The 144,179-nt window shown below is 38.9% G+C and overlaps 5 protein-coding genes and 1 long non-coding RNA gene across 12 annotated transcripts in view; 3 read left to right on the top strand and 3 right to left on the bottom strand.

Annotated features, from left to right (window-relative positions):
- Positions 1–1,221: 1,221 nt before the first annotated feature.
- On the top strand, positions 1,222–4,732 carry LOC140936537 (paired box protein Pax-3-like). Its single transcript, XM_073386027.1, has 4 exons — positions 1,222–1,378; positions 2,143–2,742; positions 3,160–3,383; positions 3,718–4,732. Exons 1-4 carry the CDS (start codon positions 1,330–1,332, stop codon positions 3,934–3,936), a joined length of 1,092 nt encoding a protein of 363 aa, XP_073242128.1. The 5' UTR covers positions 1,222–1,329; the 3' UTR covers positions 3,937–4,732.
- Positions 4,733–11,566: 6,834 nt separating this feature from the next.
- LOC140937342 (arrestin domain-containing protein 3-like) lies at positions 11,567–30,691 on the bottom strand. Of its 2 annotated transcripts, XM_073386894.1 has the most exons (5): positions 30,257–30,691; positions 27,218–27,444; positions 15,757–16,107; positions 12,684–12,858; positions 11,567–12,337 (listed from the first exon to the last, which is right to left on the bottom strand). In XM_073386894.1, exons 1-5 carry the CDS (start codon positions 30,492–30,494, stop codon positions 12,303–12,305), a joined length of 1,026 nt encoding a protein of 341 aa, XP_073242995.1. In that variant the 5' UTR covers positions 30,495–30,691; the 3' UTR covers positions 11,567–12,302. The 2 variants fall into 2 exon arrangements, with proteins under 2 accessions (XP_073242995.1, XP_073242996.1); XM_073386895.1 differs by lacking the exon at positions 11,567–12,337 and having other exon boundaries at positions 12,727–12,854.
- A 1,662-nt stretch (positions 30,692–32,353) lies between these two features.
- LOC140937733 (probable ribosome biogenesis protein RLP24) lies at positions 32,354–46,473 on the bottom strand. Its single transcript, XM_073387298.1, has 6 exons — positions 46,348–46,473; positions 45,183–45,296; positions 38,652–38,724; positions 36,082–36,145; positions 35,917–35,996; positions 32,354–32,490 (listed from the first exon to the last, which is right to left on the bottom strand). Exons 1-6 carry the CDS (start codon positions 46,426–46,428, stop codon positions 32,417–32,419), a joined length of 486 nt encoding a protein of 161 aa, XP_073243399.1. The 5' UTR covers positions 46,429–46,473; the 3' UTR covers positions 32,354–32,416.
- A 13,917-nt stretch (positions 46,474–60,390) lies between these two features.
- On the top strand, positions 60,391–118,574 carry LOC140936332 (semaphorin-1A-like). 6 transcript variants are annotated; one of them, XM_073385787.1, is made up of 28 exons: positions 60,391–60,716; positions 64,611–64,700; positions 70,598–70,691; positions 74,740–74,794; positions 78,021–78,083; positions 84,788–84,895; positions 86,768–86,864; positions 87,283–87,402; positions 88,910–88,992; positions 95,101–95,136; positions 96,393–96,504; positions 96,969–97,038; positions 97,478–97,646; positions 99,139–99,266; positions 99,386–99,459; positions 102,175–102,257; positions 103,824–103,859; positions 104,721–104,797; positions 105,297–105,374; positions 111,987–112,039; positions 112,281–112,559; positions 112,818–113,054; positions 114,148–114,257; positions 114,456–114,514; positions 115,229–115,389; positions 115,980–116,048; positions 116,798–116,824; positions 117,568–118,574. In XM_073385787.1, exons 1-28 carry the CDS (start codon positions 60,704–60,706, stop codon positions 118,005–118,007), a joined length of 3,021 nt encoding a protein of 1,006 aa, XP_073241888.1. In that variant the 5' UTR covers positions 60,391–60,703; the 3' UTR covers positions 118,008–118,574. The 6 variants fall into 6 exon arrangements, with proteins under 6 accessions (XP_073241888.1, XP_073241889.1, XP_073241887.1 ...); XM_073385786.1 differs by having other exon boundaries at positions 60,394–60,716; positions 115,977–116,048; XM_073385788.1 differs by lacking the exon at positions 95,101–95,136 and having other exon boundaries at positions 60,392–60,716; positions 115,977–116,048.
- Positions 118,575–127,212: 8,638 nt separating this feature from the next.
- On the top strand, positions 127,213–128,918 carry LOC140937373 (uncharacterized). The gene is made up of 3 exons (XR_012165461.1): positions 127,213–127,588; positions 127,979–128,186; positions 128,485–128,918. It is a non-coding gene; the product is annotated as an uncharacterized lncRNA (long non-coding RNA).
- Positions 128,919–133,124: 4,206 nt separating this feature from the next.
- The window catches only part of LOC140936855 (uncharacterized), a 27,708-nt gene continuing 16,653 nt past the window's right edge, over positions 133,125–144,179 (bottom strand). Inside the window, exons 7-8 of the mRNA XM_073386361.1 lie at positions 136,291–136,801; positions 133,125–133,931 (exon numbers count right to left, since the gene is read on the bottom strand). Coding sequence (XP_073242462.1) covers positions 133,840–133,931; positions 136,291–136,801 — 603 coding nt within the window. The 3' untranslated portion in view covers positions 133,125–133,839. The remainder of the gene's footprint in view (positions 133,932–136,290; positions 136,802–144,179) is intronic.

Genomic DNA, 144,179 nt, shown 5'->3' with positions numbered 1-144,179 from the left:
CGTTATAGAATAAGACAAGGTAGAACCGAAACTTACGAGGTAGGTTGGAGTATGTTGATTTAAAAACTAATTCATCAAAATTTAAAATTAGATCGATGAAAAGTTGGTGAAATTACTCAAGTGCGCTTCTGAGCATGTAGGAGAAAACAAACTATAAGGTAAAAGCAAAGGATCGCATTTTCAATTATAAATTACGTTAGCTTTGCTGAATTCCCTCCCAAAGCCTTCACACTGTTCTATAATTTATTTATTTATCCTTATTGCACAATACAGTGTTCGACTTCCTAACCTTCCGGCAGCCTGTGTGTTGTCGCGTGAGTTTACCCTGAAATAATATGCATACGGCATTTGCTAGTCAATGTCATTGGATATTGCCCCCAAGTAGGTTCATCAGACGTCACGCTATTTGAATGCCACGTGAACATCAAATGCCTCAGGAGGGTGAACATGAAACAAGGAAACTCTTACAACAGGTTAACACGTCAATTTAAAATGGAATTGTTGCAGTAATTAACCAACTAGACAACGCATGGCTCTATTTTTAAACTTTAAAAAATAGTTTGGTTGAAATCACTTACCTTGGTACCTTTGTTTTTCTATCATGGACCTTGATCACAAGAAAACAGAATTTTTTTTACGAGCACTAAATCGGCATTTCCGTTTTCTTAGTTGACACTGTATATTTCTTTTCAGCCAAATGAAACTGTGTAATAACGATGATGTAAACAAAGAGTTTCACCCAAGATGAAACCTGTTTGATCTGATTCTCTTTGAAACGTTCGATATGATTCATGGTAGCCGGAAGTTCAATTTCCGTGTTCGATGCAAACACTATCCCACTCCGGCAGTAAATAAGTTTATACGTAACCTAACACAGCTAAGGGTTTTACTTTAAAGCCTTAAAGAGAAAGGACATGTTAGTACGATTGCTGTACGAATCATTTTGTATTTGCCGCTGTTTAAAGTATTCACAAGACAGCAAACGCATTTCCAAGCGGCCATTGTGTTCTTTGTACAGTTTAAAAACAGGTACATTCGTTTAATATCGTATCTGTGTGCTGAACTTCACGCAAAAAATTCACAGAGGACATAAAATCCAAATGTAAACAGACCAGAGAGGCGATTTATTCACGATCACGTATTGCTAGATAAGAATAGTCTCTTGTTATGACGGCTGACGTCAAAAGGACTCCCCGCCCACATTATGCTTCTTATAACTTCCCCGGCATCAGTCACACGCGAGTGAATGTGTGAAAAACACGCCGCATCGTGACCACCTTAACAGTGGTAAAACTTAATTTCGTTTTGGGGAGATTTGAGATACAAGAAATGCAGACAACAGGAATTATGGAATACATGGATACAAGCTCAATTGCAGGCATGCTCTTTTCTTTGTCTTTAACCTGGTTTTTACTTTAATATTTCTCTATCTTTAAATGTTTACGACGAGACCGAAAACATATCGGTTCATAATGCGCTGATCGGTCATAAATTGTAGTTGTAACTCTTCTAACCCATTAGAAGTCGCAAACACGATAATTTATCGACTCGAAAACTGGGTTAAAGACCGATTAAGATGCCACATAATAAGCTGCATTGAACGAGTGAATGCTGAAATGATCTAGTGAATAAAAAAAGTTCAATTTAAAGCCGCACGATCAATTTGGGATACATTCGTCTAGACATAACTATTAGGTTGCCTAAACTTTTATTGCTGGCTGATGTTATCAAAAGTGTTAATTCGAGCGTGGGGCTATAAAAGCATTTTACGAATCTGAACTTTATATGCCTCTCTTCATTTTTCTCATGTCTTAAAAGAAAATACAAAAAAAATAAAACAAAAAAACGTTTTTTAGCCATAGCCGGAATCTATCGTTTCACGACTCAATTGTAAAAAAAAATGTGATTATAAAATATCCATTATAGCTGGTTGAATTTAGCAATATTAGTCACACTTAAAATTTTCCCTTGGCCTTGATCCTGAAGAAAGTTATGCTCAGTTTCATTGACTGATGTACTTGCGTAACAAAAATACAGTCGATATTGTTCGGGGCGCGTTAACTAACAACAGCAGTGCGTTAGTCAGGCTTAATACAGTATGACCGGTACTAAACGGTGCCGAATGAACTCTTTTCATCCCAGGTCATGGAAAATTAAACCAGCTGGGTGGAGTGTTTGTAAATGGCAAACCGCTTCCAAACTCGGTTCGTCAACAAATTATCGAAATGGCGGAGCGAGGCATTCGTCCGTGTGATATCAGCAGACAACTCAAGGTGTCGCACGGCTGCATCAGCAAACTGCTCTCTAAGTATAATGACACTGGATCGTTTGAGCCTGGTCGAGCGCAGAGAAAAACTTCTAGAGACGTGAGCTCTGAAGTAAAGAACAAGATTGAGGAGTATCGCCGTACAGCACCCGGAATCTTCTCTTGGGAAGTCAAAGAGAAGCTGGTGGCTGATGGATTTTGTACAAAGGAAAATCTTCCACCTCTCACTGTCATAAGTAGGATGCTAAGAAGAGCAAGATCAACTGGAAGTGATCTGGAGAGATCTGAAGCAGAGATGAGTGATGTAGAGAGTGAAGGTGATACTTCAAGTACAAACAGCGGAGAAACGGAGAAAGCAAAACCTCTGAGGCCAAAAAGAAGATCATTTTCAATTGCCAACATTCTGTGCATCAATGAGGAGACAAGGACCGTTAGCGAGCGTCCTTCAAGCCCAGTGTTCAATTCTAAAGAGCCTGGTAAGAAGATTATTTGCTTTAGTAAGTTATATTTAAAGTTTACACCTGCCCGCTGTGCCTTCCTCTTTCATCATAGAGATAATTACCTGTTAATATTATGGAATGAATTGAGGCCTTTACGAACTCATAAGCGTTCTTAAGCTTTTTTATTTTTCATATTCTATTCTGAAGCGTAGAAAGCTTATTATTTTAACTCTGGTGAATGAATTCTTCTGACTCGGCTAATACAAATACCACAAAGTATTCAGAGAAACTTGCCGTCTTAACTACCGCCTTCTGTTTTTGAAGGGCTTTAATGTTAAAACATTTCTGAGATATCTTTTAAAGTGGGAAACTCAAGCGGGTGATTGCGAAAAGGCTTAGTCTCACTGATTTATAATGGCGTTTCTCTAACCCTTGAAATTCGTTTGTTTTTAGAGACTCCCCCTGTCCCTTCAGCAACTGAAGTTAGTGCTGCAGACATTGCTTCCATTACGAGTGGAATGCAAAAGCTAAGACACTACCGAAGGCGAAATCGCACCAAATTTACTCAGCATCAGATTAGAGAACTGGAAAAAGCATTTGAGAAAACTCAATACCCGGATGTACTGACACGCGAGGAACTTGGAGAACGATTGGACATAAGCGAATCAAGAATCCAGGTAAGTTTTACTTGCCTGAAAGTATTTTGATGATAGAAACTTATTAGATAAAAAGGAACATAATGTTAAAAGTTTAAATTTAGGATTTTCAGATCGAGTTTCATTATCGACAGCGATCAGTGAATCTGTGTGTACTATGGAGTTTTGACATTTAAAATGACTGAAACCTTTTCTGTCGTCATATATCCAGCAATAATGTGCCCGAATGCCACAGATTAATAACAAAGCATTTTAACTGTCTAGCTGCACCAGAAAGTATGGATACTAGGAAAACCATGACTGGCCGCTGAGCCTAAGGGCTATAATATAGACTGAGTTTATCCTTGATTCCTAGGTCTGGTTTTCAAACCGTCGATCGAAAGGGAAAAGATCAAGCCAAAAACCGGACGAGACCAACAACGAACATTCCAAGACGATAGACTCGGACGAATCAAACAGCCAAAGCCGTATCTTCTACCCAGCTCCATGTACACCTGTTCCTGTGATACGATACGCACCCTACCTTCCAACCTATGCGTATTTGTACTACGGTCCAGGTTATGACAGCAGCTAACCGTTTATTGGACTCAATCATTTTTTACATTATTTTGAATAGTGACCTCAAAATTAGTCAAGTTGTTTAAGAAAATAATACTTAATATGGCAAGTAAGATTTTAAGCTAAGGCCTGAGTAGAAACGCTTTTTGAAAACTTGTTCTGTTCAAATCACCGAGTGGAGCTAAATTGATAGACCCGGGAATGAAGTAATAATCAGCGTGTTTTAAAAAACTAATAGAAAAAATATAGAATGACGAACAATTACTGAACAAAGCATACACTGCAAACTAATAGTTGTTGGCCGAGAGGACAGCAGAAATGCATGTATAGTGTGTAGGCGTTTGTTTGGCCGGCTAGGCTTTACCAGATCAGCAACTCATCTTTAAGAATGTGAAATATGTTGCTTGTCTTCTCAAGGATTCTTTACCGGTTCCCCCACCTCATCGGCAGTGAAGTTCAGGCCAACCACACACCGTACGAAGGTTGAACACCACATGAATTATCAACAAGAAATCAGCTAATATTGTAGTGCTTTGTTCGTAGTTAAGGTCATAGGGTTGTTCTAGTCATGTCACGATTTGTGTCATTCGGTGGCTTTCTGCTCTGTTTCATGCACATTAAACTGTAACCGACTCGTAACTTGTTTTTGTAACTAAACGGTATTATCAAACATAACAATGCTTAGCAATGCTTGTGATAGTTTTGTGAAAATCTAAACAGAATTCCAGTGCACGTGAGTGCAATGTTTTGAATTTGTTTCTTGACATAGTGTTGGGGTTTAAAAGTTGTAAATAAAGTATTTTTGTTCGCAATTGTTTGTTGCTGCTTTATTAATCTAAAATCGATGAATAGAACATGGTTCAGTTGAGGGCTACTTATGTACACGCACAATTAAGAGTACTGGATAAGAGGCCCTATATATAAGGATGGTTGAGTTATCCCTTATCCATATAACTGTAGCAACCGTTACCCGTTCCCAAACTAGGCATTTTTGGTCTCCTCTAAAATAATATTATAAAACTGATATAATCATTATCCCGGATTCCCACAATAATATTCGAAGTAACCGTCAAAAGCCCTTACTCCTGAAATGTTTGGTTAAGTATAACTTAACACTAAACCCCTCAGAGGGGCGGGCTCACGTGACCCAACAGTTTAATGTCAAGCACGCACTGGCAGCTACGTAAATGTTTTTACGATTGACCTGAAATTTTTAATAATTTCTCATCGCGAACTTGCCCGGGGACGATAATAACACAGAAAAAACGATCGCGAGGTGTTAGTCTTTTCATTTTTCAGATACTACAGCTTTTCCAATGCAACGTGGTGGAAATTTTACCAACCAGTATATTATTATACTGGGACATGACCATCGAGAAACTCTTCTTGAGGTAGACTGTTTTTTGGCTGTTCATTTTCTGTTAATTAACTGAACTGCCTCTAAGACTTTCTTTCTAATCACGTTATTAAAAAGTAATATAAACCATATGCTTTCAAACAAATTCTCCGTGATCATCATATCAATGGGAATTTTAAGTGTCGGTAATGGAGTTTGGCTTCAACCCGCGGCGCCCTGTGCTGTGACGTAACGACAATAAAATTATTAATCCGCAAAGAATCTCAAGTACCTTTCTACAATCAAATGCAAATGCTATCGGGCGCCCGGTAGTGCAGCCAGCGGTATGAAGGCTACGTGAGGACAACGGTTGAAGCTGTAAACCTTTTCACTCGAACATTTTATTCGGCAGCGGATCCAGAAGATTCAGGAAGGGGTGGCCGGGACAAGTGCCCACTTGCCAGTTATTATTTTCCTGAGAATTCTATAAAAATAATACTAAATTTCAAATAAAAAGGGTTAGCCACGGCCACCTCTTAATACCCGCTTGTTATTGTCACAATAGCAAGAGAATGTGCAATTCATTTGAATAAATTCCAGTCGATAGTGCTGTTTTTGTTCTATGAGGGCATTTGTTGAAGAATCCCATTTTGCAAATCACCTGAAGTGGTCATTTCCGCCAAGGCGGAAATTACAGCTGTCGTCACGTTCGGTGATCGGTCAAGTTTGTCACGTTCTTAAATGACATCTGTACATGTTCACAATACAGAAAATCACCGGCAGAGATAGTTATCTCAATATCATTCCTTCCTCTCGAATATTGAGGTATTTAATTTTGCTTTTTCAACCCTAGTTGAAGAAGATAGAACGGAATTTGATATTACACTCATAACAGACACAAATTTGACCTTCCTCCATAATTTTAGTCGACTGGGTAAATAGAGAATTTCCCAAGCAAAAACGTTTCATGGACAAAAATAATGATCCATTAATTGATCAGAAGCCGATTGGATATGCGGGAGCTATGCTTCCCGGATATGCTTTGGCTCCTGTCTGAATACAGACGCCAGATGTCTGAACTCCAGCGGCCAGCACAACTCTTGCATGTATTGCGTGATTAGTTTATTGACTTGAAGCGAAGATAGGCTTTCTGTGCATACGTGTAACCTGTACAGTCAACTCTCTCTCAGACGGACACCTTTGGGACCGGTACTAAGTGTCCGTCTTAGAGAGGTGTCCGTCTTATAGAGAGTCAAATAAAGAGAGTAAAGAAAGGCGGGGACCAACTCTAAGTGTCCGTTTTACGGAGGTGTCCGTCTTATAGAGGTGTCCGCTAATAGAGAGTCGACTGTAGTACCTATACAACAGTAGAGCCTTACTTTAGCTTGTCCACACGTGTCATCACAAGCCCATGCGAAAACAGCCGTTTAGCCTCCTCGCTCAGTCTCCGCTAGGGACTTTCTAGCAGCGAGGAGCTAGGAGTGAGAGACTGCTGTTTTCGCAGTGTATCATTAAGACCCAGATAGTCTAATAAGACTGTTAATAAAATATCTGTTTTTATCAGAAAACAAAAACAGACGAGGACCAATTGGACCCTTTAAAGGGCTTATGTGTCACGTGTTACTTTGGTCAGAAGCCGCTTGTTTGCGTGATAAGCAGACCAAAGCAGCTGACAAAAGGGTACGTGCCACAAGGGTCCTGCCGAGCAATTTATACGTCAAAGGTTATTTATAACTAAAAAAAAGATTATAATCTATAAAGATCAACATAATTATAGAATCAACAACTATTTATAGCAAAATCTATTTTAGGCGTGAACCTAAATAGCCATTAATTCGATCCCTCTATTCATGTAAGCAAAGACCAGCGAGGCGTGACAAAACACAAGCACCGAATCTAAAGAAGGATCTAATCAGCTATAAAATTGATAAATAAACAAAAAAGCAAGACCGATTACGACTCAACAGAAAAGGGAAAAAATCGCCCTGCGTTTCTTCATGTATTTATTACTAAATCCACTGCCGGTCGGTTCTGACATTCGATTTCGTGGCCTTACACTGAAGTTAGCGGCTTTCAGTCCTTTCAGGCGGCCTTAATATACGTGCTGGCGCCACTGCGGATTCGTAAAAGTTTTAATTAGGCACGTACTACACTGTAGTAGGACTGTTGTCACGCCGAAGAAAAACCCTCCACTCGGTTGAGTCAGGGTCATGTAACTAATTACTATTTTAGACGGGCATTTTTGACCATTTTTCGTTCTCAGCGCCCTGCCTCAAATATTGGTCTCTTTTCAGTTAAAAAAATAAGTAAGCTCGTCGGGCGCTATTTTGAGCATTCATGTGGTATTTTCCGTTTATTGGAACACTTCTAACACTTTTTGAATATAATAATTACAACCAGACACGGCCAGGCTGCTGACACGACATGCCAACTAAAAATGCGTAAGTTGATGATGTTTATCACCGCTGTTTGTGTTCTTTTTAAGTTCTGTTTCAGGACCAATAAGCAACGATGTCCCAAGAACACTTGAAAAGTAAATCAGCCTACTGTCGAAGTCTTGCAAGGACCACTTGGACAAACAGCAGCAAAGGGAAGCTGGATGTTGATGTAGATCAGGATCAACAATATAGCTTTAAGTTTAATAACTTCAAATGATAAAAGGCAAGTATTAATTTTACCCATTCATTGCTGTCCGAACAAACTTGTCTTATATCTAAACATGCAAAGTAATCGGCCCGTTTTTGTATCTTTATGTTTTAAGGGTTTTTTGAGCCAAACGGTGTCACTAACAGGGTCACGTCGACAAACAACTAGAGCGCGTGGGCACTGTTACGTAACCTCGGAAATGTATGGATATGTGTGGAGAAAACGATTGTTGGAGTTCTGTAACCTAAAACCCATAATATTGCCATAAATCGGCTAAAAATCCACTCAAGAAAGACGAAACATAAAACCAAAGTAAGGTGAACCGCTTTTATTTAAATCTCTTTCATGTCTGTAGGCTTCAGAAATGTCAATCTTTTTTCCCATACAAATCCTTGTTGAAAAAATTTTTTGCTTGCCTACCTCTCCTAGAATTTTCGAACGTCTAAAAAATGGTATAATTGCCCGTTTCTGACGGATTTTTCCCGTAAAAAAAGGGCACCTAGAATTTTTTGGAGCCTTTTTTCTGGCTGAAATTTTCGAAAAGATAAGTTTTGATCCCTATAATTTTCGGATCATTAGACTTTCAGCTAGGAAATCCGAACAGATGAAAAATTTTTAGGGGATAAAAGTATGCCTATATCTACCGTTCAAATACTAAATACATTTAACAATGCTATGTTTAAGTGGTTTTGAACTATATTCTCGCTGGGTGCCCCTGATCCTTGTATTTCAAAGGTTACGCAACAGTGCCAACGCACATTTTCGAGCTCGGATACTACTCGTCTCAATTCGAGTATCGTTCGAAAACCAGAAAAACCGCTGCTTAGGTAACTACATTCGAAACTGTAGTTGATTTTTATGAAGCACTTTGTTGTTGCTTTTCAGTGGCAGATGTCTCTGAAGGGTTCAGGGTGGCAATGTAATATGCCTCCATAATGTAAAGTCCATTTTTGTGTGTCTTTTTAGTAATGGTTTTGGTGTTAGTACATAGAGGGCCTCTTTGAAGGGGTTCCTCCTCGTGGATATCCTCTGATATATCTTGTTGGTAAGAGTTTGTTCCAGTACCATACTTGCCAACCTCACCCTGGTCCCTCAGTGAAGAAGGCGCTCTTATTTCTCCGCGCGACAAATGCGGCATGTAACTTTAGTAGCCCCAAGAGTCTGGTCAGAATACTTTACCGGCCCACCTCCGGAACACTGATCATTTTAATTACAACTCGTATCTCACTAAGTGTGTTTATCAGTGATGTCGACACGAGTGGGCGTATTAAGTGCCACACTAGTCGGCCATTGAACAGCTTGCTCGATCGTATGTGTTGTTGATTTTTTATCGATGTCCTCCCCAATTCTGTTTTTGCATTTCCGTTTCTTTTCTTTGTCGTTTCTAAAGTATTCTCATTCATGTTCGTTGTATTACTAATTGTCATTTCTTTTTTTTCTGGACCTCGTAGTGGAACTTGCTTTGAAAGTGATCCAGGCCTCTTGGCGAAATTTATAAATAATAAATAAATAAATAAATAAATAAATAAATAAATAAATATGACCAGTCATTCTCTATGTTATGCTCGTAACCGTGGGCAGGGGCGCTTTCCAGGTGCTATCACCCGGAGCCAGCTGAGCCCGGTACTTGTATGGGCAGGGGCGACCACTCCCTGAAGTAGTAGTGATATCACTGCTTTATCAGTGACTACCTGCTACCCTTTATTATCATCAATATTGTTATTATTATTAGTATTATTATTATTATTATTATTATTATCACTAATGATGATAATTATTCATATTATTGTTATTTTTGTTGTTGTTTTTACTATCCCCGCTCAAGCCCCCTATATCAAAGACATTTTGTTAATTTCCCTGCCTTCCTGTAGGCTAGATTTCCGCTGCTCTCCCTGGTAGTAGCTAAACTCCGGCTTCGATCTCGTTCCTGGAAAACGATATACTGAAAGGATTTTTGCAAATAAGACACTACAAAACTGCAATAAAAAGATGGGGTAACCATGCTTGTTTTCGCCCTGCGTGCCCGTAATTATACGTAGGAGTTTTTCAGAGTTACGCGAGAATTGGAAACTTGAACAACTTCCAAAACTTCTTATCCTTTAACACAAACTATGAATCTTACTAAACCAAGAGAAAATGAGCGTTCTCTCTTGACTAAACCTAGAGCCAGCCCTTTTGTTTGTCTGGGCTATAATTTTCCAGTAAAGTGACTTCAAATTACTCGATCTTGTATGTAGAGAAATGGACAGTTTTACATAACTGTTAGCCTGTCAAATGAGGCAAATGTAGGCTTAGATAAGTTTGGAACGAAAGTCCTATCCTTTATTGAATGGTCCTAGAACAACTGCACGAAAGTTAATTTGACAAAAACATGGGAACTGCTTTTACGAGGAAGGACTATCAGGACGCCTCCTGAACCACTAGAGATCATAGGGAGGAAAGAGAAACTGAAACTGTTGGGCGTTACATTTGAGCAAGTGCCAGTTAATTGGGACACTCATATTGATTATTTACCTAGTAAGGCTAGCGGTAAGTTGTATATTATAAGAATATGTAAATATTATGGGTACTCTATTGAGAATTTGGACTCACTTCTTCAAAGTTTGATCCTTTCCGTTTCACATATGCTAACTGAGGAGCAAATATTTACGTAGAATTGATAAGCTCTTTGGTAGGAGTTTTGAGTTAGGTTACTGCTTAAAGCAGTACAGTATGGCGAGGGATCACTTCCACCAACACTGCGTTGAGCGACCTTGACCTCCCCATGGAACACGACAGATAAGAACTAGGTCGCATAATTATATTCTAGGTGATGTTCGGACAAGTCGTTTTAAGTCAGTTTTTGTGAATAGATGTCTTTGTAATAGTAACTAATATTTATTTAGTCGTTTTCTTTATGTATTTTTCCCTTTCCTTTATTCATTTTCGTTCCATTTAAATTGTTGCACGTCTGTTTGCACAATGAATGATTAAAAACGACCTTTATTCTTCTTCTTCTTCTTCTTCTTCTTCTTCTTATTATTATTATTATTATTATTATTATTATTATTTCTCGTAATAACCAAAGGTTACGAAGTGTAGGCGACAACTATCGAAGCACAAGTCAACGTTCTTGCTCCATCGCTGTGCTTTGCGTACGTTTCAAGTGACAAATGGTCAAAACGCGCGTGATCATTCCATTCATTCTAAGTGGGAGACCAAACGAAAGCTGGCTACATACATGCGACGCATGCGTAATAACAACCTGGAGATTAGGATTGCGGGCTCCTATTGTCGCCCGCAATTAACATTATCTCATACATTTCTGTGGCTCTAAATGCGGAGTTTCACTTCATTCATATCTAAATAATACAACTTCTACTACCCAGATTTATCATTCTTAAGATGTATAGTTTTCTTTTAACTACGAATAAACCAAGGGAAGCTTCCCTCATTCTCTCCTAGCTTCTCCTGATTATATTTAAGTGGGAGACTGAGTTTTTCAGTAATTTACTGCAGGGTAAAGTAAGGGCAATGAAGGGATATACTATTCACATATCCACGTTAGCAAATGATTTAGGTAACCCCGGGGCAAGTTTTATTCTCCATGTATCAAACGCAGTAGGAGGTATACCGGGAGGATAACAGTTACCAAGTTACAGCTTTCTTTTAAACTTTAAATACAGTCTTTATTTGCCCATTATCGAATGCAATGTTTACAGTGATACTGCCCTCTTTAATTTAAGACTCTTCTACAGTGGAGCCTCGCTCTACGGACCCTCCCATACCAAGTACAATCCGATTATGCTAGGTTATAAACTCTTCTTTCTTCTGACGGAAAATTCAAACATTTTCTCTTTCATTAGGGGGTTTTTGTGTTACCCAAATGAAGGGCTTCAGTCATGCAAATTTAACCTCGTTTAACACGGGACACCAGTGATCTACCGAATTCGTACATATTACCTGTGAGAACCTAGAAGAAGAGGCCAGCAATCTTAGACATCTTACAGTTTTTGCTTGATATTCTGTCGGCATCTCAGTTTAGGCCGAACAGCAAAGCCCCAAACTTTAGGCCCTATAGTGTAAAACTATTTGAGCGAGCCACCTTCCTCAGTTTGCGCATAACCGTTGCAGGTAATACAGGTGACACTTTAAATGTCGTTAGTCATTGCTTACAAGTTGAATGCCTTAGGCTTTTTATCCATCGATGAAACATGTCTGGACAATATTTACGGAAAAAGAGCCCGCTTAATAAGGACACCCGCTGATGTTCTAGATTGACTTGGAAACACTGTGCTTCTAATTTCTTAAGTCTTCATTATCCTGAGTCAGCTGAGTAACCGGCCGTTAAGAAAATCTTTTCTTGCTGAAGCTGAATAATTGCAGATCACGTTTGTCATCACATACGTGTACATGACTTGTCAAGTAGTGATTGCTGCCGTGGAACAGTTTCTAACTAGAAAGCAGACCAAAACAAAACAATAAAAAATATAATCTTAATATTTAGTGATTGAACGTCTCTGAGAAAAAATTTGCCTATTCATAATACAAAAATCTCGCTGAAGCAGCCTTCATGTTTTAGAATTTTGTTTCCTCAGAAAGATTCCATTCGATATCTAGTCATTGCTGCTGCACACACACCACACAAACCAGGATACGAGCGAGACACGGTAATGACTGTTATCAGTGATGTACCTTGATACACTTTGCACAGTGTTTTAAGCTCAGTTGCTGCTCTAGTTATCCACCTTAATGAAAGTTACCCTAGGGATGTGCTTTAGTAGAAAACAAAAATGTCATACCCCTTTTGATGGTGACAAAAGTCTTGGACTCTCCACTGTAACTCCTACTCAAATGTGCCAAGGGCATTAGTCTGTTAATCATTCCATACGAGCGCCTAAGGGGAACTGTTCCGATGGTTATAGGCAGTTCTACCTCTAGATTTGATCCCTTAGATTCGCCTGTTGTCAGCACTACCTTAGGAGAAAATACAAAAGCACAATGCGATTTAACCGGTTCCTACGCAAAAGTTATTACGGGCTGTAATTTGTTTTTCTATCCTGTTCAGGGGCGAATCCAGACTGAATTCAGTAAGCGGGGACACTTGCCACTTATATAGATATTATTATTTTTCCTAATAATTCTTTAAAATTGACACAAAACTGTTTAATAGGAAAGGAGAGAGGGTGATTCCCTAGGCCCCAAACCTGAATCAGTTCATCCCATGCAACCAGCCAAGAAACGAATGAAAGAAGCATAAACAGTCAAGAAAGCCTGCAAGGTAAACTGAACTGTTAGCAGTGTAAAGTGTGTTTTCGACGTGATTTGTACCTCAGTCCTGTCTGATATTTTCAGCAAAAGTGTTTGGTAAGGATCTTAATAAATCCCGCATAACAGCGGGACAAGTTGACTAACGCCTATTAGTATTGGACAGCAATATCCTTAACTATTCAATGTTGTAAGACTTGAATCCGGCGATATGCGTTCCGTTTAGCTTCATTTTCGAGAGACGACATTTTCTTAACAAATCAAACAGTTGCAGGTAGAAATCGTCCATGGTTCTCAATGATCTTTTGTAATCAAGAAGGCGTGTTCTTGCAAAACGTCTGGCTTAGTCTACTGCATCTCCTGTCGCCTTTGCCCTGCCATCTATATGGCGAAACTGGGCGTACTCTAAGACAACGTTTTAGCGTGCACCTTCGAGGCATTGAGAAGGAATTGTTGGGTTTTCCTGTTGCCGAACTTTTTAACACGGTCGGTCACTCTATCAACGACGCTTGGAATTATGCTCTACGGAGAAAACGGTTAACGGAAGCGCTTAAAGGCTAGGCCGCGCACTTCAAAGTTTTATTTCTTAAGGTGGCTCAACTGGATTTTTTGAGGGGGATACCTCCCAAGTTTGAGCATTAACTACGTCGGCATGAGTAAAGATATGGAAAAAAGGTTACCACAACTGTATTATATAAAGATGAAAATGTCTTATGATCTGGGTTTTATTGCAATCGGAGTCGCCATGGCAACGTAATGACGCCATTACGTTTTTCATTTATCGTTGTGTTTCTCTGTACCAGGACTTTTTTGAAGAAATCGCTTAAGGGAGTATGTACCTGCCATAATTGCCTCCATTATGGCAAAGTTTGAAGAAATTCTATGAGAGCGTTTTCGAAATATTCTGAAATGCAGTTTTAAGAATCATAAAAACAGTGAAATAGCATGCTAGCCGTACAATTCGATGATATTTTAAGAAAATGATAAGCTTTGTGAACGCGGCTTCACTTCATAGTGGTTTGATTCCATTGAAAACTGCATACAAAAAAAGAGGGGAATTGCTCTGGGCGATGGCGGGTAAGAAGGATTTTATTAACTTGCATTCAGATGCTTTTGATAGAGTTTTTGGAGATAATTTGGTCCATGCCTAAAAATTTCGCATTTTTCCAAAAACTGCTCGATAAATTTTTTTATAAATTCGACAATCCCGAGATCAATCGTCAAGAAATATTCCCTGTAAGTTTTAACAACATTGAAAACATGGAAGACTTTTAAATAGGGCCTCAAATATAGCCAATTTTCCCCCCAGATTTTGTGTTTACAAGCGAGAGTCCTCATTATTCACTGGCATTGTTTTCAAGTTTCATATACACGTGCACATTTAGCAAAAAGTTAGAATTTGCATCAAAAAGGACCCACGGTTAAATCTCCGGGATATGCTAATTACCGGATAAAGAGATTAGTGATACATTATATAACATCAGAGCAACTCTTTGTGTGAGTTTCTGTGATATTATAACCCGAGTAAGATAATCAAGTATTGCATCCTACACGATGAGCCGTGACGTTCACCGTTTCGGCTCTCACTGCTATCTGTGACGACAAGACAATTATTAGCATATTCCGGATATTTCTTCGGAAAGTAATCGAGAGAGTTCTTTTTGATACAAATCTTTTGCTAGTTGTGCACGTGCATATGAAACTTGAAAACAATGCCAGTGAATAATGAGGACGCTCGCTTGTAAACACAAAATCTGGGGGAAAAATTGGTTATGTTTGAGGCCCTATTTAAAAGCCTTCCCTGTTCTCAATGTTCTTGAAACTTGCAGGGAATATTTCTTAACAATTGATCTCGGGATTGTCGAATTTATAAAAAAATTTATCGAGCAGTTTTTGGAAAAATGCGAAATTTTTAGGCATGGACCAAATTACCTCCAAAAACTGTATCAAAAGCAGCTGAATGCAAGTTACCAAATTCTTCTTACTCGCGATCGCCCAGAGCAATTCCCCTCTTTTTTTGTATGCAGTTTTCAATGGAATCAAACCACTATGAAATGAAGCCGCGTTCCCAAAGCTTATCATTTTCTTAAAATATTAGCGAATTTTGCGGCTAGCATGCTATTTCACTGCTTTGATGGTTCTTAAAACTGCATTTCAGAATATTTCGAAAACGCTCTCATAGAATTTCTTCAAACTTTGCCATAATGGAGGCAATTATGGCAGGTACATACTCCCTTAAGCGATTTCTTCAAAAAACCTCCTGGTACAGAGAAATACAACGATAAATGAAAAACGTAATGGCGTCATTACGTTGCCATGGCGACTCCGATTGCAATAAAACCCAGATCATAAGAAATTTTTACTTTATATAATACAGTTGTGGTAACCTTTTTTCCATATCTTTACTCATGCCGACGTAGTTAATGCTCAAACTTGGGAGGTATCAACCCAAAAAAATCCAGTCGAGCCACCTTAATTCATGGCGTATACAAAATAACGTAATTGTAAGGACCAGGCCCGAAACAGTTTGGAAATAACGGCACTTTTGTTCATACTTTACTCTTTTAAAATGAACGTCATTTTCACTAAAGCAATATCTTGACTAACCTTAATATGATATGTTATGGATAGAATCCCACAACTCTTCATGGTCGGAGGCACATCCGGGACTTCCAGCTCGTCGACTGCCCACAAGAGCGAAGACCGCTGGATCAGTTTTCGCTGGCATCGTTCTGTTCTCAACTTGCCACAGCGGGACTTAAAAGTGATTGTTTGCATGAGAAATATTGATGTATAGTACGTCTGGGTCAGAGGCAGGTTCTTGATATCGGTTGTCAGCATTACACGCTCTCGGGGGCAGTACGCACTTCTATCAGTGACCGTTATTAGCTTGAGTGGGGAGGCCATTCCATTGCACAGGCAGTTGAGCGATTTCTGAGCCTCTCCAAATGTTGGCATCTAACAAATGATAATAAATACGAAACTTATATTGCGCATATACAAAAAAAATATTGTCATATGCGCATTACACACGATAAGATAAGAATAAGTCAATTAAAAGCTCTCATTAATGTTACAGCGCGCAGACGCAGAGAAAACACAATATTCTTTGGTGGGCAAAGTTGGGCAGGGAATATACCCGCAAGGCTCGGATAAAACCCACCGACCGGATGATGACCGAATGAGGGGCCTCGGTACATGGCGCCATACCGAGGGGGTGCCTCATGCCTGTACTGCAAGGGAGGGCATAGTTCACGCGTGAAAACGCATGGCCGGCATAATGTCCTTGGGCCAAGTTAACCAAGTCCAGCAAATCCTATAGCCCCCCCTCCCTGACGGGGCTTCAGCACAGGGCTGAAGGGGTGCCGCAGACAGCAATTCCCCGCCCTTAATGATTTTATTAAACGTCTCTGAATCTACAGACAAGAGAGAGTGCAAATGCAGTGAACAAATGTAAGAAGGTTAAGGAAGGCAAGAAACAAAGAAAAGGGGAGGGTGGGAGGGGAAAAAACTTTGGTGCTGCTCAACTTGCAGCCTTCAAAGAAAGTGGCGATTGAACGGACTGGCGCAGAATAAGACAAAGAGGCAGGCTGCCAAATAAGGAGATCGCGTGTTTGGGATAAACCGCAGTAGCGATGCAGGCTCAATAGTTGTTGCTTGCCAACATTAACCTTTATTTTATGCTAAAATATCAATTAATGTTACAGCGCGCAGACGCAGAGAAAACACAATATTCTTTGGTGGGCAAAGTTGGGCAGGGAATATACCCGCAAGGCTCGGATAAAACCCACCGACCGGATGATGACCGAATGAGGGGCCTCGGTACATGGCGCCATACCGAGGGGGTGCCTCATGCCTGTACTGCAAGGGAGGGCATAGTTCACGCGTGAAAACGCATGGCCGGCATAATGTCCTTGGGCCAAGTTAACCAAGTCCAGCAAATCCTATAGCCCCCCCTCCCTGACGGGGCTTCAGCACAGGGCTGAATGGGTGCCGCAGGCAGCAATTCCCCGCCCAAAACGCCGAGTAATACGAGAAGTGCCCTGTGTAAAGCCCCAGTGTCTAAGACCCTTTCTCCACCTGGTCGCGAGGGCTGGATACAGCTCTTATCCGCTCCACGGGGGAATGAAATGAACCAGAGACCATCGGTGGAGAAAGGGGATTGAGGAGTGGACAAGCGGGTATGATCACGTTCTAACTTAAGAACCCAACCGAAACTAAACTTGGGTAGCATGACTTAATGAATGTTCTAGTAGGACACAGTGTTCTCAATTGTGTTACAATGAGACATCATAGTGTTCTCAATAAACAATACAAAGAGACACCGTAGTGTTCCCATGTTGTTTGGTTTTTTTTTTGTTGTTGTTGTTGTTGTTGTTTTTTTTTTACGCAACATAAGAATGTTCGTGGTAAACAGTATAGAGCAGCATAACAGTGTTCCCAAAGCCAAGGAAGCGTGGACAATAGTCATTGCGATGTGACATCTAATTGTTTTCGAGTCATTAACTGGATAGACAGGAGGCCAAATTTTGAGGGACTTGGAGAATGGTTTCTTTGGGTGTCCTGATGTACGACTGATATGCATCAGATTTCCAACGGCCAAGAACTTTAATGAGCCAGTCTGGAAGGCCAGCAGCCCCCGCAGTAGTGGCTGCTCCAATGCGGAAACTGTGTGATGCATAGCAGGTACTATCCAATCCACAAACCTTGAGAAGAGCCCGTAAGTTGTTGGTGAGGGAGGACCGAGTAAGATGTCGTCCATCCGAGAATTGGAAGAGGGGCTGGGTAGCTCCACTGGGATTAGTTTGAAGCAGATAGTCTCTTAACGCGGTGACTGCACATACAGTAGAGTTTGATTTGGCGATAGTGAGCTTGGCTGTCTCACGGAAAGGGTCTGTTTTGGACTTCTTGATGACAACCTCGAAAGACACAGGTTGGACAATGTTGGGGTAAAAGTGGACGTCCGATCTTGTCAGGTGGGATTGAATATTGAACTTGCCGTTATAAGTGAATTCGCTACTACGTAGAAAGCCAAAGAACGCAAGGGTAAAAGCAGCCCACAACATTGAAGAATCTGTGTCCAACGATTGGAAGGGTTTTAGTTTGGCATAAATTTGGCGGAGGATCGAAATAGTAATAGGGAACCGGGCCCGTTTGGCAATCCCGAGGGAGGATTTGATCCCTCGAAGGGTCTTGTATAGGAAGGGCATGGAGGAGAAGTCCAGGGGACAGCCAAACTCAACATGGAGATTCTTAACTGCTGCCAGATAAACTTTAATAGTGCTATACGAAACGGTATTGGATAAGTGGGTGACGAAATGAATTAAGGTTGATTCACTGGTAGGGAGAAAAGGGGTTTGGGGTGAAATGAGTTTATGAAAAAGGCAAAATCTAATAAAGTGTCGCTCCCCAGAGGAATAAGTTCGACGAGTAGAGCTGGCGATGGACTGGAAAATGTAGTGAGCAGCCTGCATAGTTAGACTTTCGTCAGGAAAGGAGGGATTGGACAGGGAACGGGCGATGCATCTGGTGCGAGTTGGTGGAACCGGGGCATCTGAAAGCGAGATAAACTATCAGCTATGCCGTTGTCGACCCCTGGGACGTGCTTTGCGGTAAAGGTAAAATTAAACTTCAAAGTTTGAAAGGTGATCAAACGGACAAGGTTCATGATGCGGGGAATTTTTGAGCTTTTAGCAGACAAAACTGCGACGACTGCCTGGTTGTCACAATGAAAACAAATTCTCCTGTTAGCCCAATGGGGCCCCCAAATCATGCAGGCAAGGTAAATTGGGTAAAGCTCTTGCCAGGTAATACTTATCCCTGTGGAGGGGTTGAGCTGGTGGGAGGGGAGCCATTTTCCCTGGAACCACTGATTGTCAAAGAAGGCCCCGTATCCGACTGCACCCGCTGCGTCTGTATATAAATGGATTTGTGGGGATGATTCTGTGTAAGGGGGGAGAAAAAGGCTAACACCATTCCAGTGGTCGAGGAAAAATTGCCACATGAGGATGTCCTTTCTGAACTCCTGGGTGAGAAAAATAATCCGCTTGGGGCGGGCACAACCCCGGGTAAGGTTAATGATGCGCTGCATGAAAGGGCGACCAGGGGAAATAACCCGGCAGGCGAACTGTAGAGTCCCAATGAGGGACTGCAGGTCCTGTAGACGACAGACCCGTTTGGAAGACCAGTCCGCTAGCAGGGACCGGGCATTACTTAACTTATCCTCGGGGAGACGAGCCTGCATGTTTACGGAATCGAGTGTTATTCCCATGAATTCAAGAACTTGGGTGGGGCGAAAGGTTTTCTGTGGGGCAAGGGGAATGTTTAATTCCTCAAAGAGGGTAAGAACCCGGCAGAGGGCTGTGGCACAAAGGGACGAGGGGGCAGGTTGAACAATGAAAAAATCGTCGAGAATGTGTATGATGGAGGGGATGTTCAGGTGTTGTCTGACCAACCATTCCAGGGCATCAGCGAGTTGATTAAAGAGAAAAGGGGCACTCCTTAGCCCGAAGGGGAGGGCTTTGTCGAAGTAATAACGACCCTTCCAGGACATCCCCAAGAGTTCCCAATCCCCGGGGTGAACGGGGATAATTCGAAAAGCGGACTGTATGTCAGTTTTTGTCATAAAGCACCCGGGGCCGTGGTTGAGGACCAGGGCAATGGCATCGTCAATCCGAATATACTGAAGGGTGTAATCCTCAATGGGTATGTTAGCATTTAAGCTATCCGGGGACCCCTTGGGGTAGGATAGGTGGAAAATAGTGCGCCACTTTTGGCTTCCCTTTTTGGGGACTAGGCCGAGGGGATGAATTTGAAAATTTTGAAAAGGGGGGGATTCAAAGGGGCCAGCCAGGCGACCAAGCTGGACTTCCTCTAGCAGGTTTTTCTCAATAACTTGGGGTTGTTGGATGGCAGATGGGAGATTCTTGGCAGCTCTGGGGAAGCGGTTACCTTTGTAACCCAAGTGGAAACCATGGCTTAACCCATCGCAAAGTCTAGTTACAAAAGCTTGATTAGGGTGAGTCTTAAGAAGTTTGTGTAGCAGGGGAACATTCACCGGGGTTTGGGGTTTGTATGATATGGCGGCTTTAGCGGTTTGAGAGTTTCTTATCACCCTGGCCTCTAGTTTTTGAAGGGGTGTCATCGTGTTGGTAGGCAGGGTGTTCTCCATTGCAGACCCTGCAGCGGTGGCTGAAGGAGCAGGGGTCCTGGCTGCATTTGGCACCTCTGTTGTAATTGTTACACGTTCCTCGTTGGGTAGGATTGGGCCTAAGGGCAGAGAGGGAACACCCATGAGAAAAATGATCCCCACTACCACATATGGTGCAAGAGGATTTTGCCTGCCCTGTAAATTTCAGGAGGTACAATTGTATATCCCTTTCCCCCCAATTAAGGGAATGGTGGGCGGCTGCTTTCCTACGAAAGTCTATATCGTAGGAGAGCCATGCAAATCCCGCGAACTTACGGTAGGCCGAGCGGATGATCTCTTGGTAAGCAAACATCTCGACAGCCCTGTGGGGGAAGGAAGTCAGAAAGATTGTACAAAAAACAGCAAAGGCCGAAAGCCACCTATCGATTGAGTCAATGTGGGTTTTCTTCTTGCGGGCAGGGGTGGGAATATTCACTTGTTTCCCCTCGAACGAAATGGACACCCCGGGGAGTTCGCTTTCGTTTAGGCAGGAGTTTTCTGGCAGCAAAGAATCGAATTCAACAAACTCACCGCGTAGGATTAGTTGCCGAGTCTTCTGGGGGACGTGGGCTGCGATGGATGAGGAAGCTGGCTGCATTCGGGACTGAGATGGGCCGTAGTTCGAGGAACCCGATTGTGAAAGAAGGCTCGCGACGAAAGCAGGGTCAGATAGTTGTTGTCGCGCTGGAGGTTGGGGAACTGAATGTGCTGGCTGTTGTGGTACGGGTGATGGGTTCGTTGATGCGAAGTTTTTTAGCTTTTCATCGACTATGGTGGCGATGAGGGTGGCTAGAGCCGCTGGATTTGAGACGGGGTTAGGCGGAACGCCCCTGTCGCGGACGCCATCTTGTGCTTCGCACGTGGTTAGTTCGGTATCGCGTCTTTGAAGTCTCTCAGCCTGCGGCGGATCTTGTTCATCATTCCGAGCGTTCGGTAAATCGCCTTCCTCGTTGGGCTGCTCAACGTCACCGGGTAGGTTAGGGGCGACAGGAGAAGAATCGGTGTTCGTGCGAGGCCTTTTGGCTGCTGGGTCGGCGGAGTCGGAGCTTCGTGTACGTGATGTTGGCGCATCAACATTGATCGTGCCCAGGCGTTCGATCATCTGTTCGCGTGTTCCCGAGATAGCAAGCTGGTTTTGGGCCAGTAAAAGGCGAAGGACCTCGTTCGTAACGCCTGAAAGATCCATGAAAAACTTTGGTGCTGAAAAAACTTTGGTGCTGCTCAACTTGCAGCCTTCAAAGAAAGTGGCGATTGAACGGACTGGCGCAGAATAAGACAAAGAGGCAGGCTGCCAAATAAGGAGATCGCGTGTTTGGGATAAACCGCAGTAGCGATGCAGGCTCAATAGTTGTTGCTTGCCAACATTAACCTTTATTTTATGCTAAAATATCAATAAAAAAGTAAGTTTTGAGAGCTCTCTTAAAAGATATCTCTCTGAATGTTTCTGATCTCCGCCGGAAGACCGTTCCACAGTTTGGGAGCTGCAGACTGAAAGGCTCGGTCACCAAGTGTAGGTAGGCACCATATGTTGGCTGGTACCTGCAAAATCGCATTCCTGGACCTAAGATTATATCTTCACTGGGCAACGGCCTCCAGGGGCAGGGGGGGGGGGGGGGCAGCCGCAGCGACAGCAAATATTGAGGTGTTAGTCCATAGAGGCACTTGAATGTTAATAACAGAAATTAAAATTTCATTCTGTGTTTGACGGGCAACCAGTGAAGACCTTTTAAATCAGTAGAAATGTGACAGATACAAGGGGGGTGTTAGTTACAAGTCTGGCAGCAGCATTTTGAACTCGTTGAAGTTAATGAATGTGAACAGTAGGAAGGCCGTATAATGGGCTCTTGCAGTTGTCCAATTTACTGGTAATAAACGCATGGATAAGGGATATGGCGGTTTGATGAGACAGATACTTTCTAATCCTACGTATATTGTAGATATAACAAAAAGACGAGCTGCAGATACTATTGAGACGACTAAGCATATCTAGACTAGAATCAAACTACGATCCTTTATTTGTGTTGAAGGAATTACAACTAAAATTCACCAACAATAAGGTGTGATGTCATGTTTTCCGAAGATAAGAAATTCCATTTTGTCAGGATTAAGTTTTAATTCATCCATAGATTAAGTTTTAATTCAGCATAGGCATGTACGATGGGCTAGTGTTTACTGGAATAAATGACGAATAAAAGAGGACCTAGACAACTACCTCGGGGGGGACCCCAAAATCGATACTAAACCGGTCTGACAATACGTCAGCAACTGTAACTTTCTGAGAGCGATATGATAAGTACGAGGCGAAACAGTCTAGGACTTTTCCAGACACACCAAATTCTGTGCATAGACGGTTTCGGAGAATTTGAGGGTCAACTGTATGAAAGGCGGCGCTGAGGTCCAGGCCTCAGTTGTTCAAACGTAGGATACACTATAAAAACCCGCCAGTAAGAACCTGGAAATTAAGAACTTGCATTGTTAGACTAAAATTTGCCATTTGTACCCCCTATAAACAAGAACCTGTTTAGCCTAGAAAAATGTAGCTGCAAAGCTGTGCAAGAATCCTTTTGGAGAAGAGTAGCTTGGCATTGCTTTGCAAATAAAAGTGCTAATTTATTGACGTAATAAAAAAATAAAGTGCAAGAGGTTAATATTGTTGTATCGCATCAGTTTGCAATTGAAAAACAGGCTAACCATCTTGTTTTGTAGCTTGTTTTGTTTGTTTGTTTGTTTTTTTTTTACAGAAATAAGAACCTATATAAGAACCTAAATAGCCTAAAATTGTGTTAACTACTACTTAAATAAGAACCCATTTAGGCTAACTCCAAAAAATGTAGGTTCTTACTCGTGGGTTCTTACTGTAGTGCTATCCGCCGTATAGATCACGATCCAGCGGATAAGTATTCGGAAAACCATTTACGCTATCTGCTGGATAGTGACTTATGCGGTGGATAGCTAGCGCTATCCAACGTTTGAACAACCGGCGCCAGAAGGATAAGAAACGTAGCATGACGTTTGTCCATGTTCATTAAAACGTCATTTTTAGTTTTGAGTTGGGTTGTTTCAGTGCTATGGTTAGGACGATATGCCGACTGAAGCGTAGGAAAGTTATAAAATAACAAAGATAAAGCGCGCTCTGATTGGTCAGTTAGCTATCTACTATTTGCCGATGGTGCACGCCAACGAAAAGCTTGCGCGGTGCAAATCTCCTCTAGTGTGAGGTGAAATGGAATACTAAGCACAAGTTTCTTAACAGAGTCTTTACCTAGGAGCTCAGAATTAGAGAAAAATCCTGAGGAAGATGAGACTCGGAAGGAATTTGTCAGTGGAGCGAAAATACTACTGTAAGTTGTGAACTGTAGCTGCCGCATCTAACTCAAAGTGAATGTCAACGAATGTCATCTACGAGATATAAAACAATAAACAATGCCACTTTATTCTTGGTCTTTGTATCACGAACTAAATTAAGGAGCTAAGAATACCCCGTGGAATAAATGAGGACAAAATGTCATTGTCTTGTTCCTCCAAACTGCGAGACACTCTTTTCGGCTGAGATGATAAAGAAGAAATAGCGATCCTGCCTCAATAATGTCCTCACTAAATAACTCCATCGTTAACATCTGTTCATATACTGTCGCTTAAAAAGTAGTTAATAATAATAACTTTATTAATCTCCTCAAAAAGGCTTTTCAGCTTAATTTACAATGTCAAATATCTAAAACTTAGTTTTCCAAAAATACCCTTAAAAAATTCTGTTTTATTTTTACTTTAAATACATCTAAATTAGTGATAGACATAAACTCGTCTGGGGAACTATTCCACAGCTTTTGGCCTCTGAAGGTAAACGCGCGCTAACCTGCAGCCGTCCTAGAGAGTGGTATATGTAGGCGGTCCCTATTGCTAGTGTTGCAGTTGTGCACTTCCGATATGGTTTTAAACTTCTGACAAAAATATGGAGGTGCAAGTCCATTTAAGCATTTAAATACCGTGGTAGCATCCCTAACCGCAAGTTGTTTAATAATTGGCAGCACTGTAACTGCTTAACAATAGGTGTCATATGATCAAATTTCCTCGTTCCAGAAACTAATCCGGGCTGCAAAATTTTGCACTGTTTGTAACAGCTCGATGTTTTTCTTGGTGGTATTAGCCCATACCGATGAACAATACAATAATTTACTGAATACGAGAGAATTAATTATAATGATCAACGTACGCCTATCAAACAGGTATTTTACGCCATTTATTTAATAAAGGCTACTACCTATACATTTCGAAGTTAATTGAATAACATATTCGTCTTACGTTAGATTACAGTCCATTGCAACCCCCAGGTTTTTCGCAGACTTAGATGATGTAATCTCCTTGCTGAGTAGTGTAATGCTTAGATCATCTGGTATCTTCATCAGCATCTCCGGAGTCCCCAGAACCAGAAGTTTAGTCTTGTCTGGGTTAATGAGTAGACTGTTTTTGCAACACCATGCGGCTATGTTCCGAAGATCTTCTGTCAGCTGATCTGCGGCTAAGGTGGCATCACGTACAGGGAATGAGATGTATAACTGTGAGTCATCAACACAGCACTCTACCGACCCTACGTTAGGTACAGATGGTAGATCGTTGATGTAGATATTAAACAATGCCGGGTCCAAGATTGATCCTTGTGGTACACCATACGAGACTAAGTGGGGTTCAGATGTTTCGCAACCAATTTTCACCAACTGTTTTCTTCCGGTCAAGTAGCTTCCAAACAATTCTATTGCTTCTTTAGAGGTACCAATTGCACGTAGCTTCTTTAACAAGGACATGTGATTAATGGTGTCAAATTCCTTGGAAAGATCTAATAACACCAAGGCAGTGACTTGCTTGCGATCCATTGCCTCCAAGGCTAGATCTGACATAAAAATATTGAGTGTCTTTGTCGAATGCCGTTTCTTATTCCCACTCTGGTGTCCACTGAGACAGTTTCTCCTTATTGCATATTCGGTGAATTTTTTTAAGGCTACTCGTTCACATATCTTAGATAGGGCAGGTAACAACGACACAGGTCTATTCTCGTTGGCTACTTCCGGATCTCCACCATCCTTTAGAATTGGAACAATTTCAGATTCTTTCCATGATGAGGGAAATACAGATGTCAAAAGTGAATGATCTCGGTCAAAATCGGGAGGATAGCCGGTAGAGCATCTTTCACCACTGCCATGTGTAATTTATCTTTCCCTGGTGCTTTATTTGAAGGAGTGACTGTACAATCCTGTTGATCTCGAAAGAGGTAGCAGCCCGAAATCAGTCGAAACTCATCTTCTTCGGGTATAAAACTGACAGTGAGTTCCTGATGTGAAGTAGTTAGACCATTGACTGATGCGAGTCTTTTGGCTTCCTCTGCGGTACGTACTCCCACCTCCGTAAATAATTCATTGAATTCCGTCGCAAGTTCTTTCATATCCCTAGAATAAGCTGGGCGCGACTTCTCCCTAGTTGGTATGCAATTCCGTATCACCTTCCACTGTTCACTAGAGCTCTGATTCTTTTTAACCTCATTCTGGGCACACTCCTTCTCCACCTCGCATAATACCCTCTTAACGTCATTACGACAGTCCCGATAATTCTGCCAATCCACAAGAGCACCTGTCTCTGGCGCGATTTTATGAGCTTGATCTCTTTTGCCATTTTCTCTTTGATCTCTTCATTTATAAATGGACGTCTCCAATGTTTTATTTTAATTTTCTTAATAGGTCATGATTATCCACAACCCGAAAAAAGGCTTTATTGAAACGAAGCAGTTTCTCATTTACATCGTAAGACAAAATGTTTTCATACCAAGGTATCTTGTTAAGGTGACTCGACCCAGTTTTTTTGGGTGGGTACCATCCTACTTTGAAGCTCTCTGGTATCCCCACCTTTACTTTTATCGTAAGTCTAACACATAGAATGGATAACATATAGATCAATCTACAATATAACATAAAATTTTTGGCGATCGGAGTAAATGTCACGTGGTTATAATGCCACGCCCCTTTGAGGTCTGAGTCGAAAATCTGCTGTTGCCGGCATTTTTTCGTGAAAATCTCTCGGCTACACATAGTGCGCATTAGTGCCTTGCGCTGAACAGAGTTTCACCAAAATCGCAAAGACCCAATTTGAGAAATTCAGCGGTTTCCAAATTTAGGTCATAATTTATGCGAAAATGATAAGCAAACTTTAAACGGATTATATCTAATAAACTATGAGATTCATCTCTGTATTTTGGGCATCCTTATAACAGATGGGTCCTTGCAAGTCAGCAAAATAATTTAGGGCCTTGTAAATGCGCGCGATTTCGAGCAAAGCAAACATATACAAATTATAGTTTTCGCTATTTGTTGACGTTTGTCAGCGTTTAAGAGTCAATCTCACGAAAAAAGCATTTTCTTAAAAATTCGTAGTTTTTTTTCCTTCAAATTTTTTCAGGGCCACAATTGATTAACTAACTAGCCGGACCCTGAATTTCATGGTCATTGAAAAACTGTGACATTATCTTCTATAAGCCCAAACTTGAGTAAACATTGAAGATTTTTAGCGTTTTGGCTGAGTTTGTGCTTTGGGAGTTGTCTATTGTTTCTAGTCTGTCATGATACAGCAGAGTTGACCATACTTGCCTTGACAAGGGCCTGTGAATTAGTCCGTGACCAAGGTTTTCGTTTGTCGATTTCCAGCAATTCAGCAGTGAAAAAAGGGAATTTCTCGTATACATCAATATACCCGCAAACGTGAAGTAGTTAAGATTAAGGTAGATATAATAAAACACTTTAAAAAGACGAATGGAGGATAAAACTTCGATAAAATTCAAGTGCCAAATCTATGCACCCACTTGGGCGCAATACAATACAACATATGGGAATGTCTTACCAACATACGAGGACAGTTGACGTCAACTACGCTCAAAATATTGAGCATCTCTTTGGCAACCTCGTCAAATCTCCACCTCCTGTGTATTCGTGCCTTTATCCAGTACCTAACATAACCATACTTGCTTTCGAAAGACGATGGCAGACTGTAAGGAGGAATTCTGAAGCTAAATTGGAAAGCGTGACGGCCAGGTGACAGATATGACTTCTGACTTTTCGTCTTGTTAGCTATAAAAAGAAAGGGATCCTTTATCATTCCTATAAACACAGTTAGTTGTCCAACTGCTCTACCACTGAGCAACAGGAGACTGGTGGCGAAAAAGGCCATTAAACTAGGAAGTGCGTAGCATGTTTGTCTCATGAAACGTTCGCCTTAAGGGGTTTAGCTCCTACGAGTAGCTTGTAATTCAGCAATAGAAGAACATTTAAGCTAGTAACCAGAAGGGTATAGGTCGGAACTCGGATTTACTTTGAGTTACATGTGTCATTGGCTAAAAGAGCAGGATACTTTTACTTTAATGTAATTTCACTTGATAGGTTTTACTGTAGTTGGATGTTATGTCAACAGAGAAAAGAAAAATCTAATGGAGACCCACTTTCAACACACTATTTTATCTAGGCGATTTTACAAAACTAGTTTCGTCTTATTACCTCTTCAGTTGCACGCCACACGATATTTTTAAATAACCAGGGTCGGCCGGGAGGGGGGGGGAGTTAGTGGTATACCAGTATACCCGAAAAAAATTCGCCAAACCGTATACCCGATTTAAAAAGCCCCTGTATACCGTACACCCAAAAACCCTGGCCGACCCTGAATAACAGACACGCCACGTGGCAATGCACGAAAAATAACAAAAATTAAAAAAATTTGCATGTTATTCTTGATAAAATGAAGGAGTTTCCAGAACCTACGAAAAACATGATGCATCAGATCGATTGACAAGCTTCTAAATCTCGCAGCCAGTGCATACAGCAAGAGAGATGTCAAAGCTTCAAACGGTTTGAAAATACCGATACGCAAGAGATATTTAGAAACTTTACGAACGAAGCAGTCAAAAGGAAGAGAAAGGGTAAACTTTACCTTACTTACTGACATGGCCGCGGTTTACTTAGTCGTACCGTCATTCCATAGGGTAAAAAATCGGATTCCTGATAGTCACCAGCAATCGAAAAAATGATGCTGCTTCTATACAAATGCTTGGATTGACCGTTTTATTTTGTTACTGATCTTTTTGTAAATTTATGTTGGTCAAAGACTTAAAATTAACGAAAGTTAAACGGTAGAAGTGAAACAAACGTTGCTTTTTATTTGAACTACATGAAGGTGTGGCCCCCGCACGAGGCACCTGAAGTGAGAGCTGAGTGAAGCCGCACCGTTTGTTTAATGGCAGTGCATATATCAGTATTGGAAGAAGGCAAGTCCTTAAGGCACAATATTTATTTTATTCATGATAAAGACGAAAACAACAATATTTTAAGAAATTTATCTCTGTTGAATCCAACTGGCTCATTCCAGCTGAGGGGTACTTGCTATTTTAAGTAAACAGTGTCTGAAGAGAGCTTATCTTGAATCGTTTTTCGTTTCTAGCAAAAGTCGAGCGTGCAGTTCTGTAGTTGTGATGATATAATTCATTCACATTAGTGTGAATTGTGCATTAATGCAAAGACTCGGGGTTCCGCATTTTGTCAATCATCTCAATCAAGAAAACTCAGCCAGATTGACTTCACCTTTGTTAAGTCTAGGTAATGATCATTACTTTTAGTAGCATATGGCTAGTATGATTTGCCAATATTCAATAGCCGATATAATACTTAGGGACTGTGCAATAATTATCAGGAGGCGGGGGTGGGGGTGGGGGGCTGAAAAACTAGAGTTATCTAGCAAAAACTTAGACAGTACCCCCCTCCAAAACAAAAAAAATAGTTCTAACCCCCCTCTGTTATGTTAAAAATAACGTCGCACCCCCCTCCCACCACCCACCCACCCACACACACACACACACACACACACCCCTCACCGCCACCATTACCATAGATGCCTTTAAGTAAATACCTTTTATAATGTCATGCTTCAATAATGACAAACGTTAATATGTAACATCTAGTATCGAGAAGGATGTTGATCGCTTGATTGAAGATTTAGACAAAGCATTTGCTAAGTACCGGGGTGCTTACAACATTGGCTCAAAATCTAAAACTTCTGAAGCCAGAGAGAGAAAGGAGCAGAGAAAAAAAATCAAAGAACAGGAGTTTGAACGCTTCAAATAACAGACGAAAGAGAGCTTGCATTATATTTAGATCCTCGAGAGGAAAGCCTGTTGAACTTTGTTATGAGCCAGATATATATGGAATTCAGCAAATCGATTCGGTCGATGAAGAAACATTACTTTTATTCACATCAAAAACCGACAAAGCTTGTCTACGAGATCTGTTTGATTCCCATTGTTTTATGGGAAGCTGAAAAACAAGCTCATGATTTTTGCTTTACATAGGATCAGCTCAATTAATTAGAAGACGGGTTAAAATTGATCAGTTGTGAATTTGCTTTTCATCTTGATGGAATATTTTCAATAATCGTTTAACAGCTGTTCTTATTGATATTCGTTACAGTCTATCATGATGCCTGTATTGAGAATCTTTTATTGCGTTTAATTTTATTTACATTTCGAATAAAACTTAAAGGCCCCCCTCCGTCAAATGAGTGATTTTACTTTGAGCCCCCCCCCGCCCCTATCTTGGCAGCAATTTTATATAATGCCCCCCTCTAGTTTTTCAGCCCCCCCCCCCCCCTCCTGATAATTATTGCACAGTCCCTTAGTTCATTTTTTTTCCTGATGGCTTTCCTGCTTGTAACTTCCCACTTTTGAAGGAAGCAGCACCAAAAGCAGAGTTTCCTTGGTACTGTAACAATTCAGTGATTTGGACATGAAAAGCGTTAGCAATAGGTGTCTGTAACGGGTTACAAACCGGCGTCAAACCACCTTGAATTGCGGTGAAACAAAAAGTACATTTCATAATGGGGCTTTGTATCTATACTTACAGTCTCCAAACAGTGTGGTTTTCTTGTGAAAATATATCTCTGCATTTTTGTGAATTGAAGTGTAAAGGTTCGTTTCTTCCCAGTATGTCCAAGATTCACCTTGAAACTCAATACTGACGCAGCGAAGCTTCAGATGGTCATTAAGTAGCAAAACGCATTCACCAGACACGACTTCTCCGGGGTGATAATGTTTACTCTGACGAGAAAAGGAAATTTTGAGGTCCACGTTCTTCTCCATTCTTCGAGCTTGAGCTGAACTGAAGTTAGTTTGCTACTTTGCGTGCGATATCCCAGGATAGCCGGCTGAGGCCAGGTCACTATAAATATGCGTTTTGCTTCATTAGTGCCAATCGGAATACAACGTTGAAGGCACACATTGCAAACTACAATTAAGAAAACATATTCCTTGCTTTGAAACAGTGTTGAAAAATACACTTTGCCTTGTGATTGTTTGCCACGCCTTGAAAGTAGACCGTAATTGGTTAATTTTTTTTGTATAATGGACGCCAAGCACTTGAGACTCAGCTGGGCGCGGCCTCCTGGCAGGTGGCTCTACTGTCGGTCACTATAATATTATTGTCCGTCAATGCATGTTATAAATATAGAAAAGAAAGTAAGTAGAAGTTTAAGATGCCATTTATTGCCAATTTTCTTCCATTTTATGATAAGAATTAAAGCACAGAATACGTAAGCTAAGAGATCCACTTGTAATCATTCACAGACTGAATACGCAAGGGACAGGTCTGAACCGAGAGCATTCTGTAAAAAGTAGGAATAGGGTTTCATTGAAAACCATCCACTAATGAAATAGAAGCTCAGTTTTCCGATGAACATTGACAGCTTTCGTGTACCTATATACAAACGCAGAAGTCTAATACAATGTGCCCTCAAGAGGACCGTACTGCCAAATACGCTCAGTGCCGGCAAATACACGGCAAATCAAGACGTGGTGTACATTACGCTCTATTTCACCAGTGTGCTGTAATTTAATCCCGGAAAATCTCACCCCCCCCCCCCCCCCCCCCCCCCCCCCCCGCCATCTCTCTCTCATGAAATTCGCGCTGTGACGCAGGAGCGCAAGGCTTGGAAGCGCATGGACGTCGACCGTCGGCACTGATGGGATATCACGCATGCCACGGCAGCAGAGAAATGACAGATACAACCAGTTGCGCGTCGAACAGGTGGCTGGAATGATCACGCGTAAGGCGATTGTCTTGTTCGTGACATAAACTCCCTATAAAACGCCGCAGAAAATACCCGGCGAGCTGAGGTTTCTTTCTGGCGTGGCCTTTTGTATTTAGGACGTTGTTCGCATGGTTTGTCAGTCGCGTAGTTGAAAAGCCATGCCAGAGAGAAACCCAAAGAGAGGAAAATAATGATAATAATGATGACTCGAAGAATAGGAGCAAGCTCAACAAGCTTCAAACGTAACAAAATTTAAGTCAGGTGATAGCTCAGTCAAATTAAAACGTTCCAATCCCCCCTCTTTGTGAATTAACATTTATTTTTGCAAAGCAGCAAAATGTCCCATGGTGGGGCCAATAGAACATAACAGGATAAAAAAAATGTCTACAAATCTCTTGCTCTGGAAACGAAGCAATACACGCTTTCTTGAAAGAAACTAAAATCGCAGAATATAGTTTATCTAACAAACACACCCCGAAGAAGGACAAAATGACTGCGCAAATTTTACCATTAGACACAACGAGGAAATGTACTTTTGTTTTAATACTTGTGAAACTGATTTTCTTTGTCGTTGCAATTTTTGCAACAAAAGACAATTTCCCTTCATATCCTTTCGTAAAGCTTACCAATTCTTCTGCAGTGGTCGTGCAGTACGATGATCACAAAATTAATATTGCATACGCTTCGCTGATACTTTATTTTTTAAGCAGCAGAGAGCCAATCGTGAATTCGTTATCCAGGGTACTACTAATTTAATTTATTATTAACAATTAACAATAAACTCAGTTGATGCAACTTAACTTTTTGCTTTTGTCCTAAACTACACAGAACCAATGAAAAATTCTTTAAAAATTAACCTCTTTCTGTACTGACAGGCAGAATTTGTTTAACGTAACAAAGCCATTAACACAGTTTACTCTGTCCAGGTTCATTTATTTCATTTCAAAATGGCACAGCCCGGAAAAAGTGAAACACTCAGTCTTCAGTCTCCATGCTTTCTGCTTCACGCATGACTTGTGAGATCTTCTGTCTAAGTCTTTTCTTCTCAACTGTGAATGAAAACTCAAGAAGGTTAGATCAAAGACACTGTCACAGTAGATAAGGATACAGTCTAATCAAAGGTCCTGCTCTTACAGCAGCATATATTGCACGAAACACGGTGCATAGTAGACTTGCCTAAGTCGAACTCAAAATTTTTCACGAGCGCGAAGCGCGAGCGGTAGATTTTACGTTTTCTACGGCAAAAGCAGGGCGGATAAATGTTGGGCGGTGAAACGAGCGCTCCGCTCTTCATTTAATGTGTGATGCGGAGTAGGAGTGGCACGAGCGCTCTTTCCGCGCTTCCGGTGCGCTTGAAGGCCGGCGAAATTTTCCTTTTTGTAAACCGGAAATCCTATTTTCTTTCTGTAACTTCAGGCTACAATGATAAATAGATAAATTCGTTTCATAACAATATCAATAAACACTTTCATATGTTTGTGTCTGTATGCCTATAAGTCAAACTTGTTGGTCGTATAATGCTAAAATTTGAGTTTCATTTGAAAGTGTTGAATACCTCCTCCTTCCACTAAATATCACCTAATCGTCTTTCGCCGTTTCGTTTGCAAAAGCTTAACACTTCTTAACCTCAATTTTTGCATATGTTAAAGAGGGATAAATTTTATATAACATAACAAAAAATTAGATTGATATATTTTGATATAGTGGCGTTGTACAGCCTCAAACTTTGCTTCTCGGGTGCAACGCGCCATGGCGATTCGCACAATGCGTCACAAATCCGGCAACCGCATGTAAACAACATTTATTGAGGTTAGTTGTACGGTTTTTCTCCGTTTTTCTCTCTAAAACAAAACAAGGTAAACGGTAAAAACTGAGGGGAAACTAATTTTGAAGTTTCGAAGAAACAGAAAGACGTATGAAATGTTTTTTTCAAAATTAAAAAGAAAGATGATGGTGATTGAAATAAGCATAATTTCACCTTGCACGAGCTGCACGCATTTATAAAATACCCGTCATCTAGTTATGAAACACGATCTGCTGTCTTTTAGTTTTGACATGGATGACATGGATGAGATTTTCCTTCGTGTTTTATACAGTACTTAGTTGTTTTTGTTTTGGAATAACATCGACATTGGCGAGTAGTAGAACAAAAATATAATTCAGTGGTAGAGTCATGGAAGTAATAAAAGAAACCCTTTGAAAGAGATGTTTGAATTTGTCTCATCCAACTAAACCTCCCGCAAAAAATAGCAACATTTGCCTCTCGGAGACAGCGTACCAGCACAAAGGAACGAGGAAGAAGTGCAAAAAAACAAATCAAGCCGCCATAATTCAGTGACAGCGGCAGTGTTTAATGTACAAACCACATCGCAAGCCCTGACCGAAGTCGAAAACAAGCGACATTTCTAAGCAGAGTCCCAGTCCACTGCATCACACCTTTTTGCTCGGACGCGCTCGTTTCACCGCCCAACCTTTATCCGCCCTGGCAAAAGCGAGCGAGAGAGCGAGAGCTCGACTTGTTTTCCCTGGAAAAAATCGCATCAAGTGACGTCATTTTGGCGCGAACTATTTGCGTACTTTAAATAGAGGAAGATAAAACGCCCACTAAAGCTTTATATTTGAATCAGTTGAATACACGGTTCAGTTGAATTTCACGTTTCATGTGGCGTGATCGGGTTTGATTGACGGCGCATCAGTAAACCGTTCGTGATTGGATAAAACCTACAGGAGTAAAATTCCTCGTGTAAATTCGGCGCGCTGCAGGGGATAAAAGTCCTTCGCGCGGGGGCCAACTACCGGAACCGGAAATGAGAAGCGAAGGAATTGGAAAAAGTCTAGGTGCATAGGTGATCATGGATTTCTATTTCTTTGTCCATCAACTTTGTTATTAAACACTGTGATACTTGGATTTGCTTGTACATGTATCCTAATCCTTACACGCCAGGCTATTTCTGAGAAGCCCCAAAGCAAGCGGAAAGCTTACAGAGTAGTTTTAGAAATGCGAAGAATTACTGGCAATAACTATTATAAGCTGAAGAATTTTATAGCATGTGTACAAGTACGGTAGAACCGCGGTAACTCGAACTCTGAAGGGAAACGAAAAACAGTTCGAGTTAACGAGGGTTCGAATCATCGTAGACTGTTCAGTCTCCTATTTTTTCGTGAGATCGTCGAGATATAGTGCGTCTTACCGTTCATGGCGGCTACTTTGATTTTCAAACGTACCGAGGGGGTCTCCTCCCAAATCGCCCCCGCCCCCTAAGTAGTTTTGACACTCATGGAAGTTGGCAGCCCGTAACGCAAAGCTCTCGATCCCGACGATCTTACGGAAAAATAGAGGACTGTGAAGAGTCTACAGTTATCGGGATAGACTGAATATTCAACTTGCCATGTTACTAATTTTAAATAAATACTGATTTTTTAGCCCCCCGGGAGGGGGTGGGGGGTGGGGGGTGGACTCCGCATATGAAAGGGGTGGGCATGCTCGTCGTCTGGCTTAGGGGTGTAAATTTCGGATTTTGGTCTCACTTAGGGTGTTCTGGGCAAAACGCCATCATATTTAGCCGTAAAGGTCTCGTTTAGGGTTGCACGCGAGAAAATATAAAAAAAACAGGGGTCAAAAAAAGCTCGGGCCACGCCCAGATCGGTCTCCTTTAGGGGTTAATTCAAAATTTCCGACGAGCATCCCCAGCCCTTTGATATGCGGATTCCCCCCCCCCCGCCCGGGTTTTTCAGCACTTTGGTGTATGGTACAATGCAAATTTACTTGTTTTATTCGAAACGTTCACATGATTGTACATTTTTATGATAAACCACAGGTATATCGTTTCCACTGAACCCATGAAAATGAAAGGATTTCAATGAAACCTTTATATAGAGAGAAAACCTTTTATGAGTTTCTAGTAGAACCCATTAAACGGCCATAAATTGGCCCATGGACCACACAGGAGAGTCGTAACACACATTTTATGTTTGATCTGTTCGTTGTACCAATTAAAATCAAACCGCTGTAGGGTTATTTTTAGCGTTTTTACCAATTATACAACAAGGAGAACTAATAAGATAGCATCCGAATGGGGTTACAAGAACCAGAATTCGAGTTATCAGGGTAAATTTCGGTGAAATTTTGATAAAGGGGAACTAACTTCAAGTTAGCGGGGAGTTCGAGTCATCCGAGTTATTGAGGTTCTACTGAAACTTTCAGTTGCTAATGTTAATAAAGACAATGGTTAATCAACCGATTTAATTTCAACAGGGAGCACTAGCTATACAGGCATAGTACATGTAAGTCAGTACCACAGGAAATGTTTGGAAAATAAACACTGTAGTTCAGGGGATAAGAAGAATATGCGAGCTGGTATCATGGTTTTAAGTCCTAAAATAGGCAGAGATAAGTCTGATTTGAAGTGAAGTAACTTACTTTGGATAGTTTAAAATATTCTTTATTCGAGTAAATAATAATAAACTGGACACACCTGGAGGAGCTATGAGTGCTATTCCTTGCTTGACTTCCTTTGACTCAGCTTCCTTTCTTAGTTGCTTGTCAGGCCTTAATCTAAAAACAGTGACAGCAAATTAGTGCATTTAATGCAGTTTTAACTAAGAAAGGTCACTTAAAGAGAAATATGATTGAACCAGACCTGTTTTTGATGTGAAGATCCTGCCTCTTGCTTCGGATTTCTTCTATTCTCTTCATGGCTTTCACTGTTTGAAATCAAATACAATGAGATTATTGCACGAGTCAAATCAGGATCACATCAGATACAAGCTTATATGTATAATCTTTAAGTTATTTTATGTAGGTCTCTAACAGATTTTCAAACCATATATCAACTTACAAGAAAACTAAAGCAGCAATTAAAAGATCTCATACCTACATTGTATGATCCGTGTGAATTTTGCTTCCGTGGAGCAACTTAACTTACATTATTTTGTATCAATGAATGCAAATTATTAATTAAGAAAAGTTAGTAAATTACTGACATGTTACAGGACTACATAATAGTGTCACTCAATCAGAGAGCATGAATACATGCATGTGATATCGGGAAGTATTCCTTGTAATACTCCAGAGAAGCAACTACACTGTACAGTCCAGTCTCTCCACAAAAACCATGTAGTATCTCTCATTGACCGCTGTAACCTATACACTACACCTGGCCTAACAAAATATCTGTTCCGAGAGGCAAAAACTGCCTAGAATTTTAATAGCTTGAGGAAGACTAAAAATATCTAGATGACCATTCCATTCATGTACAATTTTCGAAGCTTATCTAATAAATTCCCTACGATTTTCTGAAGTTTCATTTTTCCCATTTCACTCCCCAGGTAAGGTTAGGCTATTTTTCGTAGAGAAAGGAAACCTAAAATTTTCGGAATCGAAAATGTGATGCAGGGAGGAATCAGAAAAACTACATGTCTCACTTTCATAAAACTTTAAATTGCAGCTACGTTGTATAATTTTTGGGAAAATAATACTGAAGCCCTTGTAATTTTCAAAAGACTCAAGTTGCCCTAGGATGTCCGAACAGAGACAAATTTTTTAGCGCCACTTAGAATGCATTTCTAGAGATCTAAAAGTACTGTGGATTACCTAAAAAGTGTTTTCAAAGCATTTAGGAGGAAACTGTCGTTGGGTGCCCCTGTGTAGTAGAGGGGTAATTTTAGTTGCTGGGAACACTTTGATGTGAATGTAGGACTGCTCACCAGGAGAAGAAAAAACATTGAGAGAAAAATTAATAAAAACACAGAGACAGATTGCACATTGTGAAAAGGGAACCATTAGTTGAGCTTCAATGGTATTTGCCTTATTTCTATTTTCTGGACTTATCATGGTTGATTTCAAAAAGTAATTAGGATATTATAGAAACATTTCATAAATATTTTTGTAATATTGAATATCTGATTACTGTCATTTACACTTTACTCATAAACCCTCCAAGCTGCGACCACTTTGGGTGCCATGGCGACTAAAATTTTGGTTTTGATACTGTAAAATTCCGAAAATAAGCCCCTCCTTGTCTAAGCCCCTCTAAATATAAGCACCCCAAACTCATAACGCAATTACCCTCCGTTACATCGCCCCTCCAAATGTAAGCCCCTGGGGGGCTTGTACTTGGAAATTGCCCTCAAATACAAAGTAAAACAAAGCAAAAATGGTAAATTTCCTTCCATCTATTAGCTGGCCTAATTGATTTTGAAACGCAAATTCCCTTCCATAGATGAGCCCCTCTGAATATAAGCCCCTCCAAAAATAAGCCCCTCAAAAAGGGCCTTTGAAAAATATAAGCCCCAGGGCTTATTTTCGGAATTTTACAGTACTTGAAGAAAGACATGGATGTTACTCAACATGGGTTATAAGTTACCGTATACACTTGTGAAAATGGTAAATGCCGCTTAGAAATATTGTTTTGGCTGAACAATACCATTCTTAAGCCCAAATTAATTCTTAACCAATTATTAAAACTCTAATTATTTACATATATTTTGGGGCCTAAAAAAAATCCTTTGGCAATTAAACCTAAAGAGTTGGTCACCAAATGGCCACCAAAGGAAAAATTTAACTTGGAGGGTTGCTCATGAGGTCCTATAAAAGCTGTAAAGACAGGCCATCTGATATTACGCGATGGTGCGATTTCGCACAATTGACCTCAAATTGCATCAAATTCACAATTTAAGGAAAATTGCATAATTCGTAAAAAAAATGCTAAATTCAAGTAAAATAAACAATGAATTGTAACTTTAATTAAACATTTTCCCAATCTTAATGTTATTTAGGTGATTTACCACGAAGGAAAGCCTTGCAAGACATCTGAAACCTTCAATCGCGGTATCTGGGTGGCCATTTTGATTTCAGAGACAAGCAGTGTGGTCAGCAGTGTAACGGCATCATGTAATATTAAACAAGTCTCCTTTTTCTTTTCTGGGTAAAAATTATCGGACAAATTTAACTATTTTGTTTTAAATTTGATAATTAGATGTTTTATTATTCCTTTACATTCAAATTGCCTGTTAAACAACATTAAAGTGGTTTTTCTCCTTTGAAACCTGGTAAAACAATGTAAATTGAAAAAATTGCATAATTTGTTGCATAATTGTCCCATCTTATCACACAATCTACCCCGAAATATCGCACAACTTCTGATTTTTAATCCCACTCTATCAGATGGCCTGTAAAGAAATCTGTATCTTCATATCATGTGTTACTCACCAGTGTTAGACCACAGCTCTCGGTTATATTTAACAGGAACATGTCTTTTCTTTTCAAATTCTAATGAATTGTCCTGTGAAAGAAGAGGAAGTGAATGAGCAATTACAACTCTAAGGGCCAGTTATTGAAACGGAGTTTAACCTGTGTTTAACAAAACTGTGTTCTAAGCCATTTCAGTTTGCCCAACATTTTTATCTAAACACCACTTATCATGAACAATTTCTATAAAGTAGCGTAGCCTGAAAAAGCCCTTATTTTCTTAAATTGACCCACTAACAAAGAGATCTGAACGTCCAATGGTTTTTTAATCCATGTTCTAAGTTAGACTTCGATTCGACCCTAAATGTGTTGTACATGTAGGTCACTTTCAATCATAATGTGCTGTACGGCATCCATGAGAATTTACGCTGTACACTGTGGCATCATTTGCAGTGTAGTGGCTATTACATAGTGGACACCAGTACTACAGTTTAGTAAATCTTGTTCCCTATATACACACACATACACATACATTGTACAAGTAACTGCTGTGTGTATCTAGTATGTAAGTTCAAAAAAACAATGAAATGCTTGTAAAGGTACTGAAACCTTTAAAAGGAGACTTCTGTAATCATTCTAAAATTTACTCTAATGCCCATGAGAAGACACACAGGGCTTGCACTGTAAGTATCCCGGAGAGCTCCATACAATTCCTTATAATTTTGTTATAAGGAATTGTATGGAGCTTTCCAGGAGACTTTTCTTAATTAGCTTAGGTGCGGCGGATTTTGTCACGTATGATCAGCGCGAGGTGTTTTTCCCGACACCCTTCTGTCAGGAAAATGTCATCATATGAAAGCAAAGCAGACACGATGGCGTCGGCAGGCCGAAGCCGGCAAAAATAATAGGCTTTTCTTCTTCCATTTCAGAGGTCAGTTTTGTTTCAATGTGGTCAAAAATCAGGTTTTTAGGTTGTAGGTAATAAAATATTGTCTTATTCTGTTCTCGAGGACCTTTAGAAAACGAGAGACTATAGAAAGAAGCGTGAAAACGCTTTTTTGGAAGAAAATATTTTTTAATTCCCACAGCGATTTTGCGAAATCGCGAAGCGCAATATATTCAGTTTCTTCCAAAGCCGTCATGATTAAGCAGTGTAATGCCATCACAACTAAAAATGAATTTAGTTTGTATCGCAAAAGCCGCGAAAATAGAGCTGAGAAAAAAAAATGGATCGGAAAAATTAATAAAATCACCAAAAAACCGTCTCACGGGAGCTTTGTTAAACAAACCGTTGGTATGGTTTATTTAATCTGACCTGGAAAAGGAGACGTCTGCACACAGAATACATTTCATCCTACATGTAGTTGTGATTTCCAGAACGGACCTCAGGAGCCTCATTGCCATAATATCTTCTACATTACAGAAACCACACCAGAATCGCCCTGCTTGCGTGCTAACTTTCCGCTCCAATTATGACTATACAGTACCAGTGAATTGTTTCAAAATTCCATCAGCGCGTAGTTAGTTAGTTAAGCAAATATAATGCACAGCACTGTAAATAACATGGTTCTAGAATATCTGACGGCTTCGCGTTTTGTTCGTCGCTGCATGTGATTTAATCGCTTATAACCTAACACAAAATGTAAATGTACCTGAAGGAAATACCGTGTATTACCTTACCTTAACGCTGTGATGTGTGTAAATTTGTCTTTTGCTATGGTTTTAGACAATACGACTTCTCCTGACTATCAATTGTGCTTCGTCAAAACAAGCACGATAATGAAATAGTCGAAGTGCCATGGTGTAGCATTTTATGACAAAGTTTTAACTGGAAAACTTGTTACCATCTGATGTACACCTGTATAGTCTATGTTTGTAAGCTCTGCCTGAGGAAACACTGGGTTACACTGCACCCATGGGTGTGCCACCTAAAGTGCAGCCTATGTTTGTTTGCTCTACCTAAAGAATCACTGGGTTACACTGCACCCATGGGTGTGCCACCTAAAGTGCAGCCTATGTTTGTTAGCTCTACCTAAAGAATCACTGGGTTACACTGTACCCATGGGTGTGCCACCTAAAGTGCAGCCTATGTTTGTTAGCTCTACCTAACGAATCACTGGGTTACACTGCACCCATGGGTGTGCCACCTAAAGTGCAGCCTATGTTTGTTTGCTCTACCTAAAGAATCACTGGGTTACACTGCACCCATGGGTGTGCCACCTAAAGTGCAGCCTATGTTTGTTAGCTCTACCTAAAGAATCACTGGGTTACACTGTACCCATGGGTGTGCCACCTAAAGTGCAGCCTATGTTTGTTAGCTCTACCTAACGAATCACTGGGTTACACTGCACCCATGGGTGTGCCACCTAAAGTGCAGCCTATGTTTGTTAGCTCTACCTAAAGAATCACTGGGTTACACTGCACCCATGGGTGTGCCACCTAAAGTGCAGCCTATGTTTGTTTGCTCTACCTAAAGAATCACTGGGTTACACTGTACCCATGGGTGTGCCACCTAAAGTGCAGCCCATGTTTGTTAGCTCTACCTAACGAATCACTGGGTTACACTGCACCCATGGGTGTGCCACCTAAAGTGCAGCCTATGTTTGTTAGCTCTACCTAAAGAATCACTAGGTTACACTGCACCCATGGATGTGCCACCTAAAGTGCAGCCTATGTTTGTTAGCTCTGCCTAAAGAAACACTGGGTTACACTGCACCCATGGGTGTGCCACCTAAAGTGTAGCCTATGTTTGTTAGCTCTACCTAACGAATCACTGGGTTACACTGCACCCATGGGTGTGCCACCTAAAGTGCAGCCTATGTTTGTTAGCTCTACCTAAAGAATCACTGGGTTACACTGCACCCATGGGTGTGCCACCTAAAGTGCAGCCTATGTTTGTCAGCTCTACCTAAAGAATCACTGGGTTACACTGCACCCATGGGTGTGCCACCTAAAGTGCAGCCTATGTTTGTTAGCTCTACCTTAAGCATCACTGGCTTACACTGTACTCACGATGTTTGCCTCGCGCTCTCTTCAAAGGCAAAAAAGCCATAGTCTGTTTGGCCAAAATCAAGGTTTGTTTCCCCTAAAAAAATTTGACCATATTAAGGCCCCGAAAGACGTTAAAAGTTCCTCCATAACAGAAGAGTGTTTTGCCAGAGTTAACAAACGTTTGGCTTACATGAGTTTCAATATAAAGGTGCAAAAACTTATTAGCATAATTATAGCACACAAACATTGTCATCAAACTCCTGGCTTGTAGCCTGAATAAGCCAAGCAAATATGAATAAAGCATATAACGAGAAATATTCATCAAATGGTCTTGTTAAGTAAATTGTACTTCACTTTGCGAAAGAAATTTATCGCTTGTATCCGTGTTACACATCGAAAAAGCGAGGATTCATCGCATGACATTAGGTAACAGAGGTAATACTCACGAGTTTCACGACTTCCAATTCCACGATTTTTTGCCGAGTAACAAATTTAAAACTTCAATTTTTACCTTACAGTGGTCGGTTCATTTACCTTACATTTGCCAACACTAATAAACATGAACAAAACGATGAAATCCGGCACTCTTCTTTCAGAAGTAGCAAGCCGCATGAAGTAAAATCCACCGATATGTGCTGCATTCTCATTACAAATATAAACATTTGCCGTGAAGAAAATACGACGAGGAGGAAAAAATGCCAGATCTTCGCCTCGGCAATGTATTCCAGCTACCAAGCCGGTGTATCTCCAGAAGGTGGATTCCAAGTGGGACAAACATTGTGATTTTTTTAGGAGCCCTTTGCGCGCAAACTAATTTATTCTGGCGCGAAATGAAGATTAAGAAAATGTATCTGAAATCTAATACACGACAAGAAAATTTTTGCGCTTTCGAGGAGCGCGACGTATTAAATGGGATTAAGTCGGATTAGCTGCCCGCGGAGAAAACATCCCTGCGTGGGATGGTACTTCCAGTAAAAAGCCTCTGTGTCCTCTCATGATTAAATGTAAATAATTTGAAATCACATTGACAATAATTCACTAACAACAAGAAAGGTTAGATCACCTTTTTAACGCAATAGTTTTACCAAATTTTTCTTACACTCTGCCGGTTTATGGTGCCTCAGATTCCGACCTTTCTGTAATACAGAAATTTTTAGACCGGTGTATGAAAAGAAAGTTTATGTCCAAGAATGGTTAATATCAGGGACTTGCTAGAGAGGGCAGACAAGACACGCTACAAAAAAAGATTGAGTGACCCCGAATGTCCGTTCTTCCAGTTTCTACCTAAGGAAAAGAACACGAGGTACAATCTTAGAAATTCGTCAGTCTCTATCCCTAGAATCTACACTGACAGGTTTAAGAACGTTTTTAGTAACAGAATAATTTTTAGATATGATATGTAAATAGTTTTTTGAGTTTATACTGTAACTTAGGATATGTCATTTTATCTTAAGAAATAAAGATTATTATTATTATTATTATTATTATTATTATTATTATTATTATACAATAGCAAATCAAAACTTGAAAATTCTTAGGAAAGTCTACAGCTTAAGTTAAGATCTCCCAAGAAGTAAACTTTAAGAATGGCTGTCTTTAAGGCTTGAGCAGAATCAGAAATGGTCAATCAACACCTTCCTTCATACCGTGTGTGTACAGGGGCATAGCCAGCACATAAACCAGTAATTTTTGGTTTGATCACTCTAGCACTTGTAATAAATTATGTGTTGTTGGGGTGAGCATAAACACTAAGAGCTCAAAGTGTTGGTGAGGTTAGTGACTAGTGCGTACTAGTCATGCGTGCAATCAGCAGAATTATAAACAAATAATTATAAACAAGGATATGTGGAAACATAAGCCAGGCCTACAACAAGTCAAAAAGTTGGTTACTCCTCTGGTGTATGGCTGTAGTTAGTAATTGAGATAAAACTGCTCACTGTGGCATTTGTTTGACTTCTAACTGTGCTTTCTGCAGTTAGCCCTTGATGTTGTAGAGGATAGAGATGTGGATTAGACATCATGATGCAGATTGAAGTCCTACATACCAACTACATAAGTATGTTACCAATAATTATTGCATTCAACGAAGGAGAACGCTTGCTATTTGTGTACCGTACATGAAGTAGTAACCGTTCTGTATGCCATGTGATTTCGCGGTTTGGATGCCATCTTGGACCAGCCTGGCACATTTTGCCTCGATCTCATGTGTTGAGTTTTTCTCACCCGCGAGCTGATATCTATTTTGTGACACTCATTCAAAGATGAAACGTTAGTGATTTTCTGTTTACTACAGGTTTGTTTATAGTTTTTCTCGCAGTTTTCAATTAAGTTTTTTATGTAGGAAAATTTCCATTATAAGATAATTGAATATGTAGATATTATGTTAACAATGTGTTCTGCACACCATATTTGTTTTTATGGATTCAAACAAGATCAGCTTAGATTGACCAGATTTAATTCTATTACAAATAACATCTTTTCGCTTTTAAAAGCTATTTACAGCATTGTATTTGCTTTTGTTTGTCACCATTTTTGAAAAATATACAAGAAGTTGAACAGTGAAACGTTGACCTTTTTATCTCACTAATTCCAGGTGCATTGAATGAGGTGAGTCGTGTTAGCCTAGTGTCACGCAACAAGGGTTTAAAGTGATACTCGAAGCTTAAACTTTTCAGGTAACTTTAATTTTTCTGTATCCCAATTATAAGCCAGTTTTATTGACCATGCTAGAGTGCAAAGGAATATCCTGAGGATCATAGTCAGTGTTTGACCTGTTGTTACTAGTGTTTGACCTGTTGTTACTAGTTTAACCAAGTAAATGTAAAAAGTACAGTACTCTCTTGTGTCCAGTTCTTCTCACCTGCGAGCTGGTATCTATTTTGTGACACTTGTTCAAAGATGAAATGTTGGCGATTTTCTGTTTACTACAGGTTTGTTTAAAAGTTTTTCTCGCAGTTTTCAATTAAGTTTTTTTATGAAGGAAAATTTCCACTCTAAGGTAATTGAATATGTAGATATTATGTTAACAATACATTCTGCACACCATATCTGCATTTTTGAGGAAAAATGAAATAGTATCGAATTGTAAAGTGGGAGGATAAACAATAACACTGATAAAGACAGCTGCTGATATTTGTATTGATAAAAGTGTTTTATTTTGATTTCTCAATATTACACGCCCATCAGGTTTTGCACCCACTTCCCACTACCACTCACTATCCACCACTCCACCCCCCCTCCCCATCGAACGCACTCCCCTAATTTGCAATATTATTATTACTGTGAAAGGTTTGAACCCAGGGGTCATTTCAAAAGTAGGCTGAGTTTGATCATCTGGGTGAACGTGGTCCTGAATAGGACTGTTGTTGTTGACAGTGACTGACGTTTCGACAACCTGTGTGGTAGTCATCTTCAGAGTCAAAGTGAGTTGTATCATGTCAGTTGATGGTATTATACTCTGGTTATTGATCTGATTGGTCAATTACATCATGATGTTATTACTAGTGTTAGTTATACATGTGTAATGTATGGCAGTAAAGCAAACATTTCACTTTTACTTACTATAGCAAGTTCTTTGCCAGCCGCTTTCCTGAAGGCTTTTGTCCACTTTATTTTGCGGGGGTTTCGCTTCATCTTGAAGTTCTTGTGGCACTTTGAACGGCAAAATCTGAAGATCTACAGTGTATCATAAACAAGCTTCATATAAAGATCAACAGCATCAACAAGTTTAAATTGTCTCTTCCTTTATTTATTATGGAGCTGTACAAATCCTTGAGAGGGCTAATCTCTGTTACGTCATTGTCAAAACTATGGTTAATATCATTGGTTGTATGAATAAAGTCTCTCAGACATAACTACAGAATACCTGGCCCGTTTTCCAGGTATATATTAGTTTGAGTGGCTCAGAGGCTTGCCATTTGCTGATGAGCCACCAAGCCCCCAGACCAAGCCACCGAGCCACTTATACCTGTCTCGTTCTGTAAGACACTAACCTTGACTGACAAGAAGCCTCTGAGCCTCCGAGCCACTAAAATACATACCTTTCTCTTTCTTTCACACTCTAACCTTGACTGACAAGCCACTGAGCCACTAAAATTATTATTATACCTTTACTTGTTCTTTAAAACTTATACTTTACGTCTTTCTTATGTCTGTCGACTTACACTTACGACCAGTTGTTCAAATGTTGGATGGCACTATAGAGATTTATCCAGAGGATAGCGTTATGCACCTTTTGAACAACTGGGGCCCTTATCTTTCTCGTTCTATAAACACTTGTCTTGACTAGCGAGCAACCGAGCCTCTTTAAGATTTTGTCCTGTATTCTGTAGTTGCTCCAAGCATTATTTCTATTCGTCGAATAGTGGGTGTTTTTAGACGAAGTCAACCGAACGTTTTCCTCTTCAGGATTTGCTTGCTAGCTCCACACACGTGCGGAGATCTTACCCGTACCACAACAAGTACTGCACGATTACACTGAATTGCGGTCGTTTCGCCCGACGACACAAAATCAACACAAAACACTGACTTTTTCCTCGAATGCCTCGATGAAGAAAGTTGGCAATGATGTGGAAACCGAAAATTCGGAATTCGAACGCTCGATTATGTTGGACTGGACAATTTTTCTTGGTTATTGAGTTCGATCGGAAGGATTTGACAACGCGGAGTAGTAGTTTGGGTCAGGCTGGCCACACATCTTAAAATAAAATGTCAGTAGACGACTTACTTTACAATCATTCCTAACAAATACTGTCCCGTGTCCTGGATATATTGTAGACGAACAGAAATAACACTTTTCGAGGCGCATGTTATTTCAACCTCCGAATAGCGAAGCGATGCAAAAAAAAAAAGGGGACTTAGTGAATTAGTCAGCGGTAAAATAAACCACCAAAGATAAGGTCATGTAAGGAACACAATTTATTATATACAGACCAAAAGCTATGTCGTAAATTTTCGTACGCAAATTAGTTCTAGCCAATCAGAGGAGCGAACGAGCGACATTTCGGAAATGGAGTGGAATAGTTTCGTTTGTTTCACTGTCGATAAAGAAAACGGTATAGAGCCGGCGAAACAACAGCGGAAAGAGATAAACAGAGCGAGACGTAAGCTTTTGTTGTGCTTTTTGTCGGAGCTACTTTGCCTTTCATTTAAGGTGACTCAACCCAGTTTTTTTGGGGGGGTACCATCCTACTTTGAAGCTCTCTGGTATCGCCACCTTTACTTTTATCGTAAGTCTAACACATAGAATGGATAACATATAGATCAATCTACAATATAACATAAAATTTTTGGCGATCGGAGTAAATGTCACGTGGTTATAATGCCACGCCCCTTTGAGGTCTGAGTCGAAAATCTGCTGTTGCCGGCATTTTTTCGTGAAAATCTCTCGGCTACACATAGTGCGCATGAGTGCCTTGCGCTGAACAGAGTTTCACCAAAATCGCAAAGACCCAATTCGAGAAATTCAGCGGTTTCCAAATTTAGGTCATAATTTATGCGAAAATGATAAGCAAACTTTACACGGATTATATCTAATAAACTATGAGATTCATCCCTTTATTTTGGGCATCGTTATAACAGATGGGTCCTTGCAAGTCAGCAAAACAATTTAGGGCCCAGGGGCGTAGCTAGGGAGGGGGTCGTGGGGTGCCCGTGACCCCCCCTTGGTAGGCCTTCTTTTGAGCAAACAACCTACAATATTCAGGTGGCGAAAACGCCATGACAATATCTTGGCCGTAAAAGCCGTTGTTGAAAAGCCCACTTTTTTAAAATTTGTTTTTTTGTAAAGTATTTTCGTCAACGGCTCTTGTCTATAGTTAATATGGGCCTTCATGCCGCGAGAATACGTGGTATAATACGTGGAGGTCGACATGACAATCTGGTGAGTAGCCTTTGTGACCCCCCCTTTGAAAAATCCTGGCTACGCCCCTGGGGCCTTGTAAATGCGCGCGATTTCGAGTAAAGCAAACATATACAAATTATAGTCTTCGCTATTAGTACCACGCTTGGCTGACTTCCGAATGCTCACCGAGATACCGTATGATAATTTAGTATAAGGAAATAGAAGGGATTCCCGTCACGAGTTGGTTTAATTATTGGCTTGCATTAAACCTATGAAAAAATGATATTTTTTTAATAGTAAGTAGATTTAGTGTGTAGCACTTCTTGATTTTTTTGCAAAGGCACAAGAAGCACGAGAATTGATTAAAAATTGTGAGTTAAACCTCTATGTATCACGCGATAGCCTGTCTCACTGTACCAAAATTATCATATCTCGGTGAGCATTCGGAAGTCAGCCAAGCGCGGTCATTGCACGCGTGCTGAACAAGAAAGCTGTATAATGACAGACTAGAAACAATAGACAACTCCCAAAGCACAAACTCGGCCAAAACGCTAAAAATCTTCAATGTTTACTCAAGTTTGGGCTTATAGAAGGTAATGTCACAGTTTTTCAATGACCATGAAATTCAGAGTCTGGGTAGATAGTTAATCAATTGTAGCCCTGAAAAAATTTGAAGGAAAAAAAACTACGAATTTTAAAGAAAATGCTTTTTTCGTGAGATTGACTCTTAAACGCTGACAAACGTCATTAAACAGCGAAAACTATAATTTGTATATGTTTGCTTTGCTCGAAATCGCGCGCATTTACAAGGCCCTAAATTGTTGTTGCAACAGCAGATTTTCGACTCAGACCTCAAAGGGGCGTGGCATTATAACCACGTGACATTTACTCCGATCGCCAAAAATTTTATGTTATATTGTAGATTGATCTATATGTTATTCATTCTATGTGTTAGACTTACGATAAAAGTAAAGGTGGGGATACCAGAGAGCTTCAAAGTAGGATGGTACCCCCCCAAAAAAAAACTGGGTCGAGTCACCTTAAGTTTAAGCTTATATTGAAACCGGCCATTTTACTTAAATTCACTCATTTTAAATTGTGCATTGAGAACAAACAGTTAAGATTACTTATAGTTCTTGGATTACCTAATATCCTCTCCGTCATTTATGTTTTTAACAAACGTTTTTACAGAAAAGGTGATACTTTGTTTTCGTTGTCATTTTGCGGTAAGTGTGAAGCGGCAAATTTTATCATTTTTGAAAGATTTAAAACAAAAAGGCCCCCAAAATGAGGAATGTCTCAGTATGTATATAATAAACACAATACCATATGGAAAGTGCTTGGTATGGTATTTACGCACTTGTTGTTTTTGTATCAGAAATCTTACTCGTTCGCTGCGCTCACTCGTTCGATTTCTGATACGTCTACAACTCGTGCGTACATACCGTACGCCAGCACTTTCCATGAAGTATTCTCTAGTAACGTTGTTGTCTTTTTACTTTTTACGATAAACGAAACGGGAAACGAAAACGTTGCTCCCGCTCATTCCTTATAACAAAAGTAAATCGCGCGCTCTGATTGGCCAGTTAGCCACTACCATTTGCCCGTGGGTGAACGCCAAGAAACTGAGCTAGCGCGGTAAAATTTAGGCAAATTCATCAAATCTCCTCTCCTGACGGTAAAATATATACACCTCATTCGATGGTTTAGCATATAATACGTGCGGATATTTTGCGAGTTGCGTAGTATTTTTCCGAGCCCCGCAGGGGCGAGGAAAAATACGAGCAATTAGCAAAATGACCGCTCGTATTATATGCAAAACCATCGAATAAGAGGTTTATTATTCCACTACAAAAAAAAAATTATCTGGCAATTGGCTTCTATTTTTTGGTAAGAGTATTCAGAGACATCCTGATTCTGTATGTGAGAATGACGTTAACAATTAGAAAAATGTTCGCGCGTATTATATGCCAAACCATTGAATGAGAGGTTAATTATTTTACTGCAAAAGAAAAATGGTATTTTGGCTTCTATTTTCTAATGCAAGTATCCAAAACATCCTGATTCTGTCAGCCACAGTTGCTCCTTTTGCATCCACCGGTATTCGCCCTGTTGTAAACCGGTTAAACCAGGACACTACGGTGTATTACGGCCTCGTATTTTGCTTTTTCTCTTGACCTTATATGGTAAAATGACATAATAGTGGAATAATAAACCGATGAAATACACAGATGGAAAGTGGAAGTTGAAGAAAATACTAAGCTGTCGTTTTGAAGGAAAAAAGACAAAAGATCAAGCGACAAATCTGCCCTGGATGAATTAATCACTGTTTTCCCCACGGCTAGAATCGGCTGAAGGAAAATCGAGCGAGCGAAGAGTTAAGGTACATTTTGTGTGTTTTTTATGGAAGAGAAAGTCTGTTTGAAATGTAAATTTATAAATTAGCATTGTGTTATTGACTTTTTGGTCAAGCTGATGCTAAATTCAGGCAAATATTTTAGGAAACACGCTCAAATTCGAGACAGCTTAATTGTGAAGTTTTCATCGCATCGATTAAGGTGACTCGACCCGGTTTTTTTTTGGGGGGGGTGGGCCGAGTGAAAATCTCTCGGCTACACATAGTGCGCATGAGTGCCTTGCGCTGAACAGAGTTTAACCAAAATCACAAAGACCCAATTCGAGAAATTCAGCGGTTTCTCAATTTAGGTCATAATTTATGCGAAAATGATAAGCAAACTTTACACGATTATATCTAATAAACTATGAGATTCATCCCTTTATTTTGGGCATCGTTATAACAGATGGGTTCTTGCAAGTCAGCAAAACGCTTTAGGGCCTTGTAAATGCGCGCGATTTCGAGTAAAGCAAACATATAGAAATTATAGTTTTCGCTATTTGTTGACGTTTGTCAGCGTTTAAGAGTCCTTCTCACGAAAAAAGCATTTTCTTAAAAATTCGTAGTTTTTTTTCCTTCAAACTTTTCAGGGCCACAATTGATTAACTAACTACCCGGACTCTGAATTTCATGGTCATTGCAAAACTGTGACATTATCTTCTATAAGCCCAAACTTGAGTAAACATTGAAGATTTTTAGCGTTTTGGCTGAGTTTGTGCTTTGGGAGTTGTCTATTGTTTCTAGTCTGTCATTATACAGCATTCTTGTACCTTAAACCTTTATATAGAGAGAAAACCGTTTACATAAAAACCCATAAAACGGCCATAAATCGGCCCGTGGACCACACAGGAGAGATGTAACACACATTTTAAGTAAGGTAAGCTGTTTTTTATTGAAATCCTTTCATTTTCGTAGGTTACAGAAACGATAGGTTTTTTTCCCATACAAATCCTTATATTTTGAATGTTACGCAACAATGCCGATGCTCGCCGATGATCATATTTCGAGCTTGGGCTACCTGTGAACACAGCAAAGACAAAAAATTTTAGCATAGATGATTTTGAAATTTTTTAATATAAGCCAAATAACTATATGTTGGATCTATCACAATGGAGTTTTGCAGATCGAAATTCGATAGTAAGCAATCGCTCATTTTTCAAAGAGCTATAACTTTGATTTAATTTAACAATGAGATGTTGTTTGATCGATCAAAATCATGTCGAATTTTAGCATTAAACAACTCTACGAGCTGTACAAACCTGCCGCTTCCGTGCGAGCTCGATCCATATATGCCAAAAAAAGTTAAAGAATATTTTTTTCCCTCGATATAATAAGTTTCCGTATTTATACCGAGACAGCCGGGAAGCACGAGACTTGGACCAACCACAAACTTCTGCCGTGAACAGTCAGATTTGTTTGTTTTGATCAATTAACAGTTAATGAATGAGGCTGAGTATCTTATGAAGAATTATGGAGATCGAGGAGGGTGTTATCCGTCGAGGCCGTAGGCCGAGGCGGATAACACCCTCCGAGATCTCCATAATTCTTCATATGATACGAAAGCCGAATTCAATAACTGTTTTATTATTCATTCAAAATAAGTCCTAGTTTAAAAACATAGCTAAAATATGCTTACCTCCATCGATCCATCGATGTTCAGTTCATCTTCGATAGTGTACGTTTAGGTTTGTCCAGCTCCGCAAATATTCTCCAAATAGCAGATGTCGCCCTCCGAGTTGTCTTCTTGCTGTTCTTGCCATGTTTTTAGCTATTTTTTCGCCTAGTTCTTCTTGAAACGAGTGAAATGTCCGCCATTTTTTCAAGTTCACAACCAAAACAACTCAACCTCGTCCCCAGGTCTTCTCGATTAACGGTGCCTTAACCTGCGAAAACGCTGCATTTTTGACGTCATTTCCTCGTTAAAGTCAAAATTCTTCCAAATTTGGTCATCAGTAACTGGTTATGGTGATTTAAACGTGTGCTTTTAGCCAATCAGAATCGGGGAAATATTTTGAATGAATAATAATGAAAATTAATGCACCGGAATGGTAATTAACTGCCACTTTTATATTACTAAATCAAAGCAATTTCTCTGTTTTTAGATTTTCTAACGTGTCTTACTGTTTTGCCATAAAAAAATCAACTACAAAGCACAAAATGTCTGAGGTGTTTACAGTGACGTGTGTGGACGTGTTTACAGCTATTTCGAGAAAGGTTGTCGGAAAAAATGTGCACGCGACAATCCCGAAAGGTAATATGGGATATGATCAATAACCTGTTCCTGACACTTCCGCGTTGGGCCGATAAAGGTTGGGAGGTGAAACGAGCGCGTCCGAGCGAAAAGGTGTGATGCAGTAGACTGGGACTCTGCATAGAAACGTCGCTTGTTTTCGACTTCGGTCAGGGCCTGCGATGTGGTTTGTCCATTAGACACTGCCGCTGTCATATCACTGAATTATGGCGGCTTAATTTGTTTTCTTGCACTTCTTCCTCGTTCCTTTGTGCTGGTACGCTGTCTCCGAGAGGCAAATGTGGCTATTTTTTGCGGGAGGTTTAGTTGGAGTAGACAAACATCTCTTTCAAAGGGTTTCTCTTATTACTTCCATGACTCTACCACTGAATTATATTTTCGTTCTACTACTCGCTAATGTCGATGTTATTCCAAAACAAAAACAACTAAGTACTTTCTAAAACACGAAGGAAACTCTCATCCATGTCATCCATGGCAAAACTAAAAGACAGCAGATCGTGACTTGTTTCATAACTAGATGACGTGTATTTTATAAATGCGTGCAGCTCGTGCAAGGTGAAATTATGCTAATTTCAATCACCATCATCCTTCTTTTTAACTTTGAAAAAAACATCTCATACGTCTTTCTGTTTCTTCGAAAATTTCAAAATTAGTTCCCCCTCAGTTTGTACTGTTTACCTTGTTTTATTTTAGAGAGATAAACGGAGAAAAAACCTTACAACTAACCTCAATAATTTTTTTTTTTGCAAATTAAAAAAAGTTTTAAATCTTAAGACTAAAATAGAAATAGCTAAAAAGTCATAAAAAAGTGATAAAAATAATGCTTTTTTAAAAAGGAAAGTTTTAAGTCTGTTTTTTACAAAGTCACACTGAGGAGCTATTCTTAATGTCGAACGGCAGAGTATTCTAGAGTGTGGGACCTGTCAAGACTTAAATATTTCTCAATTCTACGCATGTTATACAGATAGAGCGGTTTTCACTTGACTGTCGTAAAACCAAAACCAAAGTAAATACACTAGCCAACCAAAGGGCGTAGTAAAACCAAAACCAAACCAATTCCTCAATTACTTTCGACAGTCAAGTGAAAACCGCTTTAATAGAAAGCGGATGAGCAAGTTTTGTTGATATGACTTAGCATACTCATTTTAGAATCAAACCAGGTTCCTAGGTTTCGAACCGCTTCACAAGATGGAGCAATTATGGAGTCCCCGACCGATAAGGTACTGTTTCTGACTTTCTGAAGTTGTTGTCGCGTTTCAGTCAGAAGACATTCTGTCTTTCCCGAATTCAATTTTTAACATATCAGAATGCATCCATTGACTGATATCAACAGTACATGATTCCATGGCAGTCATAGCAGCGGTCTCCTCCAAATCATTTCCTGACATCTAAATGCGATATACACTTGCGTGTCATGATCTGCATAACAATGGGGATTAGGAAGATGTGATTGGACGATCTAAAAAAGTTTGCTAGCATAGAGAGAAAACAATAATGGCCCTAGACAGCTGCCTTGTGGAACTCCAAATTTAAGATTAAAATTACACGATAGAACTCCGTTTATATAGATGCGCTGGGTTCTGTTAGAAAGGTACGATTCAATCCAATTAAGTGCAGAGCCTGAAATTCCAAAATCAAACCGGAGGCGATCTAAGAGAATCCGATGGTCCACGTTAAATCAAGAAGCACTAACGTGACCTTCTGATTTTCCATGTTCATCAAAATGTCATTCTTGACTTAACCTAAGATCAGGTCCAACTTTAGCGGTTCTCATACATTCTCTCTCGCTTTCGTTTCGCCTTGCCCACTGGAATGTTATTACAAAGCGAAACGAAAATTTAGCCTGATCTTAGTAGGTTATTCTTGACTTTAAGCAGGGCAGTTTCTGTGCTGTGGTGCCGTCCATAGGCTGATTGCAATGAAGAAAAAAGATCATGCTCATTTAAGTAGGACCAAGAGACTATAAAGGGGACAGAGAGGGCATCCCCCATATACACCCTATTCCATAGGTAATTCGTCTCGAGTTATTTTTAGAATCGGGATAAAGTTACCTCGCGCGAGGCGTGGATGTTTCGTGGAGGTTTCGCATGACCAAACGCCGTGCAAAACATGTCGGGCGAGAGGCAATGAAAGCGTAAAAAGATCGAGAGCATTCCTGAATATTGAAGCGAAATGAGTCGGCGCTCACCTGGGAAAAAGGAATCGCTGGACTCTTTGACAACCCGTGAAATCAGTTTAACTCGAAGTTGTCGTAACCTCAGTGCTTTAATAAAATGCGAAATTTCGCCGGTCTATTGAAACCGGTTGTTTCTACAATTTAGGGAGTTTAAGATCCAACGACGCGGACGACAACTAGAACGTCAAAAAAACAATAGGTTTAATTAGCAAAACAACAACTTCGCACGTGCAACACACTTTTTTGTTCATTTCTTTCCCGTTTTTGCACGACTACGACGTGAAAATGCCTAATTTCGCGTTTTATGGAGGACGCAAATAAGCAACGACGAAATTTTATTTCTTTCTGAGCTTGAATATGGTCCCTTGAAATTCAGCTTTATGAGGGTTCGCCTACAATTGACAAAGTAAGTGGGTAGTAATAATGGTTATAAAGACTGAAAAAAATAAACATCAAACCAGAAATTGCTCTCTTCAAACTGTAAATTATAAATGATCCTGAGAGAATATTCAGTATGTTAAGGATTTCCCTGCTTTACTGTTAGCTCTATACAAGAGAGGAAGGGCGATTCTTTTTTAATTTCGGTTTCGCTGACACAGCTTTCGCAGAAATCTCGCTGTAGTCGTTTTCGTCGACAAAAGGAATAGCAAAATCGCTCTCCGCGTCTTCCCCCATTTTGTTCTGCGTCATTTCGTGACGCGTGGCTCTCAGCATGGGTCATCCACGCGGAACACATTCGCGCTATGTGATTGGCTGTTGTCTAATCCCCCTTGAGATCTGTGGTGTTAAAAATAACTCGAGACGAATTACCTATGGAATAGGGTGTATATGGGGGTGCCCTCTCTGTCCCCTTTATAGTCTCTTGGTAGGACTGAATCTGATCAGCTGCCACTCTTTCAGCCAATTTTGAAACAAAGGAAAGATTGCTGATTGGTCGAAAGTTTTAAAAACCAAATCAAGACCTTGTTTTTTTAACAGTGGTGTAACAACCGACTCTTTCCAAAAGTCACGGTAAAATCCTGATTCAAGCGACAAGTTTATCGTAGTTGATAATATCGGACGTAACTCATCAAGGCAATCTTTCAAGATATTAGTGGGAACAGGATCAAGTAAACAAGATTTTGTCGGCGCTCTGAGCACAAGTTTTCTTAAAGAGTCCATGTCTACACGGCAAAAAGCAGTAAAGGACGAAGAACAATGAGAAGAATGGCGGTTAACAGTGCTGCACAAAGTCTCAGTTGCATCAAGGCTAACACGTAGATCCGATATTTTCTTAATAAAGAACGACCCCATGTCATTAGCCAAGGCTAACTTATCGCCGTGAGGTGGAAAAGGCATATCTCTGTCTGATTTAACAGTTTCTTTGTAGCAGCAAAAAGTATTTGTTGATCACCAGATCAGAAATGTTGCTGACAAAATCTGTGTAAAATTCACGACAAGACTTATTTATAAGAAAGACAACTTTGTTCCGAAGAAGTTTGAATAGGGATCAAAACTTACCTTTTCGAAAATTCCAGCCAGAAAAAAGGCTCTCGAAACTTCTAGGTGACCATTTTAGGGTAAAAATCCGTTAAAAATGGGCAATAAAACCATTTTTTAGATGTTCAAAAATCCTAGGAGAGGCAGGCAAGCAAGAAATTTTACACAAAATGTTCCGAAAATTCTAAATCTCAAATCGTCTTCCGAACAGATATTTTCCGAAAATTCACGTTGGGTGCCCCTGTACATTGGCGAAACAGGAAGGTGCATGCATCAACGGAGTAAGGAGCACGATAGGGATATACAGCTTTCACGAACTCAAACTTCGGCCGTTTCTGAACACGCGGTCTGGTCATGAGATCAGATGTAGCAACTTGTGGTTATTGTGGCTGTTTGCCGACTCGCCATTCTAAAAAGGATGCCCGCTACTCCACTGACTCTGTCGGTGGCACATCGGTTGCGGGAACAAGTGAAAGCGCAAGTCCAGAGAAGTGGAAAGAAGAAGTTGTCAGTTAAAGCCTGAGTAGCTTAAGTGAAGAATCCTCATCGGACACTGATTTTAAACCAGAACCCCGCGCGGAAACATCAAAATGTGGGCGAAAGCGGACACCGGTCGAGCGAGAAAACTATGTTAGTTGACAGAAGATAGTTTTTTGACATATACATTTTTCGACACCTGTAACTAATTTAGATTAGTCTTGACTGGTAGCTTTGCTTGTATACACAAAATAGAAGCGACATGGAGTATTTTTTTCCTTGCCAAAAAAACTGTGACCCTTCCCCGGTTGAGAATAAAACAAGTTTGATCCTTCTAATTTGTAAAAGATTTACTAGGGACCCTCCCCTCCGAAGCCTCGGCCCACTCCCCCCCTCCCCAATTAAAAACGTACCTTACCTTAGTGCTTTGATCCTATCTCATGATATCTGGAAGATAGTTATTTAGACCTGCGAAATAAATGATAATTAAGCCATCAGGATGAGCAAGCAGAAAGTACTGATTAGAACAAGGAAAGAATAGGCAAATGAATGGCTATAAATGTCTTGAAACCTTCCACCAACTCCGTCATGTTGGTCAATAGAGACGCATGACAGGAATTTCCGTTGCAAAGAATCAAGATTACTTTTCAAAGCATCAAGTTTGCGTTTTAACAAATCAAGTTTGCGTTTCAAAGAATCAAGTTTGCAAGTCGAAGAATAAAATTTGCGTGTCATCATAGCTACTAAAGTGAAATGGTTGGGAAACTCTTTAGACTCCTTTGTTGTAGGTTTTTGTTAGCTTTTTTGGACCTGACCGTGCACAACGTTTAATAGCATTCCTATCATTTTGAACTTACTGACCAATAGAAACATAGCTTTCAACATAAACTGCAGCATCATTGTTTTCAACTTTGATGTTTGCCGGGTTTCCTTACCAGTCTCCTCTACTAACTATGATGTCATTGAATCAAGTTCGCGTTTCAAAGAACCTATCTCCATCGTCGGAGAAAACAGCTGTGTGTGAATGTCGCCGGCGGTTCGCAAAATATGAGTCGACGAAGGAAAGCTGACAAGGAACAAAGGATTTTGTCGCCTGACAAAAAAGTGTAGGCTTACAAAATGTTCTCGACGGCATCTTTGAAGTTTGGTGACAGTTGAGAAAATTTTGGTAGCAAAAAAAATCGTTCGCACTAGAAAACAGATTTTTTTTTTTACAAAACCAGGAGCCGGCTCCTGACAAAACAAACAATATTTTGCGTGCTGCGAACAGACCCATATTTTCGTTGGCGTTTTTTAAATTGAGTGACACTTGAGAAAACTTTGATCTTTCGGACAATACTTTTTATTTTCTCAGGAGTTGGTCGTTAATTAACTGTAGGTGGGGGGGGGGGGGGGGGGGGGGGCGGGGGCATTTTGAGAAAGCTTATAGATTTTCAAACCGACCGCCTAATATTCTTCCTGGCTTTTAGAAATGACCCCCTAGAGAGAGTTATGGGCTCCTGCCCCCCATAAATTTTCCGTGTGAAGGTGACCCACCCCTCCCAATTGCTATTGAAACTGAGAATATTCAAGCTTCAAATCGTGTCAACGTTCACCACATACACACTTTATCTACGCTCGTGTTAAAATTAAGAACAGCGTCTTCAAAAAGGCTGTTATATTCAATTTCAATCCACGCTTGTTACTGCTTTGTACCACTTTCATGCTTCCGTGTTAGAAAGAATGAGCTTGTTCCTCATTTAAAACCAATCAAGATTTTGAAAATGACCCCCCTAGAAAAATGGCCGCCCCCCCATCACAGGTAATAAAAAACCAGCCCCTTGTACTATCATCTTAATCATAACCATTACAATTTTCTCGAATTTGATTTGTGTATTAACAGCTTTATTTTTTACTAATCAATTTGTAGTGTTGTAATCGGAAAATCGGATAGTTGGCTGTAATCGGACAGTTACAATAAAGGTTTAAAAACCCCTAAAACGACCATAAATCGGCCCGTGGGCTACACAGGAGAGACGTAACACAAGTTTTAAGTAAGGTAAGCTTTTTTTTATTGAAATCCTTTCACTTTCGTAGGTTAAGTCAAGTCAAGTAACTTTATTCAGAGTCTATTTAAACTCGGTAAAAACATCAGGCATATAACTAATATAAAATTCTAAGCTATTCTTATAAAATATGATCTAACCTATATAATTATATGATAGTAAATAGAATATGAAACAGATGTACATAAAAAAATGGCTTTATTTCAAAACTAAGGTGAAAGTGACACTGATTAGCTTAACCAAGATCATTTAAAAATTTTAAAATACAATAATAAAACCTTTTTCTGAATAAAGCATACGTTAAAATAGAAAAATCCTTAACGGAAAATCTTTATAAACATTAATTGAAAGTCTCTGTTCAGCCATTAGGGAACTTAAGAACCACGACGAAGTTCACGACGACGACGTCTGTTGACTGGGAAAGGACTGGTACGAGAACGTCAGTTTCGGCGTGAAAAAGGAAACTTAAGATGCAGTGGACCGGTAGGTCGACGACGACGACACTGAATGTAAACAAACATGTAGACTGTGATGTTCGTTCGCAACAAAGTTTTTTCGCAAAGGCGTCTTTTAAGACGATGCAAGATCTTCTTTTATAAGCCGTACGTCTACTTTCATTGACGATGAAGAATTTTTCGTGTTGTCTGACCTTTTCGAATGGAAAAATCTCTGCTTTTCGTACGAAGGTTATTCAACTTTCAACCTGAATGACATGACCGAGTCCGAGCGTCTGTCAGAGTTTAGATTTGGAAAAAGAGACATTCCGATGCGATGGCTGTTTTCCATACGAAGTTCATTTCCTCTATATTAAAGATATATGATTTGCCCGACCTAAATACGTACAAATAAATTTGTCACTTACGGGTTCGCTCGCTCGGCCTGCACAGCTCAGTGTTGTCTTCGAACTAAACACAATTCATCAGTCAAATTTTCAATCAACATCGCTTGATAGGAGAAAAAAGAAAGGATACCTGGATTTACGAGGTGAAAAAATACAAAGCCCTTGAAAAATCGCTTAAAAACAGGGAGTTATACCTGCCGAAGCTTGTGGATTGCTAGTCTCCTTCGCAGCCGTTATTAGGGTCGTCACTCGTCACGCAACGCTCCTCCCCACTAGTGGGGAGGAGCGTTGCGTGACGAGTGACGACCCTAATAACGGCTGCGAAGGAGACTAGTGGATTGCAGGACGACGTGAGTCTACTGTGTTTGGCGTCGTCGACGACACCACGACGACGAAATTTGTTAACCGCGCTTGCGCAGTGCACGGTATCTCACTTCCGGTCGTCGTCGACAAAGTCGTCGTCGTGGTTCTTAAGTTCCCTATTCTGTTTCTGAGGAGAACGCTCCAAGGGGCTTGGTAACCAGGCAGACGTTGAACTTATATATTATATATTATTATATATTATATATTATATTATATATATTGCATTATCATGTCAAGTTCACAAGCTATTGTGAATTGATTGAATGCTCTCGACGAATCAGATTTTTCATAGTGATTCTGATGTATAATAATATCAAATAATGAATAAATAATAAATAGTATATATATTAAGTTAGCCTGCTTTCCATGGATGTTGAGTGCCGAGTTACAGAAACGATGGGTTTTTTTCCCATACAAATCCTTATATTTGGAATGTTGCGCAACAATGCCGATGTTCGCCGATGCTCATATTTCGAGCTTGGACTACCTGTGTTGATTACAGACCGAATTGTACTCCACTCAGTCCTGTTACCACTGTAAAATAGTCCTTTCTACCACTGACGTCATAAAAGTACATAATCTGAAGCTGAAAAGCTTAAAACGCAAAGGTCTAGGTCAGGGAAATTCCGGAAAGCGTCGTTGATCAGCCCTCCACACCAAAACACATAAACAACGACGGAAGATTCAACACACCTATGTTGTTCCTCTGTTGTTCCTCCCAATTAGTCTAATTACGCAAGTCCGGCTATTTCACCTTTCCATTTCCGGTGACAAGAAAGTGGAATTTGAAAAACAAAAAAAAAGGTATCCTTCGTAAACTCATCAGACGATTTCTTGTAAACTGAATTTACTTTCATGCCATTTATGAAAGTGCTTTTTCTGTTTTCGGAGACAAAGAAAATTGTGTACTTTTCCAAACAAACTCCCGCCTCCTGAAAGTGCAACACGTGATCTTTTAGCTCTTTGTTATGCGCTTTTCGAATGTTGTGTCGGTTTCCGTATGTCGTTATGACAGGTATACAGCGGATTTTAGCTTGCAGTAATTCTTTATTACGTATATTAAAACGAAATTAAGCCGTGACAGCAACGGAAAAACTGAAATATCAGTAGTTTTTCGGGCTTCAGTTGGTTGGGTACGTCACGTCGTATCGTATATTGGAAAGCTTACAAGTACACGAAAAAAGTTTCATTTTAGCTTTGGGATAACACAATCATGGAGGTCGGGGGTAAGTATTGCATTTAGGTGAATCAGTGCTTTATCCGAGTATCTGCTATCAATGAGGGGTTCTCGGCTCAGTTGGTGAGGTTTAACACACTTTAATATTGTTCACAGAAATTAGAATGAGCTTACTTTCTATAACGTTACGTCATATGAAGCAAAGCTGTATGAAAACATCTACATATTGATTTGCTTTAGAACCGTCCCAAAAAAGTATATCAAGGTTCTTTTCCTTTGATTCGATCATAAACCTACGTTCACCAACCGGGTATTGCAATTCCGACGTGTTGACGATCGAGTCGGACAAGTCGATACCGATCGTTAAGCCTAAAAATATGCTTGTACTTCTACCTAAGCTTTCTCTTTTAAGCTTAAACATTGGAGGGTTTGAACAAATGAGGTCACATTATTTCTTTTCATTTTGTTTTGTCTCTTGGACAAAAATATCCCTTTATTTCTGCCTTTAAGCTTATATAATTATGGATTCGGCGCTCCGACTTGTCAACAGCCTCGACCTTCTTTGCATTTTGTTAATGTCGTGCGTGCATCATCGATAAAGCCTAATATATAAGCTCGGTCGAGAGATTAGTTTACTTGTATTTAAACAAAGACTCGCACTTCATGTGTAATAATGTGCGTGTACCACAAAAGATTTAAAAAATTAGTCCAATTTGTGTCTATATCTGGAACCTTTCGACTCATGCCAGGACGCCATACTTTAGCCTTACATTTTTTTATTCATCACTTCATCGTTAGGGGACTGGAACATCATTTATGTAAAAGCTTGATGGAACCCAGGATTAATTTCCAATTTTAAAACTTGTCAATGTTAGTATTTCCTTTAGTATTTCCTTCGATCCATATACTAATCAATTCACCGACAAAACTAATGAAGCGAATAAAATTCCATCACCTCGGCGCGTGGATGTCGTGTGAATGACCTTAAGTCCCTGCCAACAGTTAGAATTTTTTTAGGATCTTTTCTGATAGAAAATAGTACAGATCAGTACACCTGTAGGACCTTTAATGGTGTTAATTCTCTCAGTGGTTATATCGTGTTTGCTTTGGTAGGGCTAAAAAGTTGCATGCTAATTTTTGTTAGCTTGTCAAACTGTTGTGTGGCTTTCTAAGTCAGTATTTTCCATCGATCCAAATTTAACAGGACGCTTTCTGCAGATCCGATCATCTATGATTAGTTTAGTAGATGAACTGGTGCACTGCTGAGTTGTTGTAAAAATAAGAAGACAATAAGATGCATGTGGACCCACGCTCTTAAACAGTCCTATCGCTTTGTTTACTCATGAAATCATTCCTGCTTCACCAGATCGAAATTTTTTTAATTCGGCAAGGAAATTGTTTGTTACTTGTATAGAGGATTGATGGTTTATTACATCCAAGAGGGGTTGAGGTATTTGGAGACGGGGTGGGTACAATTTTTGAAGAGGCGTAATTTTGGGGAATTGAAATTTCAAGACCTAGGATATTGGCATTCTATGTTAAAGTTGTTAATTAACCATAATATTATAGGTTAAGCAAATCAACATTTCCTTCAATAGTAGACAAGTAGTTACACTTGGGATGCTTTGTCGGCACCAACCTGAGACTTCAAGCTGTACTTGTAATTCTTCTGTGTACCTTTTTTTGACCTCTGCAGAACAGACTCCAGCAATTTAACAAAATTTCGACATTACCACAATGTTAAAGTACACACAGATCGAAAATACTTATCCTTCATTGCCAGACTTCTCCGAACTTCAAACCTTCTCTCACGCCAGTTGAGAGACGCACCCACCTCACATGCATCTTTGCTACATATTTTTGGTATCTGCCAGATTGAATGCTTTGTGACTAGGCTTGCTCTAGGACTCTACAATGTACTTAAACAGACTACTGGTATCCCAATTTGCATATGAAGTCAATACCTAAGGAAGGAGAATAAAATGGAATGCAGTTGAACCTCTATTAAGCAGCCACCCTCGGGGTACTGGCAAGTGGCTGCTCAATGGAGGTTCGTCATAAATCGGCATAATCTTTAGCAGAAACATCACTTTATTTTAAAACAAACGCGCGACAGGAGAGGCTTGACTGGTCCACAATAGGCCGTCACCTTCTATCTTGGACTGTATTTTCCTTCATCACATTCTTAAAATGAAGCCAGACTATATAAGTGTATCAATCACTTGATGGCTGCTTAATAGAGGTGACAATAGTGGGAAAACTCTCATTGGGACAGCCAAAAGGTGGCTGTGGCCTTTAAATAGAGATGGTTGCTAATACAGGTGTGACTTCTTGTTGTTTTCTCTTATTATTAATTTTTTGGACAGGAGGAGGGGGGAAAAGATGAGGTCTGGGACCGTGAAACAATGTTCTCACAACTTGCAAAGCGGTCACCTTGCATAGTGGCCAGCGAATAATTGCAGTATTTTTCCCATAGTAAATATTTTAGAAGTGAGAAGCAACAACAACAACCTGCGGTGGACTATCAGTCGAGTTTATAGATTAAAGAAGTTATGATGCTGATAAAAATTACTGGAGAAAGTGTCAAATTTATTGGAAGTAAAGTCTATTTAAGAGAGCCGACATCGCACAGTTCGAACGTTTCACAGATCTAAACCAATATGCATTCAATGTCATTCAAAACCGGGAAACGGATGCTTTACAATTTTATTCGTTGGTGCTTATTTTTTGTTAGCAGTTATGGTAGAAGGAGATGATGGTAGATGGTTAGAGCCGGCTACTGGCCCTTATTGACAGCCCTGAGAGGTGGAAGAGGGGTTGTGTTTTACAAATTATTATTATTATTATTATTATTATTATTATTATTATTATTGATGCTTTTTATAATTGTTATTAGTAGTTTTTAGATAGTCATTTTACGACAATTGTCTTTCGTACACAAGAAGAATGTACATAGGGTATATATTTTAATATTCATATTCTTGAATCTGTAAATAGTCTTTTTTTGAATCTATGAATAAAGTTATTTTATTCTTTTTTTTAAAAAAAAAATTATTATTATTATTATTATTATTATTATTATGTTGCAGTATGAAACTTTGGAATGCTGTCCACATTATGAGTGGTATAGGGCGCATAGCGTAACCTACACCACTTGAGAAGCTATACTTAGAAGTAAAAAAAGGTCGATACGAAACCCAGTACAATCCTAAAATACATAGTGATATGAATCTCTCTACTTAAAAAGCCAATTTAGATTATTATTAAATTCTGATACTCTGTAAAACTTTCACTATCTCTACTAAAAGCTTATACATAGTGATATAAATCTCTCTACTAAAAAAGCCAATTTAGAATATTATTAAATTCTGATACTCTGTAAAACCTTCGCTATCTCTACAAAAACTTATTTATAATAATATCAAACTCTAATGTTCTAAAAAATCTAAGTAAAAACGTCAGCAAGCTTGTGTTTCTAGATTTCTAGAGAAAAAAACAAAAGCCTAAAAACTGAAGTCCATATTATTATTATTATTATTATTATTATTATTATTATTATTACCAAAGTGCAGGTGGTACTATTTTCATATGAAATAACTTGGGGGGAAGGGGTACAGTTTTGGTACATAACACTTTTGTGAAAACCCCCACCCTCCTCTGCAACATTAGCGATCGTTCCCTAAAGTGCAAGCTATGTTGATCATGATTGATGGTCCACCTAGTGATGAGAATAAGCAGTGACTGTATAGACCTACAGCATGCAAATTTGCCCAACAAATGGCCGGTCCTTTGTGCTGCTTGGGAGACTGACTGCTGTAGGATTTATGGTTCCAATCCCTGGTACAGTCTGGGGTGAAAACAGTGTCTTTAATTTATTATTAAGTTGGGATAAAAACGTGTGCATTCATACTAAAAGAACTTTAGTATTTAATTTTATTTCTAGGTACTCTGTGCAAGTGCCTGTTCATATGTATATTGAGTGTTGTTATCTCTTATACCCTGGCTGATGTTCTTTCTTATGGAAAATGTAGAGGTAATGTGGTGTTATGTTGATTCTCTGAATTATCTTTTCACCAGCAGAATAAAATAACAGATTTTCACAAAATAATAAAAGTTTTGTCTAGCATGCTAAGAAAATTAATGGTTAAGTAAAAGCAAAGTTATTGGATAACTTGAAAAGGGAATATTGATGCAGGGTGCAAAGAAAGTCAGTTTTACAGCCTGCAATTCGGGCAAGTTGTAGTTAGGGTGTACTAGCCCAAAAGTCATTTTGACTAGCCCCAAAACCCTTTTTGATTAGCACGATCGATTACAATCCTTCTGTAATTCGAATTTCCTCCAAAAAACGTTTACCCGTTGGGCAAGTTAAGAACAAAAAATCACTTGCCCCACTTGTCACTTGCAAAATCCACTAGCCCCAGGCTATCGGAGATCAGGACTTTCTTTGCACGCTGTTGATGTGTCAGCAAGATCAATGCATGCAGTTCGAAACATGGTTTTTAAAAAAGTGAGTAATTAAACAAACACAAGTTTTAAGAAAATCATTTAGTGGGTACTTAATATTACAGGGGATTTCTGGGTGGTAAAGTCATGCTGTACACTGTACTGTAGAGCACCATCAGTAAGAAAATATGGTAACTTTGTTGATGATGCTCAAGAGAACTGCAGTTTACCTTACAATTGGTAGCCAAATTAACTGCCCTTTCCATAAAATGTCACAGTCAATATTGCAAGTGTACATTTGGTATTCCTTTTCTCATTAGAAGTAGATTTAAGTGTAAGATTGAGGTATCATATATGTGTGGCAATTTAAGTTGAGATTTGTAATTTTTTTTGCCATGGTTTCTAGTTTACTTTTTTAAGTAAACAGTCAGTATTATGCGGGTGGCTACATTTTGGTGAGAAAACGTTTTTGAAAAACCCAGGGGATCTTTAAATTATTTAAGGAAAGTACAGTTGAGTAGTCAAACAAGATTTTCATTGGAATTCTCTGGTCAAAGTTACGTGAATAACGTTTGTGTTTTTCTCTGTTTTGTTTGCCTAAATATATATAGGCCAAGTTCAATAATAAAAATTCTAACATGACTCCAAGGCTTTCTGGTAATAGATCTATATTTGGTTTGGTTTTCTTTGTGCTCTGGTCTCTTCTGAGAATCGAAAGACAATGGAGTTATGAAAAATTTGCCATTTTGTCTATGAAGCCTTGGAGTCATTTTGGAACAAACATATCGATTGTGGTCTATTGATGACATCACAGGTGTTACAAGGGACGTGGTTCTACATTGGCATTTACCAGAATGCAATGTTGAGTTGCAAATGTGTTAAGGCAGAAATTTCATTTAGTGGTTAGTTTCCTGAAAAACTTATCAGTAACTGTCTGTTAATCTGCAAGTTAAGGTATACCTGCAGTCATTTTGACCTGCGAAACTGATTTTTGCTTGTTCACGAGCTTTTTTTGGCTGGCCTTATGTTGGAAAGAAATACCCCATGAAAAAATGATAGGTACTGAGTACTTGTGATAATGAGCATTGAGTTTTTCTGGTTATACAACGTATGATTGTTTATATACTTGTATGGTGTGAATGAACAACCATGCGTTTGACATAAGACTATCAAGTACATACAATCTATAAGTAATGTACTAGTGAAAAACCAAGATAAGGCTTAAATGATGCTTGAAGATATTTGCCATATGAGCAGGCTTCGATATGAAGAAGCACTGAGAGTGACATCAGATTAACGCATTCGATCCAAAACTGCCTTTAACTGTCCATGCTGATCCATATCCCTTGTATTTTACTTCTTGTGATGTCATCACTTTTAATGGTCAAGGGCAAGTGTGTCTTCCAACTTGTGCAGAGGGAAGAGATCCTTCAAACTATGTCAGAATGACCATGACAACAACTACAACATTTATTTTGCAGTACCATATTTTACATAGATGGTGTTGCATAAAAAAAGCAAATATATATATTTAGTATATACTAAAACAGTGGATAGTGTTTTTCGCGCGCTCTGATTGGCTACTCAATCAGTGAATATCCTGCACTATTCACTGATTTACCTCCAGTTCCTCCGAGCGAGAGACGCCAAACTCGCGTAAGTTGCAAAATGCCTTCCCGGTTTGATGCCGTAACAAACAAAGAAATTTCACAATTAATCAAGCAAGCTGTTTCCGAAATACACGAAGAAAGTGACGAAGCTCGGGGTGGAAGTTTTCACAGGTAAAGTTTTGTCTTTTTGACTTGAATTTATCGATAAAACCGGCGTAAAAGTTTTGTTGTTTACAAATGCAAATTAAGTTTAAGTCTTGCGTTACTTTTTTTAGTTGACTTGTTCATAAATAAGCTTAAAACTAAATCTAATAATCCTTTTTACAGAATGATTTTAAATACAAAAACAATTCACAACTCCTTTTGAGGAAATTTCCCCGCAAAAGCTAAACAAATGCCTTCCAATGCCGGCAAGAAAAAGCGACGACAGCGGCCGCCAAAATTGTAATCGTTGCAGGCAACAGTAAATGAGTTAAAAATCATTATTTTTGGGCTCAATTATCTCACTGTTTTAGTATATACTAAAACAATTATTCACCTCAGTGTCGGTGGCTAGTGATGGATATTTACCTCGCCGCTAACGCGGCTTCGGTAAATATCCATTACTAGCCACCGACACTGAGGTGAATAATTGTTATATATATAATAAAATAATCTAGGTTATCTTGTGTCAATGTGAGATCCAACTTAGCATTTTTATCACTTCTTAGTTTCGTACCGCACGGCATGTGGCACTCCTCAGATAAAATTGCCAACAAAAACCTTCTAGGCGCCAGTCCTTCTATTGAGCACTCTGCTGATTAGATAGGGGTGCATATGTATCAACTGGTATATAATAAAATAAGATAGATTAATAACTATAGATATAAAGAAATGATCGTAATGAAAGCTGGCGGAAAATCATCGGGAGCAGTAATTTATGAACACTTTATTTTTCTCCTCGGGAACCCTTCAAGAATAAAATTGCCTAGTTTTTTATAACCTGAGATCAGGCAATATTTTTTTTTGGCTTCTTTGCTTCTAATTGGCTCAAGAGGGAAAAAAATAACGCCTGATACATTCATTGAACAAGCCGTCAACCACCCCCTAATTGCTGCGGAGCGACCGTAGGGAGCGAGCAGCAATATAATCAGGATTTAAGGGAAATATATAAGGGGCGACGAATTCTCGAATTCATCACTTTTTACCACAATGCATTGCATTTAACCAGAGTGCATTGCGCCACGAACAAGTCAAATAAAAACACGGGGAAGTTTGCATCGTTTGCTGCTCAGACTCAGAGTTTTCTTTGTAGCAAATTTTCTACAGCATGGTTAGAGGTCTTACCAAATTTAAGACACGTAGGAGTCTTTCAGATGAGTACGATGGTTAACTTGGGGATTGGATTTCAATTTAAGAGCCTTTGACTTGTCCAGGTGTTAAACCTGATGAGAAGATGAGTATTTGCTCTTCGACTCCGCAACACGGGGGATATACAAATTCCAGCTTGCTAGAAGGTGATGTGAAAGTGAGAAAATGTCCTGCCATGCTATTCTTAAGAACCTGTATGAGCCGAAAATGGATGTGATTTTGACCATTCGCTTCAAAATAACAGCGGAAATCGAGATAACAAAACATAAGTTTGGTGTCCTACGTTGCAGACGAGGACGTGTATCGGCGTTTTAAAAAGCATAATTATGTTCTTTCATTCATTCATTGCCATGGAATATGCGTTTACATTGTTTTTTTGCTGTTAATAGCTCGATTAATGCGGCTGGCGTTCATCTTGCCGGCGGAAGTTTCACGGAAAAGGAATTAAATAAAAGATTGTTCCCACAATTAAGTAATCAGTCTCTGTGGTGTAGTGGTGAGGTGTAGTCGCATCGAGCCGATGGTGCCGGGTTCAAGTCCTACCGAACTCTTTTTTTCCGTCTTTCTTTTTTTTCTGTTTTTTTTTGTGTTGTGTTTTCTATAAATATATAGCTAAATAACTGTTACTTAATGAAGTGCAATAAACAGCAAGAAAAGTATCATGTTTCCAGAGAAAAGATAGTACACCCTATATTAAATATATGGATCAACAATCTGAATTTCTATCATTTCCTACAATTTACTGTGGGAAAACCGGAGTTGATAACCACTTGATCATTTTTTAAACAACGTTCCCACAAGTTCTTTATATAGACTGATAGTAATTATTCTAGTACTTTCCAACATGTAAATAGGACATTCAATATCATTTTCGATTCTTTTAAGTCCCACTGCCTAACTAATGCCAGTATCAACAGAATGTGCCGCAGCATTACTGTCTTTTAGATACCCTAGTTTACTTAATCTAACATCTGCTTGACCCGTCATGTTATTAGCCAATCAGCGTTTGCCAGACAGGAATCAAATTTTGGCGGGAGTAATGTCTCTTTTGAAATCAGTTTTAGGGAAAAGAAAATTTTTAAGTACGTCCATGTTCAGATGGCGCTTCCAAAAAAAAAATTTTAAATCTGTTTTTTTTTGTGATGAAATACTGCTAGCTGGAGCTGCCGTACGTTTATTTAACAGCTTACAAATAATAAAGAATTTACTGGTAAAAGCTCGTGGACTTCATTCTATGCTGAAAGTGGTGAAAAAAAATTTAGGCTGAGGCACCATATTTCACGAAATGAAAAGTGCTGTGAAAGCGAAGATCGCTCAGAATAATTCACAGGTGTCTTAAAGAGGAATTACAGTCAAACCAGGTCAAAATTCCATTCATGAATTGATTATTTGAAAAGTGAACCTGTTTGTTGCTTCTGTAACTTTTAGCCGCATTAATTGCATTCAAATGATCGGTGAATTTTTGACTGTAACTTTTTAGTATACGATGAGATAGAAAATATTTCAATGGATGAAATTTCTAGTTAGACATTCTTCAAATTCAAGACGGAAAACTGACCCGGCAGAAATTTACAACGAACTTGCGTGTGTATTCATTGCTCATTACACAAGCAAAAATTCAGACTGAAATCAGCAACAACTGAACGGATGGTGGCATTTTGGCCAATTGGAACAGCGCAAAGCATGTGTATTGTTTCCTGTCCAGTCAGAAAAAAGTCCAGATTCTGGCTTTTTTTGCATGTGATCTGTGAAAGAATTGCATCATGCCCTCCTCCCGAATTACAGATTACAGAGATAAAGGCAGAGGGCATGATCACAGGCTAAGTTTTTTACAAATAAATGGGTCTACATTATTCAATAGAAACAATGTTTTATCTAATGTATTTAGATCAGTAAAGGTCGTATTTAAAGATCGTATTTAAAAGTGATATCATCAAATAATTTTTCTCTTGCGTGGATGTGGAGACTACAATCAAAGATGAAGTGCAATTTGTTCTCGATATTATTAGATGAACATTATTCTAGCGTTTTCGGGAATTTGGGGGACACAGTACGGTCTACTGGTTTCAATTCTTAAATCATGGTTACCTGATCTCCATGACTTAGTCAAGGGAGGCAAGAGAAAAGGGCAAATAACCATGCTAAGCTGACCCAAAAATTCCAGTGAAAATGCCAACTACACTTCCCTCCATCTAATTCTACAATCTGAAAAGCTTTCCCAAAACGTTCCCACTGAGATGAAGTCTAGTAAATGACCAGCAAAAGAAAAACGATAGAACAAGAAAAGCGAGAGAAGAGGAGAAGAGGGGAGGAAAGAAAGTGAAAAGTAGAAGTTGAGCCTCCTGTCACTTTAAAACCCATGAACTATCTTGAAATTTTGCTTTCTGTGTACTCTACAGACATACTGACTTAAACTGAAACAGTTGGAAAACAGGACTATTGCCTGATGTTAAGTGCAGAGTAACCCAAAGAACATGCTATATAACATTTGACCGTAATATTTAGACTTTTTACTCTATACTTGTAGATTGCCTACGTTTTCCTTCTAATGGAACAGCAATATCCCGGGTAGAAAATATTCTTATTGATGAGACAAATAAAAGACTTATTGCTGGAGTGACGTAAGTAAAATGTGTATAAGTTTATAATTTAAGTGAAAATAGGTTAAATTAATTTATAACATTAAATTAAAAGGAAATAATTGTTTTGTTTGCAACTGCGGAACTTTCTATTCTATGAATGGACTTCATTAGAAATACAGCACTGTAGATCCCTAGACAGGAGCATTAGTATGTGTAATCAAATGGTGATGAGTGAAATTAGGGAATAATTTCACACGCGTTTTGTCCAAATTATTAGGATTTGGACAAAACGCAAGTGAAATTATTCCCTAATTTCACGAGTGTACCATTTGATTACCTATTAATATCATGGGTGACGAATTACGTTAGCAATCTTGGATTTTTGACATGTTTATCCTGGATCGTATCGATCGAGAACTCCACTCTTTCAAATGTTTAGACCTTAAATTTGGCTTATAAAGTTCAGAAGTTTTGAGACTTTTTCGGCAAAATACCTGTTAGAATCCTTCTTGATGTTCTCTTGTGTGTTCAGGTTTTCTAAAGCGTCTTTTTGTGACAAAGTAAGGATATTGTCGCACTTTCCCCAAAGGAACTAACCCCTTGTAATTGTTTACTTAGTTCCACACTTCTCAGAGGTGTGGAAGTGTGGAAAAGTCTGACAAAGTAAGGATAATGTCACACTTTTCCCCAGTCATGAACCTTTTGTCATTCTTTACTTAGTTCCACACTTCTCAGAGGTGTGGAAGTGTGGAAAAGTCTGACAAAGTAAGGATAATATCGCACTTTTCCCCCAGTCATGAACCTTTTGTCATTCTTTACTTAGTTCCACACTTCTCAGAGGTGTGGAAGTGTGGAAAAGTCTGACAAAGTAAGGATAATGTCACACTTTTCCCCAGTCATGAACCCTTTGTCATTCTTTACTTAGTTCCACACTTCTCAGAGGTCTGGAAGTGTGGAAAAGTCTGACAAAGTAAGGATAATGTCACACTTTTCCCCTGGTCATACGAAACCACAGTCATTCTTTACTTAGTTCTACACTTCTCAGAGGTGTGGAAGTATGAAATAGTCTGACAGAGTCAGGATATTGTCGCACTTTCCCCCCAGTCACGAATCCCTTGACATTCTTTCCTTAGTTACACTCCTATGTATGAAATGAGAATAAAGCGCAGTGGGAGTATTTGTCGGTTTTATCCCTGCAACTCGTTTTACACCTTTTTAAATGCTATTTTAAGTTAAGACAACAATTCTGTGACTAGAAGATATTAGCCTTGTTTCACTGCCATCTGTTTGAATACCCGACCATAAAAGAAGCCTACGTTTTCTCTGTCACGAAGTCCCCGTCAGTCCTTTATCTTCATTTATTTATTTATTTATTTTTCAACGGAAACCTCAACAACGTCATCTTATCTATGGATTTTTATGTTTGAAATTTTTTATCTTAATGTGCCATATATGAGACGTCTTATTCTGGGTTTTTCTCCTTCCTATAGATCTATTCGGCTGACTCAATGTCGTACCCAATTCAAACCCTTTGGGTATAAAACGTTTTGTTTTAGCAATTTCCATATCGTTTAATTGTGAATGCCACATTATAACGCAAATACAATACCCGGGAGCTTTCAATTGGGTACAACAGTCAGGTCTCTTAAGATCGTGACAACGCTAACAATAGGCAGTAAAGAATGCAGGGTGTGTGCGTTCTATCTTCCTCGCTTTAAGATCAACTTGATAAAGTTTATAAATGCTCAAATCAATTGTTATTGTTTTATTCCTTCATCAGGTTCATGACCTAAATTGGTCTAAAAATATACAGCATTCTGTATAAAGTAATAATTGTGACTTATCGGCCTAGAGTAGCTACCTGCAGATCTCTCTGTGGAAAAGGGAGATCACTGTTTAGGTGCGTGTTATAGGGTCGGCAATATTTATGTTAACTCTACAGCACGTGACAATACTAAAATATTTGCATGGTCCACCCTTCTCTTCGTCTTTAGAGAGTCATCCTTAAGTGAATTCTTTTTCGATATTTCTTGGCCTCGAGCCGCTCGCCTCCGAGCGTGGTGTTGCGTCTTTTTCATAATTTATGTCCAGCATTTACGAACATAACCTTAGAGAAGAGGAAGAACTGCGAAACAGTGGATATATGGCGTGATCTAACAATTATCAAATTTGAACCCGTACTGATAAGGAAGAAAGCTTGGTTGGAGATCGGATTTCTTAACTTCAAGTTTCTTTCAACAGCTGGCATTGAAACAATGGTTATATCTGCTATTCAAAATAAAAATAGTTCTTAAGGAAAAATGTAAAAAACCATACAGAAGTAAAACCAAGTGCTCATAAAGCGCACTGAGCTTCTTGTGACTCAGGGAAAGTGCGACATTAAACTCAACTTGTCAGACTATTCTACCCTTCCACACCTCCGAGAAGTGTGGAACTAAGTAAAGAATGACAAGGGGTTCTTAACAGGGGCAAAAGTGCGACAATATCCTTACTTTGTCAGACTATTCCACAGTTCCACACCTCTGAGAAGTGTGGAACAAGGTAAAGAATGACAAGGGGTTCATGACTGGGGGAAAAGTGCGGCAATATCCTTAGTTTGTCACACTATTCCACACTTCCACACCTCTGGGAAGTGTAGAACTAAGTAAAGAATGACAAAGGGTTCATGACTGGGGGAAAAGTGCGACAATATCCTTACTTTGTCACACTATTCCCCACTTCCAGACCTCTGAGAAGAGTGGAACAAAGTAAAGAATGACAAGGGGTTCATGACTGGGGGAAAAGTGCGACAATATCCTTACTTTGTCGGACTTTTCCACACTTCAACACCTCTGAGAAGTGTAGAACTAAGTAAAGAATGACAAAGGGTTCATGACTGGGGGAAAAGTGCGACAATATCCTTACTTTGTCGTACTATTCCACTTTTCCACACCTCTGAGAAGTGTAGAACTAAGTAAAGAATGACAAAGGGTTCATAACTGGGGGAAAAGTGCGACAATATCCTTACTTTGTCGTACTATTCCACTTTTCCACACCTCTGAGAAGTGTAGAACTAAGTAAAGAATGACAAAGGGTTCATAACTGGGGGAAAAGTGCGACAATATCCTTACTTTGTCGGACTTTTCCACACTTCAACACCTCTGGGAAGTGTAGAACTAAGTAAAGAATGACAAGGGGTTCATGACTGGGGGAAAAGTGCGACAATATCCCTAGTTTGTCACACTATTCCACACTTCCAGACCTCTGGGAAGTGTAGAACTAAGTAAAGAATGACAAAGGGTTCATGACTGGGGGAAAAGTGCGACAATATCCTTACTTTGTCGTACTATTCCACACTTCCACACCTCTGAGAAGTGTGGAACTAAGTAAGAAGTGAAGAAACTCTGGATTTCATGGCCAGGGCTGGACATGGCTTTTTGTGCCCTGACATCTTCATTCACTGCACTTTAAAACTTTGTCGCCATCTTGACACTGAGACGTACGGAAGCTTGCTATGGCAATTTTGTAATTTCACATGTGAAATTACAAATTAACCCTGAAATTTCGCGCCAAAATTAAGGAGTAATTCGTCACCTATGATATTACTATAATAAATTTATGGACATGGTAATATATTCAAAGAAAATATTGCTTTACTGCTGTTCTTTACCACTCATATATGGCTTATTTAATTTATAAAAAGAACACGCTTACAGCGGCATTCCGCCTCGCCTGCTTGGAGATTAGATTGAGAAATGAGGAGACCATTAATTCTAGAAGAACTGGGACAATGACCTGTCTTTTGTGACCCAAAATTTGACCAAAAATTCTTGCGGGGGGGGGGGGGGGGGGGGGTACTTCCAGAAAAATTGGGTGGGGGTGTGCTGCACTCTTCAAGAAACCCTTAACCTATTTCAGACCAAAATCTGTGATTTTCCCTACCCAATTTCAGACCTGAAGCCCTGGAGCCCAGTGCGTGACCGGAGCACGTGACAAGCTGTTAAGGCACGTACGGACTACCAACTCCCCCCCCCCCCCCCAACCCCCCAAACCCCCACCGCCCCTGTGATATTTTAAATACATGTTTAACATGGATTTTTCTTTTCAGCAACGCAGTGTTCAGCCTTGAATTAAATAATTTAACGCTACCATCACCCCAGGATGTAAGTAACTTTAACAAAAAAATGATATTTTTAGAATAGTCATGGAAACTGTGCATGTATATTGTATGGGCAAGTTTTTACTTCATACTGAGATGTTCATCTGCCATGCTTATTTAGCTTTTTTCTCCAAATCTTCCAAGAATGTCAAAATCATGACAATACAAGTATTTGCTGCCACTTAACAAAATGACTAGGAAAACTATGTAAACCTGTCCAAAAACTAATTGTCAAAAATGATAACAGGCAGAATGATGCAATGTGTGGTTCCAGAAAATATCCATACCCCCCCCCCCCCCCCCCCACGGATGGTTCTTCCGATTAGACCCCCCCACCCTCTCGGAATTTCCGTTCCAGAGGGGTCATGTATAACCCCCCACCTCCCAGGAATTTCCTATTTTCCTTTTCATGGTCTTAATTTGCCATATTTAGAGATAATCGACTGTGTACCGCTTAAAATTAACTGTTCTCATCTTAAGACACATTTTTTTTATAATCTTTGACCTATTTGTAATCTTTTACAAGACAATATGTATTTCTTACGTAGGTAGAGCACGCTTGGTAGACTATGAGCGGTCTCTCTTTTTTAATTAGTCCTTCCAGTGAAACGCGCGAGGCAGAACAGAGATTAAAAAGTTAATATCATCTCTAGAAAACATTTAAAACATAACTTTAAATTTGAATTATTCATTGAAATAAAACTATGTGAACATTTTCAAATTTCAAAACGAATCTACCTACAGACAAAGTTAGACAAAGTTGATGTCTGGTACTGTAATTGAGTTTCACTATGTACACGTCTTGTCTAAGACAGTTTCATCTCAAATGCAAGATTTACAGCATAACTTCAAAGTTAACTATTGATTTAACATTAAACTATGTGAAGAAATTCGAATTTCAAAACGGGTCTACTAGAAAACTAACTTACAACAAAGTTTATCGTTTGTTCGGCCTCGGCAGCCTCGGGTCCTGAAGTCACCACAAAGTCGATCTCTCGATGTTTGTAATTAAGTTTAACTTTGAATGAATTACACTTGCAGTTAAACAAATCTCAGGAATTACAAAAAAACCTATTTGGGTTATAAAAGAACAAAATATGCAAACATTCATTTTGCTTCTTATATTTGCATCGATTCATGTTCAGAAATGAACATCAGTGAAACATGATGTATTTCGTTGCCTAGCACGTGATCGAAAGTCTTCTCCACAAAGAAGGAACAGATCGTTATTATTTTCGGGCAAAAGTTGAATTGGCGAAAGGTCTGTTGGACAAACAGCTTGCCTTCAACGGTACTCTATTAGAAGTCAATAATAAAATACAGGAAATGTCTCATTTGGGTCGTCACGCAACGCTTTGTCGCGACGAGGTCACTGAATGTCAGCAGAAATTTGCATAAAGTTGTTTACACAAAGCTCGAGAAATATATCGCCGAGTTAGACGACGTTTGCTCTCGATTAGCGTAAGTTTTTGTCAGACTATCTGCAGTCGAGTCCACAATCTAGATACATCTTCGACATAAAGAAATTATTATTAATCGATGCGCTAGAATTTATTCCCGGAGAAGTAACCTGTTGACAATTGTGATCGATTTGCCCGAAGGACAATATTTATTTAAAGACTTCGTCAAAGTCAAACGTTGGACGGACCGACCGTTAGCTGTTTAGAATCAACCGTTAGATAGTAAGAGCAATCCGTTAGAGCGTTAGAACAAATCGTTAGAGCGGAGATGATAGCGAACTCCCAGCAAAGAAGACGATCGACGTTTGAGACAAACATCTTGAAGTTTTTTTTCTCGAAAGGGCATTTACTTCTAATTTTTGTTGTGCTACAAATCAAAATAATCCACATATACTTAAGTATGTCTCGTATGATCGATCGCGTCTTTTACAACCCTGTGGAAAATTATTCTCGTGGGCACCCCCTGTACCCCTCGGAAAATTCTACCCTTTAGCCCCCCCACCCCCTAGGAATTTCCATTAACCATCCGTGGGGGGGGTATGGATATTTTCTGGAACCACACAATGTAACTGCAATAATTAGAAGAAATGTCAACTTTTTGTGTTCTTTCACAAACAATTAACCGGCGAAGTAAGCACCTATAAAAGTTGGGAAACAGTGCATAGAATTCAAGCAATTCGGATTGGATTGGATGAATTATTTTACTCACATGTGAAAACATTGTTCCCTCCTCCGATTGGCTAGAACTTAGTCATTATAAAATTTGCATTTAAAAGTTTATGTTTTTGAGTGAGTATACTCTTGAGCAGTGTATATTTAATAAAATAATCCCAATTTTAAATATTATAAGCATTCTCTGTTGCACTAAAATGGGATTGAGGATAGATGCATTTCAGAAGTTAATTATTTCTGCTGCTGATTTCAGATCTCTGTAATTGCTGAAAGCCCACTGCACATTCCTTTGGCTTTTACTCTGATTTAAATGTCGCTCAAATGATGTTTTATAACTATAGTCAGTGGCACCAAACATTTATGAGTTATATTTGAATATAAAAGCTGTTTACTTTTGGTTGAGAGCTGGTGGACAGTAAAAAACCTCACTAGTATAACTCCACTCAAGATAGCCCATGAATGTAGGAGAGATCTTAGGTTGAGTGGTGCTAAAAGCTTATACATTTTTTACCTTAAGACTTTGTTAATTTAAAGGTAAGTTTCTCAAGCAAAGAAGGGTCAGCTTTAGAGTTCAGCCTTTGTCAGATGTAAAGAATTGCTCATTCACTATCAGTGTAGCCTCCCCGCAGACGTCAAAATGAATGCGTGATGAATGAACCCCAAAGGACGTCTGCTGGGAGGCTAATATCAGTGACATCACTCTTTTTGCATTTAGCCATACTGTTTATAATAAGAAACATGTGACCAGGAATTTTCAGCCATGGAGGGAATTATGTGGTCTCTTTAAAATTTCATTTCAACAATATTTCTTGAGATTGAAAGTAAGAGGTTGATTCTCATGTAACACATTTCTTTGATCAGTACTTTTCTTAGCATCCTGTGTGGTGTTTGATAACCAGGGGACTGCTTGAGGAAGAAGATGATAACTAATAGTAAATGTTTACCATGTCATGAGCATGGACTAAATCCAAATGGATTCAAACCCAGGAATTGCCATCTAATTAATATTTGATTCCTTGGGTATCCTTGTTTAAGTACAGCCAGAAAAAAATGTGTCATTTATGAACATTTGACTAATGAAATGTATGGATTATTTAGTTTGTAGCTTTAAAACCAAGCCAGGAAGCACTGCAAACCTGTTTAAATGGAGGACTTTCCCAAGTAAGACCATATGCTAATAGGCCATTTCCTCTCACTTTCAAAATGAGGATAAGTGCAAAACCTTTCTTCTCAAATTGTTTTTGGAAGATTGTAATTAGTTTAGAGAAGTTCAGACCAGAGAGCATGTTTTTTGTTATATTATATTAATTTTGCAAGCTAGGTCATCCTCACAAACACAAAAAACAGCTTAATAATGTTTTGATATGCTTTAATTTAAAATATAATAAACCAAGCATAATATCCTATTTACCCTTTTTAAAAAGCCTCATCGTCATAACAACACTTTATATAACAGAGTGGTCACAAGAATAAAGTACATGTTCATGAATTAAATCAGTACTATAACAACTCTTAACTGCATGCTCATGTAGGAAATGTATTGAGGCAACAAATTAAATGAGAATTTATACTTTGATAAAAGGGGGGAATTTCATATATCCTATTACGCATTGCTGCCTACTGTATTATCAAGCTTCCGAACGCACGTATATCCTATCAGTTCAACAGGTACGTGACAGTTGAACAATGGTGGAAAGTGGCTTGTTTTGCCATGGATTAACAAGCGATTTCCACGTACTTGTCTCGAAATAAATATATATTCTTGGTGTACAATTTCTCCTCGTTGCTTGTTTGTGATCGGGGTGCTCATTAGCCTCCTCGCAGACGTCCTTCGGGGTTTAGACTGTTCACAGTCCTCTATTTTTCCGTAAGATTGTCGAGATCGAGCGCTAATATTGTGTTACGGGCTGCCATCTTGCATGAGTGTCAAAACTACTTAGGGGGCGGGGGCGGTCACGCATTCATTTTTCCCCCACGGACGTCTACTTTTAAAACACAGCCAACATTTACGTTCTTTTCTGTTTGAATAAGCCAATAAGCGGTTAGTTATTGTGTCACGATAAACCAATAACGAGCATGTATGAGACTCCAAAGAAAGTTATAAGAAGCGCATTTTTACCGGGGCCCAGCCGAAGGCTGACACCGGTCTTAAAATGCAGACGGTTTCTGTCGTTTTTTCAATGTTACATTGTTAGGGATATATTGCTGACTGAGATATATCGCTGGCTCATTGAAATCTTATCCGCCATTTTGAAAAGCACGAGGCATGGAGGATAGTTAAGAGAAAGATTATAGCTTTTTGGGGAAGGACACGTTCCCCAACCTTTACGATGCACTAGTTTATGAGGAAAAATTTAAGAGTGAATATTTGGAGAGACGATCACTTAGAAGTGAACCTTCCATCGTGAAACTTATCAAGAATAAAAGCGACTTATCAAAGCTATCTACATTGAGTGAACCTTCCATCATGAAATTTATCGAGAATCAAAGCGAACACTTATCAAAGCTAACTTTATATCATCTTAAACAACGTGCTACAAGGCGATCTAGACGTGCTCGTGAACCGAGCAGAATTCCACTGCTATTTCTAAGAGGTCTCAACAAGAAGAATAGCATGTTGAAGAAATTTGTCTTCAAAAAGATTTCAACGATTGACATACCGAAGTCTTCAAAGCTCCATCGCTATATTAATAAGGTGAGAAAACTGAATGTCAGACAGTTCGCCTCCCAGACAATTCGCCCCCGACAACTAGCCCCCATTATACAGACAATTAGCCCCCACTATCTAGACGATTAGCCCCCAATGTGTAAACAAACTTCAATTACCCGATTTAAAATATCCTCGAATCACTCGTTTAATAAATGAACTGTTTTCAGTTCCTTTCTAACTGGCTAGTTTGCGTTTAGAACTTTAAGAAAACTGTAATCCTAACAACAAACCCCTGAATAATTTCTACAAATCTTACTGTTTTTGTTTTATATGCCCTGCCTTTCTGTTTTGAAGGAAGTTCCAAAGCACGTGCTGAAGACCCATCACATGGTTGCTAAGCGTAGTTATGACGTTAGCAGCATATCTTTACAATCATGTTTATTGCTAAGCAAATTACAGCTGGGGACGTGTGGGTTGTCTGAGTGACTCCTGCCCCTTGAAAAACAAATTCTTAACTAAAGATAAAGCGAATTACAGACGGGGACGTGTGGGTTGTCCGAGTGACTCCTGCCCCTTGAAAAACAAATTCGTAACTAAAGCTAAAATGAATTACAGCCGGGGACGTGTGGGTTGTCGGAGTGACTCCCGCCCCTTGAAAAAACAAATACTTAACTTAAGCTAAAGCGAATTACAGGCGGGGACGTGTGGGTTGTCCGAGTGAATCCCGCCCCTTGAAAAACAAATTCTTATCTTAACTAAAGCTAAAGAGATTCGAAGTTTGCGATTGGAATATACTTAAACAAAGTCTAAAGTCAAACATAAGCTAAATAAGTGTGCGATTCGAAACTACTTTAATGAAGTCTAATGTTAAACCTAAGCTAAATTAGGTTGTGGTTTGAACAAATTCAAATTCTTATATTAACTAAAGCTAATTGAGATCGCGATTAGAATCTATCAGAAATCTACTGTAAAAAATTCTAATGTAAAACTTGAAAAACAAATTCTTATATTAACTTAAATCAAATAAGTTCGCGATCGGAATATACTTAAACAAAGTCTAATGTCAAACTTAATTAAGCTAAATAAGTTTGCAATTTGAACCCTTGAAAAACAAATTCTTATAATCTTAAACTTACGGATACGACTTACAACGGATTAACTAAATGAGAGCATGCCTCCAGCATGAGTTTTTCTGACCGTCTTTATAGGCTGAAGAGTGTCTTCTGATACTTTTGATAAGTCTTACACTGATGTCCTCGCAGTCTTCTGTCGGACACGAGTCTGAAGGGAGACAAGTGCTGCTTCCTTGTGGAGGAGCTGAATCAGTATGTAGAGGGGCAACTGAGCTCTTCCCTTCCCTCGTCTGTTGAGGGCGTTGTGCCACCCCTCCAGGTCATTGTTTGTTCTGACGGCTTCCATATACACGCTCCAAGTTGCTGGTGGGAAGGTACGGCTGATGTACCAGGTTTTTGACTTGGTTAACACCTGTATTTGTCTGTCTGATGCAAAGACCAAATGACGGCGTCCACGGATCTGAAACACAAAAAATCGTTTGTTAGCCCCTTACTTTAATTAACTAAGCACACACTGGTGAGTCTTATTTACAAATTTTATAACATATTTTCTGAAGTTCCTAATTACGGATAGCTTCTCTCTGATACTTGTTTAACTCTGTATAATTACAAATTTCTCGCACATCCGATCAAAAGCCTCAGTGATCGTGCGAATCTTTTAAGAAGTGGCTCAGGTTACGTTTTACAAAAATCTGTAAAGGGCCTGTGATTGGTGAACGCAAATGTCGCCTGTGTTTAGCAGATGTCTGTGGGGGAGAAATGAATGCGTGACGAATGAACCCTGAAGGACGTCTGCAGGGAGGCTAGGTGCTCATATTGTTAGTTCAATAATTCATCGATGCCGCACACCAACCGTATGGTGACTGCACATGCTTTTACTTCACTGCATGACTTCAACAAGCTCTCAAAGTGATGTCTATCGGAGATAAAATTCAAAGGAGTGGAACAGCTCAAATATAAACAATAAAAATAACAAAGACAGCGCTATATTTTTCATAACACAACACCAGTTAAGCATCTTTGTTAAACATAAACAGAAAGAAGCTTTATTAATTACAAAATGGAAAAATACCCTTACAGTAACACCCACTCCTTCACTACAATGGATCCTAAAAGAAGTATCAAATGTCTTCAAAGGTTTTATACGCAGGTTGAGGTCCTAGAGTATGCCATTTGATGATGTTTGCTGGCCTGTATATTTCAAGTGCGCCATGCGCAGTTGCGACCAGAAGCCACCATGAGAATACCATTTTTACCTAAAATAATGAAACAAAAAAGCTTTAATACTGTAATCTATTGAATTTAAACATTCATTATACCCTCAAGAGTTGATCAGTGAAAAAAGAGCAAACGCAAGAAAAAATGTCCCATCTTCTCAGGACCTATAAATTGAAACCTTCCACTTGCATCTTAGTGGAGAAAGGGCAGAAAATGTGATATTTCAAAACGGTCAAACCCATAAAAATTGCGAGGTCGAAAGAGGTCAGAGCAGAGAACTAGTATCAAGCACCCCTTGTCCGCCAATATAAATAATTTGTTAGAGCGAAACCTTGCTAGAATAAAAACAGTATTGGATAATAAAATTAATGAAAGTCATCTAAATAAATATTCACTTGCGAGTTAAACAGCGTGGCTTATCAGGGTCATAAACGATAGCAATAATGCGTGAAATGACCATGGAAACATTTTACATGAACAATCAGATACCAAAGATTAACAGGGCTCATTGAAACTTACCTTGGATGAGCTGCATCTTGAAATTTAGGTCGTTGAAAATCTTGCTCGAAACCGTGCCATGCTCTTTCCAGCGTGAAGAGAAGACACAAATTAGCCGTGAAGCATCATGGATATATGAAATTCCCCCCTTTACTTTGATATAATTAAGGTTACACGTTAGCGCACACGTGTACAAGAACTATAGAAATGACCTTATGGACAGAAATACGGACAGACAGACACCCTGACAGAGACTCCGAGAAAGTGCTTTACTGCGGCTATAAGCGGGTAAGCACAAAAAATCAATTTCATATCATTGGCTTTGCACTTAGCCTCACTTTGAAACAGACGCGTTGGGCAACTCGGAAATACTCTTCAGCTCATTAGAAAAGAATAATTATGACCTCCCTTCCCCGCTTCCCCCCAAAAGGGACGGATCGAAGCATCCCAGTGATTTCTTTCTCTGAGCTAATTAACTATTTTTTAATCTTTAAAAGCTCCATAATTAAAAGTAACTTATAACAGAGCTCTTGTATGTGCGCCGCACGCAGTGGAGCACCATGGGTAAGAAAATTTAGTTATCTATGCATCCAGCGAATTTTAGTTCTGAGAAAATTGTCTCTACGTCCGTACATACGTCCACCCCTTCATGTAAGCTGGGGGTAAAATTTTGCATTTCAAGTACCGCTCGTTTTGGCGATAAATTGCGTAGCCACCCTGGCCTTTAGAGGTAGAAAAGCAACAACAAAGCTGATTCTTTCTTTCAACTTAATTTTAATGTCTACATTGATGTAGATAACAAAGAAAGAGCTAGGGCAAAAGATAAAAAACAAAGGAGACCAATTTCGATTTGTTGGAAGAATGACGCGAAAATTTATAGCAGCGGTGAGAAAATGGGAAGTGCTAGCGGCCACTAAGGTGAAAGTGAGTGGCAGTGAAAAAAAGGGAAGAGGAACACATACAACATTCCCTCCATAAAACGTGAAAACTAGGAAGTTTCTGGAAGTTTTATGTTGTAATAGCGCAAAGCAACAGCAAAGAAATATACCAAAAAGTGTGCTGCATGTGCTAATTAGACCTACTGATTTTTTTTGGCTGTTTTCGTTGCCTTCGCGGCTTAGCATTACACGATTTTATATTTTGTTTGAGTGAACTATATATAGATATTAATGAGAGCTACACTTCTATACCTGGTTATCTACATATTAATATAGAGTACTAAAGTGATGACGTCATAAAAATGAAATTTCTGAAATTATGGGATTTGTCACAATATTCTGAAAGATCAATGTCCAAGAGCCCTACTTGCCAAAAATGAGCATTTCGGGGCAAATTGTCTCTGAGATCGTAGCCCAGTTATACTCAGAAAACTCCATACAAACCCTTCTAATTTTTTTTTGGGTCAACCCCAAAAAAATTTAGAAGGGTTTGTATGGAGTTTTGTAAGCATAACTGGGCTACGTTCTCAGGGACAATTTGTCCCCAAATGCTCATTTTTGGCAAGTTGGCCCCTTAGACATTGTTCTTTCAGAATATCCTGACAAATCCCATAATTTCAGAAATTTCATTTTTATGACGTCACACTTTAGTACTCTATTATTGCAACTCTTTAGACTCTTTACTGTCTCAGACCTGAAACTGATACTATTTTACTAATGTACTTCCTTAGTGTTCTTGGTTCTAAAAAAAGTATTAATGTGAAACAGAAAAGGGGCGTGAGGTCAGCAATTAACAATTATTGGATGAGGTTGAGCAAAATATCGTGATTTGTCAGTGGTGAGCAGATCAATTATTGCAAATACTTGATCTGTTATGAGACACTGACAAATCACAATATTTTGCAATAACCGAGTTCAATTATCATTCAGTCAATGAGTTTTTTTTTAATGAATATACCCTCCACAATGGCATACAGCCCATATGTACATGACATACGTACACAAGTTGGAAGGACTTACTACACATGCAAGTGGACCATTTTTACACAAAACTGATCGCAAGAAGGAGAAAAGCATAGTTTCATTTATGCATGAGCAGAGTGTTACTTGCAGCCAAACACAGTTGGACGACATTGCCCATGAGCAGACCATTATTTGTAGACAGTTATTTGCAGGTCACATGCATGGTGGGCTCTCTGCCAATGAAAAGGAAGAAATATTTGCATCAAATGATAATTTAGGGCATTCTTTCTAGGTACATCTTTATTTTATATATCGAAGTAGTAAGATTCCTTGGCTACAGGAAAAAATACTATACATTGTTGGCTTTAGGAAATTTTTGATACACGCCAAATAAAGATTAAACTATCAGTGCTCTGCAAGGCAGTAAAACATACTATACACTGAGAAGAAAGGTTCAATGCACATGTTAGAAATTATTATCATTCTATACTAGTAAGTGATTGCTCTATTTTTCCTACCCAACAGGTCCGTTGCCAAAACAATTATATAAAGATACTACTCTTTGACACTGTTCCGGGTCGTATTTTTGCATGTGGTACTTATGCAACAAGAACAAGGTGTTGGAGATTCCAGGTAAATAGTTAAAAGAATATCAATTAATGTACATGACATACGTACACAAGTTGGAAGGACTTGCTACACATGCAAGTGGACCAATATATAATAACTTTGTGTTCTAAGTAGAAAGATGCAATTTTCTTAAATTTCCAATTACTGACTTTTCAGATTAAGTGCAGTATATTTGATATGAGAGAGACGTACATAGCTGGGTTAATTGTGAGTTTTACAGACCATCTTTTTAGTGGTGATTGAAATTGCAGAAACTTCCAATAGGGATACAAGGTTTTGATTCTTTTTAACTTTTTTTTTTGTAATTTCAGAAATGGGGAATTTTTTTGGTCATTGCTTGATTTACAACAGTGAACTGTGCTTATAATACCAGAAATGATCGTGTCTGAGCTGCAAGAACTTGTGTACCTTAGTGCCAACTGTTTTTCAGTGGCACAGGAAAATGGAATTCAAAGTAAATTGTTGTTTTTTGTTTTCGTAAGACATTGAACACGGATTTGATGTTCATTTTTCATTTTGCTGTGTTAATGAAAAACAGATTTGACATTCATTTTTCATATTGTTATGTTGATGAAGAACAGATTTGAATTTTCTTTTTTTTTCCATTTTCCTACATATTAATAAAAAAAGATTCAAATTTTTCTTCTTTTTCCCCATATGTACATGTTAATGAAAAACGAATTTGAATTTGTTTCTTCTTTTTCGTATGGCACTAGAAAACGGAATTAGATGTTTTGGTTTCCCGTGTTACAGAACAACAGATTTATATTTGGTTTTTCGTTTTCCTAAGAAACATGGATTTTTTGATCGGCCTGAGCTCAAACTGAAGTCATTTAGACTATCCCCAAAATAGAGAAAAACAGCCCATCACGATTCAATAGATTACTGCGCAGTTGCTCTCCCTTGCGGCTGTTTGATTTACAGGTTGTGGGCTTTGACAGCTGGAAGGTTTACTGAAATTTTGAAAGGTTTTTAGCTGGGTGGGGGGTGGGAAGGGGTAATGCAACATATGGGCTGTATGCCATTGTGGAGGGTATGGCCAGTTTTCAAGCAGTTTAGTCTGGGATAGGGTGTAGATATCAGAGAGTTTCGGTCTATCTTTTCCCAGAAAACTGATCAACTGGTTGAAGACTTACTTAGTCTACACTAAGGAAACTAAGAATTGACGCTGACAAAAAAAATGAGATTGGCAAATCTAAATTTACCTGGAACTCATTTGAAACTGTAAAGAAAGTGATGCCCTCCGCAATTTCTGGAAAATAGCAATTTAAATCCATTTTTCATGTCCTGCTCCTCTAAGAGAATTTGATTTCTTTGAGCCAAGAGGAAATGCTATTTTTGGGCATTCTGGCAGAATGTTTGTGTCTCTATACCAAACTTCAAGGCTATGTTTTTGGTGCTCTTTTTTAACATAGCAATTCATTCAGGCCCCCTTTACAGCCATTATGATTTTTTTCCAAGGAAATTGAGAATCAAAAAAACCTCCTTCCTTGTATATGTTTCATGACGTAGACTTTAGAATTAAGTACTGTAGTATTCTTACAAAGAAAAGGTCATTTGTACTAAGGGGCCAACCGTTTAACTCTTGAGGGGTAGGGGGTTGGGTGATGTTGAAAAAAATTTCCTGCAAGCGCTTGTCAGAAGAAAAAAATTGAGTTCAGCACAATGTAATAGAAAGCTTATAGGAAAAAAGGGAAAAAAGTGTCCTGCTCACCAGATTGCTAGAAAAAAATTTCTTGATGACCAGAAATCACCCCCCCACCCTTGCCCTCAAGAGTTAAATGGTCGGCCCCTAATTTGTAAACCTATTAAGCATACAAAGGAAGTTGTTTTACAATCTTATTTTAATTTTTTTATGTGAATTTTCTTTGACAGGGTGCCAATAACTTAAATCCCATGCCACCTGATGGAATTAACGGAAAAGGAATAAGTCCAGTTAGTTATGATCAGAATGTCACTGGTACCTTTACAGGTAAGAATTTGTAATGACTGTTCCCCTGGCAGCTTTTGTAAGTTTCTGCTATATATCTTGAGTCACTTCATCCTTTACCATTCAGTGAAAACCAAATTGTCAGAGTTGGAATTAGAAGCAGAAGGATAAACTGACCATTCAATCACAATGCTTGTTCCTATTTTTTGTGATTGGTTTAGTTCTTTTACTTTTGCTTACACTTAGATCATATGTAAGCAATGAACTCAGCATAAGCAACGTAAGAACACTGTTTTCACCATTTATCAAAACACTTTGCACTTCTGATTACATTTGCAACACTGACTCCATTGCTGGTGGAAACCATCCTTAAGAGTTTTACTGGCAAATTAAGTGTTTTATATCAGCCAATAATAATTATAAATAAAATAAAAGTAAATTTCCAATTTTGCCTGTTTAGATGACCACCTGTTCACTGGAATTAACTTACATGGTGGCACGGGTAACTCAGTTATTTACAGGACTACAGCAAATGCAAGCACTGGTGTTTATCTGACATCTCTTGAAACGGTTTTGCAAGGTATAGTTTGACTGGCAATACTGTAATTCTATTGTTGCAAATAATTCACTGGCAAACATTGTATGCAATGTAAAATTAGTATAATAAATTATGAAATTAACCCAGCAAAGAGGAGTTGTTGCAAACAACCAGAGAAGAAGCCTTAACAAAGAATTAATTATAATTTTTTGTACTTTTACCTAAAAAATGTAGGGTTGTTACATTTTTTCTGTTTCTGCTCAGTTTACCTTCCTGCAGTCGGTTTTACATAACAACCAAAAGACCATCGTAAGCCTCACAGTTATTTGTCATTCCATATTTGGTTTACTAGCAAATGTCTGAAAGATAGCACTTCAAAGCCTGAAGAAAAGTTAAATTGAAGAAATCCGAGAAAATTTGATTTGCTGAGTAATCTACTTTGACAAGTTTTCATTTTAGACCAACTAGCAACAACATTGCATACTAGTCTGTCACGCATTCTCGTTTTATGTATTTAATGAGTTTATTTTAAAACATGTCGAGTTGAATGATAAATCTCTTATTGAATGTTAAGTGTGTAGTATCGTGGGATATTTTTACTCGTTTCCTGTATTTTGTCTTGCCCTGCAGGCTCGCCAAAATATAGTCTGCTACACCGCCGTTTTTAGGGTCGTCACGCAACGCTCCTTCCGAGGAGCATTGCGTGACGACGCTAAAAACGGCTGTGTAGCAGACTAGCCAAAATACGGCGTGACTCATAAAAATATCCCATACTAAACTGTCCAATAAGAGGGAAAGTTCATTTAATATGACAAGGGGGGGGGATGAAGATATTGAGGGGGGGCTCCGAAAATTTTTAGACACCCGAAGGGGGGGCTCTGAAAAAATTGTTGCGCTAGGAGGGGGGGCTCCGAAAATTTGTATACTTCAAAACCAACACATGACATCATCATACAGATCGGATGGTTTTCAACTCAACAATTTAATGACCTGTGCAACTCAGCTATATCACGTGGTTTACAGATATAACAAATGTAGTCTCAGTAATTATTACACTCTTGTTCATCCTAAAAATGCTTTAGAAAATTGTATCACAACTGTATCTCAAGTTTGTCATAGTATAAACCATTGAAGACAATAACGGTAAATATATTTAATACAGTCTAGCGATCTTTTTTCAGGGGAGCAAAGGAATTGAAGGAGGAGGGGTGGGGGGGGGGCTCTGAAATTTTTTCGACTACCAAGGAGGGGGCTCCTAAAAAATTGAACCGCTAGCGAGGGGAGCTGCTAAAATTTCAAGCTTCGAGTTTCAATATCTTCATCCCCCCCCCCCCCTTGTCATATTAAATGAACTTTCCCTAAGATATATGTATTTTCAGGGGCAGAACCAATTTTCTTTGTGTTCAGTTGGAGTCATAAAATCACCAGAAATATACATGTATATCAAAAGGAATAGGGTTAAAGCACTGAAAAAGTATGCGTGAAGTTTGAGTTTGTCCTTTCTTTGTGACTGCACAATATTATATTGATTTTGCTTTTTTTTTCTTAGATGCCAACTTTGTGTCATCATTTCATTACTCAGATAACTTTGTGTACTTTTTTCTAAGAGAGACTGCAGTGGAAATGAACAAGGTGAGTGTATAAGCCTGTGATGTGATTATATGGTGAACCGGACAGTGACCTTTGAATTTGTACATTATTTTAAAATTGAGATGTTGCTGGTAAAAGACACTTTATGTGGGTTCAAAAATTGCATAGCAATGTTACACAGTGTCAACCATTCTTGGCCTAGCATTAAATATCGTAAGAATATTGTTTCTATTGTCCTGTGCTACATTTGTCTCTAAATACCATAAGTCATTCACCCTGTCAAAACATCATATATAATTCGTGGAACCCACGGAACCCCCTGTAGTGTACTTTTTAAAGCAGAAAATATGTACCTGAGTAGTCATGGAGGGATGAAATTAAGCCCCCTTAGTGTCTTCCCCTCTCTTTCCTTTGATTAATATGCATAACTGTCTTCCTCCATACTAATGAGGGTCTTCCTGCATACTGTAACTGTCTTCCTCCATACTAATGAGGTTCTTCCTCCATATGTAATGAGCGTGTCTCTGCTACAATAGGAACAACAGGCTTGCCCAGTTAGTAACTTGAGTCTGGTTTTGCAGACCGTCTATTGAAAAAAATGCGAATAAGACAAGCGATTATCTAGTAATGCGAGAAACGGCTTGTGTCTTCTATTTAGCGCTAAAAAATCGGATATATAAACAAAATACATACACAAAGTGGTGATGGAAAGTCTTTATTTCAATTTAGCTTATGTCTTTCTTATTTAGCACTAAAACTCGGATATATTAACAAACACACACACATACACAAATTGGAGCTGAAAACTCTTTATTTCGAGTTTCTTTGACTATTACAAAACCGTTTTCTCCTTTCTATCTCAAGGAAAGGACTAACTATTGAAGTTTTGTGCAGCGTTTCATGCACCATTAGTCAGTTAGTATGGAGGAAGACACTGACTATAAGGCACTTAATTAGTATGTAGAAAGACAGTTATTAGTATGCAGGGAGGCCCTCATTAGTATGGGGGAAGACAGTATTGCATATTAATCAAAGGGAAGACAAGGGAAGACACTAACAGGGCTTAATTTCATCCCTCTATGACGTACTTACCTGAATATTATCGTTTAAAGCCTGTCCAGGGTATGCAGTAACCTGAGATCAGGCCCAATTTGAGCGGTTCTCATACATTCTCTCTAACGGCTACCGCTGAAATTGGGCCTGATACAAACTATTACAAGTTTGTGCTCGTAATACTCGTTACGGCCAGATTTTGGCCGTAACGATGATTGGCTGTTAGAACAATGCCACAAGATCTGATTGGCTGTCGGAAACGCCGGAAGTTGAAAGCGCTTATTCCTCGCGTGGTTGTTTTCGTGAATGATCCGTCGTCGGTGGAGAGAAGGATTGATTTTGCTGTCGTTTTTATTGTTTTATGGTCTTATGGTAGGAAAATGTGCCTTAATATGTGCCATGGAAATTCAGAAAATTCATGTGGTTGTTCATATCTTCTCACGATTTGCTTTATTTACGGAAAGTGAGTGTATCGCGGAGTTGAATCCCTCTGTAAGTTGTTGATCGCTAACAAGGTGCATTTTGATTAACAGATAAAAGCTATTTTTTTAAGTCAGCCAGTCTGCATTTTTCCCACGCGTGAAAAATTTGCATACTAGAAAAACAAGCAACGGAAGTAATTCTGATTGGCTGATTCGGCAAATGTCAATCAATCAAAAAAGTGGGCGGCAGACATTTCGTTAAAGGTTTGTATCAGGCTCTCTTTTCGTTTCGCCTTGCCCGCCGGAATGTAATTTTCAAAGCGAAACGAAAATAGAGCCTGATCTCACGTTAGGTATGCAGAGGTATCCGTATCTCTGTTATTGACACAAGAATGGTCACTGGTTTTTACAATAATCGTCATCGATCATTTTGGAAAGGATGTGTCAGCCATATGCAGCATAGTTCAAATGCATTTTTCGAATCCTTGCTAAAAGTTTCGAAAAGAAAAGTGCATCCTCTTACTGCAAGTAGCCAGCGTTACAATTCAGTTCGTCCTTAACGTGTAGAGTGACCACTACTCATCAGAGAGACAGGACTCAAAGCACATAGAGTCTGTGGAAAACCCGCATATAAGAACCTAGTGATTTAACAACCTACAGGCTGAAATTTGGCATTTAAATACCCAAAAATATATGGGAACCTGTTCAGCCTTGCAAAGAAAAATAGGTTCTTATACAAAAAAATCACTCCAATTTTGATGGTCAAAATTCTCTACTTAATTGTGTGAGAAACCTCTGACAAAAGTTATATGTGTATATGTTTTCTTTGATTTATATTTGTTTGGATTTTCACTGGAAATATATGTTCCATTATGTATTAGAAGTACAATATTTCTGCCAATGGTTACACTATGACATCCTCTGAAAAGTAAGAACCTATTAAGAACCTTATCAGCCTGAATTATGAAAAACTACCCTAAAATATAAGAACCTGTTCAGCCTGACCTCGACGAGTTTTTACTGTAATCACATCCACCCTGCAAGCAGAGTCTTTCTCTTGCTCGATTTTGGTGCCTGACTCGAGAAAAAGAATCTTTGCTCACAGGATGAGGGTTGTCCAATCCGAGCAAACAAACTTCCGCAGGGTGAGACAAATCAGATCATACGTTAGAATGTAGAATCAGAGTCAAACAGAGCGTTCACCGGCTATAAATCAGAAATTGGATGAAGTGTACTGCTCAATTTCTCCTTACTGCTTTTCCACGTCTCTTCCTCTTTCTGCGTCCCTTCGCACCACTGCGACTTAATTAAGACTATACTTTTTTTACTAAGATACCTAGTGTCAAGAGACTATAAAGGGGACAGAGAGGGCATCCCCCATATACACCCTATTCCATAGGTAATTCGTCTCGAGTTATTTTTAGAATCGGGATAAAGTTACCTCGCGCGGGGCGTGGATGTTTCGTGGAGGTTTCGCATGACCAAACGCCGTGCAAAACATGTCGGGCGAGAGGCAATGAAAGCGTAAAAAGATCGAGAGCATTCCTGAATATTGAAGCGAAATGAGTCGTCGCTCAGCTGGGAAAAAGGAATCGCTGGACTCTTTGACAACCCGTGAAATCAGTTTAACTCGAAGTTGTCGTAACCTCAGTGCTTTAATAAAATGAGAAGTTTCGCCGGTCTATTGAAACCGGTCGTTTGTACAATTTAGGGCGTTTAAGATCCAACGACGCGGACGACAGCTAGAACGTCAAAAAAACAATAGGTTTAATTAGCAAAACAACAACTTCGCACGTGCAACACACTTTTTTGTTCATTTCTTTCCCGTTTTTGCACGACTACGACGTGAAAATGCCTAATTTCGCGTTTTATGGAGGACGTAAATAAGCAACGACGAAATTTTATTTCTCTTCCTGAGCTTGAATATGGTCCCTTGAAATTCAGCTTTAGGAGGGTTCGCCTACAATTGACAAAGTAAGTGGGTAGTAATAATCGCTATAAAGACTGAAAAAAATAAACATCAAACCAGAAATAGCTCTCTTCAAACTGTAAATTATAAATGATCCTGAGAGAATATTCAGTGTGTTAAGGATTTCCCTGCTCTACTGTTAGCTCTATACAAGAGGGGAAGGGTGATTCTTTTTTAATTTCGGTTTCGCTGACACAGCTTTCGCAGAAATCTCGCTGTAGTCGTTTTCGTCGACAAAAGGAATAGCAAAATCGCTCTCCGCGTCTTCCCCCATTTTGTTCTGCGTCGTTTCATGAAGGACGCGTGGCTCTCAGCGTGGGTCATCCACGCGGAACACATTCGCGCTATGTGATTGGCTGTTGTCTAATCCCCCTTGAGATCTGTGGTATTAAAAATAACTCGAGACGAATTACCTATGGAATAGGGTGTATATGGGGGATGCCCTCTCTGTCCCCTTTATAGTCTCTTGCTAGTGTATGAATAGACTTGAAATGCTGTTGGTGATTGCGTTTGGTTCCGATGTTGTATATATCCTATCCATCATATATTATGGCTCTTTTAAAAAACAAATGGTATTTTTTTATTTCTGTGGCTTAGCAGAAGAAGAAGAAATATAAAAATTTCCAGTGACCGAGTTGGAGCACACACTCTTTCGCGAGCAACACGCCTCACGTGTTGCGACCTTAACCACCCAGTTAAGGGAACCAGCTTTGAAAAGCAAATTGAGAATATTAAAATTTTATGTGTTAAGGTGGCTCGATACAATTTTTCAGGGTCAATACCTCCCAAGTTTGAGCATAAACTACGTCGCCATAAACAAAGATTTGGAAAAATTGCCACCTCAGTTGTATGAGATAAAGATGAAAATTTGTTATGATCAAGGTTGCAGTGACATCGGAGTTGTCATAGCAACGAAATGACGCTATTACCTATTTTACTTGCAGCAGTATTTTTCGGCATTGGGAACTGTGCTTCCACAATCGTTTACGGGAGCTTTTTCCTCCAATAGCCGCGTCGATGTTCGTAAAGTTTAAGCGAAATCTCTAAGAGCGTTATCTAGATATTTTGGGATAAAGTTTTTATGGTTAGAAATACGGTAAAAAATGGACAATCTTGATGTTCAGCTGTTATCTGTAGAAAACGAAGCGCTTTTGACATACAATTTCACCTCATAGAAGTTTCAATCTTTATAAAAACGTGTGTGAAAGACCACGGAGATAGCTCCAGCCGATTGGTAGAAAGAAGGATTTGATTAGTATGTATCGAGGCCCTCTTGTTAGTGGTTTGTAAACATTTTGGTCTACTTGGAACAAATAAGCGAATAATTTTTAAACCGCTCGATAGATTTTTTAAAAAATTTAAGATTCTTGAGATTGACATTCCTTTTATATGACCTTAAAGTTTCAAGATTATTGATATATTTTAAGGTAGTAAAATAGGGCTACAATTCGCTAATATTTTGTCAGAAATTTTGTGTTTACAAGTGAGAGCCTCTCATTATTCAGGGTATTGTCTCCAAGTTCCATATTTTCGTGCACAACAATAGCTAGCGTTTTTGCATGTTTCAAATGCATTGTTAGTTACTGCTGTTCACGTGAAAATGAAACTTGGAGACAATACCTTGAACATGACAATAACATCTTTTAATGAGAGGCCTTTACTTGTAATGACGAATCTTCAGATAAAAAATTAACGAATTTTCATCTTTCTCTAATAGAACTGTGGTGGCAATTTTTCCAAATCTTTGTTTATGGCGGCGTAGTTTATGCTCAAACTTGGGAGGTATTGACCTTGAAAAACTGTATCGAGCCACTTTAACATTATGGAAGTCCTTTCGCGCAAAGCCGATTTAACTACTGTTTGAAAAAGAAACACCTCTTGGACGATTTAAATTTCTAATAGTGGTAAAAAGAAATCTACGACGTGACTCGTGGAAACATCTTTTATACAAAAAATGAAAGCAGACTGAGAGAACTCGAGCTTCCGAAACATCTCTTCCAACCCTCGTGTGATGAGGTATAAACCGCGGGTTTACATCGTTTCCATGATAGTTTTGCAGATTTATGACTTGGAATTAAATTCCCTAAAGGTAAAGCTTGATAAAATACCATTATGTGTATTTGGGAACATCAGCTTTAATATGTCGGGCTACCTGTGGGTAGACTAGTGCCCATACTATGCTCGGTATCTTGATCAGTTTAAAACAGTGAGAAGAAATCCATACCCTGGAAACGGTTTTACGCTATATTCAGGTGCATGTATTTATTTATAAATTTATTTTTGTTTTATTTAAGGTTCTCGCGTAGGTTCCGCAAATTATTGGTTTCAATATTTTGTTCATTATTCATTTTGCAGGCAACATTTTGTTAAATCAAATCGTGAAACTGTCTCAATAGATTGCCCAGTAGTATTGAACTTGTTGAAAAATGTTTAAAGTCATTAAAATGAAATTTTTAAAATAAGATGCCAGTTGTGTTTAGGGCAGATCCTACTTACACAGTTGAACAGGCACTGAACAAACTGATTTCGCTTTCACTTTTTGTCCATCATCCTTTCAACTTGAATTATATACACTGATATTTTCATAAGTACTTATTTTCTTAGTGGCATAATTTTTTCCATGACACCCCAGAGACTATGTGCAGGTAGGTGTGCTTTTTTCGTTAGTTTTTAAACTACTTTTGTGTGAATTGCTTCCTCTCACAGCAAATAGTTTACTCAAGAGTTGCTAGAGTTTGTCAGGTTTGTAGCAATATCAGTACATGGGTGTTTTTTTTTATTTTAAGGTGCATTTGAATGCAATCAATCTGGATATAGAATAAATAATATTGTATGAAGTGAAGGCATAACATGTAAAAGTGAAACACTCTAATAAAAAAATGTTTCACATGAAAGGCAATTCAATGCTAATCAGTTTCATTTGAATGGAGACACTATTATGAAAGGTTTCTTTCACAGACTCAACTAGGGTGAAACAAATGATGGTGATAAAATAATAAGATAATTTTATGATGATTAGATTTAGTTCTCTGAATATATTTTTTGAATGTGAAATACTGACAGACAAGAAAAGTGACAAACTGAGATGTTTTTAGTGCAACACATCCAACCAAATCAGTTCAACAAATTAGTGGCAACTGATAGATATTGGATATTCTGTTAGACAATTATCATAAATATTTATTGAGTAATGTTTTAAAATACAGAGTTAATATTTAGGTCAGGATATAATTATTTTCTTTTGCTTTCTTTAAGAGAACGTACCGTTCGTTAAGTGTCTTTGCTTTGTTTCTCCAAAACAAAGCAAACATGGTAGAGTCAAACCCCATTTAACGGACACCCTCTTAATACGGACACCTTGTTATTACAGACAGTTTGCTTTGTGCCTGGGGAAAGAAAGCCGTTTCATTTTCTCTAATTTCATCCCGCTTAATATGGACACCCGTTAATGCGGACAACGGACACTTGTTTCTTGGCCAATGAACAGATCAGTTCTCATAGAAAGTTAACCTCGAAAATGCGGATATTTTAGTATCAACTGTATTATTATTATAAGAAACCTTTTCGGCTTGAAGGTAAAATTTCTTCAGTTGACAGCATTTCGATGTTCCCTACTATTTTCATGCATCAAACTAGTTGTGGATGTATGCAGAGAACCGTTTTTCAGTGTTTCCTTCAGACCTGCTTAATGCGGACACCCCGTTAATATGAACCCTTTGTATGGCTCCTTCAGTGTCCGTATTAACGGGATTTGACTGTAACAATAAATACGCAACTTTATTTGCTGCCCCAGAGCATCCCAGTGATGTCCCAATAATTGGCTTAATTTGAAAAAAATCAGAAAGGCCCAAAGTTACTTGCCCACTTTTTGCTGAAAATCTTTCAATGACATGCCCTATTCTAAATATCTGTTTGACATCTAACCCTATCGTAACCCTATCGTTTATTTAAGATATTTCTAGTTTAACAACATTTTAACGGTTTCCTTTGCATTTCAGTATGATGAGGGTGGAGTGTTGGGCGTTCTTAAAAATAAATTTACATCATTTGTCAAAACTAGAGTAAGATGCTTAGTTCCTGGAAACATACCGTTTGATTTTGATGAGATACGTAAGTTGTTTTGCTAATTATGCAGTATCTTTAATTACTTTAACTGTTACTTTCTGTGTAGTTAGGGAATCTGTTGTGATTCAATTTTATCCTTAGTTTAATTTATATTTCCCTTAATTTGTTTTAAACTCATTTCCATGCATTACCATAACTCATAACAGAGGGAAATAGATTTTCAACATGTCCAAGATACTTTTTATCAGATATTTAATGTGTGTTAAATGGATGTATCATGCCTGTTCAGTAACATGAACCCTGCATTATTGACACTAGGATAACTTGAACGAATTAGTTTTTCCCTCTGAATACTGGTAATATAGTCAATTAATGTAATAACAGTTTTCTGCAAATAAACAGTAAAATTCTAATTGATTCAATTTCCCAATGACGTTTTGTTGGCACATACACTTAAGACTGAGTTTCCACCAATGTATACAGCTTCTGTTATTCATTTTAATTTACAGAAGCAGCTATCAAGGCTACTGATCCTAAAACAAATGAGGACTACATTTACGGAATCTTTACTACACCAGAGTAAGTTTTTATTTATTTCACGTAAGTCATCGAAATTATTTCTGTGAGGCCTTCTTGGCAGAGGACTTCATTCCTAAATTATCTTAAATGCAAGCACGATGAACCAAGGAAAAAACATTCTTTGCTGCTTCTTTAAATCCCGAACACAGTTGATTTCATTCAAGATAGTTTGAAAATGGGCCTCTGAAGTCAGCAGTTTCTCCCTGTACAAATTGACAGTTCTAAAAAAGTATAAAAATAATATGTAAATATTTTTACAATATGACGATGTCTGCTGCTAAGGTAATGAGTGAAAACGTCGAATCTTTGTGACTTCAGTGGCCTGTTGTAAATCAATACAACTAGAGTCCTTTGTTTGTTAACTTCTTGATAGCTAGTCAGTGGTGGATAATATCAACCGCATAAAGGATTAACCAAGTGGTTACTGTGTGTTATTTAGTCTAGTAGGGATACCTAGCTCAGCTGTTTGCAGGTACAGCATGAAGTCTCTTGTAAAGTTATTTGATGACAGCCAGTACTTGGAAGATAAATCTGAACGGCAGCGAGGTCCCCCATGTTGGCAGCCAGTGTCTCCTGTCAACTTGTCAAAAGTTCCTGGTAGGCCAAAGGTGAGATTTGAGATACCAAGTGACACTACAGTTATTGATATAATTTAGTTTTTCACAACGTTTGGTTGTTTCTGAGTTTGTCTCAAGACATTCTTGGTGTTGGTGCTGTGATTAGTTATACACTGATATGTATTCTAGATTTGTCTAAATTATGATTCAGGGTAGTCATCGTCTTTTCCAGGGTTGTCTCTGTCAGTAAAAGTGAAGTCTAACAAGCTAATAACAAACAGATTTAAATTTCTTTGTTTTCCGTTAAATTGAGCTCTGGCATAGAATAAAGGGATGGAATAAAGCGGTTCATGATATTTTCATGCTATTGTGCTGTACTATTCTCTATGGTAAAGACCTGATCCAAACAAAAGAGTTGTCTTTTTTTGGTCACAATTCAGTCAATAAAAGCTGACATTTGTTTTTCTAAGATGGCTATTTATGGGCCATTTGACATTCTTTATTTTTTTTAATGTGTTTTTTTTTTTCGTAGAATATGTAACTCCACCCACCCAAAATAAATTACTGTGAAACCCCCTCCTTACGGCCACCTCGGTAATACGATCACCTCGTTATTACGGCAGCTTTTTTTGGCACGGCAAAACGGCCATATATTGTCTTGTAAAAAAACCCTCGTTAATACGGTAACCCGTTAGTACGGCGAACGGCCACATTTTAAAATTCCAAACAGTGGAACCTTTTACAATTTCACCCCGTTAATATGGCCACTCGTCAGAAATCTCAGTCCTGAAGTCATGAAATTTGACCCTGCCCCGGTAATACGGCCAATTTTTTTTGGCCCATTGGTGACCGTATTAACGGGATTCCACTGTAGTAATAATTATTGAATGTGGCTGATGACCTGAAGAATTATGGAGATAGAGGAGGGTGTTATCGGCTTCGGCGGATAATCCGAGATCTGTATAATTCTTCAGACCATATGCAAGCCAAATCCAATAATTGTTTTATTATTTATTCAAAATAGTTCCTAGTTCAAAATAATACCTAAAACATGCTTACCTCGAGCTATGTTAAGTTCCTCTCTTTCTTTGTTTGCCCGTTCCTCGATAATTTCAGGGTACGGTCCAAAGGGTTGTTTAGTCTAGCAGATATTATTCAAATAGCAGATGCCATCCATCAACTTGACAGCAGTTTTCCTATGTTTTTAGGCAGTTGTTCGGCTGTTTCTTCGAATAACGTGTGACTGAAATGTTCCGCCATTTTCTACTGCTCTACCAACTTGCTGTAACAGTCCTCATTCTGAATGACTTTATGCTGCCAGACGTCATGTGAACTCTACATGTGATTTACTTGGCTTGAATTTACCACGATGTACACTGTGGCCTGAAAATCCAGATAATTCTCTGAGCCAAAAATACGTCTGTTGTAACTGACGAGCCCCACCATTCTCCGCTACAAGTTATTGAAGTAATGTAAACAGGGTGAATCCTGCTGCAAAGAATAGTTATTATGGTGCTAATGATGCTTAATTTATTTGTTGTAGTGTGATAAAAACCTGGACACCAAAAGTTACTCGTTGGACAGCATTGTTTTTGCTGAACTTCATCCTCTGCTTGCTGAAACACTGACGTCAAGCCGCCAGACCCCTCTATTTACTAGAGCTCAAACAAGGTACTCACTGAAAATACAAAAACAAGAAAACTGTACTTTGTGTTCTGTATGTGCCGATGTACTGTAGCGTTGTGTGAATGTTTCCTTTTTGTGGTGAAATTAATTCCTGTTGATTGCAGATTTACTGGAATTGTAGTGGATTACGTTAAGGGCGGAAGTGGAGCTGTTATTCCTGTCATGTTTGTTGCTACAGGTAACCTGTATATTGAACAATATTATTGGCCGATCAAGGGGAATGTTATGACAGCCTCTGAAACGAAAACCAACGAATGTTGAATTCAGTTCAATACAGTTGATGCCCAATGACTCGAACCTCGCGTTAACTCAAACCAAAGCCGTCGATTTCTCCTGGATTTCCTTCATACATTTACTGTTACTTTACTCTCGGTAACTCGAACCTTCCGCTAACTCGAAGTAATTGTTGTTTCCCTTCAGATCGTTTGTATATAACTTTACCCTCGATAACTCGAACCATGTTTTAACCGCGTGACGAATTTGAAAACAAAAACATTCCGTAATACCGATTTTTTTTTAAGGCAACCGTTTAAATTCTTTGTCTTTACTTTTATGTCATTCCAGTTCAAATTCAGTGTCCATCCCTGTACACTAATCAAGCTTTGTTGGTCAATTCCTTTTCCAAAATATCAATTTATATCTCTTGCTGCCCTTGAAGAGAAGCGCACATGTTACTTGTGTTCCCTCTCCATCCATTTGCTTATTTCCTTACTTTAGGTTAATTGCCCCGAACTCCCGATAACTCGAATTTTTTCGATTTCCCTAGAAGGTTCGAGTTATCGAGAGTCGACTGTAATTGTTTTATTACTCATTCAAGAAAATTTTTTAGTTCTTGAAAAGCTTACCTTCTCGAAGGTTTTGTTCAAAATTTTGGCATACCGTTTCTTGGCATAGTTTCAAGAGAGATGTTTTTCTTTTTTAAAGATAGTTCGCCTTAAGAAAAAAAAATAGATAATGTTAATCGAGCAATATGTTTTGCGCATGCAATAGACCTTTTTACCGACACGGCGGCCATATTGAATTAATTGGATGTAAGTATGTGTAATCAAATGGTGACGAGTGAAATTAGGGAATAATTTCACTTGCGTTTTGTCCAAATCCTAAATTATTAGGATTTGGACAAAACGCAAGTGAAATTATTCCCTAATTTCACGAGTATACCATTTGACTACCTATTAATATCATGGGTGACGACTTACGTTAGCAATCTTGGATTTTTGTCATGTTTATCCTGGGTCGTATCGATCGAGAACTCCTCTCTCTCAAATTTTTCGACCTTAAATTTGGCTTATAAAGTTCAGAATTTTTCGGCAAAATACCTGTTAGAATCCTTCTTGATGTTCTCTTGTCTATTCAGGTTTTCTAAAGCGTCTTTTTGTGCCCTGACATCTTCATTCACGGCATTTTAAAACTTCAGCTGAAACTTCGTCGCCATCTTGACACTGAGACGTACGGAAGGTTGCCATGACAATTTTGTAATTTCACATGTGAAATTACAACTGACGCTGAAATTTCGCGCCAAAATTAAGGAGTTATTCGTCACCTATGATATTAGGAGTATTATGGGATGCCCAGGGGGCATGAGCATGATCTCATATACTTGCATCAGTATCTACGCGCGCTTTTCGGGCCAATTTTTCCTTAAGTTTTCCTAGAAAAAGATTGTGATGAGAAAAAAAGATCCTTGTTCCGTCTTTGTATGTAACAACGATCGCCTTTTTCCCGAGAAATATATACAGTGAAGTTCTCTTTTTGACCGAAAAGCGCGCGTAAATCCTGAGCGAGTGCCCCCTGGGCATCCCATTCTTCGGATACCCGGAGTGCAATTTTTTTTTAAGTCCACTATTGTCCAAGCAGCCTCTTTTGCGGGCAAATTTACCATCGATCAACCTTGTTTCCAATCAAATATACCATCGAATCGGTGGTATGTTGCTCGCACCTTCCAAATATGGTAAGCGCCAGTTGGTTATGAAAAATAGACCTTATTCACGATACCCGCCAACTATGCACGCCCTTTAGGAATGATGGGAGAAAAGCAATGTCACGTGGTATTTCAGGGGGCAAACAAAAGATAAAATTTGCCAATTCGAGAAATCACGGTCAGCTTTGTTTATTCTCTCAAAACGAAACGACGATTTAATGGTCCTGCAAAATGTACGGCGCTATTTCAGTGTAGTGGCATTGACCATCATAGGAATGGCAGCAGTATATTTTCACGGTAGCTGTGACTTATAAGCTCGCCAAGAAAACTTTCCAAGTAGACCAGTTGTCGCGTATAATGTGGTAACATTGATTGCTGCTGTTATGGCGTACTGTTGATTTGTGATAGTCGTTAGCAGCCTTTAGGGGTCGCTGCTTTGAATGGTTTCCCAAAAACTGGGAACTTCTAAGACTGCAATGTAATGGGATAAAGTTTGTGTCCGTTACTTTCGGTGGGTCATTCTTTCAGGTCTTTATAACTAGTAATAACCAAAGGTTACGGAGTGCTAGCGACAACGATCGAACTGGTCAGGACGCTTTTGCTCCAACGCTGCGCTTTGCGTAAGTTTCACGTGACAGATGGTCAAAACACGCGTGATCAGATTACGAGTGATAGAAGGTCCAAACGCGCCTGATCATATTGCATTCTGTGCATTCCATTCATCCTTAGTGGAAGTCCAAACGAATGCTGACTACATGCATTCGACGCATGCGAAATAACTACCCGGAGATAAGGATTACGGGCTCCTCATGTCACCCGCAATACAATTTATAGTGTAAGTAGAATAGTCCGGCAGTTTTCACTTATAGTGTGTTAGGTTTTTCTGAGAGAAATGACTTACTTTGTAGATATGGTAAACTGATTTAATTTTAAAATTTGTACACTTACACACGTAATTTTGCTTTTCTTTAGATAATGGGACTGTCTTCAAAGTATTTAACAACGTATCCGGTGATTATAATCCAGTGATTTTGGAACAGATCCAAGTTTTTGAGGTTTGTTTCGTAGACTTCTAGGAGGAAAAAAGACCAGTGTTTATTGAATAGAAGCCCTCTAGCAGTTTGTTTAGGTCGGCAGGTTCGTAACCATCAGTTTGCGCGGAAAATGCGCACCCTTTACTTCTTGTTCTTCCTCTTGTTTTCGTTTTTGAAAATTTTTTTCAATTCCTCTATGGTATTTTCTATCACGGGACAGAAAATCGGCTTTGTACACCGGCCATTTTTCCACTCGCAATTTTCAAGGTATACGCTAGCACATTGCAGTACCTAACAGGCCATTTCCGAGTTCCCCCGAGCCTCTGTATCAAAACAAGGTTAAGTGCTCAGTCTGTGATATGGAAATAATTTTTCATTCGATTTGATTCTCATGCAAATAAAACTCATTTTCATAAGAAAGGTTTTGCACTTGCCCTCATTTTGAAAGTGGGGGGGGGGGGGGGGGGGTTGAAACTCGCAAGTAGCCTATTGGTTCTTATTTCTATTGTTTATTAACCAATCACAGTGTTCCAGTCTTTGAGATATGTCAATTTATTTCCCTGTTTTGCATTATATTTCCTCCTTTTTGCACTGCGTTTACTATTTACTATATTGGATTGCTCTCATGCAATAAGATTAATATTCAGTAAATTTTTAAATCCAAGGCAGTAAAATACTTTTAAATACTTGCTTCATTTGTTGGTCATACTGGCTTGTTAACTGGGGTGCGTAGCACGCCTAGTTTATAAAATGGGAAGATAATTGTGGAAAAAATGAAACCGATCAATTAAAATCCCAGTAACCCAGAGGGCGTTGCGTGATCCATAAAGCATATTTGTCCATCTTCACAGTCTGTTTTTCGGTCTTTAATGCAAGCAACACACGCCTTTTGGCGGTCTAATTTTCGGATAAGGATAAAGAAGACTCGTCCGACGAAAACCGGAACTTTGAGAATTTCGCACACAAGTTCATCTCATAGTCTCATTGGCGAGGGGGTAAATAAGCGGCGAAGCTTCGAGAACGCAAAGCTTCACCGTACCGGGAGCTTCAAATACCAACTTGAGAGAAAACGAATACTGAGCAAGTTACTTGCTAGTACAAGGTTTCGTGACTTAGCATCCTAGAGCTTGCAGTTCTCAATGCGGCCCAGAATTTTGCTTTTGTTTGTATCTGTATCATTAAATTTGTGCGTGATGGAGTGTTATGCTTCTCCTAATTTCTGTGTTTCTGCCTATTCAACAACTGAACAAGCACGATTGATGTTAGCATTAGCGAATATGGATAGACTTTGAAGTTCACAGCTCGCTTTAACACCTTTTGATGGTGTTGGGTTTTATAGTGGGTTGTTTTCTCTTAGAAGCTGTTCGCTGTCTGTTATGGTAAACGTATCGTTTTCATGCAGTACAATAATTCTAGGTTGTCGGAAAGGGTTTCCGACAAATAGTCGGTCTCGATATGGTTGTCTAAAGATCTTTAAGTCACAGATTTGTCCTTCTATGTCACGGGGTGGTCGGCAACAAGGTTAAATACGGCAGCCCAGTTAAACTCGCTTTGAGTATCTTCTTATCAGTTCCTTTTAATTTGCAGAAACCAGATCCTATCTATACAATGAAATTGTTTGAGGTGAGTTAATCGTTACAATTAAAAAAAAAATGTGTGATTGTGTAAATGTGTAATGCAGGATATCCATATAGTATTTTCTTGAGCTCTTGTAAACTTCTTGTTAGGACGTGCTTACTACGGTAGCATACGTACTGCTTTGTTTTCTTGTGACGGGTGAACCTCTACTCTGGGTACAACTACAAAGTGCAGATATCCCACTTATAGAACACGGGCCAGTTTTTTTCTACCCTGCGAGCAAGCTCTCCTATTTGGGCGAGCCTCGCGAGAACGCGCGAGCGAGGGGCCGCTTGCGGCTTCGCCGCTCGCACGCACGTTCTCGCGAGACTCGCTTCGCTCGCCCAGATAGGAGAGCTTGCTCGCAGGCTAGTTTTTTTGCTAACTGAACACGACAACAAAAGCGTTTTGGGGAATACTGTATGGCCATTGTCATAAGCAAACATCAAAAACAGAATGTACAGCTCCAGTGGTAAAAGTGGACCTTTTATTTGACGTCCTTGTTACTTTAAAATTTAAAATTTTAAAATTGTGTGAATACAACAACCGTTTCATCATTACAAAGTATACTCTGAGTCTGTTTTGTGTTAAACATTTAGGCAGTTACTTGTACAGGTAATGGTTACGAAATATTTTGACCGTAGGATTATGAAGTAAAATATAAACTTGTTGTTTAAGTGAAATTATGGCCGCTAGACAAGGTAGAGCTACTGCCGGAGAAATAGTTTATTAGCAGATTCAGACTGTGGTCTGTGTGTTGTTACCCGTCTGAAACTAGTTATTCCTTTGCAACATAAATGATAGCGCCTTGTTTCACACAGTGTAGTATCCGTATTTCCACTGCAATGATGTTTGTTTTGTCATCAGGGTGCTGTGTATATTGGCAGCAGCTCTAATGTTGTAAAGGTTCCTGTGGAACATTGCAATAGATACGTCAGCTGCAGGTAAGTTTTTTGTTAAAACGTTAACTTATTGTGCGGTCAAATCCGGAGCCTTTGCTGTCCACTAACTGCTCGGGACATTATCACGCCTCTCGTACTAAAAAAGATTACGTGTTCATTATTAAATCATGGGGACGGAGATATATTCAACATTTGCCGTTAGAAGGGCACCTCTTAACCTGGGTTTGAGATTAACGCTAAACAAAGGTAATTTCACTGGCATTCATAGTAGATCTATTGGACATGTAAGAGTCATAGAGCAACCATTGAAAAACCTTTTTACTGTGAGCCCTTGGGAACACTGACCTGTCACCATAGTGCTCAACAAAATCTTGTTCTATATGATCAGTTTGAAGGTGAATGTCTAAAGGATAGTTAAACTTTCAAGGTCAAGTTGTTTTAACTGGAAATTTTCCTCTTTGCGTTTGTTAGGAAAAACACGTCGGTTTGTTGCAGTATACCCGTCAACTATGAGTTAAGATTGTTAATTTTATTTTGCTAGGACTTGTGTTTCCAGTTTGGATCCTTACTGTGGTTGGAATAACAACAAATGTACAACATTTGAAGAAAAGGAGGGGAGGTATGCGGTGATTTGATAAATGGAAATTTTGCACTTAAGTACCTCTACAGAGACAAACAAAAATTCGCAAATAAACGACTCTGTGTAGATACGGAGTCGAACTTCGCAATTAATTAATTGCGAGTTTTTTTCTTACTTACATATACGAAGCAAAATTTTGCAATTAGTTAAGGTGACTCGACCCAGTTTTTTGGGGGGGCTACCACCCTACTTTGAAGCTCTCTGGTATCCCCAACTTTACTTTTATCGTAAGTCTAACACATAGAATAGATAACATATAGATCAATCTACAATATAACGTAAAATTGTTGGCGATCGGAGTAAATGTCACGTGGTTATAATGCCACGCCCCTTTGAGGTCTGAGTCGAAAATCTGCTGTTGCAGGCAATTTCTGGTGAAAATCTCTCGGCTACACATAGCGCGCATTAGTGCCTTGCGCTGAACAGAGTTTCACCAAAATCGCAAAGACCCAATTCGAGAAATTCAGCGGTTTCCAAATTTAGGTCATAATTTATGCGAAAATGATAAGCAAACTTTACACGGATTATATCTAATAAACTATGAGATTCATCTCTTAATTTTGGGCATCGTTATAACAGAAGGGTCCTTGCAAGTCAGCAAAACGCTTTAGGGCCTTGTAAATGCGCGCGATTTTGAGCAAAGCAAACATATAGAAATTATAGTTTTCGCTATTTGTTGACGTTTGTCAGCGTTTAAGACGTTTGGCTGACTTCCGAATGCTCACCGAGATATTCCCGTCACGAGTTGGTTTAATTATTGGCTTGCATTAAACCTATGAAAAAATGATATTTTTTTAATAGTAAGTAGATTTAGTGTGTAGCACTTCTTGATTTTTTTGCAAAGGTACAAGAAGCACGAGAATTGATTAAAAAATTTTCAGTTAAAACCTCTATGTATCACGCGATGGCCTGTCTCACTGTACCAAATTATCAAATCTCGGTGAGCATTCGGAAGTCAGCCAAGCGCGGTCATTGCACGCGTGCTGAACAAGAATGCTGTATAATGACAGACTAGAAACAATAGACAACTCCCAAAGCACAAACTCAGCCAAAACGCTAAAAATCTTCAATGTTTACTCAAGTTTGGGCTTATAGAAGATAATGTCACAGTTTTTCAATGACCATGAAATTCAGTGTCCGGGTAGTTAGTTAATCAATTGTGGCCGTGAAAAAATTTGAAGGAAAAAAAACTACGAATTTTTAAGAAAATGCTTTTTTCGTGAGAAAGAGTCTTAAACGCTGACAAACGTCAACAAATAGCGAAAACTATAATTTCTATATGTTTGCTTTGCTCGAAATCGCGCGCATTTACAAGGCCCTAAAGCGTTTTGCTGACTTGCAAGGACCCATCTGTTATAACGATGCCCAAAATAAAGAGATGAATCTCATAGTTTATTAGATATAATCCGTGTAAAGTTTGCTTATCATTTTCGCATAAATTATGTCCTAAATTTGGAAACCGCTGAATTTCTCGAATTGGGTCTTTGCGATTTTGGTGAAACTCTGTTCAGCGCAAGGCACTAATGCGCGCTATGTGTAGCCGAGAGATTTTCACGAAAAAATGCCTGCAACAGCAGATTTTCGACTCAGACCTCAAAGGGGCGTGGCATTATAACCACGTGACATTTACTCCGATCGCCAAAAATTTTATGTTATATTGTAGATTGATCTATATGTTATCCATTCTATGTGTTAGACTTACGATAAAAGTAAAGGTGGGGATACCAGAGAGCTTCAAAGTAGGATGGTACCCCCCCAAAAAAACTGGGTCGAGTCACCTTAATTGCGAAGTTTTACTCTAAATACATATTAATTACACTGATACAAATCTCGCACTTAACCATTTTTTGTTCACTGCGACATTTGTCTCTGTTGATATCAAAGAAAAAATCTGGCACTTAACCATTTTTCCTTAACTGCAAAATTTCTCTCTGTTTATACTGAGAAACACAAATCTCGCACTCAACTATTTTTCGTTAACTGCGAAATTTCTCTCGGCTGATATATGAAAGAAGCAAAACTCTCACACTTGACAATTTTTCGTTAACAGCGAAATTTCTGTCCGTTTATACTAAAAAACTCAAATCTCGCACTTAACCATTTTCGTTAACTGCGAAATTTCTCCATGAAAGAACACAAATCTCGCAGTTAACCAGTTTTCAGTAACTGCGAAATTTCTCTCTGTTTATATGAAGGAAAAGAAATCTCACAGTCAACCATATTCGTTAACTGCGAAATGTCACTCTGTTTATATGAAGGAACACAAATCTCGCAGTTAACCATTTTCGTTAACTGAGAAATGTCTCTCTGTTTACGTGAAGTTATCCATTTTTCGTTAACTGCTAGATTTCTCTCTGTTTATGTGAAGAAGACAAATCTCGCAGTTAACAATTTTTCATTAACTGCGAAATTCGATCTGCAGAATTCTTCATATCCTACTCAGCCTCATTCAATAATTGCTAATTATCAAAACTAGGTCTTGAAACAAAAAAGTACATCTCCTGGTTAAGTTAGTCGTTTCTTTTTAAATATTTTGCACAGAATAAATTATAGAATGCACTTCTACTTCAAGAAAATATGGCATCACTACTGTAGAACCATTGTTTTCATTACAAGAAATATTTTTTTATTGACAGATATCCAGGTACCTGTGAATAATTCTTGCTAAAGTTGTTGACCAATTTTTTTATTTGTGAATGGTTAATACGTCAAATTGTTCCATAGAGTTTCCAATTAATGATTAGGAAATGTTTATCAGATATTTCTCTGTGAGTTTGAAGTTGCTGACCTTTTTCTGTAATAAATCTTCAAATTGTTCACCTAGGTTGAAATGAATAGTATCGTACATCCAATGCGAAAGTGGCCACTAGTTTAATATTCTTTCGTTCATATTAATAAAATCACCCCGAGTAACCTCTTTTAAAATAATACATTCTTTGGAATTTTTATCTTGATAACATCGTTAGCAAGGCTCTTTTTAATGTAAACAAAGAATATTTAAATTGGTGGCCATTTTTGCATTGGGTGTCAGGCCGTTGGGAGGATCTATTTCATTTTGGACTTTTTCATCAGCCTTTTTTCTTTTTTTCATGACACTTCATTAAGTTGTTGACCCAATTTAATTTTTTTTCTGGAATTGTTCCTGTTAATTGAGGGTGCGTTTGTCTCATCGCATGAAATAAGAATACCCCAAAGTTCTTGCAACTGTCATTTGCTAGTGGTTTTTGGAACACTGGAATGCTGATAGTATCTTAATATTTCGATAGTAGATTTCGATAAGCTACTTTGCACAGAATGCAAAAACAAAATATTCATTTAGTGAATTCTAGGGATTATGCCTTCTATTCTGATTCTGGAATAGGCACCCTGAATTGAAAAGTATCATGAGGTTCTATTTCAATTAGGACAACAGCTATTTTTTTCACAATAACATTGTAGAAGACAATCATGGGTAACAGCATTGCAAGCTGGTACCGTTTCAGTTGCCATGGCAATTTGAGAAATATTTAATAGGCAACCAATATAAAATCAAAAGTTCCCAATTTGGCAACCTTTGTTGGTGATCGAATGTAAAGAAGGCTTAGTTATAACCGTCAATTTATCTCTGCTTATGCACTCTGGAGACCTGAGGATGGTCTTCAAACTCAGTCTTCTCATTATAGCTTGGTTTTTGACACCTGTAAGAAGCATGTTCTTGGCACTTTTAGGGATGATATCCGTAATCAGAGTTGCTTGAAGAAAGGATGAGTAGAGCCCCCTCTCAACAACGTTAAAGATTAAAGTAATAGGGCGTTGTTTTGCCCCAGACTCAAATGATAAAAAGATGTTGTGAGTACGGCAACGTAAGAAGCATATTCTTGGCACTTTTAGGGATGATATCCGTAATCAGAGGTGCTTGAAGAAAGGATGAGTAGAGCCCCCTCTCCACAACGTTAAAGATTAAAGTAACAGGGCGTTGTTTTGCCCCAGACTCAAATGATAAAAAGATGTTGTGAGTACGGCAACGTAAGAAGCATATTCTTGGCACTTTTAGGGATGATATCCGTAATCAGAGTTGCTTGAAGAAAGGATGAATAGACCCCCCTCTTAACAACTTTAAAGATTAAAGTAACAGGTCGTTGTTGTGCTCCAGACTCAAATGAGAAAACGATGTTGTGAGTACGGCAACGTCCCGAATTTGTGGAGTGTAAATAAACTTTGCTTCGGTGATTCTCTTTTTTCCCTCATTTTTAACGCTTCTATGGGCTCATTTAAAGATGCTATCGTACTATATGAATTTTTTCTTCCATTGACACGCACGATTACCAAACGTACCAGAATGTTTGTACTGCGGGTGAAAAGTAAATTGTTTTTCATTCAATCTAAAAAAAATGGGTCAATTCATAAAAGTAGAAAGTGACTAAGCTGGGATCGCCAAAATTACATATTTGCCCAAAAGTGACAATGGTGTATACAATTGGCCACAGAATAGACTATAATGGGGGTAGGGGCTCTGAGAGGCCAGCGGCACATACCCAGCCAAAATAAACCCAAGTACATGGGCCCCCGGGGGTTAACTGCGAGATTTTTGTTTCTTCACATAAACAGAGAGACATTTCGCAGTTAACGAAAATGGTTAACTGCGAGATTTCTGTTCCTTCACATAAACAGAGAGACATTTCGCAGTTAATGATATGTGGTTAACTGCGAGATTTGTGTTTCTTCATTGTAACAGAGAGAAATTTTGCAGTTAACGAAAAATGGTGAAGTGCGAGATTTTTATTCCTCTATATAAACAGGGAGACATTTCGCAGTTAATGAAAAAATGGTTAAGTGCGTGCTGCTTGCAACTTCAAAAATAACGCTCAGGAGACATATTTGTTTGTCTTGGATCTCTGTTTTTGTCATTTACCTGCAATTTCTTTGGTTACTTTAAGTTCCATAGCGATTGAGGGCGAGTAATTGGCAAAATTAAACAAAATAAACTGGACTGCCGTGACACAGCCCCTTTAAAATGGTCAACTGCGAGATTTGCGTCAGTATATTGCAGGATATTCACTGATTGAGTAGCCAATCAGAGCTTGGAAAAACACTATCCACTGTTTTAGTATACATTTCTTTCAATTATGGTTATAATGTGCCCGCAACGAGCCTAGAAACGTAGAAAGCAAACGCTGCTGACGCTTCTATGCTATGTCAGCAGAACGTTAAGACAATGTATTTCAAAACACTGAATCCTAGGCTTTTTAATTTAAGACAGTGATTTGAGGTTAGGTTTTTCTCTGTGGTAATATGCAAATGCTGCAAATTTTCAACTAGTTTGCTTGGTTCCGTGCACGTGGGAATTTTGATGGAGTCAAAAAAATATCAAATAAAATTCAAGGCGTTTGTTGAACAACAATAAGTAACTTAACATTACGTGTTGATCTATTTTTAAGGCAATTTTTTTAAAACTGAATAAAAAAAAGAAGAATAGCGTTGATTTGATTTATTGAAATAACCAGCATTCTGGCCCATGCAAAAACGCAGCTTAATCAGGCGGGCCTATTCATTTAATGTTGTTAAAAGAAATAATTTGTAATAAGTAATTTTTTACTATGAGATTTTAAAAATGAAAATTTTCAGCTCGTTCATGCTTAAGAATTTTAGCAGCCACTGGACTTGAAAGCTCTCTTAAACGCCTTTTCGCAAATGGTCACCATTATTTCAATGAACGTGAACAAGATTAAACTTCCCACTACAAAAGGGTTTACCATAGTGCACTAAGGCTTTGAAACATGGTTCACGGGAGCAACCTGAATTGAAACAGGTGTATACTAAATATATACAGTATATGCACAGTATGCAATGAAATACCAGGTGAGCTTTCGCGCGAAAACATGATATCTTCACACGTGAAAATAATGTGAAAAGATCACCGTTGCTATGGCTACATAATAAATCGCGCCTTTTAGCAGGGAAAAAACTGTTTAAGTGAAATGGTTTGGTATTTCATTAGTGTTTATATAATATACGAGTAGAACATTAAATGGCCCTATCTCTAAGCGGCCATGTGATATCCTCTATATCTACACTGGCAAGTTAAAAAAAAGGAGAAAAGAAAAATCTCGCGCGTGTTCTTTCTTGAGTATTTCTCTTCTCTGTGTAGGTTTTTTTTACTGCAGTTGTTGTTGTTGGAACTGAGCTTTGTAAACGTACTGATATCTGTAAATAGATCTAATTAGTAGGGTTTTCTTATTAAAAGCCGAGGCTTTCGTTAAGTAATCGTGCACGGTGTGGCTGATGGATTTTTGTTGGTGAATAGACACAAACCTTCCTCGATCTGTTGAGTGTTTATCTTTAAATGAGATGATAAAAATGAATGGCGTTGTAGATGTGAAAAGAAATACAGCGGCCAGTGATGCACTGAACTTACCTAAAGCGCCCAACAGTATTGGAACCGCCATTCTTTCTCTTTTTTGACTATAATTTTGAGGATTCCTTTTTGATATGAGGCTTTTTTGACTTGCGATTTTGGGGGTCGTATGTATAGAGGGGTTTATTACAGGAGGTTTACAGTAGTTAGTGTTGTTTTCCTTATGGCCTGACAGCGTTTGATTTTCCTTTGAACAGTTACTGGGCACAAGACATTGTTCAAGGAAACTTTTCAAAAGTCTGTCTTGAAGGTATACTATCCTTTGTTTACGTTAGCTAGTTTGTGTGTGTCTGACCGAAGCATACCAATGGACAAACACAAGAAACACTTTCATTATTATCACTCAAAATATGTAACAGTTTCCTCACAGTTAGCGTAACTGTCTTGTAGATGCCGCGTACAGAGGAGTGAGTATAATTTATTGAAAGTAATGGTACCACTTTTAGAGGTGAACCATTAATAAGGTTGCTTTTGTTCTTTTTCTTATTAAGAGCCTCCAACATGCTCAGTGATAGTTACTCGTGAACAAGTAGGAGGGATTACGAGCCTTAGCTGTCAAGGAGAACGTGGTGTACCACTTCCTACGATAACTAAGTGGACAAAAGATTCTGAACTTGTAACTGGTCGTTCATATTACAACGTCTTGCCAGGGAGAAGTTCTGATCAAGGACAGCTGGAAATAAGTAACTTCGGAATAAGTCACGTTGGGGTTTATCGGTGTTTTGTTGCTAATAAGATGGGCACTTCTTCTTGTGCTATAAATATCAGAGGTAAGTAAAAGGCTGCAATGTGCTACGGTAGAAGAAGTAAGGACTACTCAAATAGTTTGGAACTCATTAGATAACAAAGACCCAAAATAATTATGAATAACGTGATAGGTTACCCCAGGCCAAACTATCATGGTTTGGTCTCCAGAGCATTCTGTCCTTTCACACTATACTCTTTTGTTTTGTGTCCAGTGAAATCCATAATTTTCTTATCAGTTGAAGGATAGTATTTTTGAGAACTGTCTTCTTTGCTGCTTCTAGGAATTTTGCCAGTTATCGCATCTGCCCTCATTAAAGTCAATCAGACATCGTTATTTGTGTGTAATGCGACTGGTCTGCCAACTCCGCGTGTTTCTATCTACAAACTGATTGGAGAAACCAAGTACGTGATAAACGCACATCAAACTCAAATCGGCGCAGACTCGGGTCAGCGATCATACTTTTGTGTAGCAGAGAATGAGTTTGGCTCATCATTTGGTGAGACCGTCCGTATAGAGGGTATGTAACTGCTGACAGCTTACACTGCTACTGTCGACAATTTTACCAACGTCTGTTTGCCACACGAGATTAAAAAAAAGCTATCGCTTGGTTGTAAATTCCTTTTGTAAAATTCGACAAGTTGATGATCACAAACTTAATTGCAATACATGGTACAGTCCTAATAAAGACCTTTAGATTCGAGGACGAGAACGACTACGAGTACGGGATTTGATTTAAAGTTTTTTCCTGTATTGTCAAAAATAGACACCCCGGAATTCTTCATTGTACCTTTTTTCACCAGAAAATTTAGCACTGTTATCGTTATTGAAGGAGGTTAAGACCTCTCCCGATTGCAAAATGCTAAAACTTTGAGAAAATCTCGTACTCGTAGTCGTTCTCGTCATTAGAATTTAAAGCTCTCTATTGCAAGTTTGTTACAGAGCCTGCCAACATTTGTCTAAATAGCTGATTGGGTGATACTAACTACAAAATAGTTATAAAACAGTGTCATGAATGCCTTTGAAGAAATAGACGTTTCGGGTGTATAACCCTACTTCAGAGTTCAGAAAACCGTTATAACGGTGTAACAAAAACGGTTTTCTGAACACTATAGGAGAGTTATACACCTGTATCTTCAAAGACGTTCATTACACTGGTTGATAATTTATTGCAAATATCATTCTATCAGCTATCGAACTGCAAGTGTCATGCATCCGTAACGGTTTTTCCGTTCACCATTCATTTACTTAAAAAGTTTGTGATAGAAGTCATGTGAGTTACCTAGTCATGGGTCAGAGTCGGAATGTATAAAGTTGATTATTACTTTATTTACATGGATAAGTAAGTCTATACTTCCATGGTTATTAACCTTCAATTGCGTCTTCGATAGAGACTCTCATTTGTGAGAAAAGGAGAACAGGTTCATACGTTTTCAATCGTCGACCGTTTGATCCCAAAACATCCGAAGATAAACCTGATGTACATCAGTCTCGTGATGTCTGGACAGAAATTTTTAACCAGTAATAATTGTTATTTAGTCTTTGGTTATTTGTGGGCCACGTGTTTTTTGTTTTTATTTTTCGCAATAACTCTAGTCTTCAATTTTTGACAGATAAACAGGTCGAAGCGGATTTGAGACTAACTAATGAACAATGGAGTTCTTCACTTTCTGATGAAAAGTCGCAAGAATTTATATCCCTGACTGGCAGAATAAAAAATGTGGTGCGTATGTATATATACTTTTAATGTGTTTGTTCAGTTATTGTGCCGTGTACTTATTAGGTATATAATTCATTTTTATGAATACTCATCATATTTGTTTTAACTCGTTTCAGCAGAATGGTGCTGTTGTTGTTGTTGTCATAATGTTTTATTTTTAAATATGTTTACTAATCATTTCAATGCTAAATCATTTTGTAGGTGAGAGAAATTTATTCCAAAAATCCTGCCTTTATTGGTTTCAAGGATATTTCATTCAGGTGAAATATAATACTAAAGTTACTTGTGTATCATCGTCGCGGTTCAAATTTTCCCTCCTCAACTTTAGGTTATCTTAGTGATCAGCAGTCAGTCCGTAAGAGACTGGTCTGACTTCAAAACATTGGTGTAATACAAGTGAGTTGATGGGCTTTACAACCCCTGCAGAGTGACATTTAGTACGTTTCAGGAATATACAAATGGAAGTAGCGAACAGTAAAGTAAAATGATCATGCCAGCACGCTCAGTCTTACCAAGACCCATGGACACTAAACCTAGAGTTAACTAAAAACTTTAAATTTACAATTTAGACTTAGAGGGTGGATTTCCATTGTCGCGTAATTTTTTTTTCCTTTTTTTTTTTTTTGCTTACATGCGTAAAATTTACATTCGCAAATAAAAGAGATGAAACCTTAAAAGATCGCGCGTAAAAGTGAAAGTTGAACCTCGCCCACCTTCACGTTTAAGCGCTACACTTCATTCCTTGTCTCTATTTTTATTTATGCGTGCAAAATTTACGTGCGTGTACACGCACGTGAAAATTAGGACAGTGGAAATCCACCCCAACCCGAAAGCCACACCTAGAGTTGGTCGCTGTCTTTCTTACTCCCTTTAATCGACCCCCGAAAAGACGGACATCTCTCTGAGAGGGACACATTGTGCCTGTCCTTCAGTTGTCCTTCTTAGAGAAAGTTGACTATAGATATGTTTTACAGGAAAGGAAGTATTATCTGTACGATGGTCCTAAACTTCGCTGCTGAACCTGCCAGCAAAAACTCTGAATTGCTGGAAGATTTGCAAGAGAGAGTATCTTCTGGTAAAGTGGGACAGTTCAGTGTCGATGCCTCTCATGGTCTTAACGTGGAGCCAGAAGTTGGTGAGATATTATTTACAATCGTTTCTTACATAATTTTCAACTTGTTAGATTTTCACGTGCGTTGTTCCACAGCTATAACCTTAATAAAGAAAACTGTTTTAAAAACTAATCAAGACTGCAAAATTCATACGATGCAAACGTGTGTAACTTTTCTTACTTCCCTCAACTGTGTAACCAACTTACCTGTTTATAATATCAACGTCTTTCCATAACGTAAGCGTTCGCCCGTTGTCACGTGCCTGAGTTACTTAAAAATCGTAATGGTTATCAAAATTCTGTGTGTTGATTAACCAAGATAACAGGATAAGAAAAGGTGATGGAATTTTAATTTCTTTCAGCGGCGATGATCTGTTCAGTGCTGCCATTACTTTTCTATCACGCAGCTTCCATACATCTCTTGCGTCCTTTTTCACCATAACATTTCAAAACCTCATTTGAGTTTTCTGCAAAGCTTGGCTCTATTCCATTGCTGATTATACATGTACTGTTAAAAAGATTATGAACGCACTACAATCAATTGGTAGTACTTCTAAAATTCACATTTGACCAAGCACTGATCATTTTGTTTGCGCATACATTGGTTTCAGAAGTAACAACCATCCAACCGGTTTTTAGTACTGTTCAGGTGACCACTGGTAGTCTGACCCCAACCAGGAAAGGTAATTCCCATTTAAAGTTGCGCATGAGTTATGGAAGTTGCGTGTTTGTTTGTTTGTTGTTATCATTACATCAAGACACTAGCCGTGAAAAAAGGCAATCAAACCGTTTATTGTTATAAACAGCTCACATTTTCAAGAAAAATTTGATTGATTGAAGATTTTCTCAAGGTTTGTACTGTGTTGGAAACTAGTTAAATTTCCTTCAAAGTGACACTTTCGCGTCAATTATTAAACGGCGTTAGACTCAGTGCCCTAGCTAGCACTAGTACCTGATTGCCTCCTTTGATTACCCGATGTGTAAATGTTTGTTCCATTTCGCCGTTGAGACGCTATTGGAGTAGAACAGGAGGTTATGGATATGCAAAGCAGACTAGTGACTAGCAACTAACTATAGGAAGTCACTGTAGGTAGCCACTGTTGTACCTGATCACAAGGTCTCCACCTTGTATTTGGGGCACCGTGGTCGAATTCTGGCGTGAGTAGTGAAAAAATGGTGTGCCACAGGTTTATCAGTTTTTAAAACTGTCAAGTGTAACCCTCGTAACCCTTCCTTAATGAATAAAATTAGTTATGAGAAACAGAACTCATGCACCATGATCGATTGAGAGAGCAACTGCATTTCCATTTACTGTCGCTCGCTGACTGATCGTAGGGTTACAAAAAAGAAATTGTCAGGTCCAGAGAGTTTGTTAGACGAGTCTGTCTCTTTATAAAAACTATGTTGTGTTTACTGTATTACTTTTTTGCAGACCCAACCCCCGCCCCGGATAAACAAGGTGGGTGTCTCTATTAAATTATTTGATTTAAACCGACTTTATGGATTCATATTGACGATGCTGGAAAGAAAGTGTGTTTCTAAAGTCTGAAATAGTCGTGCCGCCAGTTACAGCTGTTAACTTAAAAAAAAAAAAAACAGACGTTTTAGCGGAGCAGAGACGATAAACAAATGTAGTAAAAAGGGTGATTTGCCTACAGAGTTGCCTAAACTTCTAGTCTGTTCCAGGAAAAACCGCGAGGGAGGGGTGGGTTAGGAACTCTCTCTTTCCCTTTCGTTCCTTCGCGCCTCATTCCACTATCTGAACTCCTGAAATAGGCTGTGTACTACTTTATTTTTTCACTTTGAGAACCCTTTTGTAAAGCAAAAAAATTGGCAGAAAATTGCATGCTGCCTGTGAATAGGCCGTCTGATGTAGGGAAAGGGCAGAAAAATAACAAAAATACAGCTGAAGAGGCAGGCAATGGGAAGGCCCAATAAAATAAAAGAACATTTTCCTTCTGTTCACTTGCCTTGCTCGTCTGTCTTTACGTCAACCTGAAAGAGTATGTCTTTTTAAAGTAGCATTTCTGGTAAAACGGGTTAATTCGTGTCCACTTTCCAACATTCGTTGCCCCTTATTGTGTAGAACAATGTGTGTTTATAGTAAATACTCAGTTGGACAATAACATAGCACAACAGCAGTAAGGTAGGTCCAGTTGTCGTCACGGGACCAGTAACAGAACACATTTTTTTCCAAAATAGAAAACAGAGACAATGGTTTGTTTGCCGTAGCTGTGGTGACCGCCATCTTACTAAGTCTTATTCTTGGATTTGCGCTTGGAGTAAAGTTTCATGGTCAGGTTATGAGTCACTGTAAAGGGTCCTCTGAAGATCCAGAGTCATGTGACGGACCAAGCAACAAAAAAGTTGAGGGGGTTAAGTATATCAGATCACCACCCAGAGATGAAAAAAGTAAAAGTGAACCAAATACCACGAAAAGTCTGCTTAACAAGGAACGAGATGAAACGGGTGAGGCCGAAGGTAGCGATAGTGATAGTTCCACCGCTGGTAAGATTGGAAATGAAGATGACGGAAATAATACATTTTCAAGATCTCCTGCTAGATCAATATCACCAACTGTGTCCATTACTAGAAATGACAAGAAACCGCCATTAAGAAACGGAAAGATGTCTGTATGCTAGATAAGAACCTCTGCTGCTGTCGTGTTGCCACTTGCCATGGCCTGCTTCTAGTTGCAGTTAGCGATTACCGGCTTAGAAACAAGCAACGTTATGGTAGAATTGTAAAATCGTGTGGGGAAACTTTGAGTTTATGACGTATGTATGTGGCATGCTTGTGGGGGTTGAAGGAATTGTGACGCCGTTGTTACCTGACTGTCAGCTCGCCGTGGTTACGTGACTGTCAGCACCCCTCGCCGTGGTTACGTGACTGTCAGTACTTAACAAGTTCACTCAGAGGGGCACATCAAATGCAAGACCGGCTAAACTATTCTATTATCATCCGCGGCAAACATTTACACTCATCTCCACTAAATCGCAATGAAAAGGGGCTGCATTTGGATTTGCTTTACTAGCTGAAAAGAGCTAATGCGTTAAGCAAAAACAACAACATCAAAGTTTGAAGCCGCATGGCATTGGAGTATTTATTTTGATATGTATATAGACATTTTTAAACGTAATGTTAGTTGCGTAGCGGGAACAAACATTGAAGGTTTCCTGACAGAGCGAAAGCAAGTCTTTTTTTTTTCATCCAGTCTGCTTTATTCATTTGTGTGTGCGTGCCTGCCGTCTTGGCACGTTAGGTTGTTTACATGACCATTACATAACCACTGCGATTTCCCACGTCGGTATAAGGGGTTGTTCTCACGGCGGTTGGAAGATCCTAGCGCCATATTTTTCCTGTATTCAGTTACTCTTTCTTTTTTATTAGAATATGTTTGATAAGAATATCGAGGCTGAAATTTGCGAAATTTTAAGAATATTTTAAGAATAAACCTGAGGCTGAAATTGTGAGAAGACTATAATTTCGTGTGTTGAAATCTATAAGTACAATACAATATGTTTTTACTTATTTAAAATTATTCCTTTGTTTTAAACGGCAAAACTAGCCAACAAACGAAACATCTTCACTACCGATAGCCAAATGTCCAATGACGAGTGGTACATGTAATGTATTTTTGCAGTACAAAATATGTACAATGCAAAAGACATGAACTAAGAATAGAGAATACATGTATTAAGAATATTTTCAGCCTAAAATCAGCAGACAAATAGGAATATCAGCCTGGGCCGGAAAAACAATATTCTTGTAAAAAAGAAAGAGTGTAACATGCAAGGGTTGTACTTAGTCTCCCTAGCACTAGGATCTTCTTAGCTGAGAAGTAGAAGATCCTAGTACTAGGGACAAACCAGATAAAACTGGCGGTGAGTCGTTCAGTGGGTAATCACGGCAAGTGATAATTGTGATAATTCTACTGAAATGTAGAGTAGAAGGGCCCAAATTACATTTTTGTCCCAGTCGCCCGCCATCTTTAATTCCTACTATACTAGGTAACCACACGGTCCGGCACACGGACCGAAATTTCTGCATGTAAGCCCTGAAAAGTTGTTTCTTCAAGTGTCTTGCTGTTGCAAGGACCTTCCTCCCTTCATTTAAACAGCCCCTGAATCACACTCAATATAGTCTGGAACGGATAAGGCATGTATGTTACATCTAGGCCGAGCTACAAATATCCTAAAACAATTAGCCTCTGTCCGGAATTTCCCCTAAAATGTTATAAAAACCTCCGGTTTTACCTCTAAAAATCGGGTAGATTGCCTCTTGCGCGGGAGAAACGGGTAGGCTACCGGTTAGAGTGGTTTCGCCATTATCACATCTAGGAAATAATGGTTGCCTTTTATAAAACTACGAGATAAACATGTTCGCTTACCCGTACTCCTACAAGCAATAATTTGTAATAAGTAATTTTTTACTATGAGATTTTAAAAATGAAAATTTTCAGCTCGTTCATGCCTAAGAATTTTAGCAGCCACTGGACTTGAAAGCTCTCTTAAACGCCTTTTCGCAAATGGTCACCATTATTTCAATGAACGTGAACAAGATTAAACTTCCCACTACAAAAGGGTTTACCATAGTGCACTAAGGCTTTGAAACATGGTTCACGGGAGCAACCTGAATTGAAACAGGTGTATACTAAATATATACAGTATATGCACAGTATGCAATGAAATACCAGGTGAGCTTTCGCGCGAAAACATGATATCTTCACACGTGAAAATAATGTGAAAAGATCACCGTTGCTATGGCTACATAATAAATCGCGCCTTTTAGCAGGGAAAAAACTGTTTAAGTGAAATGGTTTGGTATTTCATTAGTGTTTATATAATATACGAGTAGAACATTAAATGGCCCTATCTCTAAGCGGCCATGTGATATCCTCTATATCTACACTGGCAAGTTAAAAAAAAGGAGAAAAGAAAAATCTCGCGCGTGTTCTTTCTTGAGTATTTCTCTTCTCTGTGTAGGAAAAAAAAGAAACCGCCATTAAGAAACGGAAAGATGTCTGTATGCTAGATAAGAACCTCTGCTGCTGTCGTGTTGCCACTTGCCATGGCCTGCTTCTAGTTGCAGTTAGCGATTACCGCCTTAGAAACAAGCAACGTTATGGTAGAATTGTAAAATCGTGTGGGGAAACTTTGAGTTTATGACGTATGTATGTGGCATGCTTGTGGGGGTTGAAGGAATTGTGACGCCGTTGTTACCTGACTGTCAGCTCGCCGTGGTTACGTGACTGTCAGCACCCCTCGCCGTGGTTACGTGACTGTCAGTACTTAACAAGCTCACTCAGAGGGGCACATCAAATGCAAGACCGGCTAAACTATTCTATTATCATCCGCGGCAAACATTTACACTCATCTGCACTAAATCGCAATGAAAAGGGGCTGCATTTGGATTTGCTTTGCTAGCTGAAAAGAGCTAATGCGTTAAGCAAAAACAACAACATCAAAGTTTGAAGCCGCATGGCATTGGAGTATTTATTTTGATATGCATATAGACATTTTTAAACGTAATGTTAGTTGCGTAGCGGGAACAAACATTGAAGGTTTCCTGACAGAGCGAAAGCAAGTCTTTTTTTTTTTTCATCCAGTCTGCTTTATTCATTTGTGTGTGCGTGCCTGCCGTCTTGGCACGTTAGGTTGTTTACATGACCATTACATAACCACTGCGATTTCCCACGTCGGTATAAGGGGTTGTTCTCACGGCGGTTGGAAGATCCTAGCGCCATATTTTTCCTGTATTCAGTTACTCTTTCTTTTTTATTAGAATATGTTTGATAAGAATATCGAGGCTGAAATTTGCGAAATTTTAAGAATATTTTAAGAATAAACCTGAGGCTGAAATTGTGAGAAGACTATAATTTCGTGTGTTGAAATCTATAAGTACAATACAATATGTTTTTACTTATTTAAAATTATTCCTTTGTTTTAAACGGCAAAACTAGCCAACAAACGAAACATCTTCACTACCGATAGCCAAATGTCCAATGACGAGTGGTACATGTAATGTATTTTTGCAGTACAAAATATGTACAATGCAAAAGACATGAACTAAGAATAGAGAATACATGTATTAAGAATATTTTCAGCCTAAAATCAGCAGACAAATAGGAATATCAGCCTGGGCCGGAAAAACAATATTCTTGTAAAAAAGAAAGAGTGTAACATGCAAGGGTTGTACTTAGTCTCCCTAGCACTAGGATCTTCTTAGCTGAGAAGTAGAAGATCCTAGTACTAGGGACAAACCAGATAAAACTGGCGGTGAGTCGTTCAGTGGGTAATCACGGCAAGTGATAATTGTGATAATTCTACTGAAATGTAGAGTAGAAGGGCCCAAATTACATTTTTGTCCCAGTCGCCCGCCATCTTTAATTCCTACTATACTAGGTAACCACACGGTCCGGCACACGGACCGAAATTTCTGCATGTAAGCCCTGAAAAGTTGTTTCTTCAAGTGTCTTGCTGTTGCAAGGACCTTCCTCCCTTCATTTAAACAGCCCCTGAATCACACTCAATATAGTCTGGAACGGATAAGGCATGTATGTTACATCTAGGCCGAGCTACAAATATCCTAAAACAATTAGCCTCTGTCCGGAATTTCCCCTAAAATGTTATAAAAACCTCCGGTTTTACCTCTAAAAATCGGGTAGATTGCCTCTTGCGCGGGAGAAACGGGTAGGCTACCGGTTAGAATGGTTTCGCCATTATCACATCTAGGAAATAATGGTTGCCTTTTATAAAACTACGAGATAAACATGTTCGCTTACCCGTACTCCTACAATCATCGTCAAAAGTGTTAGGAAGGTTGCCTTTTTTACCTCTTCTTTTCCTTCCTCCCCCCGCCCCTGGCCCAATGTTGATCAAAACGTTAATGTTTGTGCACGTAATTGTTCTGTTATATCCCAACATTGAACAGGGGGGACGGGGGATATTTAGCAAAAGAGAAAACTCTCTTTTTTCAGGATTAAAATGGACTACTGCTAAGTTGTACAGCCTTCCCAACTACTTTTGTCTGTGATTGTAGGTTGAAACGGTGTATCTCAAGGTCACTACGGATAAAAACCCGGATTTTTCTGGCTTCTTTTTTTTTTTTTTTTTTTTCGGTCTCTTTTGAAACTGATCATTTTCAGTTGGTCATTGTTTAAAAAAAAGAACGTTCCTTCGAAATAACGTTTCTTGTTCGGTTCGTGTTTGACTATTTGCAAGACTGAATAGTTGAGTTGTACATAGTTAATTCCAAAACTTAGATTTCTAATTTCTGGTGAATTAACCTCACACTGTGGCTATAAATCATAGAGTATTTTTTAATTATAAATGGGTTCACAACGTAAAGATACTGTGCATTAAAAAATGATTGAGTAGATTGTTAGGTTCTGTATGTGCTAATAACGTGGTTTGTCATGGGCCCGGTTTGGTCAGGCAAAGTAGCAGCTGGTTTCATTACTTCTGAAGGGCCTCCCGATCTGTAGTCGGTACAACCTATTTTCTACTTAATATGAGATGGTTTTTTACATTTAAGGTCGATACTCGAAAGGAAAAGTGGACGTGGGGTCCCCAGACAAATGCAAGCTTTTAGTTTTTGACGCTTTAATTTGGTTTAAAAAAATCATCGGACAACAATCACTGGAATAAATGGTCTCACAGATCATGCATTTTCTCATATTCCGACTCCCATGCCTCCCCGCATGCTTACGCACCTTAAAGGGGCTATGTCACAAGGATATTGCTGTTTTAGGTTAATTCTGTACTGAACTCATTACTTAGTTAATAAACCAATACACAAAATGCTGCTGTTAGAGTCATGAAGAAAGAAGATAACAAATAACTTTCGTCAGACAGCACTAATCATAATTTTTATGGCCATTTTTGCAGGCATAGCATCTGCCATCAAAACTTGAAAGCGTTGGCTAAATTTAAAACTTTTTCAAGTTTCGGTCCTAGTTCATCCTTGCCTCAGTTGCCAGCCGTTGCAAAGGATGACAGGAAACAGTTTCAATGCCTATAAATGTAGTCTTAAATAACAAAAGATTAGCAAATAGCCTTATGCAGCTCTTGCATCAAGGAAACCAGTCAGTCGTGTAGCAACACGACCTAATGAAAGCAAATAAAATATTTTACTCGGATTATTCTCTTCTTATCAGCCGATTGTGACTTGATTTTTGTATCAAATTTTGCTCTTATGTATTTTGAACGAACCGTCGCTACCTACGTTTTAAAATTGTTGCCGCGTTGAAAGGATTTTAGTGGAACTTAACGAAATTGTTGCCAATCAAATTGCTACACAGCCTCCCACGCAGGCGTTTTTAGGCGATGTCGTGTTTCGTCCCTCCCCTACCGTATACAGTATGTCCCAATCCACAACAAAAACCGTGTCATTTCATGACAATGTTTGAAAATAGCACATCTTCAATGCAGACATGTTTGGAGCCAAATTGCAACATAGGACATAAGTGGTTACAGCCCGGAGTAAGGTTTATCTCAGCTCCACTGATCCTTGTAACATCCATGGTGATCCCAGAATTGAGGGGTATCACTACTGTATATGCCAGCACTCACAGGGTACAGCATTTGAAACACTCTTGGCACTGAAATACAACTCATTCATTTTAACGGTGGCAGTTATTGGTGTTGGTATCTACAGCATTGAGGCTGGGGCTTATAATGTATTTCGATTCTCATGCTAGAGATATGTATCATAACAGTCATAGTGAAGGGAGATGTGTATTGTTGGAAATACCATCCATGCATAAATTAGTACAATGTTTTTAGACTCTACATAGGAATTAGGGTATATATGAACTTAAAGGTGTACATATTGCCAACTTTGAACCTCATCTTTCCTCAAGCAATGTTGAACATTGTAGTATATCAGATGTTAATAGTTACCAATGTTCCTGTAAACAGCGCTGCCCTGTAGCAGTTTATGCAATGTGTTACTCTCTCTCTTTGTGGATACTGGACTTAAGGAACTTTACTTGCCCTTGTTAGTAACCAGAATACACTGTACAATGTGATGGGTGTGAAAACACATCTGTCAGTCAATCTTCCTCAAAGTGTCATGAAAGGCACAAAAAGGTACCTTTTTTGCAGTTGGAAGCGATGTTCGCAAAAGCGCGAAAAAGGTACCTTTTCGGCAGTTGGAAGTGATGTTGTTAAAAGTGCGAAAAAGGTACATTTTTAAAAATATAAAATAGTGCTTTCAAGCTTTTGGGAAGCCATTCAAAATCCTACTGATTGACATATGTCAACCGTTGGCACCTCTTGAGCTTCAATGAACGATGCACAGACTTTTTTTAGGGGATTCTATGTGATCCAGTTAAAATTGAAATGGTGTACAAGGAGAACCAGCGGAGTAAACAATTTAAGCTCGCTTCTTTTAGCCAAGATCAAAAGCGAGAAACTAGATTAAGAAGAAATCCGAAATTATCGTTGGCCACCAGCCAAATGGATTAAATGGCTCCTGAAAATGTAACAACTTCTGGTACTTTAAAACTAGATGAAAGAAGAGAAGCTCAGCAAGCGCAATTTTAAGCGTGAAGCAAATACTTTAACCCGAAAGAAGTTCTACATGTAAAGCAACAGGAGTTCATTTTCCTTTTCCTTTACGTCTAAACTGAGAGGGTCCCGAGCGGGTCATTTTAATAACTGTCTTGTTTCGTGGGTGATGTTTTTCACTGCAGAAAGGTTATTAGAGACTTCAGTCTTGGGGTTATTTTTCTTTGCTATGATATAAATTATATAAATAATTTAACTTCAGGTGCTTTTTGAGCTACAGGCCGAAGTAAAGCCATTAACAGTAAAAATGTCACCATACATGTATACCTTTGACACCCCCTAACTAAATACTTAAGTAAGCCTGAACAACTTTCCTCTTCTTAGACTTTTGTACAGTATGCCAGCATTTTTTTCGAGAACTTTGGTAGACTTTCCCGGAAAATTTCTTTTTTCAGAGAAAGTGAAATTAGAAATTTTCAAATAGAAAATAAACTCTTAAAAGTCAAAATAAAAAAAATTCAAATGCCACTGTTTGGACAATTGTCTTTTGGTGTATTAAATCCATTAGCATACATTCTTGTTGGTTTCTCACTTATACGTATCATCGCATCATCGCGTATTTTAGTGAATTTTTTTAGGGTAAGCATGTTATTCGAAAAAAGGAGCATTAAGGTAAAGCATTTTAGCGAGGAAACAAAAAAGCCTTTTCAATGCACAAGAGACTGGCCCGGCTTCTCTTCAGGTTACTTTTAACTGACACCTGTCATTCATTGATAACCACTGAACCAGTGACAACGTGATGCTTCCAGCTTCACTCCGACGCTGATCAAGATGGCTCACACCCACGCCAAAATCAAGCACGGGGAATAGATTTTAAAACTGCGACCTGACACTGTACATGTTACAGTGTCAAAACTGAGCTAGCTCAGCAATTGGTCAATAAACAGGGATTATTCATCTCTTGACTAGTGGATTAGTAAATTCAGACAAAAAAATTCATAAAAATGACACCAAACGGTTGACATCTGTCAATCAGTAAGATTCTAAATGGCTTCCCATGGCTTGAAAACATTCAGTAAAGGTACCTTTTTCGCGCTTTTGAGAACATCGCTTTCAACTGCAAAAAAGGTACCTTTTTGTGCCTTTCATGAGATCGCTTGAAACCGAAAAAAGGTACCTCGTTTGCGCTTTAAAACATCGTTTGGTAAAGTGAGAAATGGATGAAGAGCGGACAATATTGACGTCAAAATATCACTCACCCGAAAGCTGAAAATACCTGACTTCTTTTTCAAAAAAAGGTACCTTTTCATAACTTTTAACTTAAACGACTAGCATAGACAAAAAAGGTAACAATTTTGCATTTTGTTCTACCAAAAATGAATGCAGAAACTTAGTTTTTCTGCTGTCTTTAACTAGCAGAGTTGACCTTTTTGTAAAAAAGTAGAATTGCCGGAATCTTTCACTGATTGGATAGATTTTAAAACTGCGACCTGACACTGTACATGTTACAGTGTCAAGCTCAGCAATTGGTTTCAAACTTGGCGAATAAACAAGGAATATTTATCTCTTGAATAGTGGATTAGTAAATTCAGACAAAAAATTCATAAAAATGACACCAAACAGTTGACATCTGTCAATCAGTAGGATTCTGAATGGTTTCCCATGGCTTGAAAACACTATTAAAGGTACCTTTTTCGCGCTTTTGAGAACATCACTTCCAACTGCCAAAAAGGTACCTTTTTGGGCCTTTCATGAGATCGCTTGAAAGCGACAAAAAGGTACCTCTTTCGCGCTTTAAATCATCGTTTGGTAAAGTGAGAAATGGATGAAAAGTGGACAATATTGACGTCAAAATATTTTCACTTGAAAGCTTAAAATACCCGCCTTTTTTTTCTAAAAAGGTACCTTTTTTTAAACTTTTCACCTAATCGACTAGCACTGACAAAAAAGGTAACAATTTTGCATTTTGTTCTATGAAAAATGAATGCAGAAAGTTAATTTTTCTGCTCTTTTCAAGTAGCAGAGTTGATCTTTTTGTAAAAAAGTAGAATTGCCGGGACCTTTCACTGATTAAGTTGGCCTACTATTAAACGTTTTTGCCGAAGAGACCATTCAAATAGGCCTGGAGAAAGCAAAATGCCCGAAAGACAAAAATGCAGTGTACCTGGTGTAACGTTGTGGCTTTGTACAGCAACAAACGGGTTTTGTAAACATAAACAAACGATACTTTTATTCCATAAGTCGGTTCACTGAAGACTCCTGTACAAGATCGCGAGCACATGTAAAATCTAGCATCCTATTGGATTACAACTATCACGTGACGTTACACCTGGAAGTTCAGAAGAAGTTAGAACAGCATGGTAAGTTTTCATGCTAAAATCCTTCCTTCTGACAGTTTTTATGACTTTTATCAGGTCACTGTGTTTCATTTCGCTCTAATGCTATTTCGTTTTTCTGGTTGTTTCAAAAAGGAATGATGAAAACTGTCGCGGCAATTACGGACAAATTGAAAAAACTACGTGCAAAATACAAAGATGTAAAGGATAGTGGCAAGAAGAGCGGAAATTCAAGACCCAAGAAACCCTGGTAGTTCACGGAAAAAATGGACATAATTTTTAAAGATAACCCAACTATTGACCCACCGCATCTGTGGGATAGCAGCTCCAGTGATCACAATAGTGAAGTCTAGAATGGAAGCTCTCTAGAAAATGGTAGAGTGTTTGTTCTTGTTGCTGTTGTGATTTTAGATTAACAGTCAAAATATTTTTGTGCATTTTATGGGTCTTTTAGTTAAATAAGCTCTGTTATTTTTCAAATCATACACCAAATGAATATATTCCGTGTATCTTTACTAGATAACCTGTCAGTAAAAAAAAAATAATGAGTATGGGAATGAGAGTTAACTAGAGGTTTTCAAACTGTGTGGTACATGTACATGTTGCAGTTAATTTTTTGTTTCTGCAGTTAAAGTTTATTTTTCCTTTGTTTTTAGGTATGTGATGTATGATAACGAGTTTTAAACATGAAAAAATAAAAATTTAACTGAAAACAAAAATTAACTGCAACATACTCATTTACTGTTATAATTGACTTTTTGGCAGGAACAGAAACCTCAGAAAATAGCTCAGAACTACATTCTGAGAAAGAAAGTGATGTAGTCTCAGACACTGATTATAGTAGTTCTGAAAGGAAGAGATCTTAGTGCATCACAGGTGCCATACCAAAAAGTTCCAAGAAAACAAAAGTGGAGAAGTCAATTGAAACAGTGTGTTTGAGTCTCCGTGAATCCTCAGAAGCTGAGATGAAGAGGTAAATACAGCTTCTTAATTAGTTTCAAGGTTTTTAAAATGTTTTAGCAAGAATTAATTTGGAGACTGAGTGCTAATCAAGGATGTGTAGACAGAATACAAAGGGATAACAAAACCCTGGTATTTTTGGAAGATTGAATAGAAAATGTTGTGACTGTGAAAACAATCATAATGGCAGTAATTATGATCATGATGATGGTGATGATGATGAAAAAAATGAAAATGATGTTCATTGTTGTCATTTTTTAGACTCTTGCTGTATCAAGTTTTTTTTTACTGTTTTCTGGCACCCTTCACAGATTTGAAGAAATGGAAGAGAAGAGGCATGAGAGGGAGTTACAATTTCGACTTGAAATGAGAAGAGAAGAAAGAGAGCATGAATTACAATGATGATGCAAATGAGAGGCTGTAACTCTCAATGGCAACTCCAGGGCAGCAGGAATCTGAATATTCTTTTGATAGACAAACTTATTACCCTTTGTAAACTTGAGTCCAAACTCCAGATGAAGAAAGATAACATCCCGAGAGGGGGCAGTAAAGTTACCATTGTTTAATTTAGTTATCACTGAAGCACGTCAACCTATCAATTGGCTCGTTAGTGGGAGATGGCCAGTCACTAGAAGCATTGGTGAACAGCTTTGTCAGTGCTGATTGCCCTGCATCCCACTCACCACTTAAGAGCCTGTTCAAAAGCAACAAAAAGAAGAATAGTTGTTGTTCTTATTATATATATATTTTTGTTTAATTAAGCATTTATTCGTTGAGTTACCTGGGAACAACCAAAGAGCTGTTTATTCTTTTGAACTTCAATGGGTGGTTTGATTGTTGTAAATTAAAACAAACAAGCATTATGAGTATCTTGCAAAACTAAACTAGACAGGTTCTATTTCTGTAATATTTCATTACCTCATGAAATAAATATAACGCAATGCTTTTTAGTGGTGACCATTGTTGGTAACATTTTATTTTAGTCTCTTCCAACATAGCAATGTAAAGAAATGTCACTAATCTCCAGGCAAAAACAAAACAACAACAACAACAGTTCAGCTGTTGTTTAGTGTTAACACAACATTTCTTTTATGGTGACCATCACTGGTAACATTTACCAATAGCTGGGTCTCTTCTAACATAGTAACATGAAGATATGTCACTGATCTCCAGTTAAATAAAAACAACAGTTAGCTGTTGTTTAGTTAATTTTTAAAAGTGCAATGACAATAGCTGGAAGTCTACTCCAATTCCAAGTTTTGGCCTTTGGGTGACATAAAAAAAGCAGCAAGAGTGTCTCTTACATCAGATCCAGGCAGTTCGTCAATTGGTCCATCCTGGATTACTTCCTCCTCAGGCTGTTCAAAACCTTCTCGTAACCACTCTACAAAATATGGTTCCTTTCTCATCTCACAGATGTTATGAATCACACAAGCAGCTGCTACTACCTCGACTGCTCCATCAACCTCCATATCCAGGCGCTTAGAGAATCTTGGAAACCTTCCTTTCCAGCGTCCGAAGGTATTCTCAACTGTCATCTTGGCTCTACTGAGACCATAATTAAAAACGTCTCTGAATCCTGGGGGTATTAACATTCTCTCGGCTACTTAAAAGTAGCCAATTTAACATGGGGTAGGCTGGATCTCTCAAGATAACCGGATGATTTTTATTGCCCCAAAATTTCCTCTTTCACATCTGGTGGAATAACCTTCCACTACACCCCAGAGCAAACAGCTGTGAGTTCGAAAAGACCCTTGCATCATGTACACTTCCTGGCCACCCTACAACAATATCACGGAATAGGTAATTACTGTTAACAAGAGCTTGCATCACAATGCTGTGGTACGATTTTCTGTTGTTGTAACTTGCATGATTTTGCTGTGGTGTTGAAATTGGTATATGTGTGCCATCGATTGCTCCAGCACAAATGGGAAACCCCCATTTCTCCTTATAATTAGCTATCACGCGAGCAAGTTCATCTCCTTTAGCAACTGACATATACTTTGGCTTAAGCTTTCTCAACACTGCAGCGGCTACCTTGCGGATGCAAATGCAAACAAACCCCCTGAATGAACCAAACAGGTTAGAAAGCCATCTATAACTTGCGGTTGAAGCAATAAAGTACAAGAACAGAGCCACTTATTTTCTACTTCAACAGCTTTCCTCATCTTTGTATCTTGCAATGTCAGTTCTGGTTTAAGTTCTTCAACAAGAAATCGAAATGTCGCCCTGGACAAGCGAAAGTTCTCGTACCATTCTTGGTCTGAAAACTCGTTCAATGCAAGCTGAAACCAAGCACCTGTTCTAGGAAGCTGCCATATGGTTCTCTCGATAGTGCATTAACTCATTATGATGGCCATTAAAAGAACTGACCACTTAAAAATTTTCCTTCTCCGTTTTCTTCTAAAACGGTTCAATGTTTATGCGGGGTTTTCCCTTGAAAAGGGAGTCACTCTCCTCCTAAAAGGAAATGGTAAAAGAGTGGCTGCCATAATGGTAGTCATGTTTCTTTCCTTCGCGCACCGTTTTGTGTATTTACCACTGAGCGATAAGGAAAGATCCCGAAGGCTCAAATAAAAATCTGGTCCGGACACCGAAAGTCAGCAGTGTAAACAGTGCGCATTAGGGCTCTTTTCAGTCATAAGCCTAACCTGATTGTTATCCGTGTAAACGGTTTAAAAAAAATTGGTCCGGACCACTTTTTAATAGGTCCGGACCCATTTTTTTGTGTAGTGTAAATGGGGCTAAATGATCGCGTTCTTGAGTCTTAACTACATATTTCCCGCGCTTAGAACGCGGTGCTCGCCCCAGCCCTACTCTCGGTCCTCACGTTTTCCAGACCACCTCGTTGTCGGTTCTTACAGTCCCTGATATCTATCGCCTCGCACTGTGCTGCCAAGTGTTTGTGCTGCCCCTGTTATTGTTGAGATTTAGATTATTCGCGACCTCCAGAATTTCAGCATTTACAGTGTCTAGTGATATGGAAGACGTTAATCAAGCGGGAGACCGCTGAACTGGATTCTTTCTAGCACAGAATGATAGAACTGAGTATTCTGTCAAGAAAATAGCGAGGAAAAGATGGAAAATAGCGAGGAAAAGATGGAAAACAGCCAAAAAAAGCTATAAATTTGTCTAAATATTCCAAAATTTTCTAAACATCTCGGAAACTTTTAAATATCTCAAAAAATATCCGGCCCAGATATTTGTGTCAAGGTCTATTTCTGTGCTTTGAAATGTTGTTCTTTTCGTTACAAATTTTTCGCTTTTGCCAAGAGCAACTTTTCGTGTGTTGCCAGCGATTAATTTGGCCGTTTTAATCCCTAACTAGCGACTTTCAACTGCTTTTATTCACCTCAAGGGTCACATTATTAAGTCACATTGCACTTGAAATTTCTGTAGGTACCTTTTTATAAATCCAGACAGATATATATCTGACTGGATTTGTTGAAACGGGGCTAAAGAAATTTCAAGTGCATTTTAATAATTTGACATCTAAGTGGAATGGAAAGCAGTTAAAAGTCACTAGCCGAGGCTAAACAATGACAGCTTTACTGCTGGCAATAGACGGTAAAGTTCTCTCGCAGAAGTAACAGGATTTTGCAATGAAATAAACAGCATTGGAAACGTCCAGAAATTGTAATCTTTTAGTCAGTCAAACCGTGACGCCCATAGCTCAGTGTCGGCCGAAAACTGATTAAGAATCGACAATCTTTGAGCACAGAATAGGCTTTCTAAGACAAAATCCAGGGGCACCCAACGTGAATATAGTTCAAAACCACTTAAACGTAGCACTGTTAAACGTATTTTAGTATTTGAACGGTAGATATAGGCATATTTTCATCCCCTAAAAATTTTTCATCTGTTCGGATTTCCTAGCTGAAAACCTAGTGATCCGAAAATCATAGGGATCAAAACTTACCTTTTCGAAAATTTCAGCCAGAAAAAAGGCTCCCGAAAATTCGAGGTGACCTTCTTAGGGTAAAAATCCGTTAAAAATAGACAATTATACCATTTTTTTGATGTTCGAAAATCATAGGAGAGGCAGGCAAGCAAGAAATTTTACAACAAATGTTCCGAAAATTCTAGATCTAAAATCGTCTTCCGAACAGATATTCTTCCGAAAATTGTCAGTGGGTGCCCCTGAAAATCACCTAAACTGAACACTCACGAAGCGTTTTTATTCTTGGCGCAAAGTATTCTGGTAATACGAGCTCAACCGCACATACCTGAGATTTGTCTGTCAACACTTTCGGTAAATCACACAATAAATGACTTTCGCGGCAAACACAACACTTCCCAAAACCACTCATAATATTTCCACACTTAACACGGGCGAAGCATCGTCAAATTACTCCGTAAAACTGTCGATTTTCTCCACATAAATCGTCACATTGAACTTTTCTCGACTCACTTACAGTCGATTTATTCAAAATCCCCGGTGTAAACCAGCGGTTGAAAAGGAGACATACAGCCCCCGCCTTCCAAACAATTTTTTACTAAGTCTTTAGCCTGGTCAGAAATCGGCGTCAATTTCCATCTCGCCGAATAGATTTCATTCCTAGAACCTACTTGGTGAGGCCAAAGACTTGTTACTGCCAACAACAAAGCTCGCAATAGTAATCTTTCCGTCTCAAGCCCGGGATCAGTCTTTAACCCGTGGAGCCCGAAATGAGACGAAATACGAGAAGACATTGGACGCAGCAGACTTAGACAGTCGTGAGAATTGTTCGTTCCGGAAAACTTTGTTCAAGGCAGCCAAAAAAAAAAAGTTCAGTCTAATAATCATCAAAGTAAATCTACTACAGCCTATCCGGTACCGATTAAATAAAAAGGAACCATGAAATTTAAAACAAAGAAAGAAAAACATGCTCCACTACAAGACTCAGTCAGAAGGTATATAACAGAGATTTCTATAGCCATGTTTAAGTATAAATTTCTGGATTTCTTTGCATAGGTTGAAGCTTGTTCGCTTTAATTTTTTGGTTTTCAGTAATTAAAAGTATATGAATGGACGCTTTGCTTTTAGCCTTGGCTAAATCTATATATTAGTCACACTAGGAATGGCAAGCTTTCAAGAATTACGGTCTTCAACCTGAACTGAGATAAGTCTTCGAAAATGTGTCGACAGTTATTTCCATCGACAACCACCGTTTCTTTGACGACGGCACAACCTTAATATACAGACTGTTCGACCAGGGAAGAGGTTGAATTGTCTCAAAAATCACAATATAATTTCCCATAACTATTTCGTCTTTGGCGCATCATAACTCTCAAAAGAAGGAGACATGAGGGTATGAGTTAAAAAACCACGATGTTTGTATGCTGTCTCTGCGTATTTCAAACCCACTTGAACTGGACTTTCCCCCTCTATTTACACCGAGAAAAGCGGCTAGTTTTTCCAGTTCAGCCAGCACTAAAAACAGAAAGCGCACTTCGACTGACAATTGACAATTGGATACTCCTCATCCATTAAAAACTAGATGATAATTCAGGCAAGATCATCAACCAGCCTAAAAAATAGTTGACAATCGAAGAGAAAATTATAGTTTGTGAAATATGCAACGGGTAACTTCACTGTAAAAACTTTGCAGCAAACATCTATAACTTTGGTGAAATAACGATAACGTCGATGATCATTGAGTGTCCAAGCCGAAAACAATTTAGCTTTATTTACAATCCACTGTACAGCCGTTTTGATTTGGGATGAAATCAAATATTGGAGTATTTGAAAGCTTGATGTCATCAATATGTAAGACACCTAATAAAGGAAATAAAGAATAGAGATTAACTTGCAGAATAATGAATAGTTGCCGCAAGTTGCTGGCGAGGCAAATTTCCCTTTCGTAAACGGTTGCTGCCATTTTTAAGACACTTCGAAATTTTCTGCCTGTTATTGAGAGTATTTCTATTAAAAAGAAAGAACATCACAACCAAGGGTCGTCGTGTCTTAATTTCGTGTCCTAATCTCTCTCCCCTACCACTACACGACACAACCTTAATATCCACATTGTTTGAACAATGAAGAGGTTGGATTGTCTCAAAAATCACAAAATAATTTCCCATAACCATTTCGAAACTTTTTGCCTGTTATTGAGAGTGTTTCTATTACAAAGAAAGAACATCGCAACCAAGGATCGAACCCGGACCTTTCGTGTCCTAATCTCTTTCTCCCCTACCACTACACGACCACACCCACCAAAATTCCGAAAAAAAACTTTTAAGTTTTTTCGGCAACGTACATAAACTTGCAAACTGTCTTTCTTAACTGACAAATCAATAACGGGTAACCCTAGCCCTTTCCATAACTTTTAACGTAAATTCAACTTGAGCGCCAACGTCGTTCTTTTAATCCAGGGAATATATTACATCTATCACGACTGACGGCTTGGTTACCAATGGTGGCATCGACCGTTCACGTTGACTAAAAATGGGCATTTACACCGTGTACCGGAAACAGATGATGTAAAACAAAAGAACAAAAACCACGAAACTATACCAAGCAGATTTTTACGTGACCAGAAAACAAAGAATTACTTTTGTTTCACGTCATTTGTGTTTGCTACGCGAAGTTTTGACCCAAGAAATGAAATATGCGCTGGCGAGTCATTAGGTATAAGCGACAGTCCTGTTTTCTTGTCGTGAATCACCGCACGTCAGCTCAGACATGATTTTTTAAAAAAATAATCATTTCGTTATCAAACGAGGAATCATTCAAGAATAGAGACGCAAACCCAAACTTTCTTTCCTCAGAACCTAACTGAGTGGTCTTTTTCGTAGAAACTTAGGCTATGTTAACACGATGCGGCCTATTACCGGATCAGTATAAACACGTGTCTGATATGTTTATTCTCCACTTTAGAGATCGGCGCGGCGCTCGCTCCGTTACAGAAATCGCGCCTAAATCATCGTTCTAATATGTGAACAGAAGCCCAATCCAGTATGGTTTTCTGAGCATAGGGAACAATGATTATTAATGCACCCTAGCAAGAGACTATAAAGGGGACAGAGAGGGCATCCCCCATATACAACCTATTCCATAGGTAATTCGTCTCGAGTTATTTTTAACACCACAGATCTAAGGTGGATTAGACAACAGCCAATCACATAGCGCAAATGTGTTCCGCGTGGATGACCCACGCTGAGAGCCACGCGTCCTTCACGAAATGACGCAGAACAAAATGGGGGAAGACGCGGAGAGCGATTTTGCTATTCCTTTTGTCGACGAAAACGACTACAGCGAGATTTCTGCGAAAGCTGTGTCAGCGAAACCGAAATTAAAAAAGAATCGCCCTTCCTCTCTTGTATAGAGCAAACAGTAGAGCAGGGAAATCCTTAACACACTGAATATTCTCTCAGGATCATTTATAATTTACAGTTTGAAGAGAGCAATTTCTGGTTTGATGTTTATTTTTTTCAGTCTTTATAGCGATTATTCCTACCCATGCACTTACTTTGTCAATTGTAGGCGAACCCTCCTAAAGCTGAATTTCAAGGGACCATATTCAAGCTCAGAAAGAGAAATAAAATTTCGTTGTTGCTTATTCACGTCCTCCATAAAACGCGAAATTAGGCATTTTCACGTCGTAGTCGTGCAAAAACGGGAAAGAAATGAACAAAAAAGTGTGTTGCACGTGCGAAGTTGTTGTTTTGCTAATTAAACCTATTGTTTTTTTGACGTTCTAGTTGTCGTCCGCGTCGTTGGATCTTAAATTCCCTAAATTGTACAAACGACCGGTTTCAATAGACCGGCGAGATTTCTCATTTTATTAAAGCACTGAGGTTACGACAACTTCGAGTTAAACTGATTTCACGGGTTGTCAAAGAGTCCAGCGATTCCTTTTTCCCAGGTGAGCGCCGACTCATTTCGCTTCAATATTCAGGACTGCTCTCGATCTTTTTACGCTTTCATTGCCTCTCGCCCGACATGTTTTGCACGGCGTTTGTTCGTGCGAAACCTCCACGAAACATCCACGCCTCGCGCGAGGTAACTTTATCCCGATTCTAAGAATAACTCGAGACGAATTACCTATGGAATAGGGTGTATATGGGGGATGCCCTCTCTGTCCCCTTTATAGTCTCTTGACCCTAGTTATAAATATTGACTAATGTATACTTACCATCATCCATACTACTCAAATAATGTGACCTGGGATTTGCAGAAGCTCCAGATGCACTATCAATAGACTGAGAATTGTCTGAAAGGTTCATATTGTACTGCACATCTCGTAACTGTGCTTGTGTACCATACTCATACTGCCGCGTGGTGTCTTTAACATACTCTGTACAGTGGTTCCTAGGGTGGACGGAATTTGAAACCAAACATTCCCCTCTAACTTTTCCTACTACAGTCGGAGACATTACGCTTCCTATTGGTTCGCGTGTGTTTGATAATGTTTTTTTTCTTGATTGTTTATCAGTGGGTGTTTTTATTGTTTTTAAAACTGGACTTGGACTTGGTAATGACGATACATGGCACGATCTGGTACTAGAATCAACCGTATTTCGACTTCGTCTTCTTGCCTTAATAAGGCTTTTTATCTGAATGCCTGAAACCTCATCCTTGAAGTCCCATTCATCCGAAGAATCGTAATCAACAGGTTGATGATGTTCTCTGGTAAGTTCTTCCATCTGTTAGAAATCATTAAAAGCAAAACATGAGAAAATCTACGGACACCTGTAAATTACGCTATTTCGCGCCACTGTATCAAAAACGCTTCTCACACATTTAAATATTTTGGCTAACTTTAGGCGTAGCAGATCACCATGTCTTATGTCATGCTGAGGGATCTCGCTGTTCCTGCCGAAGTTTTGAAAGAGACGAAACTAATCGATGACATCAGTGACATCACTGAGTAATCAATAAGTAATCGATGGGTAGTCAGTTGATTATTGCCATTGATTATATCCGATATTCAAGTAATCGATGAATAATCGATAGGCCACAAAACTCTCAGTCATCGATTCATTAGTCATTGATTAGTTATCGAATAATACAATAATATCGCGGGTACGCAAACCACACCAAACTGAAAACCAGCAGAACGAATAACATTAGGGCTAGAAGGGTAATAAATTGTTTTAGCTACTGTAGTTATGGTCAATGCCGTTGCTTATGACGGAAATCTTCCTAAGCCGAAGCAGCAATTCTTTGCTAAAAACAGCCACCGCATACGCTCTTCTCACGTATGGTAATATGCCCGTCTAACCTCGTTTACGGGTAAAAATTCTTTTGAAATTCAAATACGAAAACGTCGTCTGATTAGCATTTCAAAGGACTTTTTACTCAAAAACGAGGTTAGACGGGCATATTACCATACGTGAGAAGAGCGTATGGGATTTCCAACCATCTTGATTATTCCTGTGCTTACTAGAATGCCTCAAGTTACTGCCAAAGAGAGAGGACGTTACCGATTCACGATGTAAAGTTAGGTTATTACTGTTGTCCGGGTTTTGTTAAGAAACGTTTAAATGCTTGAATCGAAATGAGATACATTTGTGGGTATTACCACTCGTTAATATTTTTCCCAGATCAAATTTACTCAGCTAGTTTCTATAAATCTGCATAAATCGAAACAACTAACTTAGAACAGGGGTCTTTTTTGCATGAGCATGCGCGACCGCTGAACAAGCGATGTGCATGGGGCGGCTCACCACAGGGTTTGCCTTCATCAAAATGGCGCGTCTCAAAGCTATCATAGCGATTATTTTGCTCGTTGGTCTTGGCGAATGTGCTCGTGATTTAACAAAATGTGTAGTTTGCAAAAAAAACTCTAACATGGTCTTAACAAAAGCGAAGTAGACAAGCTTTAACATACACGAGCTACTATCAAATTTCATCTCCCCACTTGACCTGGACAACAGCGCGCGTATATGTAGTGCCTGGAGGATTGCGCTGACCTCATCAAAGTCTAAACAAAGTGCAGAAACAGTTTGTTGATGCAAGTAAACACTTTCAATTTTCTTTGTTTTGAAATCGGAAAGGAAGAGAAATATTAGAAAAAAAACAAAGCAAATTTCAGCGAGTGGGTTCGGAGTGCGCGAAAGCCGATGTTCAGTTCAGCAGTGAATTAATATATGTTCTACAATTTTCCCAGCACTTTAAAGCTACAAAATTAAGAGCACACGAGACGTAGATTAGTCACCTGGTGAGATGTTGGTGGTAGTCACTCTGTATGTCTCGAACAATAAAAAAAATGAATATCAATGAGACACAGTCAAAACTGCATTCAATAGGACCGAAATTAAAGTCCAATCTTGTGACCGATTTGATGAAACATACGGTTAGGTTTCCCAAGAAGTACAGTAAACATGTGATGCCGACCAAAAGTTAAAAATCATTAGAACATTTAAGTTCTGGCTAAAAGCAAATTCCTGCAAAAGATGCGTTACAATGTTAGTCCACGCAAAAACAAGAAGTTCTACAATTTTCCTATAAACAAACTTTGTATCACTAAAATACTTATGGCAAAAACTTTCTATTCCAACTGAAAACGGCGTGGTAGTCGCCCGCTGATCGTTATTAATCCACTCCCGAAATATGGCTAAATCAGCTATTAACAAATAATTGTCAGAAATCCTCTACGGCATCGAGAAACTGATTTACATCCGATTTATAGACAAACATTAAATAAAGAACATTTTGCTCAGTAGCTACGCATCAGCAATGCATTCTATGCCAAACTTTGCGGTTCTTAAAGGGGAATCAAGACACGAGTCGAGCGCCAAACAACAACAAGCAGCCATGTTCGTGTCAGACATCCTTGAGAAACTTGCTCTTTCACCTCGTTCAGCGCATCAGTCTCCACTTTAAATCAACAGATCTTTACTTATTTTGTACAACGAAGTTCTTTCCTAAGTTCCTGCTACCATTTCAATCTCAAGCAAGCGTTCAAAGTGAACAATTTGGTTCCTATGACTATGCAGCACGGTCGCTGTCACTGGTCGCGTGCTCTTTGTTAGTGCTCTTTGACAAGTCAGCGGTCGCGCATGCTCATGCAAAAAAGACCCCTGTTCTAACTTAGACGCTGTAATATTTTACCCGGTAGGCACTCTTCGGTGGCTGTTTCTCAACAAAGACACACACTCTAATAGCCAACAGAGTAAGACAGATAACTCCACCTTCTGAAATTTCGTTTTTGATATGTCAGTTACTGTCCAATAAATAATTTTGATTTGCCGTTCTGTTTTCGTCCTGGCCTATATACATTGGTTTTCTACAGGCAAATTCAATTCCTATTTAGTTATTATTATCGTCAAGAACCATTAAAGTAAACTTTTATCACCGGAAATAAGTTAAGAAAAAAAATTGCTAGAAATTGTATGAGATCTGTAGTCAATGACTAATCCATGGATAACAAGAATCGCCGAAAGGCGATTTTTAACTGGGCTGCAAAGGGGCTATTTTTTCTGAGGGGAGGGGGCGGCTATACACACTCAGGCTACCATAAAACCTTGTCGGCAACCATTGCATGCAACAGAATCTCATGTGAGACTGAAACATAAACTCATTCAGAACATTGTACCCTTTTGAAAGACTTTCGCAACCAAAAAAAAAGAGTACCATTTTTAAGTGGGGGCTGTATAATAACTTTTTTAAAAATTACACCATTATGAATAAAAATAAACAAGTTAGCCATTAATTCTAAACAGGAAACAATTTGCATTATTTCCACGCACCACTCCCCCAATCCCTCTGTGCCCCAAAATATAGCGTGACAGTATAACGTGACTAATTTGACGTAACCGGAAATTCCAAAAATTGTTGTCCTTCTACGAGCATAAAATGCGACAGACTGAGTTGATTTACACTAGACAGAAATATTGTATTGTATGAAAACCAGAAGTATACTAAAACAAACAGTTAACTGCCCATTGATCCCGCCCGATCCAGGGGCCTCACTGACTGCACGGAGACTTTACTGCGATTTTCACAAACATGCGAGCTCTAAAGTTAAAAAGCCACCTTCACAATTGTGTTTATCGCTGCCGTCAATCATAATTACGATCACAAGCAACGAACCTTGAAACAGAGAAACACACAAAACGGATCGAAATCACAAACCATGACCTTTTGACCCCGTGAAGTAAAGTTTTGTTTCCTAAGAGGTCCGTTAAGATGATTGACAGCAGCGAAAAACGCAATCGTCCGTTGGGTTCTGAACTTCAGAATTCGCATGTTTGTGAAAAGTGCGATCCTAATTTGCCAGGCGCGGATCCACACCGGCTTCCAGCGTTTTACGGAAATCGGTCAGATTTTTCATAATAAATATATTTTCAACAAAAATTAAATAAAACACTTTCCAAATTGAACTCTGGCCAATATCCCGTCCAAATGACTCGGAAACCGATGCAGGAAAGAGGACTTAAAGGAGTTAAAAATCCAAAAACTCCCCTTGGGGAGCCTGCCACTGGACCCTCTAGGAGCTTGCGCCTTCGGCGCTCGTTTAGGAAATCACTCAGTATTTATCCTAGTCTCCTTCGCAGCCGTTATTAGGGTCATCACTCGTCACGCAACGCTCCTCCCCACTAACTAGTTAGTGGGGAGGAGCGTTGCGTGACGAGTGACGACCCTAATAACGGCTGCGAAGGAGACTATATTTATCCTAGATCCGCGCCTGTTTGCGGTCCACAGTCTACATGAAAACGCACTATTTCTTCCACAAGATGAAAAGTATTCAGTTTTAAGATTTTACTCACGGTATTTTTCTCTAACTTAAAGGAATAAAATCCTTTGCATTTTGAGACCTAAAAAAGTTTAAAGATTTCTCGCTCGCATGTTGCGTTCACCAGCACGCACTTCAAACAATGTAAATAGATGAAACGATCGATAACATATTTTTTACCTGATACCGATGTGAGTTAAAAATTCGCTCCAGTTCTGTTTGTCTCACCCAAGACTAACTTTTCTTCATGGAAGATAACTATGCCGCTTTATAACTCGTCCGAGGTTTTTGTGCCAGCTAAACAATATGGAAACACTATTCACAGTGACTCCTTGGATATTAAAAAGACTGAACGTGACGCACTATTATGCCTTTGTTTACTTCTGATCACATCTTCAAGCGAAGTCTCTCTTTTCAAGCGATTCATCTCAATGCACAATAATTGACCCTTATATTAGTTAAAATCCTATGGTTCATTTATATGAATGCTGTTTTTGCCCTCACATTGACTGCGTTCGTTCGTATTCAAAACACCTTTACGAAAATAAAGGTCGTATAAGTCATGTGTGTTATGTTTCGAGATTAATGGATTATACGCGTTTTTAAGTTTCCATTTTGCGGTGACTTCAGTTTACATCTCCATAAAATGGTAAAAGAAATATCAAGAAATATCACGAGAGCTGAAAATTTTCAAAGGCATGTTTCTGAAACTCGCTAATGCTGACATCGATATAGCATGCTTGCTGAATGGGCGAAAACACAGAATTGTGATCACAAGATCTTGTACAAATTTAATGACAAAAGCTTAACAAGATACAGATACAAACAAAAGCAAACCACCCTGAAACCTCGACGTGGGCTACACTTGTATGCTCTACTCAGTCACCAAACCTTGTCAGTAATAGCTCCTATTTTCCTCAAGTCGCTCTCTGTGAAGCTCCCGGATAGGATGTCCCGGAGAAGCTTTAAACTTGTGTGCGAAATTCTCAGAGTTCCTATTTTTGTCCGTGTCTTCTTTATCCTCAGTATCCGAAATTTAGATCTCCAAAGTGGCGTGTGTTGCATTAAATAGAAGAAAATATTTAAAGGAAAAGCCAGTCTCGCAACATGGCAAAGTTGTCACGTCCCTCGCTTATTGACGTGCGTCACATCAGGATTCATCTGCCATTCATCGGCAACTGAGTTGTTCGCTTCACTGACTATGACGGCTTACAATCAAGTCTTCAGCCACAGTGCCGTCAACTGGTGAAATACTTTGCTCATAAATTGTGCTTCTTAATTGCTCATGTACTACATCGATCGATAGTTCACGAAGCAGCCACGGTTCTTTTAGTGTGAACCTACCGTGAACGGCGTGTCGGTTTGAATGCAACGCGAGCATTTCCTTGAGTTTCCCAGCGCCAACATCATCTAACCGACTTAAACTCGAACAATAAAAAAATTATACAGTTACTCCCATGGTCGAATCGCTTCGAACAACGCAAATAGCCTTCTTCAGGTTCGCAACGCCTTGTGGGTTTTTCAGGGGGAGTGCAGACAAGGTACAAAAAGTATCCGTGCAAGGGTTCATGCAAGAGAAAATCCTATGAAACCATTTGTGAGAACATCGTTTCTACGTACCAGACCCTCGTGTTTTCCCTCCCCCGGATGACCACTTTTTGACACCGACGACCGAAAACCCATTTTATGACTGGGCTTGCCGGGCAGCCCAGTAATCATTAGATAATCAATGAGTCATTGAACACATCAATGAGTAATCGATGTCATCGATGAGTAATCGATAAGCCACAAAATTTTTGGCGATCGATTAGTCATCGATTACCACTGATTATAATCAATAATCAATGACTAATCACTGATCGATTACTCATTCATATTATTCATCATCGATTAGTTACGTCTGGAAATAGAGAGAAGTCGTTACGTCACGTTGCCAAGGTAGCAAAATTTCTGGATGACTACAAAACTGAAAACGTCACTTAAAAAGTGATTTCGCACTGTTTCAAACTTCATCGATTTTATTCAGTTTCATTTAATTTGTAAAGTATTGGCGACATTTCAGGGGTTGAATCCGAAAGAATCCGAAAGGACGGCATCAAAGTTTACAAAAGGAGAAGAAAATTTTTATGCTGTGTTCACCTGTGCTCCATCAAGCTGGCGTGTGAAATTAGGAAGTTTCACGTCGCAGCCGTGCAAAGTTGTTGTTTTGCTAATCTAAACCTGTTGCTTTTCGACATCGTCGCTGCTTAAGCTCCCTACTGTTGTGATCCAAAAATTTTGCTACCATGGTAACGTGACGTCACACTTCTCCTCTCTATAGCTGCCATTTATTTTAATCTCTGCAGGACTTTTAATCCAGTAGTCAAATCAGGCGACTGAAACATAGCCTTAGCTTTCCCTTCCATTATACAAGCTGCATGACGGTTTGATTTATTTAAAATTATCCCTTGAGGTCTAAGTATAAGCTGTAGACAAGAAAACGTTGTACCACATTCAACACTGACATTATCATGCTAGCCATACTAAACCATAACAAAAAAAGTTAAATATCGGTAACCCAAAAGAAAAAATACTGCCAGCGGTTTCTTTGAATTACTTTGTGTTTTGATTGTGCAGAGCTTATGGCCCCTACATCTAGTACCAGCAACTTAACTTAACCGCACTTACACGTCACAAAATTTAGACAGTGGTGCCCAAATGGCCGGTTGGTTGAGTACATAAAAAATGTCACGAGCCAAAATCTGAAGAAACTTTTTTGCTTATAACATCATTCAAAATATTTCTTCATTTCTAATTGGCTCAAATCCCTCGGCTAATTCTTCAAAACCAGCTACTTATTTCAATACGCTTGCGATACTCGATAAAATGATATCAGTAACATAACAACCCAAATAGCCTAAATTTATGCTAATTACCATTTATATAAGCACCTGTTTAGGCTAACAGGTTCTTATTTTCGGGTTTTTACTGTTAACACCACCTTGAATCCTGGATTTGCCGAGCAAAAAGGCAAATGAAGACGGGAACTTTACATCCATGAAGCCAAGCATGTTTTAGCTTGTTTTGAAAGTGTTAATCATTTTGAATAAACAATAAAACAATCACTGAATTCGGATTTCGTATCTGCTTAATTTTCCAGATTACACGAAAGCTGAATTCCAAACTTTATTATTATCGTTTGTCTTATTTATATCCATTCTGAAAAGCTTCCAAACAGACAATGAAAAATGTTTCCATGAACCACATTTACAAATATAATTTTACTGTTTTATGTTTACCTGTTTTATATATCTTAATCTGCGCCGCCGTTAACAATGAATAGGCCATTTTACAGTTATGGATGG

Source organism: Porites lutea, chromosome 5, assembly GCF_958299795.1.
Source record: "Porites lutea chromosome 5, jaPorLute2.1, whole genome shotgun sequence".
Classification (NCBI taxonomy): Eukaryota; Metazoa; Cnidaria; class Anthozoa; order Scleractinia; family Poritidae; genus Porites; species Porites lutea.
This window is presented reverse-complemented; position numbering and strand designations above follow the sequence as displayed.

What these genes read in the sequence shown, in the direction of transcription:
- LOC140936332 (XM_073385786.1), top strand. An exon ending in GAGTTGCTAGAGTTTGTCAG is followed by an intron (nt 95,137 to 96,392) that starts GTTTGTAGCAAT and finishes TTTGCATTTCAG; the next exon opens with TATGATGAGGGTGGAGTGTT. An exon ending in TGAGACCGTCCGTATAGAGG is followed by an intron (nt 113,055 to 114,147) that starts GTATGTAACTGC and finishes AATTTTTGACAG; the next exon opens with ATAAACAGGTCGAAGCGGAT.
- LOC140937733 (XM_073387298.1), bottom strand. Translation starts at nt 46,428, where the DNA reads ATGCGCCTCGAAAAGTGTTATTTCTGTTCGTCTACAATATATCCAGGA. An exon ending in TTGTTAGGAATGATTGTAAA is followed by an intron (nt 45,297 to 46,347) that starts GTAAGTCGTCTA and finishes GATACACTGTAG; the next exon opens with ATCTTCAGATTTTGCCGTTC. An exon ending in AGAGCTGTGGTCTAACACTG is followed by an intron (nt 36,146 to 38,651) that starts GTGAGTAACACA and finishes GATTTCAAACAG; the next exon opens with TGAAAGCCATGAAGAGAATA.
- LOC140936537 (XM_073386027.1), top strand. Translation starts at nt 1,330, where the DNA reads ATGCAGACAACAGGAATTATGGAATACATGGATACAAGCTCAATTGCA. An exon ending in GGATACAAGCTCAATTGCAG is followed by an intron (nt 1,379 to 2,142) that starts GCATGCTCTTTT and finishes TTTTCATCCCAG; the next exon opens with GTCATGGAAAATTAAACCAG. An exon ending in GTTCAATTCTAAAGAGCCTG is followed by an intron (nt 2,743 to 3,159) that starts GTAAGAAGATTA and finishes GTTTGTTTTTAG; the next exon opens with AGACTCCCCCTGTCCCTTCA.
- LOC140937342 (XM_073386894.1), bottom strand. Translation starts at nt 30,494, where the DNA reads ATGGAGAAGAACGTGGACCTCAAAATTTCCTTTTCTCGTCAGAGTAAA. An exon ending in AACCACACTGTTTGGAGACT is followed by an intron (nt 27,445 to 30,256) that starts GTAAGTATAGAT and finishes TTCTTTTTATAG; the next exon opens with CTAACAAGACGAAAAGTCAG. An exon ending in CCATAACATATCATATTAAG is followed by an intron (nt 12,859 to 15,756) that starts GTTAGTCAAGAT and finishes TTTTCTCCTAAG; the next exon opens with GTAGTGCTGACAACAGGCGA.